This window comes from Artemia franciscana, chromosome 6 (assembly GCF_032884065.1).
Source record: "Artemia franciscana chromosome 6, ASM3288406v1, whole genome shotgun sequence".
In the NCBI taxonomy this organism is placed as follows: Eukaryota; Metazoa; Arthropoda; class Branchiopoda; order Anostraca; family Artemiidae; genus Artemia; species Artemia franciscana.
This window is the reverse complement of record NC_088868.1, coordinates 3,285,582-3,407,477: the sequence shown is the minus strand read 5'-3', so window position 1 is coordinate 3,407,477 and position 121,896 is coordinate 3,285,582. Positions and strand designations below refer to the sequence as shown.

Here is a 121,896-nt window from a genome sequence, read left to right as displayed (position 1 = left end):
CCTCATATGCGTAATAATCTATGTTCGTTTGAAGTTTCAATGCTACTTCTTCCTTTCATTTGAAAAAACGTTTTCATGTTTATTTTTCATTGTTTTTTTATAGTAATGCTAGAGAATCCTGCGCCCTTTTCATTGAATTTTTCTTCCCCCATGACAAATTCCTCCAAGGAAAGATCCTCCAACATAGCCCCCTCTCCTCAGCCCCACCCCCAAACAAAATAAAATCCCCCTGAAAACGTCTGTACACTTCCCAATAATCATTACTATATGTAAACACTGGTCAAAGTTTGTAACTTGCAGCCCCTCCCCCAGGGATTGTGGGGGAGTAAGTCATCCCCAAAGACATAGTTATTATGGTTTTCGACTATGCTGAACAAAATGGCTATCTCAAAATTTTGATCCGTTGACTTTTGGAAAAAAATGAGCGTGGGAGGGGGCCTAGATGCCCTCCAATTTTTCGGTTGCTTAAAATGGCAACTAGAACTTTTAATTTTTAACGAACGTTTTTATTAGTAAAAAATATACGTAACTATAGGTAATATACGTAACAAACTTTCATAATTTTATATTTTATTATGTATACGAGGGGGTTTGTACCCTCGTTAATGCCTCGCTCTTTACACTAAATCGTAAGTTTTGTCCCAATTCTTTAAGAATGACCCCTGAATCAGAAAGGCCGTAGAATAAATTGTTGAAATTACTAAAAATACTTTAGTATAAAGAGCAAGGTATTTATCTCCTCCTAAATACCTCGCTCTTTATGCTAAAGTATTTTTAGAACCCCTCATATGCGTAATAATCTATGTTCGTTTTAAGTTTCAATGCTACTTCTTCCTTTCATTTGAAAAAACGTTTTCATGTTTATTTTTCATTGTTTTTTTATAGTAATGCTAGAGAATCCTGCGCCCTTTTCATTGAATTTTTCTTCCCCCATGACAAATTCCTCCAAGGAAAGATCCTCCAACATAGCCCCCTCTCCTCAGCCCCACCCCCAAACAAAATAAAATCCCCCTGAAAACGTCTGTACACTTCCCAATAATCATTACTATATGTAAACACTGGTCAAAGTTTGTAACTTGCAGCCCCTCCCCCAGGGATTGTGGGGGAGTAAGTCATCCCCAAAGACATAGTTATTATGGTTTTCGACTATGCTGAACAAAATGGCTATCTCAAAATTTTGATCCGTTGACTTTTGGAAAAAAATGAGCGTGGGAGGGGGCCTAGATGCCCTCCAATTTTTTGGTCACTTAAAAAGGGCACTAGAACTTTTCATTTCTGTTAGAATGAGCCCTCTTACGACATTCTAGGACCACTTGGTCGATACGATGACCCCTGGGAAAAAAAAAAACAAACAAACCAATAAACACGCACCCGTGATTTGTCTTCTGGCAAAAAAATACAAAATTCCACATTTTTGTAGATAGGAACTTGAAACTTCTACAGTAGGGTTCTCTGATACGCTGAATCTGATGGTGTCATTTTCGTTAAGATCCTACGACTTTTAAGGGGTGTTTCCCCCTATTTTCCTAAATAAGGCAAATTTTCTCAGGCTCGTAACTTTTGATGGGTAAGACTAAACTTGATGAAACTTATATATTTAAAATCAGCATTAAAATGCGATTCTTTTGATGTAGCTTTTGATATCAAAATTTAATTTTTTAGAGTTTTGGTTACTATTGAGCCGGGTCGCTCCTTACTACAATTTCGTTACCACGAAGTGTTTGATTAAATTGAAAAACTTTAAACTGAAAGTAAGGAGCAAAATTAAACTTAAAACGAACAGAAATTACTTCGTATATGAAAGGGGCTGCTTCCTCACCAACACCCCACTCTTTACGCTAAAGTTAAAGACTCTTTCTCTCAACCCTTCTTTTTAAAACAGTAAAAAACTTTAGCCTAAAGAGCGGGGCGCTGGTGAGGAAGCAGCCCCTTTCATATACGAAGTAATTTCTGTTTGTTTTAAGTTTTAATTTTGCTCCTTACTTTCAGTTAAAAAACTTGTTTTTTTTTTGTTTAATTTCTGAACGTTTTTCAATCAATGCATGTTTTGATTTTGGCTCTCCGCAGAGGAATAATTAAAATAAAATTTGCATATTTTTTTTTTGCTAAATGGCTTTCTCATAATTTTGATCGAATGATTTTGACAAAAAAGAGCGGGGGAGGAAGCCTAGTTGCCCTCCGATTTTTTTGTCAATTAAGATAAAGGCAACTAGAACTTTTGATTTTTTACGAATCTTTTTTTTTTTTTAAAGTAAAAGATGTAGGTAACTTATAAATTAGCTTACGTAAAGAAGTTTTGTATTCTCATATTTTTATTACATATATGAGGGGGTTTTCCCCCTCGTCAGTACCTCGATCTTTACACTAAAGCTTGAATTTTGTCCCAATTTATTAAGAATGACCCCTGAGTCACAAAAGCCGTAGAATAAATAGTTGAAAATACTAAAAATACTTTAGCGTAAAGAGCGGGGTACTAGGGGGAGGTAAGCCCCTCATATGGGAAATAATTTCTTTTTGTTTTAAGTTTTAATGGTGCTCTTTACTTCAAGCTGAAATTTTTTTTTCATATTTTTTTTAAATTTTTTCATTGTTTTTTTTTAAATAATGCTAGTAAATCCTGCGCTCCCCTCATGGAAATTTTCTTCCACCATGATAAATTCCTCGATGGAAAGTTTCCCCAGCCTATCCCACTATTCTCAACCCCTCCCCCCAACCAAAAAATCCTACTGAAAACGCCTGCACACTTCCCAATAACCATTGCTATATGTAAGCACTGGTCAAAATTTGTAACTTGTAGCCCCTCCCAGGGGGACTGTGGGGGAGTAAGTCGTCCCGAAATACATAGTTATAAGGTTTTTCGCCTACGCTGAATAAAATGGCTGTCTCAGAATTTTGATCCGTTGACTTTGGGAAAATAATTGGCGTGGGAGGGGGCCCAGGTGCCCTCCAATTTTTTTGGTCACTTAAAAAGGACACTAGAACTTTTCATTTCCGTTAAAAAATAGCCCTCTTGCAACATTCTTGGACAACTGGGTCGATACGATCACTCCTGGGGGAAAGAAAAAAAAAAACAAAAAAAAAAAAACAAACAAACAAATAAACACGCATCCGTGATCTGCATTCTGGCAAAAAATACAAAATTCCACACTTTGTAGATAGGAGCTTGAAACTTCTACAGTAGGGTTCTCTGAGACGCTGAATCTGATGGTGTGATTTTCGTTAAGATTCTATGACTTTTAGGGGGTGTTTTCCCCTCTTTTCGAAAATAACGCAAATTTTCTCAGGGGTAAGACTAAACTTGATGAAACTTATATATTTAAAATCAGCATTAAAATGCAATTCTTTTGATGTAGTTCTTGGTATCAAAATTCCATTTTTTAGATTTTTGATTACTATTGAGCCGGGTCGCTCCTTAGTACAGTTACCACGAACTGTTTGATAGGAGTGAAGAATGCGACTTCTCCCTTCTTTTTGGAAATATTCAGTTCTATTGTTATGACTGTAAATAATATGAGGGAAAGAGCATTTGCGAAGATCAAAGCATTTGCGAAGACCTTTGCAGATCTTTAGCATTTGCGAAGATCAAAGGGTGTCAATGATGTTCTCTTTAGTAAGGAGAGTTTCTTTTTAATTTTCAAAACTAAGATCGTGGGCTTTATATTATAAATTAGAATTTACTTATTGTGTTCCTTTTATAAATTATGGTCTTTTATAATTATAATCTTATTATAAAGTATGTAATTTACTTATAAACTCTTTGGGAATTTAATTTTGATGCTTCTTTTGTATTTTGGGATGGTGAATCATTTGAAAATGATGGTTGGCTTTTCAGGAGGTGGTGGTGGATACTACTATATAACACAGGGAAATGATAGTTTAGGTCATTTGTTGTTTTTCCGGTAGGTCCTCCTTTATGAAATCGGCTGGCTGTGGTTTTTTTTTAGTGGAGTGTTGAACTTTACCTAAGAAATGCGAATGCTGGGATTTAAGGAGGTTATATCTCTTCTACTGTGTTGATTTTCCTATGCAATTTTCCAATTAATTTTGTTTTTTAATTTCTTTATTTCTTAGTCTATAGTTACAGTTTGATCATTTGTTTAGTCACTAAAATTACATTACAAGTTGTGTATTCTTTTCCTGTCTTCTTTTCAAGAAAATAGTAACAAGTTTTTTCAGTTAGTTTCCTACAAAAATTCTCCACCCGTGAATCCAGCTCCTCAACAGTTGAGATTTTCTGCATATTGTTAAGTGACAATGATATGAGGCAACAGACAAGAATGATAAAGAGTAAAAGAAAAATCATTACATAATACGCTTCTTATTACAAAACCGAACTTCAATAATAATAACAGCTACTAGGCAGAACAGAAAATTGGTGAAAAATACAGTTCGAACGGTTGAAGTTTTTAAGTAGCAGTCATTTGTCGTTTCGGCAAGGTGGATTAAAAGGTTTTACGTTACGTCTTCATAACAGTAGAATTTTTTTCCATCTTTAGAAGCAGAAAATGTAAAATTTTACAAGAGCAAAAAATTTAAAATATATAGCCTATATATATATATATATATATATATATATATATATATATATATATATATATATATATATATATATATATATATATATATATATATATATGTATATATATATTATTTCATTCCACGGACTTCTATTAAGAGTACATTATATAATAAAATTTTTTCAGACAAGTTACGTGGTAATGTTAATTGTAAAACAACTAATGTAATTTCCCTAGTAGAATGCAATAAATGCTGCCTACAATCTGTGGGGGAAACAGCTAATAATATATATATAGGCTAAAAGATTTTCTAGTTATAAAAAAACAATTATGAAAGAAAAACTAATAACTATCTAGTTCAACATTGTAATAATGGTATGTGCTCCATATCAGATATAACTATCAAAATTTTAGAAAATTTTGAATTAGAGAACTTAAAGAAAGAAGAGAGGAATAATAGACCACGCAAACAGGAGGATTTCTGGATCAATACTCTTGGTACAGCTTATCCTTTTGGGCTAAATGATCGTGAAGCAAAATATGGACACATGTCTCATGTTGTTGTTAAATGTATTGATGGTTTTATGGACCGTCCTTCTTTTAATTGCCCTGCTAAACATAAAAAATGATCGAGAGGACAAATAAAAAATAATTGAAAAAATGAATTAGATTTACATATGTTTTCTTCGGATCTATGCCAGCTACTTTAATCTAAGGGTATCACTTCTGTAATAAAATATCTAAATCAATTATCCAAGAGAAATTTCATCAAACTTTTCTGAATTTTCAAGAATGCTACAGCTCTTGAATATAATTTTAAAGTAATATAAAATACAATTTGCATTCTAACTAAATCGAAATTTATTTCAAAAAAGAATAAGTCTGATAAGATTGATAATAAGGACAATAGATTATATTTACCTGTTAATTCTACTTTTAAGCAGATTGAAGATATTAAACCAGCGGGAGGTGAAACAGGCCCTTCCTAGTAATTTTAATTATAATGATAGTCCAGTTTTAACTTATAAATTTTCAAAAACTATTGGGCAAATGATTTTTAAGTATAATTTTATACTTAAAAGATTGGATATTGATATAAATTGGAAACCTATTTGTAATTGTAAGCAACTAGGTCCATTTGTAAATTCCACTTACGAACATGTTTTAACAGGGGACTTACCAATAATAAAACAAGAAGATCTTCAAATTATAATGAATAAAGGGGCTAATTTCTGTCTTTCCCATCGTTTAAAACCATCGAGTATTTTTAATAGCTTAGAAAATGATTTTGATTTATTTATTGATAAGTGGTGTAAGAAAAAGAATAAAAATAAAGAGCGTTTTCAACGTTGGAAGAATTTAATTATTAGTAGAATACGAAATAAAATATATGCTAACTTAAAAAATAGTAACACTAAATCATTATTTCATAATGCTAGGATAGAACAAGCAATGCTAATCTACAGAATGCATTTGTAAATGAAAATTTGATTAACCCAACACTACTAAAATGGTCAACGCCTTGGTGCACCAAAACCTCCCTTGTCGATACACCTTCCTCCCATTCATCCTCCTCTATCATCACAAAGTGGACTTCCGTGTTCACCTTCTCGACAAGGACCTTGTTCATCATTTATTTTCATTCCACGATTTCCACCATAGCGCCCTCGACCGCAGTAGAGTGTGGTCTGCCTCAACGTTGCCCCCCATGAGGAGGGCCTCTTTTGTCTCGCCTCTTAGTACGTGACGAAAATGATCTCTGCTGGGTTTTCTCTTCGACATTGAATTGATGGCTCTTGTAGTAGATTGGCTAGAAGAGGAAAAACTTGTGATAGTTGTATTTACTCTTCGAGTTGACCATGATACTCTGGTACGAATGTTCCTTAAAATTGCTTCCGCATAAAAAGAAAAATAGGAAGCACATTCATTATAATCAAAACAAAACAAAAGTTTTGCCGGGCGAGTTCTTTTCATTGGATGAAAATTCAACAACTCAAATATGAATGAAAAAAAAAGGCATCATTTGAATAATAATAATTTTATGAATAAAATTAGTGATTTAAAGCCAAGCAAATAAGAACTAAAACAAAATGGGAAGCAGGAAGAAGAGCAACGATACTCATTTTAGATGTTCCGACGTAAAGTGCCTATCTTCTTATTACGACAATAAAAATGTGAAAAAAATGAACCTTCATTAAAAATCTATATTGAATATGTTTTTATATTTTATCAAAATATAAGCTATATTAAAAATTTATTTTTGAGACCTTACATGTAAAGTCCCAATATTACTGGGGAGGAGACGCCCTACTGACTCATAAAACAAAGTAACTATCTTGAGCTCAAAATACGAGATGTGTATTGCTCAAAGTCAATTCTAGATCCTTTCTCCGTGGTCACTGTCTTTGAATATTAACATAGCTATGTGTCAAACTCATCAAATCTATTTTCTCAAAATCTCATCTATAAGCTTTGTTCTTTTTAAAACATTTTTCCTGGAAAGGAAAAGTACTGAAGAAAGGAAGAGGCCAGAAGAAACTTAGAAAGGAATTGTATGATTAGGTTTAAATCAGTTATTTAGGCTTAAAACAATTATTTCATTACTAACTTAGTCTCCATTACTCGTCACATCTGATTTCTCTATTCTGAAAATGGAAAACAAGGAGAACCCACGTTTATTTATTTTTCACTGTTAATTCAAAAACTATACGCTCACAGCTGACTTATACTGTCTTATGCAAACTTATATTTGACTTATACTTATTCTGACTTATACTTATGCTGACTACAGCTGACTTATACAAGGCAAAACTAATGATGAAACCACAATCCTTGAATAGAGAAAGAGAGAGAGAGTGAAGGAGTAAGAAAGAGTGAAGGAGAGTTTATGAGTCACAGAGCCTTCGGGCTTCTATCTCTTCCTTTTCTTAACTTGTCAGAAATTTAAGCGAGACATAAATACTGAAATCGTGCGATAAATACTATAAAGCTAGCCGACTGACATCCCAAGCAAAAGCTTCGGAATTCCAGTTGCCAAACAACCTCAAGTTGAAAAAAAAGTGTAGCAAGGCAATATTTTTCGGAAGATAAAGAGAAAGGGTATTGAAAGAATAATATCAAGCATTAAATGATATTCTATATTGTATGATAAGCGCTATATAGAATACAAGAGCCTGGGAGCCAAAGAAAGTGTATAAAAGGAGGTGGTAAAAACAAACGATGAATTAGGTAAAAATGTGTTTGGTATTTGTCCAGTCTTTGAAATGAGTATCCTAGGTCTTAATAATAAAGGAGGGAAAAAGTATTTGAAGCTATTTCCTGAAATCTTGGACGACGCCTTGAAAATGACGCAGCGCTCTGAAGAAGATCCCTTGATGAACTTCGGCCGAAAACCCCGGAGAGGCATTGTAGGTGCCTGATGCACTGACCGGCGTGACAAGTCTTACTGAAAACCCTTGGTCCTCTCGGATGTTATCAGTATATGTTGTATGTCCAACATAATCTCATTATATCTGCCCAATAGAATGTTCATAATATTACAGTTCCTTCAATTAAAGCTCAAATATTTCAAATAGAATACTCATTCTTATGTAAAGGATCAAATTTTTATACCCAAGTATCTTTAATACCAAATATATGTGATTTGCGTAACATAAGTATACTTGGCTTTCCATCTAAATTAATCACCTGTCTTCTCCCTCTCCTGGCCCATGAAAAAAAAATCGCATTCAGCGCAAATTATAAAGCGATTTTGGTTTCGCAGCTCCAATTATTTTATGTATAGTAATTACATTGATTTTAAAAATAGATGTAAAATCTTAAGCCAAAAATTGATATCAAGAGGTTTTTCTGCAAATAAATTAACTTGGCAATTTAAAAAATTTAGTTTTCATTATAACGAACTTTTAAATAAATATCAAAAGAATTATCTAGAAATACTTAAAGAAATTTTTAACTAATTTGGGAGGTTCGAGAAATGTTGTCACAGCGCCATTTATTTTGAATTGCGTTTCTAATTGAGCGTAATTTTTTGAAAAATTAGCCACATGGTAAAGATGAATTCTATAATTGTTTAGTTCATTCAGGTTTTTTGCAATGTGTTAATATTTGTGATTTGGTAAAATTTATAATATTTAGTTTACCTATTGTTGCTAAAGGGAGGGATATATTAACAGGATAAGCTTGTTTTGGTTTTGGTTTTACTTGGTTGTTTTACATTTGCTGTTTTTTTTTTTTTCATAGGCATGTAATTTGGGGGTGATACCTGACGCGGGGATGCCATGGATATTCTGTGGTAGCCACAACACTGTGCTGGGTAGAGAATTTAGAGTGGCGAAACCCAATATAGGCCAGTGTATTCTCCTGATGAGCCCTTATGTTGGGTGTTGCCTCTGAATTATTTGTCTATATTATTTTTTCTATTGTTCGGTAAATGACGACTTATACTTATTGACGACATGACTGCCTGTCCATGGATTATTCTTTATGGTTGATTGTGTGTGGCTATGCTGTTTGACCTATGTGATTGTATGGATGAGTAGGGTTGAGGCCTCATTCAAGTGCTGGTCTATATTAATCACTAATTTAGGAAAACAGTCTTCCTTTTCTCCTTCTGTCTCTTTATTTTTTTTTTTTTTTTTTTTTTTTTTTTTTTTTTTTTTTTTTTTTTTGTGTGTGTTTGTGCTGTAGCATTGGTGATTTCTCTTTTCATGATATATATATATATATATATATATATATATATATATATATATATATATATATATATATATATATATCGTAATAAATAAAAGCTCTTGTTAAAATGTTAAAATCTATTGTGTTCGGCTGGTCTAAGTCACTGAAAAGATAATGTTCTTCAGAAGTCCGTAGATTCGAAAATCTCATTTATCGGCTTGGCCAATAGGTGGTGAGGGTTTTGCCTAAATGTCGCAACAGCAGCTTCTTAAGCAGTGAGAATGTGATGATTAGTCACTGCGCCTAGTGTGTGACTTAATCTTAGTCACAGGAATAGAAAAAAAGCAATGAAAATAATACAACTATCTGTCAAAAATTTTGAAAGAAGCACAATAAAACAATTAATAAAATATTATAGAGGTAGCTAACTAAAATTTGGAATGTGAACTTACTCTTTTCTTTAGTACTTGCTGGACAATTTCGGCCGTCTCAAAAGCAACAAATCCATATTTGGCTGCACTGCGTGTTGAAGAATTGATTTTTACATCAACTACTTTCGCAATGGCTCCAAAACATTCCTGGTTAAAGATTAAAAATAAAATCAGTGCCAATACTAAAACTTGAAGCAATACTAAGAAAAAATTTAATTTAATTGAAATTCTTCGGATTTGGTTTTTAAAGCAAAATCAGGGATGGAGACATAACTAATATCATGATTCCACATCTACAAATTACTATATGCTGTGTGTCATAGCTGAATCTGAGTAATTTTGAACCGTTCCAGAAACCAAAATAAACTAGGGTGCGTTCCGGGTAATAAAGAGCATAGGTAGTAAAGAGCATAAACACCGTTGAAGTATTATGATTCCCTCCCCCAAAAAAGATCTGCCATATGTGAAATTGAGCAGCCCCAAGGGAAAGTGTGACAAACGAAAATTACAAAGAAAAAAAAACAAATTTTGGGATATTCTATCTATATTCCAAAATATAGTTGAACATTCTATAGGTTCTATTCTCATGTTTCTCTTGGTAGTTAAACTTTTATAGCAGGGTAAAATAAAGGTTAAAGAAAATAATTTGCTAACTTATTAGTTCTATCCTATAGAAGTATATATCCGATAGAAATTAGACCTTTTTAACTTTGCTTGATTTTGACTTCATGTTAGTAAATAATGACCTTATTACTGCCCCATACCCTCCCTACTCCGCCGCAAACCAGCAATTTCTTGACGGACATGAATCACTATTCCCACCCAGCCCCCCTTTCCCAGCACCTTACGAAACCCCAGCCCATTCGTTTTATCCCTCGTGCCTACCCTGTAAACGTGACTCAGGTCTGAGACTTTTTCCGTCCAATAATTGTCATATAATAAGTCCTCGTGCTTCGTCCATATCCTTGCCCGTCCCCCCACATCCAAATCCCCAAAGCAAATCCTTCTCTTACCTTTCTTCTCCAAAGCATAATAAAATAAAATTAAAACCCTACCCCCCAGGAAATTCTCAAACCCATCAAGTTTCCCTGTCGCGATTCCCCAATCGGTTTGTTTTTCCTAAGCTTTTAGTTACTAATGCTGAAAGTCTTAATTTTGAAAAGCTTACTGAACTCGAGGTGGTTTCAGAATCACATTTGATAGATATTATAGCTGTTACTGAAGTTCAATCCCATGACCCAGGGTCCCTACACCTGACAAATTATTCAGAGTTTATTAAACTCCGTCCTTCAGACCACCCACTCGGGAAAAAAGGTGGCGGAGTTCTGTTTTTTACTAAGAGTCACCTTTACCCAAAGGTTATTCTAGTCCCTAACTTATCCGAGTATGATGAAATCCTCTGGCTAAGTGTTAGACCAAAAGTACTCCCTCGTCCATTTAGTATTATTGTAATAGCTGTTTTCTATTACTCCCCAAATCAAAATATCGAGTCAAAACGTAATTTTATCCAGCAATTACAGGCAAGTGCTGATTTTGTTATTTCTAAGTACCCCAATGCTGGCCTTTTTTTAGTTGGCGATGCCAATGACCTTAAAATGGATTCCTTGTGTGCTTCACTTAAAGTAAAGCAAATTGTTAAAACACCGACGACTCGGGGAAATACCTCTCTTGATGTTATTTTAACTAATATGTATAATTTTTACACCCCTCCCTCAACTTTGCCCCCATTAGGTGGGAGTTATCATCTTTCCATTCTTTTGTCCCCCTCTCTCAACTTTTAAGCATACTTTCTCAAAGACTTATAGCACTTACCGCCCCCTTCAAAATTCTGGTCTTCTTTCTTTTGGTATGTGGCTGAGTACTGAAGATTGGTCCGACATTTATAGCTTACAAAACCTTGATGAGAAAACAGCCATGTTTCATAAAAAGCTAATTGATAAATATCAAATTTGTTTCCGAGAAAAAAGGTTTAAAAGGTGCTCAAGTGACAAACCCTTTATTAATCAAACAATAAAAACACTAATTAGAACCAAAATGAAGCTGTTTAAGAATGGTAAACTCGATCAAGCCAATATATTAAGAAAATCACTTAAAAGAGAAATTCGTAAATTGGCACGATCATACTACAAAAATAAGATCGAAGAATTGTTCACTAATAAGCCAAAAAACTGGTATTCCGAGGTTAAAAAGCTATTTGGCAGGAGTCTTGACCAGCTTAATTTCAACTTACCAGAGCCCCCTGATGTTACTGCAAATAGTCTAAATATATTTCTCGCTTCCATTGTCCAGAGCCTTCCAGCATTGCCAATCCAATTATCAACAGGAGCCCCATCCCCTCTTTTCCCGACTGTTTCCCCGTCTGAGATTGAAAGAAGAATTGATAAACTAAGAAAGACAAGTGTTTGTCCTTTGGATATCTCATTTCCTCTTATTAGAGCCTTCGGTGATTTCCTGTCTAAGCCCTTGTCTGTCCTGTTTAACGAAATTACTAAGTCTGGGCAAATTCCAACAATTTGGAAACAGGGTTTTATTACCCCTTTGAAAAAGAAAAACGGAAAGCCTGGCTTTGATGGCGTTCGACCTATTACGCTTACTCCTATTTTTTCAAAATTGTATGAAGGATTCCTTGCAGATTTGCTAAAGGAAAAAATCCTACCTCTTACTGACCTGAAACAATTTGGAAACCTAAAATCAACTTCTACTTCCCACTACCTCGTTTCTCTTATTGACCACATCGGGAAAATCCTCGAAAAACCTAATTCCTGGCTAAACTTAATTTCTATTGACCTTCAGAAAGCCTTTGACCTTGTTAACCACAATATTCTAATTGAGAAACTAGAAAGCGAGTTCAATATCGAACCCTTACTGGTAAAATTGGTTGCCTCCTTTTTAACAAATAGATCACAGGTGGTTAAATACCAGAACCATTACTCAAATCCTCTCCCTATCTACAATGGCATACCCCAAGGAACTCTCCTAGGCCCCCTCCTTTTTTCAGTCATGGTTAACAGCCTTGCGAAGGAAGTTCCAGACCGTTGGAAATTTGTTGATGACCTAACGATTGTTGAAAGTTGCTTCAGAAATTTACTAAGTGACCCTATGAGTATTCTCAATGAAATTGGAAGTGAGGCTTTGGACCTAGATATGACCGTAAACCCCTCTAAGTCCATGATAATGCCGATTTGTTTCCTCAAATCCTCGCCCTGTTTTCTTAATCCTATCCCTCCTGAAATTTATACATCCTCGGTTAAATTACTTGGAGTCACAATTTCTTCAAATATAAAGTGGGATATCCACGTTAAAGACATCATCCATAAAGCTAAAAAGTCTATCGCCCTCCTTAAGCTCCTAAATAAATATAGCGTCCCCCATTCTCACTCCTTAAGGTTGTGCACGTCTTTTGTCCGCCCCTATCTTGAATATGCTTGTCCAGTTTGGCACCCTGGTATCTCCCGTGAAGAATCAGACAAAATTGAGTCAATCCAAAAAAGAGCCTTGCGAATAATTTTCAAAGAAGGCAAGGTGCCTTACTCTCTGCTCCTAAAAAAAGCTAGTTTGGAAACCCTTGAGCGAAGGAGGTCGTCGTTGTGCCTCCGTTTTTCAAAAAATGCAATAACGAACCCTCGGACGGCAAGTATTTTCCCCAAACCTATCCCAGTTTTGTCTCCCATTCGCTGCGTTACTTCCAGATATGAAAAAACCTTTGTCCCCTTCATCACAGAAAAAATAAATAAAAATCTATCTGTCGTCCAGAAATTATGAATCAGAACTCCCCGAATATTGTTCTAACATTCGCTTTTAAGGGCCGTCCTGTTCAGTCCCGTTTTGTAATAAATTAGAGGTTTGAGTTTGACCGTAAGTAAAGGTTACGTAACGGTCGAGGAAAACAAAATTGGTAAATAAGAACAGATAAACAAGAATTTGAGGATGTCAGCCTGTCGTATAGTTATATGTCGTATAGCTATGTCGTATATTGTATGTTATATTATAGAACATAATATAAGGCAATAAATAAATAATAGAAAGGGACTTCTCACAAGAATCTGTACGGTCAAAACACTTTTATAGGAGTTGATACAGAGAAATATACGCAACAACTTCATTAAATGAGCCAAAAAAGTAGAAATTAGAACTTCGGAAAAAACACTCACAGAACCAAATGAAAGTTGGCACGCTTAGACAAAGCTATTCAAAACTCCGGCCAGGAACTGCTTATGATACCTGAACAGCAAGAAGCCCCTCCGAAACCCTGTTTTACCTTTCACTTCTGTTGATAGCAAATGTTCTTAATCTGATTATCCACCAATGGTTTGTCTTCCCGAAATATTACCTAATCTGCTTCAGGAGACTTTTATTTAAATATTAAAAAAAAGCAAAATTAGCAAATAAGTCTTTTGATCCTCCTTAATTCTAATTGAATTTTTAGACGTGAGGCAAGGCCGTATTGAAGGGATAAGGGGTTATAAGGTTTACTAGAAAATACCATACTAGAAAATGAGAAACAAGATGCAAACCTTACCTATTTGTTTTAATTACAATATTTTGAAAATGGTGAATTAAGGGGCATTAAATCCAATGTCAGAAGCGGTCGACTTTGGAAAAACAGCGACCATTACTGACGGCAGCTAGAATTCATTTCAAAGCAGAATTGATGGAAAACGCCACGACTCTGCTTCGGGTAATTATACAATTTTTTGTAACATTCTCGAAAATAGAAGCTACAGTATTTTGTCAAATATTCACAAACTAAAGAGAGGTTCAATTTCTTAAAAGTATTAAAATAATAAAATTATAGCCTTTTTGTGCATATTAGTTGAAACAAATGAAATGAATTTGGTGGTTCCCTGAAATTTAGTTAAACCTGATCATGATATACTAAAAACAGGGATCCAAAAAATCTGACTGTGAATGGGTATTTTAGCTATAAGAAAATTGTTTAGTGTTCTCTTCATTTAGAACCCCCCTCCGTTTTTGTTGGTTTATTCTGTTTGTTGTTTGCTATTTAATTAATATTAGTTATTTCCCTACCCTAGCCAAGCACTCATTTAATCCAATCCTGGCAGGAATGTTATATTTTGTATTTTCTTTTTCGTTTAAATGAATAAATATGAAGTGAAAATGAAAAACACCTATAATCTAGTCCCTATCACTAGTATGGTGCAAATTGAATGACTTTTCTTTAATATTATGAAAGATAAGATAAAAAAGAGAAACTTACGTCCACTCATGTTTCTCTGCTCAACATCATCATTTTAGGTTCTGTTTGACAGCCTCTCCCAGGGCTCCTTATCAGCTTTCCCCTCTTCATCCCTATATACACGAGCAGGTGCTACTCCGCGGGCAGCTCTTTGGGACTAAAGGGGTATTGAGGCTTTATCTGTTGCTGGAGTAGAATTGACGGTTATAGGAGTAACCTGACAATGGGAAAATTATGGTTGATTTTAAATTCACTGAGCTGTTAACAAACCAAGTTGGCCAATTGTATATTTAATTTATTTCTAGATCTAAGGATTAAACCATACAATTACCGATATCTCACAGAATTGAGCCATTGTGAGATTACCCACGGTTGGCTGCCTCCCAATAGGTCTTGACCCTTAATAGGGACAATGTGAGTTCTAAAAATGAAATCGGTTGAAATATGGTTGAAGTAAATGAAATCGAATTCTTCATAGTTATGAATGATAGATAAATAGTGATATTTATCAATAACAAAAGGAAAACAACCTAAATACTGATAACATTAAATCACAGAATCAGCTTTTTACAAGGAGCCTTGTCGCTCCTTACTTACAGTTTGTTGCCACTAGCTATTTGATACTAGGTTTTATGAGACCTAATCGCGTATCTTTTGATGTATCTATTGATCTCAAAATTTGTTTTTTTCAGAATGTTGGTTACTATTTAGCCTTGTCGCTCCTTACTTACAGTTTGTTGCCACTAACTATTTGATATTGGTTTTATGAGACCCAATTTTGTTATTATAAACCGACAATGCAAATTGCAAAAAAAAGCAACTATGGAAATATAAATGGTTATAATGAAATAATAATAATATTAACTGTGATAAAATGTATTAGAAATAGATTTGGGTTGGTTTTGGCAGTTTTGTCTTATTTTGCGAATTAAGAATTCAAAATAAACAATGAAACAAAAATGGATGTTTTCTTGCAAGAAACAATATAAGGGTTTTGCAAGGAGTGAACTAAAAAACAACTCATTTTGTATTTGTTATCAAATAGAAGAAATGATTAAAGAAAACTAGGATTATTCCGTACTTCAGATTGCTTTCCGTTTTTGTGTAAAAATCATATTCATTGTAAAGGAAAAAAAATGAAATTGCTTTCCGTTTTTGCTTAAGAAATCCTATCTATTGTAAAGGAACAAAAAAAAAGAATTTATAACGAAATGAAAATTAAACAAATGGTAAGAGCAGTAATGGTAGTTGTAGTTGTAGTAGCAGTGGTAGCATGAGGATATTTTGATCATTTCTTTTAATTCTTTATTTACGACACCCTCCCACCCTTGACGAGGAAATTCAACATGTATCATATTCCACATTCATGACCTGCAATAAAACAAGTCATGTTCTTCGAAAGATCGCGACAGCCACCAAAAAGGGTCATAGATGTCCCCTGAAAGAAGCTGACACCCACCTTAAAAGACTACACTACATATATATTTAAAAATAAGGAACTTTGAAAGTCATCAATGTCAAAAATGCAAAGACTAAGCAGCCTGAGGCCAACACAGCTACGCATGCTCCTCCTCCAACCCAATCTCTTCAAAGCCTCTCTCTTTACATCCTCCCACAAAGTCCCAATTTCCTCTAAATCTTTATTTATGAAAACCCTCCCACCCCTGACGAGGACTAATGACAGCGAAGATATGAATATAATGAAGATATATATATATATATATATATATATATATATATATATATATATATATATATATATATATATATATATATATATATATATATATATATATATATATATATATATATATATATATAGACTTTTAGAATAAAGATTAAAAAAGCAAATAAAATTCTGATATTCCTTGCCAAAGAGGTAACAGGGGTTGAGTAGAAAAAGCTTAAAGCACGCAGCTCATAGCCAGCTTCCCCTCCATGGAAAATTCTCTTCCCCATGAAAACTTCCTTCGTGGAAAAATCCTCCCATATACCCTCTACCGCCCCTTTTAAAAATGTCTTTATACTTCCCAATAGCCAATACTATATATACATAAACAGTTGGCAAAGCTCATAGCTAGCACCTCTTCTCCGGGAACTGTGGGGGGTCATGTCATCCTCAAAGACATAGTTATCAGATTTTTCGGCTATTCTGAAAATTAAGGATATCTCAAATTTTTATCAGGCGACTTTGGGGGAAAAAAGCCTGGGAGGGGGGCTAGCTGCCCTCCAATATTTTTAGTTCCTAAAATAGGGCACTGGAACTTTTTATTTCCGATTGAATGATCGGATTGTTTTGGTGTCACTCTTTACTTAGAGCCAAGAACCCTTTTTGAAATCTCCATTTCGTATATGATTTCTTATGTTTTCAATAACTCATAATTTGTATTTTATCTTAATGCGTTTAGTTCAACTATTTAGTCTTGATTCAAAGATTCTGATGGCTTTTATATAATTTGACGTTTTTGATTAGTGTTTTTTTTTATTATTATTATTATAATTATTATAGACGGGGCGAATTTATTGTAAATTGATCAGTTTTTTGGTGTTTGTGTGTGTGTGTTTTCTAAGAATTAAAGTTATCGTTGGAAACTTAAGGGATGTGGTTTTACTTTGGCACCAAAGGCTGGATTTTTTTTTTTTTTTTTTTTAATCATGTCGTTTGCATTAGGCTTACGAGACTTTATCATCTCCCACGTAAATTCATTTAGATTTTGTTCTATTTAATTTTTTTCTCATTTTCTTTTCTTATTGTTTTTATCTAGGCTTTTTTTCAATTTGCTGTGGTTTACAGTAATTAAAGAATAAATATTTTTTTTTTTTTTTATCAATCGATTGCATCCAACGTATATCTATTTAGTCTAATCCCTAGAATGCCTAAATGTCTTGGTCGTCTGAGAGCGCTATGGATATTAGAAATTATGATTAATACTTTCTAAATTCTGAAAGAATTAATTCCACGTAACTTTATTTCTGTTCTATAGGGTTTTCTCCTCTATTTCTTTTCTTTTGATTTTTGTAATTTCTAACTTCGTTACTTCTCATATTGCTGTGGTTCATAATGATTAAAGAATATAGCTTTTTCATTTTTAAAATGATTACATTAAACTTTTCCTTTCTAGGCTAATGCCTAAAACTCCTTTCATTCTAGGGGTTTTTATCTACTATTACTTTTCTAGTACTGTACTGTCTCTTAATACTGATATGGTTTTAAATTTTCAAAATATACGACGTTAGTTTAGTTTTGGCAATTCCAGATGAGCTAGGATGGTGAAATTTGGTAGGCGTATCAGGGACCAGACCAAATTAAATTAGAAATAGTCGTTTCCGCGATTCGACCATCTGGGGTGGGATGGGGTGGGTTGACGGTTAATTCGGAAAATTAGAAAAAATGAGGTATTTTTAACTTAGGAACGGGTGATCGGATCTTAATAAAATTTGATGTTTAGAATGATATTGCGTCTCAGAGCTCTTATTTTAAATCTCTACCGGAGCCAGTGACATTGGGGAGAGTTGGAGGGGGAAACCTAAAATCTTGTAAAACGTTTAGAGTGGAAGGATCGGGATGAAACTGGGTGGCAAGAATAAGCACAAGCTCTAGATATGGGATTTACATAACCGGACTGAATTCGATATCTTTCGGGGGGAGTTGGGGGGTGTTAATTCGGAAAAACTAGAAAAATTGAGGTATTTTTAACTGAAGAACGGGTGACCGGATCTTAATGAAATTTGATATTTAGAAGTTACTCATGGCTCAAAGCTCATAATTTAATTCCCGGCCAGATCTGGCGCCATTGGGGGGAGTTCGAGGGGGGAAACTAGATATCTTGGGAAACGCTTAGAGTGGAGAGATCGGGATGAAACTTGGTGGGTAGAATGAGCAAATGTTGTAGATACGTGATTGACGTAACCAGACTGGATCCGCTCTCTTTGGGGGAATTGGGGGGGGGGTCCAGTGCTTTGGTGGATTCGGTGCTTCTGGAAGTGCTAAAACGATGAAAATTGGTTGGTGTACCTGGGAACTGCACATATTGACTTGATAAAGTCGTTTTCCCCGATTCGACCATCTGGGGGACTGAAGGGAGAGGAAAAATAAATAAAATGAGGTATTTTTAACACGAGTGGGTAATCGGATCTTAATGAAATTTGATATTTAGAAGGAACTCATGTCTCAGAGGTCTTGTTTTAAATCCTGACCAGATCTGGTGACAGTAGGGGGAGTTGAAGGGGGAAAACCGGAAATCTTGGGAAACGCGTAGAGTGGAGAGATCGGGATGAAACTTAGTGGGTAGAATGAGCAATTGTTGTAGATACGTGATTGACGTAACCAGACTGGATCCGCTCTCTTTGGGGGAGTGGGGGGTTGGGGTCCAGTGCTTTGGCGAGTTCGGTGCTTCTGGACGTCCTAGGACGATGAAAATTGGTTGGCGTGTCAGGGAACTGCACAAATTGACTTGATTAAGTCGTTTTCCCCGATTCGACCATCTTGGGACTGTAGGGAGTGGAAAAATTGGGAAAATGAGGTATTTCTAACTTACGAGTGGGTGATCGGATCTTAATGAATTTTGATTTTAGAAGGACCTCGTGTCTCAGGGCTCTTACCCTAAATCTCGACCGGGATTAAGGCTCTGATTTTCCTTCTAAATCAATCTACTGATTCTTAGAATTTTGCTAGAGCTCATGCCATATCAGCTCTTGGCTCTTCCGACCTCGTCACAAGTGCCATATGAGCTCTTAGCTTTTGTTATATATATATATCTGTTATATATATCTAAAAATAAAAAAATGAGGTATTTTTAACTTACGAACGGGTGATAGGATCTCAATGAAATTTGATACTTAGAAGGATATCGTGTGTCAAAGCTCTTATTTTAAATCCCAACCGGATCTGGTGACATTTGGAGGAGTTTAGGGTGAGACCTTATTGTACTATGCTTAAAGTATGTATAACAAAATATATAAAATTGTATATATATTGTATATATATATTATATATATATATATATATATATATATATATATATATATATATATATATATATATATATATATATATATATATATATATATATATATATATTCATATATATATATATATATATATATATATATATATATATATATATATATATTTATATATATATATATATATATATATATATATATATATATATATATATATATAATCCTATTTAATCCTACTAAAACATTTACTAACATAATATATAACAATGATATCCCATGAACTCTCAACAAGCCTAATCAACATCATAAGGTTAACATAATATTTAAACATTATTATTAACCTAATAAACAAAGTTAATAAACATTGTTTGCGCAATGTTGCTATACCATTTTAGGATATTCTTTTTTAATCCCATCTTTCCCTGGTATTCAATACAGTTTTCCTTTTTTCCATTGCAGTAGAACTAAAAAATTACCAAAAGTACTTACAGATTTTGTGTAGATATACTTTTCCTATTAGTGCTCGCGGTAAAACATGTTTTTGTTGTTGGTGTAATTGGATGGAGCTTCCAGAATTTCTTCTCTATGCTCCAGGATCTTTTTTCTGTTTTATCATCAATCTAGAAAAACCAAAAAAAAAAAAAAAAAAAAAAAAAAAAAAAAAAAAAAAAAAAAAAAAAAAAAAAAAAAATTCACAGTCATGCTTTGTCATGCTGATTAATCTACTACACACAAACTAACAATTAGTCTAATACCCTGTCAAAAATCATAAAATATCAAGTAACTCAATTATAAATACAATAATTAAAATAGTCAAAAATTTAGAAAGTGCACAAATCCTTAAAAATTATAACTAACAAAATCATTGCACTTCCTACATAAAGAGGGATGTCCTACCGTCCTTAGGAAATCCCTCATTGTAGTGGCGTCATAAATTATCAAAAAATAATTTAAAAAAACAACAATCAGTACACTTTCATCATATATATAACAAAAAATAAAATTACCAATTTTCAAATATAATTTAATTCAACAGATTGACAACTTGCTTTCATTAACAAACACATATAAAAACAAGTGGTAAATCCAATACCAACAAAGAAATAAGAATAAAACTTAAATATATACCCCCAGCAAATAAAAAGTAAACTAGATTATATATATTTTGACTATTCAACCATAAAAAATTATGGTTACACAATTTTATATTTACAATATTGATTTACAATTATTTAACAGGGGAGGAAGAACCGGACATTTTTTACAATACAATTCATGCATTGCCATATACCCACATATACTACACTTTTCATTATTTTACAAAACATCAATTAGGCCAGTATCCTTTACATATTGTCCTAAATACTTAACTGTCTCCCTTTGTTTATTCTTTGCAACTTTTCCTAACAGTTCTTTTATTCTGAACTGAATATCACTCTTTATTACTTTTTCTTTTAGTCGTGACCTAGCAGTCTCATACTTTTTGCATTCCATAATTATATGTTGCAGATTTTCCTCCACTCCACAGACATTGCAGTCAGATGAATATTTCACATTCCATCTTTTCAGTATCTTTTTCGTCTTTGCATGCCCAGTCCTTATTCTGAATATTATGTCTGCAACTCTTTTTTCTGGATGCTTCATTTCATGATTAATGTATCTGTATTCAGTGATTTTTAGGTACATATTCAGTGATCTTTTCCTGAATTCTTCCAGTTCAACTTCTTTTAGCTTCTCAGCTATCTTTATTGTGGTTTGGATATGAGGTAAAGGTGGATTTTCCATTGTTTCTTTCTTAGTAGCATCCTTAGCCATTTGGTCTGCTCTTTCATTTCCTGATACACCTACATGGGCTTGGATCCATATCAATGAGACACAGCTTCCTGTCTCCTCAATCATTCTTATATTTTGAACAATATCCCTTGCCATTGTTGGGGCTTGCTCGTGGGCTACTTTGAGGTACTTTAGGCAAGATAAGGAGTCTGTACATACTAGGTATTTTCCTTCTTTTCCCTCTCTGACTATTTCTTTTATTGCTGTATCAATAGCAAATAGCTCGGCAATATAAATACTTGTGTGGTCCGACAGCCTATACTGGATTCCTAGTTTTTTATAATCATCCCATATGCCACAGCCAGTGCGACTTCCTATTTTGGACCCATCTGTAAAAAATTTCCTGTAGTCTCTGTAGTTTTCCAGTTCACTCAGTGCAAATTGCAGCAGGGACTGCTCAGACATTCCTGATTTTTTTCCTATTTCTTCATGGATTTTCCATGAGATATTTCTTTCTAGTCCTTCAATTTTGTTTGTCTTGTCAGTTGGAATTGTGAGAGGTGAGATGCTTGTTGGAAAGTCCTTCAGGAGTTTGACTAGAGATGGTGTGTTGTGAATTTCAAATCTGTAATCAATGAGGTATGGGTCCATTATGATCTCATTTTTGATGATGTCCTCTTGTTCAGTTCCCCTCTTCTTTAATAAATATTTTGCCAGAAGTATTTTTCTTCTTGTGGGTAGTGAAGTCGTTGATGTTTCAATATGTAAAGCTGGGATTGGTGTTGATTTTAATGCATTTGTTGTCCTTCTTAGTGTCTCATTCCATTTAATTTTGTAAGGATTGTTTTCTTAGCAGATGCATATACCAGAGAAAAAACATGTTTTCTATTTATTGTATCTCATACTTCTTCTCGGGAAGATTCAGCACGATTGTCGCTGTTGCGCTCATCCTAGCGAGCAGTCGTTGACTAAAAATCCAACTCCAACGAGGAGCCACAAGAAAGTAAAAAAGGATGTTAAAAATGTGTTTTTTTGGCCATGAAGCACCAGTCGCAGACCACCGTTCCAAGCATATTCTTAATCGCCGTTGTATTATCTACAAGATGGTGTAATTAGACCTATTGTACTTTTTGGTTCGGGTGTTTTGAAAACTAAGCATCTTTCTCAATGCTGGCGCCCTGACTACTACCAGAAATTCAGATTTAAGCACTTTTTGAGCTCTTCAAAATGACGAATTTTCAATTAGAGTATTACTTATCAATCATTTTTCATAAAATAATACTATGTTTTCTCAGCGCCATCTTTCCCATTGATAAAATAATGCTACATTTTCTTAGTGCTAAAATTCAAGGTGAGTTTAGGTTAGGTTAGGCTAGGTTAAAAAGTGCTTAAATCTGAATTTCTGGTAGAAGCGATTATTATATTCATAAAGAGCATAAAAAAAGTACCATGGTATATTCATACAAAAGCCACTTATACTGTTTGCTATAAATTTATCCAGCCCTGTTTTTGGCCCCCTTGAGCCTGTATCAAGTTTCTGATTACTATTTAGCCTAAATATCATTTTGTCTGTTACTCATTTGTTTTCAATATTACTGAGGGGTCATAGTTAAGCACTAGAGAAGTCACTTAAACAATATATGCTAATGTATACATAGCTTGCTGCTACTTATTTGTCTCTGGGTATACAATATTTGATATGGTATAAGGCAAGAGAAGGACCTAGGCTATAGGGCAATAGAGGAAAACCTGTTAAAAAAAGTGATTCTTTATAATGTACATAATAATTATATCTAACACATTCTACATGCAGCCCTACTCTACTAGAGCCCCAACCCTCCTAATATAGAAATCTACAGGTGAAATTACACTTTTCCTATTGATTCTGTCAATCTATCCCTCAACCCTAGTACTTGTTAATTGAAGCGACTATGGCAAAACAAGAACTAGAAAAACAAGTAACATTGAAAATATATAATTTGAGATATATATTTGCAAATTAGGCAAGTTGGGGGTAGATTTTTTGTTGTTCATATTTTTGACTTACAAATAACCAGTGAGAAATTACCAGTAATGACTGGAAATAGTATTTGAAATATAATTTCATTCCTATTGTACAACCCCAACATTTTGCTTGGCTTTAAAACCCTGCCCACTTTACACATTTTAGTTTGTTCAAGGGGGATTTTAGAAAGCTAAAAAATTGATTTTAAAAAGCTAAAAAAAAGGGTACACTTCTAAAAGTAGCATTTCCATGTGCTCTAAACTGGAAACTATGCTGCTTTGCAGCATAGATTCCAGTTTAGACAGCTTGTGACAAAACTGAACATTTACTAGACAAGTTTGAAAGGGAATACATGAATATAATTTAAACTGTTCAGCTTAGAACTTTTACAAGCATTGTCAAGTGATAGGCCTAGGCTAAATTATCAGTAAAATTATGACAATTCATATAACTGACTTACCAATAAAGTGAATATACCACTTGATGCATTTTTGCAAGTTCTTTACAAATATAATAATTTCTTCTATTACAAATTTGAATTTAAGAACTTTTTGACCTAACCAAGCAAATTTTGGCCCTGAAAAACATAGTACATTATTTTGTCAAAAATGATCAAAAACACATACTTTAGTTGAAAATTTGGGTAAATTTTTAGTTTAGTGACTTCTTTCTATCTTGGAAAGAGATTAGGTTAGGAGAATAAAACTTTCACATATGGGTCTACAACCTAAAGTTTGTCCAAAGAAGGCATTTTGAAGTACCTACCTCCACCTTAAAATGTGTGCTATAAAAGTGAAATCTTGCAAAATAGATCTTCTACTTGATTGAAGTACAACAAAATTGTTTTCAGCTTCAATCCAAGTTTATAAGGTTTTAAATATATGCAAATACATTTCCTAAATTAAAAAAAAACAACATTGATATGGGTCAGAATTCTAAACAAATAACAGAAATTAGATTTTCAGAACTAAAGACAGAGAAAAAAACAACTGGTAACTGAAAATTAAGGTAAAATGTTGTTTTGTCAAAATCTCAATAGGTATAGGCCTGTCATGCTGGTGAATTTCAGGGTCCTCTAGAGGGAGTAGGAGTGGATGTTGGTACTTTAAAATACCTTCCCAGGATATACTTCAGCTGGTAGACCCATCCCCAAAGTTTCATTTTCCTGACCTAACGCCTTTCCAAGATAGCAAGAAGTCATCAAACCAGAATTTTACCAAAAATTTGATGTCATGGAAGAAGAAAACAGCATAACATTAAATTTATTAATCCAGCTTAATTGTGGAAAATCAATAATTGTGAATTATATAACATTTAGAAAATGGATTAATAATGATTAACAAACAGTAAGTTTGAAACCAATAATAATAATAATAATAATTTATTGATAACCCATATCATAACAAGTTATGGCACTTGTGGAATAACAAAAAGAAAAAAAATGAAATACACTGCAAATAAATTACACTACAAATAGAAAAACACTACGCTACAACAAGATTAACCGAACAGACGGACCAAAGGATGATGAGGCAATAAACAATAAAAAGCTGATTCTGACAACCTTCCATGCAGAAGGGCCAACTTTGCACTTATGTCAGGGACATCAAACTTGCGAATTATCTTCCTATTGCAAAGGGGGAGATAAGGTAACAATTTACAATATCTGAAATCAAAAGTCAGAATCTGATTAACATCTTTTTTCCTTAAAAGGGGATAAAGACCAGAAAGATAAAGGACAGAATGTAGCATATAGCCTACCCAGTGCATGTCTATTATACTTCCCTCGATTAGCAACTATCTTTGAATAGGCCATTTGAATTTTCTTTTGAACATCACGAACAGTGCACTGCCATAGGCAAGGAATTGAATTTGTAACAGTAATACCCAACCACCGAAAAGCAGAAACAAAGGGTATAGAAAAACTGCAACAAGCTAATGCTAAGTTCACACGAATAGGATTTTGTAAAAATCCTATAGCGAAATCCTTAAAGGTTCCAAAGAAAAGTGTTTACACCTAAAGAAGCATCTATATGCATAGGGTAAGCACGTAATTATTGCCGAAAATATTTTTTGAGGGTGGAATATTGGAAAAGTTCAGACATGGATTCGCATTCGAATCTGGAAGATTTGGTGGTTGGGTAGCCTGATTCAATTTGTGTGGCCAGAAGTATAATTGCAAGATTGCATATTGTGGTTTTCATTTATCTTTTTATAGTCATTCCATTCAGGTTACCCTGGATATTTTTAATTGTGACAGATTGTTGTAATGCTCTGCTGAAAAAGGAAAAATATTTTAATTACATAGGATGGGAAAATTTCAGTAGGCTAATGAATTTAAAGTCCTAAACTAGCCAGGGAAATGTTTATTCCACTAAAAAAAATCATCATCTATCTATTTTGCCCCCTTTAGCCTGTATCCAGTTCCTGATTGCCATTTAAATTTAATTTTGTCTGTTACTCATTTCTTATCCATCTTACTGAGGGGTCATAGCTAGGCACTAGAGAAGTCATTGTTAAATATTTTTTGCTTAAGTAGGCTAGCTATTGGTACCAAAATTCCATTTTTTAGAGTTTTGGTTACTATTGACCCAGGTCGTTACCACGAACTGTTTGATGTATTGCCACTTGGATGCGTAAATGAAAATTTGCAATTATAACAAATGAAGGTTCGATACAAAAATTAAAAACCTTAAAAAATGTTTTTAAGATTTAAACCAAAAATTTCTAGCTTAGTACCTAAAGATATAGTACCTTAATAATCAAATGTTTTTGAAAAAGAACAGCATTAAATGACATCAAATTGCATATAGAGTAAAAACTGGTAATTGCAAGAAAAGAGCGACCTTTATAAACGCAAAGAGTTATATACTATAATTTGAAATGCCCAAAAAACGAAAGTTTGAAATTATTACAAATGATGATTTTTTGTTTAGGCAAGGGATTACAACAATTCAAAAACCTTAAAATAGAAAACCAAAGGTTTGTATCTCAGTTCCTACTGCTTAATGCAACTTATGAAAAGACAATTATGTATGGCAATGTCTTGTCATAAAAGGCAATTTATGAAAAGACATTGACAATGTATGTTATTTCCAGTGTTATTGTAGCTGAATTTGCTTGTTTGCTGTTAATGGAATAAGGCTATTGTATTGCTTTGAGATTATCTTCAGATTGATTTAAACCTTCTAATGATAGATGTGTTGTGAAATTTATTTGAGAAATTTTCTCCAGTTCCTAGAATAGGTCTTTTTCTCTGGGTATTTTATAAGAGCCTTCTTTTTTCTCAAGTCGACCGGCCCGCCATCTATATTACCAAATTCATACAGCACCATCTTTGTTTCCATTTCATTAAGGTGCCGATTTTTCTCAGAACAAACAGAAGAGAGGAAAGAACCTCCCGTAAGCGCCATACTGTATCCACCGGCATTCAGTTACCCGTAAATTGTGGGGAATAGTTGAGGGGGTCCTTATGCTTCCTTTGTTCCTGGGTGATTTCAATAACTTGCTTCAAGCGTGGGGGAGACCATAATACTAAATCGTGTGTTGAACTGCATATCGCGTTCAATGACTAGTGGGACAAAGAAGGAAGTATTTTTGAAACAAGCTGTGGAGTTTTTTTTATAGAGACTCAATCTTAAAGGTCAAAGGCCAAAACTGGTCACAGATTTACAAAATGTGTCCATGATGAGGACAATTTAATGGATATTTATTATTTTAATAGATATTTATTTTTAATGGATATACAAGTTGACACATGTGACATATCAACAGTGAATGAAATGCGACGGCAGTTCTCGGGTTTTCTCGAGCGCTACAACCAATTCCCAATCCCGTGGCCTCCTGGTAAATCTGTAAGTGACAGAAGCCAACCCAATCTTGCACCAGATAGACTTTCTCCACTACCGTATTCCGTAGTTCTGAAGAACCCCCTCCACTACCACGCCAGAGGAACGAAAACAATTTCTGATGAGTATGTGTGAAGAAGACCTGTCAGTCGATGATGTTGAATTGAAAAGAAGTTGATCTGAATAGCGGCTTGTAGTTAAAACGAAGATCAAGGCAAAAAGCATTGCCTCTTCTTTCAACCAGAAGTCGCAAAGTGCAGAAGCTAGGGTGAAATCCCAAGTTTTTATAGGCATGATCAAAAACATTCCGACCACATACGATGTTGATAAGGTGAAAACTGCGTTTCAGGTTGCGAAAGGGCAGAGCAGTGTGGTAGAAGTCGAATATATAAGTTGTACATAAGTATATAAGTAAGTCTGGCCATGAAAACTCAACCAAAACTAGAGTTTGAACGTTTTCCGATTGAAGAATGTGTGTACCTTCCAAAACGATGCTATAACTGTCAGAAATTCGGTCATGTTTCCGCGGCGTGTTCCGCTCCCCAGGTTTGTCCCCGTTGCGGTGTCCTAGACCATACTTCAAATGCTACTACCCCGTGCACAAATCCAATTGGCTGTGTAGCATTGTAAATCGACAAAACATACCTGTCAGTCATTCCAATGTCCTGAGATGAAAAAGCAAATTGGAAATCGAAAACGCTCCGATGAATGAATATTATGCAAGTACTAAAATTGTGTCGTGGAACATGAACGGAGGTTTGTCTCACAGAAGAATTATGTCGGTGAGGCAATATTCTATGCATCCAAGAACATCTGCTGACAAGTGATAGTCTCAGTGAACGACTCGTCTTTTCGGTCCCAGTTGATCCTAAGCACATTGGAAAATCGATGTCGTGTGCTTCCAAAAGACAATGATTTTACTTTCGTACGCACTAGTTGTTCATTCTCAAATATAGACCATGTCGCATGTACATTAAATGTGAGTGGCACAGTTAGCGTGCTAATGGTAAGTCACTCAACCGACCATATTTCCATTGAAGCAAGTGTTAATGTGTGTATTCCTAAGGAAAAAAGTTCTTCACAGTGGTACGAAATAAAGGATTGGTTAAAGGCCGATTTTCCTCTTTATCAGACAGTGCTCGACCAGACGCTGCAGAAGATCAGTGTACCATATAATCTCCTACAAGCCAACGTGCAAAGGAATATCCAAGAAACTAAAATACAGGTCAATTGCTCTTATGCTGAAATCACCCATGCACTACTAACTGCATATAATGCTGCTATTCCCATTAGGAAAATTCATGAACATACTGAAATCCCTCGGTTCTCAAAGAATCAAGAGGTAGTGAAAGTGTGTCAAGATGAAAGTGTTTTCGGTATGGAGGGAAGGCGAACGCCAAAAATCTGGTGTGTTGAATTGTTTCTGTAAATAGGGGAGAGTGGGGTACGTTGGCCAGTGGGGCAGGTTGAACACTTGGGAATTGGTCTGCCATCTATTGCCAAAAAATTTTGTAACTGCTACTGAATGTGAGAAATTGCATCATAAACATGCCATAAAAATATGGTGGCTATAGCGTCTTTGTGAAAAAAGTGGCGGACAAATTTTGTTTTTTCGGTAAGTTTTTATGAAAAATCAAGGTAGACGTAGTGTCATTTTGAGAGAAAACGAGAAGAGTAATTACAATAAGATTTTTATCGCAGGAAAGCCAGCTGATTGGCTCCATTTTAGGCTTGGATCTGAATTCTTAACTTTAACAGTTTTTAAAATAGCCATGTTTTTGTTTAGCTTTCCTCTGTGGGGCAGGTTGGTCACTTTTTTATGGGGCAGGTTGGTCACTTTGAAGACGCACTGTCCAACCTGCCCCACAGTGTGAAAGAAAATGTTATTTATAATTTCCTTGAATATTCTTCATTTTTGTTATTGTAGGTGAGATTTAACAAAAATGAGGACCTACAAGAGAAAAACAGAAAATAGGACCATTCCTCCTGAGGTTATAAGACAAGGTGTGCAAAAAATACTGGAAGGAGGAAAGTTTGCTACTGTAGCCCATGAGATGCATATCCCCCGATCGACTCTTAAGCGCTACACTCAGAAGTTCTTAACAGAAGGTGCCACAAGTACAAATGATGTCAGAGAAGTACCACTGGAAAATTTTATCCCACGGTACAAAACGCACAAAATATTTACGACTGAAGAGGAGAAAAGCCTTGAAAATTATCTTATTAGAGCATCACAACTTCATCATTGACTTTTGACAAGGGAGGTCAGAAAATTAGCGTTTGATTTTGCTGAGAAACTGGGTAAGGATATTCATCACTGAGAAGAAGCAAACACAGCTGGAAAGGACTGGCTCTGGGCCTTTTTACGCCGCAACCCAACACTTTCTCTACGATCTCCAGAAGCGACAAGTATTGCAAGAGCTACTGCCTTTAACAGACCTGTAGTCAATGCTTTTTTTGACACATACGAGTCATTGCTGCGTAAATACAGTTTTTCGGCTTGTGATGTATGGAATTTAGACAAAACTGGCCCCACTACTGTTCACAATCCAAGAAAAATAGTGGCCGAGAAAGGAAAGAAGCAAGTTGGAAGAATTACATCAGGAGAAAGAGGGGTGCTAGTTACAATGTGTACAGCTGTGTCTGCTCAAGGAATTGCCATCCCACCATTCATGATTTTTCCGAGGGTAAAGTATCTTCCTCACATGATGAAGGGATCTCCGCCTGGGAGTGTGGGCGTTGCTCATCCCTCGAGATGGATGACTGGAGAGAACTTTGTTGTTTTTCTTGAACATCTCATCCACCACAGCAAGCCTAGCGTTGAAAGGCCAGTGCTACTTCTGATGGACAACCACACTAGCCATGTTACCATTGAGTCGCTTGAACTGATGAAGAAGTCCCACATCATTGCATTAATCTTCCCGCCACACACAAGCCATAAACTGCAGCCGCTAGATCGAAGTTGTTACGGACCATTCAAGGCATACTATAATGCCGCCTGCGACATGTGGATGACAAAGAATCCAGGAAAATCCATTTCTACTTACAACGTAGCGGAGCTAGTTGGAACTGCCTTTCCTCGTGCATTGACTCCCACGAATATCACATCTGGATTCAGGGTGGCCGGAATTAGGCCTTGTTATCGTTTTGTGTTCGCGGATGAGGAATTTCTTGCTGCAAAGGTTACTGACAGACTTGATCCATCTGGTATTGCGCAACGAGCAGGATCAGAGATGTTTGTTGGACAAGATAGTGGAAGTCAATCACAGTCAGAACCAAGTTCAGCTGATCTTCAAGCCCTTGTGGGATCAACGTCTGCTGCACTTAGACCAGAAGTAGTAAGACCTTACCCAAAAGCACCACCAAAAAAGGGTGATACGATTAAACGGAAGAAGGGAAGGTCTCAGATTCTTACTGACACACCAGTAAAAAATGCTTTAATCAGAGAACTCTCAGCTAAGAAGAAACGCAAAGGAGAAAAAAACTAGTAAATCCAGTAAGAACACAGCAAAAGAAATGCCACGTAAGGCACTTTTCGTCAAAGCAGACAATTTCAGCTCAGATGGTGAAAATGAGATGGTCTTTGACGACGATTCCGACCTTGATGTTGATATGGATGACTATACAACTGAAAAAGATGAAGTCAGTGTTGGTGACTTGATCCTGGTGGAGTTTTTAGGCAAGAGAGTGAAAAAGTATTTTGCCAGTGAAGTCAAGGAAGACACCAGTGAAGGATATGTAGTCAACTTCCTTTGGAGGAAATCTCCCTCCTGGAAATTAGTTTTTCCTGAAGTAGCTGACGAATCACTAGTTCCTCAAAGTGACATTGTTATGAAGCTTCCAGTTCCCAGGATCTCTGGGGGGACAGAACGTGCCGCAAAAGCACTAGTCTTCGACGTTAATTTGAGTGAATATTCGGTTGAATAAAATGTTTTTTTTTGTATCTAATGCGAAATTGCTAGTTAAATGTTGCATTTTACGTAAAATATAATTGAAACAATAATAGTACTACAATTGTATCTGGTGTTAGAAGTAATAAAGAGACTATTAACAGTGTGACCAACCTACCCCCCTACGGGGCACATTGGTCACTTTCGACCTCATCTGTTAAAAATGTTACTGAAGAGAAAATAATGGTAGATTAAATCTAAGAAACATTGTGGACGTTGAACAGGAAATGCTGTATCTTTTGACACTAGAATCATTTTCCTAGCTCGCACACTTTGGCCACACAGTCTGCCAAACCAAAAATGTGACCAACCTGCCCCACTCTCCCTTGCACAAACGTAAATTTGAGAAAGCCCTCAAGCAGCAGCGTACAAATGTGAAACATGAATATACAGAGAGAATAATCAACGATCCAAGTCGTCTATGGAAAGATCGCGAGAAAGACCGCTAAGAAACGCCTAAGTCCATGCCTTGTGACCCAAACGACTGGCGAGCCTACTATAGGAGCGAATTTAGTGCCCCAGATCCCAATGTAGCAAGGCCATATATCGAGCAACTTGAATCTTTGTGCTATCAAATTCGAGTCTTCGGGACTTTACCGTAACTGTTTCGGATGTAACTGCAAAAATGTCTTTAAGATGAAAAAGAAAAATTCCCACGGAGTTGACGGTTTGGGTGCACTTCACCTTGTGAATGGTACTCGTCTTCTATATGAAATGTCAACATTATTGTACCAGATCATATTCGTAGTTGGTACTGTGCCTGATGTTTTCTGTAGAGGACAACTTACGCCCATCCTGAAAAAAGGGAAGCCAGCTAATATATGGTCCTCCTATCACCCAATTACTGTGTCACCAGTTTTATGTAAGCTTTTTGAAATGCTTATATTGCCGAATGTTAGAAACTGTTGCCAAATGCTAAACTACCAGTTTGGCTTTACGGTAGGTCTTGGTTGTGCTGATGCCATGTTCGCCCTTGCTGCTATTTTGTCTGATTCTGAGGCAACGGGTGACCCATTAGTTATTGGTTCTTTTGGTGTAAGCCGGGCGTTTGACTCATCGGTGCATGCGCAGATGCTTTTAGAAGCGTATAAACAAAGGCTAAATCTGTGTATTGTCAGATTTGTGTATTATATGTACAATAACCTTAGAGCGCAAATTAAAATACCCTCATGTCCAACTGAATCCGTTGTTGTACCAGTTCGTAAAGGGGTCAGGCAAGGCTCAGCTGTATCTCCGACTTTGTATAACAATAGCGTTCTGTCGACACAAGCCCAGGTAGCTACGTCTTGTGTTTCAAATGGGGTCGATGTTTCGTTGATGGCGCATGCTGACGACCTACTTAATTTGAACAGGTCTGCCGATCGACTATCGAAAAATTTTGATGTTTTGAGTAGGGAATATAATAAAATAGGTTTATCATTTAATGTGTCTAAATCGGCCGTACTGTTCTTCACCATGGGGTATTATGAGATAGAAATACCTTTAGGTGATTCAGCTGATAAGCCATGTGAGAGCATTACCTACCCTGGTTTACCAATCTGTCGAAGCCTCTACTCGACAGGAACGTTGCTTTTACGACACGTAGAGGCGAAAATCCGGATTGTTGACGGATCAATCGTTGATAACAGACTTCGATTCTGCCGTAGATTTCTTTCGTCGCTGTATAATGCCATTGCACTCCCACATGTACTGTATATAGCACCTTTTTGGAATTATTTGTCGTCCGCCCAATGTATAAAAGTAAGAGTTCTGTTTTTTCGATTCGCGAAGTTCTTTCTGAGACTTCCTCCGTGGACGAAGAACTCGTATATCATGCGCAATTACAGAGTGTCCGATCCAAACAGTTTACATTAACCGGGTCGTAGAGAATTTCCTAGAAAAGGCTAAGGGAAGGACGAACCCGTGGCTAGCTATCATGTTAAGTAGTTTTGCTAGTGTACATAGTGTGCGTTTACTTATGGTTCCATTCTAGTGAATTTTCGGGTAATAAAAGTATTTACTTCCTTACTTACTTATTAATTTTGTAGAGAACAAACAACTGGTTATTACAAAAATATTAATATATTTTATGAGGAGGTTACAACAATTCAAAAACTTTTAAAAACAAAACCAGAGGTTTTAGCCTTAGTAGAAATCGTTGCTAGATATGTGACTTGCTTCAAATATCAAGTTATTTTAAAAATATTTTGTATGGATATGCATTAAATTGCATAAAGAGTAAAGAACTGGTAGTTGCAAAAATTTTTTAATGTGTTTCAACAAGGGATTACAACAATACAAAACCTTATAAATGAAAACCAAAAGTTTGAAGTGTATTAGATATTGTTGTTTAAAATTGAACTTTAAAAGCTTTAGTTGTTAAATATCTTATAAAAAGTCGGCGTTAGGAAAAGACAACACATTGTCTCAAATTATCTGCGGTTAGAAGACAAGCTAGAATGAGAATCCATATATAGAAGTCTGCCGCGAGTCGATTGCCGGGGTCCGCCAGCATAACCACCGGAATCCCAGTTCTCTCTCTCTCTCTATGTCTCTCTCACTCACTCTCTCTCTCTCTCTCTCTCTCTCTCTTTATATATATATATATATATATATATATATATATATATATATATATATATATATTTATATATATATATATTTATATATATACGTCAAAATTTATCTATACATTCAAAATATAAACATAAATTTTCTTATAGACTAACCTTGACTTGCAACAACCAAATACACGGATGCCCTGCCATTGTAGCACTGGAAGAACTCGAGACACATCTTTTGGAATGTAGCTTCGATCCTAAGAGACTTGTTAGTTGTAACTCAGGATGTGGAATTACAATAAGCTTTGGTGAGCTTGTAAACCATAATTGTGTGCAAACTTTAAGGCTCAAGATGAAAGAGACTTCTGAAATTCTCTTTGGACTGATAGATGCCGAAACAGAAAATAAAAACAAAATGACAGAGATAGAATCCAAATTGGAAGTGTTTCAGTTAGAAACTGAAGATAAAATATCTAATCTAGCTAAAAGATTGGAAAGTGTCGAAAAAGAAACTGAAGACAAAATGTTAAAGCTGCATAATATTAATGCTAATCTAGTTAAAGAATTAGAAAGAGTCAAAACAGCAAATGAAGAAGAAATGTCAAAGATACTTGGCATTAATGCTAATCTAGTTGATAAATTGGAAAGAGCCGAAAAAGGAAATGAAGACAAAATGCTAATGATTAAATCGAAATTGGAATTACTTGAGGCGGAAATGGCAAAAATTCGAATATCAAAGTCGAATTCATTTCATGTAGAGAGTACTACACTAAAACAGGTAAAGACATTTTTGAAAAATAGTTAATATTGATCCTTGAGAAGTGACCTTAGTTGTTTTACTTTCTTCAGTTCCTAGTCCAATAACAACTTTGCTATTTTCCACCTTTTTAGCTACTCGCAAATTATACAACAGTTACGTTTTCAGTTTTTTTTTTTTTTTTTTTTTTTTTTTTTTTTTTTTTTTTTGAAGAAATGTCCAACTCCTTGAACTGGTGACTCGACTTCAAGGATAATTACATTGATTCTGAATGCCAGTTAAATTCCATAAGCACCAATACGTGAAAATCTTATTGACAGAAGCGTAAGAAATTTATTGCAATTGACAATTCAAACCCTAATTGCTATTGCACAAGTTTGAATTTCGAGCATTCACATTACAATGTGAAAACTATTTCTACTTTCGGATGATATAGTCTCTTACTAACTAATTCATGCTAGGCACACTACATACACAGTTGCAGCTAGAGTACTAAGTAAGTAGGAGATATTTATAGAATGTATGGAAAACATGGTCCAGTATGGTGACAAATGTGGACATATAAGCTTAATTTCCAAGGTATATAGGTGAATTTTTTAAGGTATTGTGCACATAGTGGAGACATATTTGGACCTACCCCCATCTTGCAATGCCTTCTCTCCCCCTTAGCTGTTCCATTGACTTGATATCATAGCCTTAACCATTTGGATGTTGGATCATTCGCCAACAAGCACACATTCATCGAACAAATGTATGGTTTGTTATATTCTTTGTAGTTGTTATGCAGGTTGCAGTATAAGATGTACGTTCTTGAAGTCACCATATATTTAGAACATTGCTGCAAAAGGTATGTATTGACAAGTATTGAAAACAAATGTACATATATTATTCATTTTTGCTGCTCTCTCCGCCATCGTCAGACTTAACTGGTGGCTTCACCCCCTGTAACTGAACAAAAAAATTTTATGAGGAAATCTGGTGCCATCTTCTAAATAAGTTATGCTTAAGAAAATATATATTATCTTATAACCAATATTTCTATCCCGATATACGAAAATGACACTAACCCTCATATTGATTGGCCAATATATCGGTCGGGCCCTAAATTCAACCCGATGTCCTCTGTTTTTCAGTTTTCTACAAAGTGGAGCAATAACATGGGGCAAAACACAAGTTAAAATACTTACATGTTCTAGGTTGTTAAAATTGTTTGTTTTGAACTCCTGAAATAAATACCTGTCTAAGTCATCCATGAAATGGATGACTTAGACAGGAGCCGAAGACAGGAAATGGATGACAAGAGCCGAAGCCTCTTTGTCTTTCTGGAAAGTAAAGGTCAAACACACCTACTTGACTTGTCTTACTTGACTTAATGCTCCTGCCGAAATGCTTCCGGCGTCGAGAGTGATTCTACATGGTGCCTCCGTTTATACCTGTCTCTTGCAAGGATGTGGACGTCCTTCAGCGATTCAGTGAAGTATTAGTTAGTTGCGATCGGTTTTAACAGAGTCTGGAGAATAAGTAGCGTGCAGACACCAAACTTCCGGTTCATAAATATAAATATATATATATATATATATATATATATATATATATATATATATATATATATATATATATATATATATATATATATATATATATATATATATATATATATATATATATATATATTATATTGTCTAAATAAGTACAAGAAGAATTACTAAGGATAAACTGCGCCTAATTGTAATTTTGAGTGAGAGACCCCTTAAGCTCAGCCTTCTCATGTTTATCTAGTTGAAGCGATGAAGAAAACTGATAACTTTGCCTTTGACCGAGTTGCCGCCCCTGAAAAAGAATTGACTAGGGAGTAAAATGCTTGGACTTGTGCTAGGCCTTGAAAAGAGCACAGGAGCTTTATTATTTCCGATCGCAGGCACTAATTTTGAAGTTTCTACGACATCTATTTCTATATGATGTGCCTTGGACAGAAAGAAAATAATTAAAGTATATCTTAGGCAGCATTATTGCGCTGCCTAAGTTAGGGATTCATATATTCCTACCCACTTAATTGTATACCAATATTCTGTTATATCTTAAGCTATATGGTCTCATTTAAGTTGTAGACCTGGTGATTTTAAAGATAGATTTCTACCATTCTAAAAAACATTTGATTTCTAATATGGTGTTACATTTGGTTCCTGATATACAACTTATTCAATCAACCCTGGTTTTTCACGATCTTTAGAACTCCCAAATATAATTATAGGCTACCGCTGGTGCTATGGTAAGGTTCGCTGGACATTAGGGCATACTTCCAATCTTAGAACAACTCTGATTCTGATGGTTTTTATCATGCTTAGACTGGAAAACAAGATGTTTCGTTCTAGCTTTACCAAGTTAATTTTTAGTATTTGATTTTAGGAGCTCTCGGTTCTTCAGTCAACATGAGATAGTTTACAATCAAACAGTTCGTGGTAACGAACTGACGTAAGGAGCGACCCGGCTCAATAGTAACCAAAACTCTAAAAAATGGAATTTTGGTACCAAAAGCTACATCAAAAGAATCGCATTTTAATGCTGATTTTAAATATATAAGTTTCATCAAGTTTAGTCTCACCCATCAAAAGTTACGAGCCTGAGAGAATTTACGTTATTTAGAAAATAGGGGGAAACACCCCCTAAAAGTCATAGAATTTTAACAAAAATTACACCATCAGATTCAGCGTATCAGAGAACTCTACTGTAGAAGTTTCAAGCGTGTTTATTCGTTGCTTTTTTTTCCAGGGGTGATCGTATCGACCCAGTTGTCCTAGAATGTTGCGAGAGGGCTCATTCTAACGAAAATGAAAAGTTCAGGTGCCCTTTTTAAGTTACCAAAAAATTGGAGGGCACCTAGGCCCCCTCCCACGCTAATTATTTTCCCAAAGTCAACGGATCAAAATTCTGAGATACCCATTTTATTCAACGTAGTCGAAAAACCTTAGAACTATGTCTTTGGGGACGACTTAGTCCCCCACAGTCCCTGTGCATATTAATTGTTATTTTGGCTAAATGGCTTTCTCTTAGTTTTGATCAGACGATTTTGAGAAATAAGGGGTGGAGAAGGAGGCCTAGTTGCCCTCCAATTTTTCGGTTACTTAAAAAGGCAACTAGAACTTTTAATTTTTAACGAATGTTTTTATTAGTAAAAAATATACGCAATTTAAGAATTAACTTACGTAACAAACTTCCATAACCTTATATTTTTATTATGTATACGAGGGGGTTTCTACCCTCGTTAATACCTCGCTCTTTACACTAAATCGTAAGTTTTGTCCCAATTCTTTAAGAATGACCCCTGAATCAGAAAGGCCGTAGAATAAATAGTTGAAATTACTAAAAATACTTTTGCATAAAGAGCAAGGTATTAATCTCCTCCTAAATACCTCGCTCTTTATGCTAAAGTATTTTTAGAACCCCTCATATGCATAATAATCTCTGTTCGTTATAAGTTTCAATGCTACTTCTTCCTTTCATTTGAAAAAACGTTTTCATGTTTATTTTTCGTTGTTTTCTTATAGTAATGCTAGAAAATCCTGCGCCCTTTTCATTGAATTCAGATTCCTCCAAGTAAAGATCCTCCAACATAGCCCCCTCTCCTCAGTCCCACACCCAAACAAAATAAAATCCCCCTGAAAACGTCTTTACACTTCCCAATAACCATTACTATATGTAAACACTGGTCAAAGTTTGTAACTTGCAGCCCATCCCCCAGGGATTGTGGGGGAGTAAGTCATCCCCAAAGACATAGTTATTAAGGTTTTTGACTATGCTGAACAAAAATGGCTATCTCAAAATTTTGATCCGTTGACTTTTGGAAAAAAATGAGCGTGGGAGGGGGCCTAGATGGCCACCAATTTTTTTGGTCACTTAAAAAGGGCACTAGAACTTTTCATTTCCGTTAGAATGAGCCCTCTTGCGACATTCTAGGACCACTTGGTCGATACGATGACCCCTGGGAAAAAAAAAAAAACAAACAAATAAAGTATCAATTCAGAGTTCAAAGTGTCAACATCTAAATTGGATATTGCATGGACATTATTAATCCAGTAAGTTTTTTGTGAAGAAAACCAAAATTTCGCAATAGGGATTATAGTGACGCATAAGTATGAATCAGTCGTGCTCTTTGACCAGTTTGACTGGTTTTTCCCAGTAAAGGATAATGGATAACAGAGAGTATGTGCATTGCCCGGTAATGAACTTTTTGCAAAACAACTGGGAAGAAGGTATTGAAGAAGCTACTATTATTCAACATGCAATAGACTTTTTTGAATGCGGTGTTATTGCTGATGCGAAAAGCGAATTTTGGGCGAAGGTTGCGCCAAATGATAATTGCCCCCGGCGCATCGGTGCGAAAGCTTCTGCGAACAATGTGAAAGATATTCTTGATTTTATTAAGAAACTGGACTCTGAGGAGGTATCAACTCCAATTTATGTGATCAAGTCTCCAACCGAGGTCCCGGTTTTGCCCGCAGTTGCGTATTCTAGGCTGTCAACAAAGGTGAATCGCGTGGAACAACTACTCAAGGTTGTTGCCACCAAGCTGGATGCTTATGAACTGAATTACCCGCAACTGCCGAAACCTGCAATTCCCGACTCGCATGCTACAATTGTTGTGTCGAACCTTCCATCTACCCTTTCGGACCCAATAAAACGAAAAGATCTGATAGATCAGATTGATGGACACGAATCAATCACTAGCATTCGCCCTGTTCGTGACAAACTGTTTATCAATATAGATAAGTCAGTTGCTGAAGATTTCCGCTTATCGGTGACTAGTGCGTTTACTGGCTCTTCTGCGAAAGTTCTAACCAAGAAGTTTTACGGACTCCTGAAGGGAATCCCGCCTGATTTTGAACTGTCCCACCTGATATCGTGCCCTGGTGTTTCTGGTGCCTCTAGGCTAGGGAAATCGCTTGCAGTAAAACTTGAATTCTCTGATGCAACATCAAGAGTCGAAGCATTTAGATATGGTCTCAAAGTTGGATACGAAATCCTAAGTGTTTATGAGTTCAAAGCGATTCCCCGGTGCTGTAACAATTGCCGATCCCCTGACCATCTCCAGTCGTCTTGTCCCAGTGTTACACCAAAATGTGCGCGATGTGCCGGTCCTCATGTTTCAGATAGAGACTCGCCTTGCAATTTGTCACCTAAGTGCGCAAACTGTGGAGGTGATCATGTTTCGTTTAGCCTCACTTGCCCTAAATTGAAAGCAATTGTCAGTCGCAAGTTACCGAAAACAAACTAATGTCTGAATTAGTATCACTCGTGTCCTTCAATATTAATGGGACGAAAAACAAAGACCTGACCATTGATGAACTGTACAGTAAGTTTGACATTGTATGCTTTCAGGAACATCTTTTGACCGCAACGAGTGTTAATTTCCTGCGCCGTAGTTCCGCCCACTTTGTTTTCACAACAAATGCTAAATCTACTTTTGGAAGGCCTTCAGGGGGTTTAGCATGTATTATAAAACAAAAGCTCAGCTTTCTGTCCCCGTCATGCTATTTCTTTGATGAACATTTATTGGCTATAAGACTTGGTAAAACCGTATTGATAAACACTTACCTGCCTCACGATGGGAAGAATATGACATCGCTTAATAAATTCTCTAAAGCATGCTCTAGTTTGAAAACTCTCCTTCAAAGTATAAGCAAAAATGGGTACGAATTTATAATTATTGGAGATATGAACACTGATGTAAAACGTGATTCCGCTCGTACTGTGAACCTACTTGATTGTCTCCCTGATTACAGAATAATTGCGAAGGATCTACCCTTCTCGTATGTGCATAATTCCGGCAGCTTATCGGATATTGATCACGTGATTTGTTCCCCGTTCATTACATCTTCAACAGTGCATGTCCACGAAGATGAGCAAGATATTGATCACCTTCCTTTATCGCTATGCTTTTCGATTAGAAAAGATAGTACTGACCAGGCTTGTGCTCCTGCCTCTAAATGGTTTGTGCGGAGTAATTGGAAAAATGTTAATATGCCATTATATATTTCAACCCTGGCCATTCTCCTTGGTTCTTTACGTGTACCTTTTCATCTACTCCAGCTGAGTGTTAGTCCTACTAAAAGTAATTACGATCTGAATCATTATTACAACCAAATCGTGTGGTGTTTAAAACGCGCTGAGGAGGTTGCTGTCCCTCAGGAGCGAGTGAGGAAAAGTACAAGGAAACCAATCTGGTCGTGTGACCCTGAGCTGAAAAGTGTGAAAAATAAAGCCAAATTGTGGCTGCGTATATGGGTTGCTAACGGTCGACCATTAGCTGGGAATGTGTTTGAAATAAAACAAAAAACTAAGCGTGAGTTCAAGAAATGTCTGCGATCGAGCCGTTTCAAAGGGTTAGAATATCCTACCAATAAGAAAGAATGGGACAAAGTGATTAATTCAGCTAATTTAAATAACTCGGCAAATCCTAATTGCCCCATTACGCCTTCTGCATGGTCTGACCACTATTCAGTTATATTTTCCAAAGTGAATTATGCAGTGCACGCGCTTTATTCGAAACTGCTTGATTCGGTTCTCCCGCCTTCCCTGACTCAGGCACAAGTTATTCCCGTTTCAGTTGACGCTGTAATTGCATCTGTTAAGAAATTGAAATCAAGTTCTCTTGATATTGACGGTATCAGTGTTTGTCATCTAAAAATAAATTGCCCGTCTTTGTTTTTCCATTTACAGTTGTTTTTCCAAATGTGCCTTTGTTGTTCCCTCGTTCCTGACAGCTTTTTGTGTGGAACTGTCACTTCTGTACTTAAACGAGGTAAGACTCCTTTGGATTGTTCTTCTTACAGGCCTATCACGGTTGCTTGTAATTTTAGTAAAATCCTTGAACACATCCTACTTCCTTTCATAAGTATGAATGCTAATTTCGGGGAGAATCAGTTTGGTTTTCGGTCTGGCATCGGGTGCCAGCACGCTCACCGTGCTCTTGGTTTCCTTCTTAAAGATGCTTCGGCTAAAGGGTATGGTCTTCATATTTGTGCTCTTGATCTTTCTAAGGCTTTCGATAGTGTTGTACATAGTCAGGCTCTTTACTCTCTTTATAGTCACGGTATTAACCTTTCAGTTATTTTTCTTCTAAAGTTTTGGTATAGTAATTCTTATCTTCGAATTAAAACTAATGGTGCCCTTTCATCTTCTAATGTTCTTGTTCGTCGGGGCGTACGGCAGGGTGGAGTGTTATCTCCTAGTATTTTCAAATTTTGTATCTCTGGTATTCTTGAGAATATTTCTTCTATGTGTTTTGTTGGTTTGAGTGATATTTCTTACCTTGCTTATGCTGATGACATTCTTCTAATTAGCCGGTCTAAACTCAGTCTATCGCAGATGGTTCATAAAGTTTCTTCTTCTTTTACTAAAATCGGTCTTTCGCTTAATGTTGATAAATGTGAGTATCTTTCTTTCAATGTTCCCTGTTCTCCTAGGCCTCTAATTTTTCAAAATTTTTCTATCCCTCATGTAGATTCGATCCGGTGGTTGGGTATTACAATTACAAAAAATCTTAAAACTCTTCGGGAGCGTGCTGTCTGGGATGCTAGAGTGAAAATCCAGATTGGTTATTCTAAAATTGTAGCCAATCGAGGGAAATACAATCGTATTGCCCTTGGTAAGCTTTATTCTACTTTTTCCGATCATTCTGTTCTTTACCTTTCTGGGCTTTACCCTATATTTAAGAAAAAAGATATTAGCGATATTCGATCCTCTTATTTCCGTTTCTGTAAATTTCTTCTCTATCTTCCTCTGTGGTATAAGAATCGAAAGATAATCAAAAAGTTCCATCTTCCGAACATTACTGAGAAGCTGACTGATCTACACAAAAAGCTCTCAGAAACGGCGTATCGGCGTTTGTCGCCTCACCACGGTCTGATCCGTTTGTATGATTAATGTCTATTGTTGACTCTCGTTTTTTTTTGTTATTTGTTTTTTTATTTTGTTATTTGTTTTCCGTTTTTCTTCAAGTTTTTACTCCACTATTTATCTTTTTGATGTATGTGGGTTAGAAATAAATATTATTATTATTATTATTATTATAAACACGCACCCGTGATTTGTCTTCTGGCAAAAAATACAAAATTCCACGTTTTTGTAGATAGGAGCTTGAAACTTCTACAGTAGGGTTCTCTGTTACGCTGAATCTGATGGTGTCATTTTCGTTAAAATCCTACGACTTTTAGGGGTTGTTTCCCCCTATTTTCCTAAATAAGGCAAATTTTCTCAGGCTCGTAACTTTTGATGGGTAAGACTAAACTTGATGAAACTTATATATTTAAAATTAGCATTAAAACGCGATGCTTTTGATGTAGCTATTGATATCAAAATTCCATTTTTTAGAGTTTTGGTTACTATTGAGCCGGATCGCTGCTTACTACAGTTCGTTTCCACGAACTGTTTGACTCCTTGCTACAGTTCGTTACCACGAACTGTTTGATTAATCATAAAATTATTGATCCTAAACCAAAGCCGTGATACGGGGTCGAAATTTTAATATAACTATTGAAGTTGGTCTTCTAACCATTTTAAGCGTCCGTCTCTTCAGACCATATCTGCTACACGGAATGCTTGCTGCCCCTCTTCTCCCCTCATATATGGATTTATAAATATAAATTCTGTAATAGAACTTTTTATATCAATGGAATGTTATAACTTTCATTTTACTCAGTTATTTTGTCGCTGATATGATGAAAACTAACATCTATGACCAGACCAATACGATGGTGGTTTTTGCTCAACAGGACTGATTTTGTTTAATTGTTTAGAGTGTTCATTTTATTTTAAACAATTGTATTTAATGATGGTTTCTTTTGCGCAGGATCTAAAGAAAGCTATCAGAGGTAGACTAAATAAGCTGACGCCTGAAAATTACGATAAAATTTCCAAGAACATTTTGGAAATGGAGGTTGATACAGAGGAAAGATTAAGTGCTATGGTTCAAATCATCTTTGACAAGGTAAATATTGTAAGGTAGAATGAATAACGAATGTTTTTTTTCTTTGTAATTTGGATGAAGTTAAAATATGTCGGAATTATTTGTGTATTGATTCAAGCATTGGCCCTCAGATAATATACCTTACTGCCTACTTTGTTGGAACTATCGGCCTATTTGATTAAATAAAAAGGCAAATTACAGTAACATGGTTAATATTCATACCAAACTTTAACTGAAGCTTTTTATCTACGTTTTATTTTGTGAATCTTTAAATTGAGAATATTTCTCTGGATTTTTTTTTCCCAAGTTTAAACTATTCCTAGTTCTTGGACTTAACTGTCATTAACCGTCATTCCACTTGCCCCCAGATGGTCGAATCGGGGAAGCGACTATTTCTACTTTAATCTTGTTATTGTTATTGGAGATATCGATATTAGAGGTGGTATCAGTGACGTCGAGACAGTTGGACTTAATTAATGGTCTGTTTTGGCTAAGCTCGGATTATAACATTTAGTTCCATATGTTCGATAAAACTTTATTAAATTTTTCTCGTTAGAAAAGTTTAAACTATTCCTAGTGCGTAGCTAGTTATTGGAATTATCGATATCGAAGGTGGTATCAGTGACTTCGTGACAGTCGGACTTAATTAATTGTCTTTTTGGGCTAAGCTTGGATTATAACATTTAGCTCCATAATTTATATTCGATAAAACTTTTATTTAATTTGTCTCGTCATATATATATTTAAGAATTCTAGTTCAACTTTGCCTTTTATTACGCTTTTTACACGCTTATTTACATTTTTTATGGCACTTGGTATTTACCAAGTGACATATAGCGATTACAATTTCTGTCGGTTCCGCTTTTGCTAGTTTGGACACTTCCAGATAAGCTAGGACGATGAAAGTTGGCAGGCATATCAGGGACCCGACCAGTAGAAACAGTCGCATTCCCGATTCGACCATCTGGGGGCAAGTAGAATGACGGTTAATTCGGAAAAAATAGAAAAAATGAGGTATTTTTAACTTACGAATGGGTTATCGGATCTTAATGAAATTTGACGTTTAGAAGGACCTCGTGTCTCTTATTAGAGCTCTTATTTTAAATCCTAACTTATTTTATTTTAAATCCCGCTGGATTTGGGATTCTTTGTCTGAAAGGACGCGGGTTCGAATCCCAGTGTACCCAATTGTTCAGTTTGGGACGGGAGTCAGTGGCGTGACTCTGTAAGCTTAGCCAGAGTCGACCCAGCTTTAAATGGGTACCTGGAGAAATCTGGGGAAGGTAAACAGGAAGGGTGTGCGAAAGCACAGGATGGTTGGCCCCCAACCCCCCATTGCACTTCCTGGCTGAAGGGCCAAGAAACGGAGATCAGCACCGCCGGTAGGGACTGTAAAGTCTAATGCCGTATCCTTTACCTTTTTTACCTTACCTAACCTGATCCGGTCACATTGGGGGGAGTTGGAGGGGGAAACTGGAAATCTTAGAAACCGCTTAGAATGGAGAGATCGTAATGAAACTTGGTTGGAAGAAGCTCCTGGCTTTTCCGACCTCGTCACAAGTGCCATATGAGCTCTTGGCTCTTTTTTATTATTATGCTTCATAGTAGTCGATTCTTAAAAAAGTTAATATTTTCTTGGAATTCATGCCTTTCATGAGATCAATAATCCCAGGGCTTTCTTTCTCTCCTATATCTACTCACGTCCTCCACGTGGTTTTTACTCCTTTTGTCATTGTTCCAGCGTAGAATCACAAGGGTCTTAATTTGGCATAATAGTCTTGAAAAGACCCATTCTTAAAAGGACTACTAAAAATAAATCTAGCCGACAGTTTTCCTGTTCTCATGTGAGCATTTTTTTTTTAATATTTATTTCTTGTGCAGGTGACTCCAAAACTTTATTGAGTGATCAAAAAAACTTCTAATTAGAGTTTTTACCGAACTTAATGTCTAAGGCTACCTGACGTTAATATTTTCTTCTTGTGGCTCACTCCTGACCTTTGAAGGTAGGGGATTATTTTCACTGTGGTATTTATTGCTACCAGATATAAATGCAAATGATATAAATACAAATGCCTTTTCCATTCCTTTTTTAATGTTCCTTAAAAAAATATTTATATTTATTATTTTGCGATATGGTCATCCGTTTAATTAATGACTAATGAGTGCATTTTAATTCTGATAATTTTAATTTTAGTGTTTTTTTTTTGTTTTCGTTGTTATTTATACTTTTTGTATGTCCTGTTTTATTTATTTACCCGAGATACAACTTCGGCCCTTCGGGGCTTGTGATAGTAGTTTCTTGAAACAAACATCTCATCCTCCCTAAAGTGAAAAGAAAGGCTAGGAAAATTCGTCTCGCTTATAATATTATTGAGTTTAATAAATCAAATATATTAATTCCGTTACAGCAAGTAATATAATTTTGCTGGGCTTGTAGAAACCGTATTTCTTCTTGTTTTATACATGTTATACATTATTTAAACATTTTACATATTTGTAAAGACGTACACAAATTGTTTTATTTAGGCCGTTGATGATCCAATTTATGCTCCAATTTGCTCAAATATTTATGCTCCGATTTACGCTGAACTGTGTAAATTGATGTTTGAGAAAGAAGTACCCTCGGCTAGTGGAACTGGGAAAGTCAGTTTCGGAGAACTTTTGCTCGACAGATGTCAGCAGACTTTCGAAAAGGAGAAAAAGGACGAAGAAGAAATTGTATCTAAACAGAAAGCCTTAGAAGAAGCCGATACAGAAGAGAAAAAAAAAGAATTACAAATGGAATTGAACGAGAGGATAGCAAAAACAAAACGTATTATGTTAGGGAATATCAGGTAAATTATCAAATAACTTTTTGACCTGAAAACTACTTTATATATTTACATACTTATTATAAACTACATATTTAGTATAATGTAAACTATTCCTTTGTTTACTTAATGTGAAGAATTGTTGTGAATTCAAGTGCAATGCTCATTACAGTTATGATTTGACATTCAGCTCCTGGAAAATAACACGTTTATTTGTAAAAAAGGTGTTACTCTTTACGTGTTAAAATTAATCCTTTTTGTGGAGGGGGTGGGGGTAAGGATGAGGTATATCAAAAATGCTATAGCTTCAGGAAATATAGGATATTATGATTTAGGTTTTAGCCAATTAAGAGATGTCAGGATGTTCAGACCTTGAGCCACGCTCCTTCTTCTGTGCACGTGTCTGTTCTTAGTAATGGTCTGTGGTTTCTCTTGTAAAAATTAAACAATTTTTCAAAGCAAACGGTTATTGAGTTAAATACAAAATGAAGCGAATACCACTGGATAATTTACCTTTAGAATAGAGTGGTGTGTGGTGTATTTGCCTCCTTAGCTCAGCACTAGGAATTGTAGTATTCAAACTTGGAATCATTGAGTTTGTGCGCCTTAGAACGTTCGGGTTTATGCCGCACAATGCGTTCATGCGCCACAATCCTGATACACTTAATGGATCGCATTAATCGAAATGTGTTATATCCTGGACTCAGAGGTGGGGTTATTTCCTGGGGGTCTTAGAGCCAAGAATCCTTTTAGAATTCTCTATTTTGTATATAATTTCTTATGTTTTCAATAACTCATAAATTCAATATTGCAACTTTTTGCTTTTAGTTCAACTATTTAGTCTTGATTGAAAGACTCTGATGGCGTTTATAAGATTTGGGATGAAGCGAATAACACTGGATAATTTACATTTAGAATAGAGTGGTGTGTGGTGTATTTACCTCCTTAGCTCAGCACTAGGAATTGTAGTATTCAAACTTGGAATTGTAGTATTCAAACTTGGAATCATTGAGTTTGTGCGCATTAGAATATTCGGGTTATAGAATGGAGTGGTGCATGGTGTAATTGCCTCTTTAGCTCAGTACTAGGACTTGTAGTATTAAACTTGGAATTATTGAGTTTTTGCGCCTTAGAACGTTCGGATTTGCGCGCCACAATGTCGATAAGCTCTTAATGAATCGCATTAACCAAAATGTTGAAGTTAGATTGTGACTATATAATCTCTAATAAGGCTTTAAAACCCGTATTTTCTATAGAAAGATTATCAATTGTATAGATGACAGGTTGTTTCTAAAGAAAATAAAGAAAAACTATTTAAAACCAGGGTCATTTACAGGGAGGGGGTTGCTACCACCCCCTCCAATTCCTAAATATCCTGTAATGACGGGAACTTTTATGTTTAATTTTATATTTAAATTATTGAATAGATTGTGTTTTTTGGTTACCCCCTTGAACGTTATTTATTATCGCCCTCCCCCGTTAACAAAACAAAATATGCGTACGTGACTGCGCAAAATTCGTTGTACCATTTGAAGTTGCCATACTTGTAGTATTGGAAATTAAACTATCACCTTCAAGCTGTTGTCTAGAGAAGTTATTATCCTAAAGATGACTTTCTTGTGCCGGGATGCTTTGGCTGGAATCTTGTTCAACGTGATAACTGACTTCTGGATGAAGCTTTTGTGAAGATAGTTGGTACAAGCAAGGTTGCAACGGGTTCCTCTCACCCTGCTGCTTCCTCATCAACGCCCCGCTCTTTACGCTAAAGTTTGACTCTTTCTCTCAACTCTTCTTTTTAAAACAGTAAAAAACTTTAGCGTAAAGAGCAGGGCGTTGATGAGGAAGCAGCCCCTTTCATATACGAAGTAATTTCTGTTCGTTTTAAGTTTTAATGTCGCTCCTTACTTTCAGTTGAAAAAACTTGTTTTTTTTTATTTAATTTCTGAACGTTTTTGAATCAATGCATGTTTTGATTTTGGCTCTCCGCAGAGAAATAATTAAAACGAAATTTGCATATTTTTTTTTTTTTTGCTGAATGGCTTTCTCATAATTTTGATCGAATGATTTTGAGAAAAAAAGAGCGGGGGAGGAAGCCTAGTTGCCCTCCAATTTTTTGGTTAATAAAAAAGGCAACTAGAACTTTAAATTTTTTACGAATCTTTTTATTAGTAAAAGATATACGTAACTTATAAACTAGCTTACGTAAAGAATTTTTTATTCTCATGTTTCTATTACACATATGAGAGGGTTTGCCCCCTCGTCAGTACCTCTCTCTTTACACTAAATCTTAAATTTTGGCCCAATTCATTAAGAATGACCCCTGAATCACAAAAGCCGTAGAATAAATAGTTGACATTACTAAAAATACTTTAGCGTAAAGAGCGAGGTATTAGGAGGAGGTGAGCCCCTCATATGGGTAGTAATTTCTGTTTGTTTTAAGTTTTAATGCTGCTCCTTACTTCCAGCTGAAAAAAACTTTTTCATATTTATTTTTTCATTGTTTTTTTTTAAATAATGCTAGTAAATCCTGCACTCCCTTCATGGAAATTTTCTTCTCCCATGAAAAATTCCTCGAAGGAAAGTTCCCCCAGTATATCCCCGTCTTTTCAACCCCTCCCCCAAACCAAAAAATCCTCCTGAAAACACCTGTACACTTCCCAATAACCATTACTATATGCAAGCACTGGTCAAAATTTGTAACTTGTAACCCCTCCCATGGGGACTGTGGAGGAGTAAGTCGTCCCCAAAGACATAGTTATAAGGTTTTTTGACTACGCTGAATGAAATGGCTATCTCAGAATTTTGATCCGTTGACTTCGGGAAAATAATTAGCGTGGGAGGGCGCCTAGGTGCCCTCCAATTTTTTTGGTCACTTAAAAAGAGCACTAGAACTTTTCATTTTCGTTAGAATGAGCCCTCTCGCAACATTTTAGGACAACTGGGTCGATACGATCACCCCTGGGGAAAAATACAACAAACAAACAAATAAATACGCATGCGTGATTTGCCTTCTGGCAAAAAAATACAAAATTCCACATTTTTGTAGATAGGAGCTTGAAACTTCTACAGTAGGGTTCTCTGATACACTGAATCTGATGGTGTAATGATGGTGTAATAGAATCGTTAAGATTCTATGACTTTTAGGGGGTGTTTCCCCCTATTTTCTAAAATAACACAAATTTTCTCAGGCTCGTAACTTTTGGTGCGTAAGACTAAACTCGATAAAACTTATATAATTAAAATCAGCATTAAAATGCGATTCTTTTGATGTAGCTATTGGTATCAAAATTTCCTTTTTTAGAGTTTTGGTTTCTATAGAGCCGGGTCGCTCCTTACTACAGTTCGTCACCACGAACTGTTGGATCATACTCTTTTGGTTTCTTATTTATTTTAGTTTTTTCATATTTTACGTTTTTGTTGAACGTCGTGTATAAACAGTGTGGTCTTAGAATGTATTTTTAGTCTGATTACCAAGTAAAATTTAAAAGGTTCTGTTGTTGTTCCCTTAATCCTCCTAAGAAATTATAAAACCCTCAATCGGTTTAAGGATCTTTTAGGGTTTCTTTTCCTTTGTTTCCTTAGTCAGGAAATCAAACTTTAAGGTCATGTTCTTAACTTAATCGGAATTTTCATTTCCATAATTTCCTTAAGCTTCTTTGCTTAATCAGCTGTTCTAAGAAAAAAAAGAAGAAAAAAAAAGAGATTGACACTTTTTTAAAGTTTGGTAGTCCTTTAGCTCCTGTCTTTAGAAAGTATTTTTAATATAATTTTTTCCCAGATTTATCGGTGAATTATTCAAATTACGGATGCTGACAATTAAAATTATGAATTTTTGTATTTCGAAACTCCTTAAATCTTGTGATGAGGAGCAACTGGAATGTCTCTGCAAATTGATTTCCACAATTGGTAAAACTTATGAAGAAGAATATGATGCCAAAGTAAGTTCACCGTTCTTTATGCGAGATAACCCATTTATTAAATTTATTTATTGTCTTCTTCTAAATATATAAATGCACTGGCGGAGTTACTCCCTCAAATGGTTTTATTGTTATATCCGATGTAATGGTGTTATATCCTGGGGGTCTTAGAGCCAAGAACCCTTTTTGAAATCTCCATTTCGCATATGATTTTATCTTAATGCGTTTAGTTCAACTATTTAGTCTTGATTAAAAGATTCTGATGGCTTTTATATAATTTGACGTTTTTGATTAGTGTTTTTTTTTATTATTGTTATAATTATTATAGACGGGGCAAATTTATTGTAAATTGATCAGTTTTTTGGTGTTTGTGTGTGTGTGTTCTCTAAGAATTAAAGTTATCGTTGGAAACTTAAGCGATGTGGTTTTACTTTGGCACCAAAGGCTGGATTTTTTTTTTTTTTTTTTTTAATCATGTCGTTTGGATTAGGCTTACGAGACTTTATCATCTCCCACGTAAATTCATTTAGATTTTGTTCTATTTAATTTTTTTCTCATTTTCTTTTCTTATTATTTTTATCTAGGCTTTTTTTTCAATTTGCTGTGGTTTACAGTAATTAAAGAATATTTTTTTTTTTTTTTTTTTTTTATCAATCGATTGCATCCAACGTATATCTATTTAGTCTAATCCCTAGAATGCCTAGATGTCTTGGTCGTCTGAGAGCGCTATGGATATTAGAAACTATGATTAATACTTTCTAAATTCTGAAAGAATTAATTCCACGTAACTTTATTTCTGTTCTATAGGGTTTTCTCCTCTATTTCTTTTCTTTTGATTTTTGTAATTTCTAACTTCGTTACTTCTCATATTGCTGTGGTTCACAATGATTAAAGAATATAGCTTTATCATTTTTAAAATGATTACATTAAACTTTTCCTTTCTAGGCTAATGCCTAAAACTCCTTTCATTCTAGGGGTTTTTATCTACTATTACTTTTCTTGTACTGCACTGTCTCTTAATACTGATATGGTTTTAAATTTTCAAAATATACGACGTTAGTTTAGTTCTGGCAATTCCAGATGAGCTAGGATGGTGAAATTTGGTAGGCGTATCAGGGACCAGACCAAATTAAATTAGAAATAGTCGTTTCCGCGATTCAACCATCTTGGGGGGGGATGGGGTGGGGGGACGGTTAATTCGGAAAATTAGAAAAAATGAGGTATTTTTAACTTAGGAACGGGTGATCGGATCTTAATAAAATTTGATGTTTAGAATGATATCGCGTCTCAGAGCTCTTATTTTAAATCTCTACCGGAGCCAGTGACATTGGGCAGAGTTGGAGGGGGAAACCTAAAATCTTGCAAAACGTTTAGAGTGGAGGGATCGGGATGAAACTGGGTGGCAAGAATAAGCACAAGCTCTAGATATGGGATTTACATAACCGGACTGAATTCGATATCTTTCGGGGGGAGTTGGGGGGTGTTAATTTGGAAAAACTAGAAAAATTGAGGTATTTTTAACTGAAGAACTTGTGACCGGATCTTAATGAAATTTGATATTTAGAAGGTACTCATGGCTCAGAGCTCATAATTTAATTCCCGGCCAGATCTGGCGCCATTGGGGGGAGTTGGAGGGGGGAAACCAGATATCTTGGGAAACGCTTAGAGTGGAGAGATCGGGATGAAACTTGGTGGGTAGAATGAGCAAATGTTGTAGATACGTGATTGACGTAACCAGACTGGATCCGCTCTCTTTGGGGGAGTGGGGGGTTGGGGTCCAGTGCTTTGGCGAGTTCAGTGCTTCTGGACGTCCTAGGACGGTGAAAATTGGTTGGTGTACCTGGGAACTGCACATATTGACTTGATAAAGTCGTTTTCCCCGATTCGACCATCTGGGGGACTGAAGGGAGAGGAAAAATTAATAAAATGAGGTATTTTTAACACGAGTGGGTAATCGGATCTTAATGAAATTTGATATTTAGAAGGAACTCATGTCTCAGAGGTCTTGTTTTAAATCCCGACCAGATCTGGTGACAGTAGGGGGAGTTGAAGGGGGAAAACCGGAAATCTTGGGAAACGCGTAGAGTGGAGAGATCGGGATGAAACTTAGTGGGTAGAATGAGCAAATGTTGTAGATACGTGATTGACGTAACCAGACTGGATCCACTTTCTTTGGGGGAGTGGGGGGTTGGGGTCCAGTGCTTTGGCGAGTTCGGTGCTTCTGGACGTCCTAGGACGGTGAAAATTGGTTGGTGTGTCAGGGAACTGCACAAATTGACTTGATAAAGTCGTTTTCCCCGATTCGACCATCTTGGGACTGAAGGGAGTGGAAAAATTGGGAAAATGAGGTATTTCTAACTTACGAGTGGGTGATCGGATCTTAATGAATTTTGATATTTAGAAGGACCTCGTGTCTCAGCTCTTATTTTAAATCCCGACCGGCATTAAGCATCTGATTTTCCCTTTAAATCAATCTATTGATTCTTAGAATATTGCTAGAGCTCATGCCATATCAGCTCTTGGCTCTTCCGACCTCGTCACAAGTGCCATATGAGCTCTTAGCTTTTGTTATATATATATCTGTTATATATATCTAAAAATAAAAAAATGAGGTATTTTTAACTTACGAATGGTTGATCGGATCTCAATGAAATTTGATACTTAGAAGGATATCGTGTGTCAAAGCTCTTATTTTAAATCCCAACCGGATCTGGTGACATTTGGAGGAGTTTGGGGTGAGACCTTATTGTACTATGCTTAAAGTATGTATAACAAAATATATAACATTGTATATATATTGTATATATATATATATATATATATATATATATATATATATATATATATATATATATATATATATATATATATATATATATATATATATATATATATATATATATTCATATATATGTATATATGTGTATATATATATATATATATATATATATATATATATATATATATATATATATATATATATATATATATGTTCGAAATCATTTGAGGTAAATTGTGTGGGACCTTAGATTGAATGACAGGTCAAAAAGGGTTCATATACATCAGTGGAGGGATACTGATTGAATTGAAGCAGGACAGGCTACAGAACAGAACAGGTTGCCGCAACACTTCACGTTGGTAAACAACACAACAGAACGTGTCTTAGCACGTCTTTAATCCCCTTGGCATTTCTGAAAAACTTGTTTTGAGCAAAATACATCTAATGAGTAAGGGAATTAAACAATGAAATATGGCCTGTGCTTTATTTTGATATAGAGTCTGTGTGTAGAAAGAGAGAAACTAGGGAAAGTTTTGTTCCAATCTTAGGATCTAATAATTTCAACGAAATGGAAATAAAGAATACCAGTGAATTTTTTTTCTTCTGTTTTATGATTCATCGTTTGAATCATAATGGGGAGTGTGTTGGTCCCTAATTTTTATGCATTCATAAAGTAATCAACAAAGAGTAATAACCACCTTTATTTTATATTTAGTACCAAAGAGCAGTTGCTGAATCTAAACGTTCGGGAAAGCAATTGCAGATGCAGCTGACGAAGCTTGATGTTTATCTCGACGAAATGAGGAAATTAAGCCAGAGCGAACATTTGTCATCTCGCATTCGATTTATGTTAATGGACGTTCTTGACTTGAAGCAAAATCGGTGGGTGCCACGCCGAGAAGGAGAAAAACCAAAGACAATTGATGAAATTCGTGGTGAATTGGAAAAAGAAAGGCTCGAAAAAGAATTATCTTTGCAAGAAGATATTATCAAACAGCCTCAGATGGGATATCCGTCACAAAGACGAGATGGTGGACGGAAAGAAAAACGACGGGAGATAAAGCCACTTGCAATTGTCGATCCTAATACCAATGAGGAAGTGAGCATATCACCTGATTCGGTTAGTCGGAGTAGGAGTGAATCCACTTCTGAGGTTGGTTTTATATCTGCTTGAAAAGAAATTTATAGCGTAATCATTGTAGTGTATGTAGTAATCAATGTAGTAACCGGGCACGGTTAGTCGGAGTAGGATTTAATCAACTTCCGAGGCTGGCTTTATATAGACTTGGACAGAAATTTACAGCGTAATCAATGTAGTGTAAATGTCGTATGATGCTAATATTCAAGATACAAAGAAGATAATTTTTCAGTGATTAAAAAATTGAAATAGGTGAATTATAACAAAATAATGGAAACGTTCGGAAAAAAAGTCATCTAAATTTTGGGGTTAGTTGGACTCCCTGCAATTGAATTTTTTTTATATATAAATTTAGCTCACAGTTTTATATAAAAGTGCGTGTGCAAAGACAGTATTTTTAGTTATTTTATAGTACTTATAGTATATTTATATATAGTATTATAGTTATTTTATAATATTCAATGTCCAGCTTTTGTAGTGTCAATTTTATAGTGTTTACATGGAAGAATTTCAGCTAAGCAAGTTTTTTCTTAAAATCATGAATTTAATTTTTGAGTCCAAGATGCATAAATTTTCAGGAAAAGGCCACTGGCTTAATAGTGCCAGAATTTTTGGTAAAAAAGAAGTAAATTTTAACTCCAATCCCAAACGGCTATAAAGTTATCTAATATGGTTAAAACAGTGATCATAGTATTAGGCCATCTCTCCTTGTAAGCGCATGTACTTTTTTTTGTATTCCTTTTATTGACTGGCTTGTTTTTTAACAAGAAACCTAATTAACCATATTAAAATACAATTGGCTAAATAACTACCAGGTGAACACATTTCTTATCCTCAGATGGGGGTGGGGTCTGTTCAAAATCGGCCAATTGCCTTTTCTTGAGGGCCTAGTACGAAGAGGAGAGCCGATAGAATTGGTCAGTTGGTTTTGGAAAGACACCCTCCTTAATGCAGAAATAAATGTTTCGTAGAATTGCTAGTACCTATGGTAATATCATATCATTTATTATTTACCTTATTATTATTATTACTTGCCTATTATTTGCCTAAATTAAAGATCATGGAAGACTGTCGTAGTGTTTCTATATTTTTTTCGAAGCATCTTTGATTATTATCATCCTATCCTCTATAGACTACATTAAGACTAATCAGCTGTTAAAATAGCCGAGCAAATATACATTTTACCTACGAAATCCGATACAATACTGAGTTTCTCAATGTAGTGTTATTTCATTTTGGATTCGTCGATCTAAATGGGGTATCTATGACCGAATATTAACGGCAAAAACGTACCAACGCAAACATTTCAGAACGAACTACGATCCGACACGGAGAGCGAAGTTGGCGTAATACGACTGTCAAGGAAAGTTATTTTGAAAATTTTGTCTTTACTTTAGGAAAAGAATGTATTCTTTATTGTTTCTTCAAGAAACACCATAAGATTATGGGACCATTGTAAGCGTTCTAAAATCCTTACAGTATATTATTTCTAAATAGAGTGTTTCACTTGAACCCCCCCCCCCTTAGTTTGATATTGAAACCAAGAAAACTACACCAATGTGACTACCTTTTCGTTGTCTGAACTAACTTGTTTTAATAAATCGGTGGAACATATTTGGAAATTCAGTTAGGATTCTGCAAGGTCTAAAAAACGCAATTATTTCTGAAATTATGAGTAACAAAACACAGAAAGTAGTGAAATCCATAGGTTGTTTTAAGGCTATAAGGGTAATAATTTGGATTTGGCACTAAAAACCTCTAGCAAAAATATTCCAGAAGCAGCCTGGGTCCGCTTTCCAAATATAACTAATTCTTATCTTCTGTCGGCTGTCGATCAGGTAGCCTTTTGCCACTCCCGAATATCAGATGAGAGACTAAGTCGGTGTCGTTAGTCATCTTGTGAATATCACCTAAAAATGTCTTTGGCTCATATTTATTCAACAGTGGCATTAATGTCAATGGCATACCATAAAATTAAAGTACGAAATGGCAAAAATGGTTTTTGTAGTTCCTGTACACTCTCCGAAAATTGTGTCATTTTCATTCATTAGTCGTGTTATGTCTTGTATCATCATTCTGGAAAATAGTTTAATAACCATATAGTTTAACCCTATACAGGCCCCTATATGAACGATTACCATAAAAAATCTCTAACGCTTCCCATTTGGTATCTAGGTCAGACTATTGAGAAAAAAAAATATTGGTATGATTTATTCAAAATTGTCAATTTTAGACCATGCTGTAAAAATATAACATTAGACTCTCAACTATGTGAACATGGGGGCACTTTCGCTTGGTGCGGAAGGCTTTAGATACATCCTTATTTGCACTTTTTGCAGTAGCTTTGCTTGTCAATCTTTTCGCCAATGATCCAGTCCATCAGCTTGAGCAGATATCACCGGTCGATTTCGATTGCGACTTAGAATGGGACTAGGATTTGTTTCAGCATTTTAGAATTGTCTGCCATGTCTATGTTGGGGCATAACACACGCCAAGGCATAGAACCCTGCAGCAACTTCAGACCCGAAGACTCTCAAGATCATCGGTTCGTCTGTCCTTTGAAGTAAGCGCTTTGGCGTCTGACCTTAAAAGAAGTCAGCCATTGCATACTGCTGCGTCAAAAAGCCACCAGAAGATTCCGATACACCATTTTAGTGTTGGAAGATGACTGTGGCACATATCCGTCAGCAAGTCTACTAAATGTATACCCCTATGACGGTTGTTCTCATAAACAATGGCAGGCGTTGAAACTTCAACCTTGGATTTATTCTTGACGTTCTGGCGCCTGCATGAATTCTGTGGCGTTATTCTTGCATACGTCGAAGCCAAGCAAACCATGGTGTTATCTAACCATTTCGCTGCAATAAAGCCGGAATAAATATCAGTCCTGTAATCTGACGTTTCTCTTTCTTTTTCTAAATTTCACCATCTAAGCGGAGTGGGCAGCCCTTAAGTCGCGCTTTGTTCAACGTAAAAATGCAAGGGAATTCTTTGATTTTTAGCAAGCTTATTCATTTCAAGCTCGAAAACCAATTGTCAAAGAAAATCTTGTTGCTTATTTTCTCTGGCAATATTTTCATCAGAAGTAAAAATATGTTGCCTTCAGCTTCAAGATCTGGCTCTATGACAACTCCAACTAGAATGCCCCTGATAAACTTCAAAACCATGTACACAACCTGACACACCAGCTCTTGTGAACACTTTTTTCCCCTCTTCTTTTTTTTGGTATATTTTGTCTCAAGTTTCTTCGCTCCTAGGAAGAAATCATTTTTTCATCAATTGAATGGTATTCATTGAGCTTGACTTCAAAAAATTTGGAAAGGATATGACCCAGGAGGGGTCAAATCTTGTGTAGCTTTCTACAGGTTTCTTAGCTTTATTATTGTCGTTTAAACTTTGGAAGGCAATAACAATTCCTAAATATCTTCTGTAGATTGACTCTAGACACTGCTAGATGGAGATCTTTACTTAACATCAATAGCAGCGGTCCCATACCCTAGTATCATATACTGATTCTGCATGTTTTAGGTTGTAAGACGAGCGGATTTTTTTTTTCGGAAAAGCAAGTGTATTAATTTCTTCATCCTTTATCTTACCCTGCTATGATCCTTCAACCTTCAGCCCCCGAAAAATACAAAAAGAAGAGTAAAAAAAAAGATAAGAATGAATGCAATAGGATAAATTAAAAAAAAAAGTTTTTCAAATTTTAATAAGGAGCAGCATTAAAACCTAAAACAGGATAGAATTTTTTCTATATATGACGGCTGCCCCCTACCCACTGCCTTGGTCATTACAGTAACGATTTTAATTGATTCAAAAAAGCTTGTTATTTCGATTCAATAATCCTTGTTTTTCAGCAGTCCAAACGAGGAACTGTTATCTTGCTACTGATCCACATTCTTCCACACTTAAGTAATTCCAACTGTAGTAATTCTAAATTGTATATATTTTGTATACATCTGACAGACAAGAAATCTTTCACCTCTTCGTTTTATTTCCAGTTTCTGTCTTAGAAATCGCCAACCTTTTCATTCATTTTTCTTATCCCTTGGTTTGGCGATTCACTTTTTATTCCAGATGTCATACGACAGCTCCTGGAAGATATCAATCGACTGCTCTTTCAGCCCAGGCCAAATCTAGATTTTGTTAGGGTGGGGGGTCACAAAAGGAATTTTTTGGGGGAGGAGGGTTACACAAAAAAATAACGCAGAACAAATCCATTATTTTACGTGTTTACAAGTCAGACAAATATTTTCGGGTTCCCCTGCATATGGCCTTGTTTCAGTCCCAACGTAAGATGCAGCAAAAAACTTTTTTCTTATAGTACAAAGTAATTAAGTACAATGTACAATGTTTTAAAACGTGAAAAGTACAGCGATTTTCTACCACAGTTTCCTCTATAGGATTTAAAATTGGTTTGAAGAACATCAGCATATAAGATTTTATTAACAATAAACACTAAAATCGACCATGATTTGAACTAGTGCCACTTGCAGACTAGCTTGGGTAGGTCTCTTCATTATCTCATCAAGCGCAAACTCGTTTGCAATGAGTTTTCGCCGCTTATAACATAATATAGCTTTTGTCATATCATAAAGCAATTGATGCTTAAAACAAGTGATGATGGAGAAGAAAAACGGAAGAGTTCAAATGGTAATTACTCTGGACAGATTACTGAAACAGAATTTGGATAATTTACGAAAATATTAGTGTTAATTGGGACTTCGTTCTCTAGGTTGCAATAAAGTGAAAAAAGATCTGATCCACCCAAGTTTTTCTATAATGATGACACACTGTCCCGGAAGCTATAATAAACATCCGGTTTGTAATGTTAAGCATGATTATTCAGATGAGTAAATACAAAAAAAAGTGCAACCTCGCTATATTCCACAGCTTATATACCAATATACAGTTATGAAAACTCGATTTATTTTTGGGACACTGTGCGCAGTAGTGATGCTAGCGGCTAGAGACAGGAAACTGGCCGTATTCAACAAAACTATTCAAGCTTCTCATGGGCAAGATAAGAGTTGTCATAACTGTATTCCCGCCTATAGTGTTGTAGTACGATCTACGCGTCGGAGCGCGGGCTTAGAGAAGGTGCCAAGTTCAGAGCTCTGTACCAAAAGCTTCTCATGGGCAAGATAGGGGTTTTCATAACTGTATTCCCGCCTATGGTGTTGTAGTACGATCTACGCGTCGGAACGCGCGCGGGCTTGAAGGAGGCGCCAAGTTCAGAGCTGTGTAAAAAGTACTCTCTACTACTTTACTGTGAAGGTTTCTCCTATTTTACTCTCTGTAAGTTGTGACTCTATTTCTCTGTGCTCTCTTCTCGAGAGTCTTATGGTAGCGTTGGCCCACAATCTGGGGTTCGACTGGTAGAGGATGTCAAGTGTCTCTAACTTTCATAAAGTTTATGTGTATAAAAATGTTTAAGATGTATAAAATGTTTATTTACACATATAATACAGTAAATGTACACGACGAGGACAGAAACAGAATAGGAACTGAATAAAGTATTCTAAAACGGTGGCTTATATTCAATAAATCAAGGAAATAAACATCGATGCATGTGACAGGAACTGACCTATTTTAATCTGTCTGTTCCTGCAAATATTTAGAATTTATAATATTAATGTAGTCATCTAGGAAGTGGGAATTACACAGAACTTAATTATGATTAAGAATTTAATTATGTATCTAACCTACTTTCACTACTTTCAAAGTTTACGGCTGTGTACCAAAAGCTTCTCATGGGCAAGATAGAAGTTTTCACAACTCTATTGGTATCTAAGCTGTGCTATATTCTTTATTTGAAACTTGTCAAAGACACAACGACAATTTGAAAAAGGTCAGCAAATAAATATAGATTGTACATTTTTTATCCAAAATCTTAGGATCTGGTGTGATTCACAAGATCATTTAAATGATATTTTGTTGCTAAGTTTTTCTTTGGTCTCATAACATTAATGTTTAGGCATTTCCAAATAAAATGGACCATATGAATATGGATTGTATGGACTGGAATGTGGAAAATGGACCTGTAGTCGTGGTACCATCAGAAGGACGCCAGGGGACAATATCTCATCTATTGGTTAGTTAACGATGCTTTTTTATTGCAAGGATCCTTCAGTCTGTCATGCTGCAGTCAGGATCAAATCCTGGAACCCATATTTTCAGGCAAAGATCAATCATCAGGACAATTCTCATCCCCTTAGGAAACAAAAGACAGAAAATATAAAAATAAGCTATTGAAAAATATTGTTCATTTAAAAGCTCTTGGTAGTTATCCCTTCTTTCTCTTCCTCCCCCCCCCCCCCTGAGGAACTTTCTGATTGCACTCATGCATTACCCCCATTTTACTTATAAAAAATCGCAATTTCAATTCGCTCTGACTTATAATTAAATAAAAAAAAACTATTTTTTTTTAGCTGAAAGTAAGGAGCGACATTAAAACTTAAAACGAACAGAAATTACTCCGTATATGAAATGGGTTGTCCCCTCCGCAATCCCTCCCTCTTTACGCTAAAGCTTTTAATTGTTTTAAAAAGTAGAATTGTGGCAAAGAGTCAAACTCTAGCGTAAAGAGCGAGGGCGATTAATTAAAGAGCGATTAATTTTTTAAATTTTTTTTTATTTTTAAGAAGGACCTCGTAAGCCAGATCTCTTATTTTAAATTCCAACTAGATCCAGCGTCATTGGGGGGGGGGGGTTGGAAATCTTTGAAAACCCTTGAAGAGGAGAGATCAGGATGAAACTTGGTAAGAAGAATAAGCACATGTATACGAATAAGCTAAGTATACAGGTAGAAAATAGGAAGAATAAGCCAAGATACGTGACTGACATAACCGGGCCGGATCCGCTTTCTTTGGTGGATTTGGGAGACGGGGAAGTAATTTGTAAAAATTGGAAAAATGAGGTATTTGTAACTTACGAACGGGTTATCAGATCTTAATGAAATTTGATATTTAGAAGTGTCTTGTGCTTTTGAGCTCTCATTTTAAATCCCAACCAGATTCGGTGAAACTGGGGGGAAATGGAAATTGGAATTCTGGGAAAAAGTGAAAATTGAGAGGGAGTACAGCAGCAGTGCCATTAGCAGCAGCATGCACATAGCACCTTTTGTTTTCTTAAACACTTCCCTCAACATATGCTGAAATTTTCAACTTCGTTACGTAAGCCGTTAGTAAAGCAGTTAGTTGTGACTGGTTTAACTGGTGACTGGTTAAGTAAGCAGTAAGTTGTGACTAGTTTAAACAGAGTCTGGAATGTAAGGAGCGTGCAGACAACAGACTGCCGGTTAATATATATATATATATATATATATATATATATATATATATATATATATATATATATATATATATATATATATATATATATATATATATATATATAATTATATTGTACAAATAATTACAAGAAGAACTGCTAAGGATAACCTTCGCTTAATCGTAATTTTGAGTGAGAAACCCCTGAAGTTCAACCTTCTCATGTTTATCTAGTTCAAGCGACGAAGAAAACTGATAACTTTGTCTTGGACCGAGTTGCCATCCCTGAAAAAGAATTGACTAGGGAGTAAAGTGCTCGGACTTCCGCTACGCCTTAAAAAGAGCACTAGGCCTTTTTTATTTCCAATCGAAGGGTTTTCTTTTGAAATTTCTGCGACAACTATTTCTATATGAAGTGCCTTGGACAGAAAGAAAAAAATTGAATTATATCGTAGGCAGCGCTATTGCGCCACCTATTTTAGGGGTTCATATGGACCTGCCCGCGTAAATGTATACCAATATTCTGTTATGTCTTAAGCTAGATGGTCTGACTTAAGTTCTAGACCTGGTGATTTTAAATATAGGTTTCTACCGTTCTAAAGAACGTTTGAGTTCTGATATTCTTTTACCTTTGGTTCCTGATTGACAGCTTGTTCAATCGAACCTGGTTTTCCACGATCTTTAGAACTCCCAAATATAATTATTGGCTACCGTCGGTGCTAGGGAAAGGTTGGCTGGACATTAGGGTATACTTTCAATCTTAGAACAACTCTGATTCTAGTTGTTTTTATCATGTTTAGGCTGGAACACAAGATGTTTTGTCAGAGCTTTACCAAGTTAATTTTTAGTATTTGATTTTAGGAGCTCTCGGTTCTTCAATCAACATGATATAGTTTATAATTATTTAAAAATCGCCAGTCTGGTACTGTGTGAGTTTTTCTTCAATGATGAAAATAAATTATAGGAGAGGGGAGAGGGAATAGCAGGTGAAATGCTATTTAGGGGTCGGTTTGTCTAACTACCGCTTGTACTAAGTTCCACTGTCCATAGATTAAGAAAATAAATATATACAGAATATTGATAGATAGAGAAAGAACTCCATGATGAAAGTGAAGCATCTTATGGCTGATTTTCCACAAATTGTTAAAAGATGAGTACTAAACTGAAAGTTGTTGTACAAAGAAAGCCATACCTTTAACAATTTGCTTATAAAATAATATATGTTATCAAGAAATTCACTAATATTTCTTGCAAAAAGGACTTGACTAGATTCAAGAAGAAAATAGGTTTTAAAATAAACACGTAAATAGAACTCAGCAAAACGGGTTCGAAAGTCTTAGTTTCTTCTCTCCAATCGCCGTGCATCACACTGAATCATATTATTATAATTTTCTGTTTTATAACTCGTCAATCTAGTTTACACCTGCTATTTAGAATTTAGGGTATTGTTTACAGTATACACCAACGATATAGTTTTTATGGTAATTCAAATGTAAGTATTTTTTATGCTACTTTGTATTAACACTATCACCTTCGTCTCTTTTTTCTAGAATAGGAAATGATTCCTCCTTCTGATAAATATATCCAATATTATGTTAACCAAAAACATATATTGAACATATATTTTTATAAATAAACCATGAAAAGGTGTGATTTCTACGACTGATGAATCTTCTGCAACTTGGCAAGTACTGAACTCCAGCACATAGTCCCATATATATAAGACCCCATACAGTAAAATAGCCATCTTCCATTTGGAACAACAAAGAAACCCATTTTTCTCATGGAAAACATTGATGTGCTTAATTTTTCCCATTTCTTTTCTTTGTTTTTTTTTGCCAATAGGGTAGCTCTAAAACACTATAGAAATATGTCTGTGCGCTAGTAAGGCTTAATCATACAAGTAAGTATAAGAGGGCATGAGCTAATTTGTATTTATAGGTAATTCCTGTAAACAATAAAACATAATGTAAAAATATATTTCAATTTTTGACAAAACTGTTTCTCCATAAACACAATAATATTACACAAGCGTCTTTTGACAAGAATATAGCATATGTTTATATTTTGAAAAATTGCTTCACTGGATTATGGTGCCATATTTGACTAGTTTCGTCACTTGCCACCCTAAAATTTCTCAACTTACTTGTCTATGACTAAAAATTCTTCACATGGGATTAACATTGACTGTATGAGTTTCCTTAGACATTCTTAATTTGTTGCTTTTTTTTGTAATTTTTATTTCCGTATTGTTATTTGTTTTTATTTCTGCTATTTCTGTATTTGTTGCTGTATTTCTTGCTAAGAAAAAGTCAAACGAAGTCAAACGATATTCCAACTGTAGAAAAAGAGGGTTAGGAGAAACACAGGCCTCCTCATGCTAAGCTCTGAATTTTGTATTAATATGGATGTCAGTTGAGTGTTTTTATTACTTTTACAGGAAAAACCTATGCAGATTTTTGTCAAAGGCCTTACTGGAAAAACCATAACTGTCGAAGCTGAGCCATCAGATACTATAAAAAACGTGAAGATGAAAATTCACGATAAGGAAGGCATTCCGCCTTGCCACCAGGGTCTCATTTTTGAAGGCAAGATGCTTGAAGATAGCCGAACTCTATATGATTATAACATACAAAAGGAATCAACGCTTCATCTGGTCTTACGTATGAAGTTCCACGTAGGTTTCAGCCATAATTCCTTTGTTTCAAAATTAAATTAATTACTAAAGTGCATTCCTTACCATAAATTAAATAAAAAAAACGAGTTTTTTTAACTGAAAGTAAGGAGCAAAATTAAAACTTAAAACGAACAGAAATTACTTCGTATATGAAAGGGGCTGCTTCCTCACCAACGCCCCGCTCTTGACGCTAAAGTTTGACTTTTTCTCTCAGCTCTTGTTTTAAAACAGTAAAAAACTTTAGCGTAAAGAGCGGGGCGTTGGTGAGGAAGCAGCCCCTTTCATATACGAAGTAATTTCTGTTCGTTTTAAGTTTTAATTTTGCTCCTTCCTTTCACTTAAAAAAAACTTGTTTTTTTTATTTAATTTCTGAACGTTTTTCAGTCAATGCATGTTTTGATTTTGGCTCTCCGCAGAGGAATAATTAAAACGAAATTTGCATATTTATTAATTTTTTTTTGGCTAAATGGCTTTCTCATAATTTTGATCGAATGATTTTGAGAAAAAGAGCGGGGGAGGAAGCCTAGTTGCCCTCCGATTTTTTGGTTAATGAAGATAAAGGCAACTAGAACTTTTAATTTTTTACGAATCTTTTTTTTTGTAAAAGACATACGTAACTTATAAATTAGCTTACGTAAAGAAGTTTTGTATTCTCATGTTTTTATTACATATATGAGGGGGTTTGCCCCCTCGTCAGTACCTCGCTCTTTACAATAAAGCTTAAATTTTGTCCCAATTCATTAAGAATGATCCCTGAATCACCAAAGCCGTAAAATAAATAGTTGAAATTACTAAAAATACTTTAGCGGGGTATTAGGAGGAGGTGAGCCCCTCATATGGGTAATAATTTCTGTTCGTTTTCAGTTTTAATGCTGCTCTTTACTTCCAGCTGAAAAAAACTTTTTCATATTTCTTTTTTCATTGTTTTTTTTTAAATAATGCTAGTAAATCCTGCGCTCCCTTCATGGAAATTTTCTTCCACCGTGACAAATTCCTCGATGGAAAGCTGCCCCAGCTCATCCCCCTATTCTCAACCCCTCCCCCCAACCAAAAAATCCTACTGAAAACGCCTGCACACTTCCCAATAATCATTACCATATGTAAGCACTGGTCAAAGTTTTTAACTTGTAGCCCCTCCCACGGGGACTGTGGGGGAGTAAGTCGTCCCCAAAGACACAGTTATAAGGTTTTTCGACTACGCTGAATAAAATGGCTATCTCAGAATTTTGATCCGTTGACTTTGGGAAAATAATTAGCGTGGGAGGGGGCCTAGGTGCCCTCCAATTTTTGTGGTCACTTAAAAAGGGCACTAGAACTTTTCATTTCCGTTAGAATGAGCCCTCTCGCAACAATATAGGACAACTGGGTCGATACGATCACCCCTGGGAAAAAAAAAATAGAATAAAAATAAACACGCATCCGTGATCTGCCTTCTGGCAAAAAATACAAAATTCCACATTTTTGTAGATAGGAGCTTGAAACTTCTACAGTAGGGTTCTCTGATACGCTGAATCTGATGGTGTGATTTTCGTTAAGATTCTATGACTTCTAGGGGGTGTTTCCCCCTTTTTTCTAAAATAACGCAGATTTTCTCAGGCTCGTAACTTTTGATGGTTAAGACTAAACTTGATGAAACTTATATATTTAAAATCAGAATTAAAATGCAATTCTTTTGATGTAGCTATTGGTATCGAAATTCCATTTTCTAGAGTTTTGATTACTATTGAGCCGGGTCGCTCCTTACTACAGTTCGTTCCCACGAACTGTTTGATAATTTGCAAGAGTTATTTTTTTCCTATTCTGTGGTTTTGAATACAGTATTGAACAAGTGATTAATGTTGGAAGTTATAACACAATACAACTTTGGTCCTTGCGTTTAAAAAAATTGTATTTTCATCGCAATCATTTTCAATTTTGACACGTTTTGATTTGGCTATGGCTTTTCTTTTAGCCCCCATTTTTTTCTGCCTCATTTTTTATTTTTATTACTTCATACTGTTTGTCCATGCTCTTTGCTTTAGTTGCTCTTATTGGTCTAGTCTTACATTACATAATCCCCATTTATAATGAACTATATCCATCCTTTATATATGCTAGCTATCGCTGCAACCGGGATATACAACGAGTTAGTCTTTTCAAGTTTATATATAAAATTACTACAGGTTAGAGGTCGTTCTTTACTATAACATTTATAAGGAACTCAATCGATTCTTTATGTAAAATTCTTTACTAGGTTTCAAATATCTCTTCATCCATAAAACTGATGTCCTCATTTGTATTCCTTTACCTAACCATTGGCTAGTTATCGTTCTTTACTATTACAGTTTACATAATAACCTTGGCGATTCTGAACTGAAGACTAAAATAATAACTTGAAATCTGAACTGAAATAAGAGAGCCATTAAACAGCTCACTATGATGTCCCAGTGTCCAGCTCATTATTTAGTATGAGTTTGGTCTTTACTGTAACAGTTGTCAATTTACAGTCTAAACAAAACTTCTATCAGTAACGACTACATGGGATCCTTGACTAACACCATTTATGATCGTTTCTTTAGGTAATTTCTACGAAACACGCGTTTAAACTTTTGGTTACCATGGGCTATAGTTCACTTTTCACTAGGTAGTAGCTACAGCTTTATACTTGATAAGTTCGTTCTTTGCTATATCATAGTCAAGAGTTATGTTCTTTATTTATGACCTTGTGTCTCCGACTTGACCTTTCTTTTATATTGTGTGTGTTGTACAGAAGTTTAAATAAAATCTTGAATCTTGAAATTATAATTAATATAAAATCTGTGAAGTTGCTCTTCATACTAAAAATCCTAAAGAAATCATTTCATTTTTCATTATATATATATATATATATATATATATATATATATATATATATAGAGAGAGAGAGAGAGAGAGAGAGAAAACAGAGGGAAAGTTTTAACCAAAAACCTTGGGAAAAGTTAAAAAATTGATTGTATTCCATCTAAACAATCAGAACCCCATGTAATGTTGACGTATTAAGTTGCGACAATTTTTCCAATTGTTGAATAAAGTCAGTTAATGCCGAAAATAATTGGTGAAATAGTTGGTCAAATACTATTTTCATTTTCTTGGGAAGTTGTTGATTTTTAACTGAAACTTCTTGTAATAGATCCAGACACTAAATTTTGTACCTTTAGAATACGTTTAAAACTCCTATCTTTGGTCCTTTCTTATTTTAGGGCTTAGAAAATAGCAGAGACAATAGGTTTAGGTAACAGTCCAGTTTAGATCCTCTTTTAAACTGATTACTATAATAACAAAATTCTTACTTCATTATGTTCAGGGAATTTGTATTTACTTGATTTTCTGTTGTTCTTTCAGTTTAATTTGTTAATTATGCTAATAATTTTAGCCAATGGAAGTTGATGAAACATCTACTGTCAATGCAAGCAACGCCGAAGTACCCAATTCAGTTGTAGTCTCCCTTCCAACTCAACCAGCAGAGCCTCAAATTGATTTCAACAAGTGGGAGTTGGCTCCTCCTGGTTCTAATTTCAGCATCGAGCAAAGTAGTTTAGAAAAAGTTCAGGAACATCAAAAATACGAATCTCCAAATGATATGTTTAATGCGGTAATATTTGTGTTCGTTTCTAAATTTGTTCTTTGTTTCTATGTTTTTTTATGTGGAATTAGAAGATAATACCTAATATTGGGTTGGTTTACTTTTAGGGCGCTGAATCCAAATATGCCATTAATTTTTTTTTGTCAGGTATAGTTATTATGAAATTGAGTTTAAAACTAGAATTATGTTTCTTTTTTTTTAGAACTCGAACTTTGCGTAAAAAAAAAACTTTGAGAAAATCATTACGGGAAAACTAGACGTAAAAACCAGAAGATCCGAACACAATTTTGGAGTTTAGAAGTCAAAAGTATGAGAGACTGTGTAACAATTAGGCCTTTTCTAAAGTCTAAAACACAAATTACAACAAAAAAGAAAAATTGAAGGATTATTACCCAAAACTGTGGGTGACGCAAGGAGTGTGAAATCAGGTTTAAAATCAACAGACAACATTCCGCATGAATCAGTCCAGTCATTGGAAGTCGGTAGATTAAAGAGTTAATTTCTATGGAACAGTGGCATTAGGATTGAGCAGATGATGACTGCTGATAATTTCACTGACAAACTTTCGAGTAATTGATGATAGAGTTAATATAAAAGTGGTATAGAATGAATAAAGAGATTGGTAGTGTAAAGGGTTCACCTAGTAAAACCTAAAAGGGAAGTACCTTAAAGAATTTAGGATGGTTAACTAAAACTAGAATCTTTCGTCTTGCAATTTTTAGTCTCATATTTTTAATGAACTGAAAAAGGGATTAATTGAAAAGATAATAATCCAATAGATAAGAGGGGCAGGGAAGAAATATATCTAGTGAAAATTAATTAGTTGGTTTTGGAATTAGATTTTTTATTATTGTTTAAAGTAATAAGTTGAGAAAAGGACCAAAAATTTTCTATTTAATAAAAAAAAAATGACTCTGGTGCTAAGCCTAACTATGGAAAAAAATAATTTAAAACACAAAATTGTCAGCTAGTGAATTAACAGCTATTAAAAGTGAGCTATTTGGTCAAATATCCCTGCTTAGCCATCTTAACGGCCGGGAGAAACATGAAAAAGGATAAAAAGACAAAGAATAAAGAAGCTGTGACTACCAGAAGAATGCTTTAGAACTGTAGTTGAAATTAAAAGAAAAAGAAAAATGAAAATCAAATGAAATAAAAGAAGCCGTAGATAAGTGATGTCAATTAAAATTGTTAAAGAAAGAAAGATTACCTTTCAAGAAAGATTAGCTTTGTATGTTTTAGACATAGAATTCGTCCTTGCTAATGTTAATAAAATTTTCAAAGTGGTGTTACCTGTCAGGCACGTACGCAGGAATTTTTTTCGGGGGTGGGACAAAACCTTCGAAACAGCAGATATAAAGTAGCACCTTTTTTATTTAGTAACTAAATAAATGCAAAAAGCACGTATATCGGAAAATACAGATTAACTTTAATCTGTAGTATTGTAGCGGATGGGGGGGGGGAAGAAGACTGAAGCCTCGAAAGTACGTTTTAGGCTCAGGTTATGTTCATAGCGATTTAGAACCAGTGATTAATCTATTATCTATATCCCACTAATTATAATCTATATCCCACTGAAAGGGAAATATTAGGTTTAACAATGCAATATGGGTGCTGTGGGGGGTAGTTCTTCTATTGCAAAAACGTCGATTTTAATAAAAAATGACAGTTTCCAGAATTGATCCATTAAAAGCTTTATTTTATCCTGAAAAGAGGGGATAAATGCCCTAATATCAAGGATAATTCTATTTTGCTGTGTAAAGCAAACTCTCTTTGCAAAAAAAAAATTAACAATCGCTAATTACTTCAAAGAGAGTAAAAAGTTAGACAGAAAATGGGTTGATAATTGGAAAGTGACTTGACCGGATAATTGCATGATGTAAAATCCCAAAAAAAGGCTTCACACATGCATCTAGATTCTTAATAGATGTCCCACTTTTGCCAAAAATCTCAAGAAACCATCGGGAAACTAAAAATTTCACGAAATTGGGGGGGGGGGGCGAAGGCCCGTCCCCCTGCGTACGTGCCAGTTACCTGTTTATGTTCGTGAGGAAAGTGGCGCTAATAGTAGTTTATCCGAATGGCGGTACTAATTTGAATATGTTACTTGTCTGCATGAAAAAGGCTACAGGGTGGATTCTTTTTCCTAATGAAAATTCGTCTTAAGCACCCCCATAGAGAAACTAGAAAAATACATGCTTTCCCACCTTTTGTACAACCCTACTATCCCCAGTTTAGATCCTCTTCATAAACCCAACCCTGACACTTCTGTCCCCTTACGTGCTTATAGATTCTATGTTGAATCTAAGTTTGTGTGTTCTTATTTAGTTTTTCCAATATGAACTTTCTGTTTACGAAAGTTCTTCACAAAGTCAAGAAGATCGACGGGTGGATAATTTCGCCTGTTACTTGGTGGCTAACGGATTCATGAAGTTCATTCAGCTGGCGTGTTTAGTCATGATGAATAGGTTTTTGGCATTGACATCTGCTGACGGCAACAGAGAGTGAGTTCTTAATTATTATTTATTCTGTAAATAACATAATTCACAGTTATGAAGGCCCTAAAAATATTTCTCGAAACTGCTCGCCTTCAATTTAGTTTTATTTGGGCACCATCGATTGAAAGAATTCGTTTTGAACAGTGTTGTACCTAATAAATCTCTGTTTAAAGTAGTTTTTCCTGACTCTGTTCCTTTTAGGCTCATGTATTTATCTTGTTATCATGACAAGGGGCTATTGAATGTTTTCGTAAAAGACAGCCATGGATGTGAGCTAATGTTAATTTTACCAGACCTGTTCATCCTAAAAAGCAGGGCTGGTGCTGGTGCCAGAAAAAAAACCTGCCCTTTTAATTGTTTGAAAATCACTAGACAAGGAAAAATAAGTCGAACCCGTGGTTTGTTCAAGGACGTGTTCGTTTTTATTTTCATCTTGGAGTGATTTTAATTTTTTTTTTCTGTTTTTTTGTAACTGTCAAGCTCAAAGAGTGCTTACAATCACTGTTATATTCAGAAAGTGTGAAATAAAACCGCTTAAACAATTTTGCGCAAAAAGGTTTTGACTAAGGAGAGAGAAATAATTCTAAAATTAGTAATAAATTGCTAGAGATGACAACCCTGCTCAAGACTGATGCTAAGAGAGCTTTACCTGATTTTGCATAATTCAGGTAGCCATTTTCGTCAATAGGAGGTCTTGTGAAAGTATTAGGTGCGAGTTATTTATTTGTTGTTATCCTCTTCCACTAGGTGACAAAAATATTTCACTATTGAACTTGGTCCTGCTGTAGGCCTTTAGAATAACTGTCACTCTCATATTCTGAGTGCTAAAATTACTTAATTCAGTTCAGTATTAATTATAAGTCCTCTATTAATTAATTCCCCTTTAATTAATGTGGTCAAAAATGACTCGCAAACACACACGCACAAAAAATGGCTGATAATGTTATCTGAATCCTGAGGAGCATTGCCAAGTAAACTTGACTTTCTTTTATTTTCTCGTTAAAAGCTTGCTGAATGATTTTTCGTCATGTGATTGATGTTTTTTTTAAGATTTCTTAGAAGTTGCCACTAGAAAGTTTTTTTGGTGTCTCTTGCGTATCATCTACACGTATTGCGGACTTGAGCTCTTTGGTTTGTCAAGTTTTGATACAATATTTTATCTTTTGAAACTCTTTATGGACCGGAATCAAATCTATTCCTACTGCTTTGATTTTATCGTATTATATTGAAGAATCTGGTTACTTTTGGAATGGTGCTGCCCATAGAGGAAAAACATTCACACCAGAGCGTAATAGCTTCGTTATCGTTGACTTGTCAAAATTGTGAGCAATATTTCCTTACATGTCGCATTGAATTTCATCTGTCGGTAATAATACCTGATATGCTTTCACTGAGCGCTCAAGTAATGCATACTATTTTCATAACACAATGTTCGAAAAGCTCGGGTTCTAAAGATTCAAATTTAATATTTTTATTTATGTGCAAGATTCAATAAATAGTTCCACAGTACAATTACAATTGAATGAAAGAATTGTAGATTTGAGTTTTGAAGTTATATAGTTCTTGATATGCAAAATGCAATGTGTGTGTTTTCTAAGCCATCCGGCCAGAGTCCCTCCTAATTCCCTTTCCCGCAAACTTTGGATTTCTCCTTCATTTCAAAAATCATCTCAATAGTTTTATCTGCCAAGCAAAGGCAACTACACGAATGTAAAAATATAGATTTTTCGAAATAAATCTATTAACGATTCGGTGTTTTTTCGTTATAGTCTAAAGCAAGAAAAAAAATTCGTATTGAGAAAAAGTAGGGGTTTGACCCTAAATAGTTTGTTTATAGACTATGTTTTAGCATTTAATTTTATGTATACTATATACTTTTTTTTATTCAAAACAAAAGCATGCATACATATATTCGGATGATAATAATGATGAAAAAATGTGAGGTCCAAAGTTTCGAATTGTGAGCTCAATTCACCTGTTACTTGGAAAATTAAATATTTTATCCCCAATGTTAATGTATGCAACTTATTTTTTAAAGGGGCTTTCCCATTACTGTTGTAAAGTCAGTTTAAAATTTTATCACTTAGACTTCAGCAGCAGCATTCAGGACACCTATTGGGTGCTTAGGGACCAATTACCCTCCTAAAATATTCAAGAGAGTTAAATAAGTAAAAGTTAAAAAACTTGTTTGTTTCTCGTTGACATCTGATCCACTTTGGTAGAATTTTCATTCGAGAGCCTGTACTTTGGTAGCTAATGGTTTTATGATTCTATTTTTGAATTTCTCTCAACCACAGCATATAGCATCTAAATTAGAAATTTAATGTTTGTGAGGGTCACTTTGTTTTGCCACCGTCTGCCGCACCTTGCAAGTGTGTACTCCTCTATTTTGCTCTTTTTAATAGTGCTTGATATTCCGAAGAACTTAATATTATGCCAATCATAGTAGTTGGTTTGGGCTTTTAATGGACAAATGTTTCAACATTGCAAATTTGTTGCTTTAAAATGGGTATATTTTTCTAGGCTAGTGTGTTGCGCCACGTTTTGGCCATATTTGGCAATAGGAGAGCTCATTTCTTTTGACGTCAGTGGCATCTGTGTTGTGCCACATGCACAGACTTTAAACATTTTATCTTAGAAAAAATAACATTTGGTGATAACAATTAAAAGATATACGTTATTTGATAGCTGAAGAGCTGAAATGTATTCTGCATGTGCTTTGTTGCTCTTTACGTTAAAACAAAAAATTTTTGAAGTTAAGGAGCTAAAATTTACCATCCTGAAAGTAGTGCGTTACCCTGTATCCATTGTTTTAAAGAAAAATTACTTGAATGCTTCATTGACCATTATTCTATGTCTTCTTCTTCTCTTTTTATTTCCATTGTACCTTTTTTATTCCAGGCATCTTTTGTTGCTAGAAATTACAACTAATGAATTGAATAACCAACTGAAAGTACTTAGACCAGAAGAGGCTGACGAATTAACGTCGTTGAACAACTCTTACAAGGGATTTTTGATCGATGTTTATGCCTTTATCTATGCTGTTGAGTGTATTCAGAAATTGCACAGGCAAGTTTTTCACAATTGTGTTTATTTGGCGTATTAGTGCTGCTGGCGAACGTCGAAATAGCCATTTGAGGTTAAAACACCTTAATTGAAAACTTTTTAAAACTGGATTGAAGTTTACCTTAAGAATAAGTATTGTGAGTGTCAAAAGATACTGCATCTCTTCCTCTGTAAATAGATTTGCTTTTCTGTTTTGCTGGTAGGTGAAAGGGGGGTCGTATACAAGGGTAAGCATTGTCAGTTTTTGGAAGATCCTTTTTCTTTGGTTAGCTGAACTGTAAGAATTACGTTCGTAACTCTTATTGAGTGCAACCTAAGTAAAAGGCGAGATAGGTAATATGCGTTTTTAAATATGTAATCTGCTTGCTTGTACGTTTTTCATAGCCCCCCCCCATCGTGATCTCTTCCAGTGACTAGCAGGTTTCATGCAATCTATTGCAGTTGCTTGTTGTAAGTTCCGCGATTTCTACCCAATAGTAGTGTTAACGTCGCTCGTTTTTTTAGTAACATACAAAATTGTCCTGATTGGTCGTGACTGGAGAAAAGTGTTCACGGGCTAAGCATGATATTTGAACGATTTTTTCAGCACTATTAGAAAACTATAAGGTCTTGAAATTATTAGTACTTCTTTTTTATAAAAGACACTAAAGCAGAAAAAGTTTAACATTTCCTTTACGTTTTATCGTTGTACGTAACATAAAAAGTATTTTCGAACTTTTAGTATTTTGATTTTATTGCACGAGTTTTCAGGTACCACACTCTCTAAACGCAAATAAAAAACCGAGTTAATTACGAGCACCATCATATTAACCATAATCTTTCATTTCGAGGCTGGTAATTCCGTGTTCTTTCCATTTCTTGGAAACATGGAATTCATTGAAGGTGTCTTCCCTTAACGGCTCCATAGCTTCTTTTTTAGGAGATTACAATAAGATCAAAAATGAAAAAATTGTAAAAAATATCGTTTGCCAAATATACGAAAATCTGTCAACAACTAGAACCCATTAATTTTCCTTTTTAATTTAGAACAGAGCAATTATCACTAAAAGAAACAAAGTCTGTAAAATTGCTGACTGGGGGGAGGGGGGTAAGAGGCTACCATTCCCATGGGATTAACTTCTTTAAGAGGCGATTTTTGGGATCGCCTTGAAGAGTGGTTACCGTAAAAGTGCTGACAGTGTGGCTCGATCTTTACAAGGACTTACTAAAAAAAAACGAAGGGTTTCTCCTATGTGTGATACATATTTCATCGTGGTTGTAGCGAAAAGAACCATCTTTAGAACATAGTAACCGAAAACTTATAAACCTGTTTTGAAAAAAAGGGTATGTAAGAAAAAAGTGCCATTTGAAGTTGATTCAAGAATGGTAATTATTATTTATAGTTTTAGCCTTGAGGTAGTTCCTCCATAGGGTTTTCGGCCTTGGTGGTTCCAATGGTGTTCTTTTTGAATTGATCTGATGCCATTTTTCTAGTGATTTCAGGCTGTTTCTTGAAATTCCCGTTTAGTTTTCATATTTACTTTTTACTATTGAGACTAATCAAGTTAATAGTTATCATTCCTTAATCAGCTTGAAATGACAATTTTTTCTCATTCGCCAGGTTTTTTCTATGAGTTTTAAGCTTTTTGTTACTATTGGGCGGAGTTTGTCCAATCACGATATGTTGTTTTTATGTTTGATATCATTATTTATTTTAATTGTTCTTTATAACATTTTTTGTTTATTATTTATTTAATAAACAAATCCTTCTCTCTCATTATACCTTCCACAAGGGGAGACGCAAAAAGAAATTTGCATATCTGTAGAATGAGCTTCGGGTTTTCCAATATTCTCGAAAACGCTCATGATTTAATGAACAAAATTAGAAAAACCATTTAATTTCATTATTTCAATGTTATTTCACATTTTTTACATTGCATTATATCTCATTATTCACATTACATTATTTCAATAAATAAAACTAGAAAAAGTATTTAATTACAGTTGTGTTTTTTTATATTTATTCTTACTCTGCGATATTTACTTTATGTATCGTGCGGGCAAAAAATAAAACAAATAATTAAATAGCAAAGGTAGGTGCGGAGGAGACTTTTGACATCGCAACTGAAACAACGCATTTTAGTCAGTGTTTGTAGGGAAGTGTTGCCCTTCTTAATTACATCATCAACATGTGCGGTATAAGAATAGTCTTTGGAGAAAATGACTCCCAGTATTTTCACTTTTGACACAACAGGAAACGGGACTTCAGGGAAGGTAAGGTCTCTTTTTAGGGGGGTTCAGCCGAATTATTTTCGACTTAGTAGCATTAATGGTTAGATTGGACTCGTTACATTGGAAATTTAGCTCATCGAAAATGTCACTAGCAAACAGCGCTACAGGAGTATTACCTTCAAGTAGATAAGCAACCATGAGAGATAAGCCATCTACAAAATTTATACCTGTCTTCATGCTCGTTCAGGATGTAGTTAATCATAGCGGGAAATGCTATGCCTGCAAGTTTGGTGCCTTGTGGGGCCCTGCATTTTGTATCACTCCAGTCGGAGTCATTGTCTTCATCATGGAGGGTGAATCCTTCTGCTGCCGTCTAGACGGCAGCCAGTTGTTAGAGTTTGAAGCTTGGCTCCCATTCACTCCAAGTTAAGGCATGTACCGAGGTGAGATAGAAGGTCAAAGGCTTTGCGAAAGTCGATCACAGTTAGGTCAGCAAAACAGCTCGGGGTCTCTATTGACTTTAGAATACGGCCGAACATTCTTAATAGGTAGACGGAAGTTCCGCATTTAGATAGTCCTCTGTACTGATATTTGTCTATGGATTTACGCACTTGAGCGAACAGGCAGCGAAGTATGAAAGACTCCGTCACTTTTGCAACCCACGGGGTTGGGGAGATGGGTCTCAAGTCATCACAGCCCTTAGGTAGGTTTACCTTCGGGATAACACGTGTGTGTGCTTTTTCCAAAGCGAGGGAAACACTCCGGACGCAAAGCGCTGATTAATCAGAGTGGGAAGGGGTAGAGTGAGGAAAATACCAAATTCATGGATGAGTTTTGTAGGGATTTCGCCAGGAAAAGGTGAGACTCCTGGTTTTTATTTTTCTCAGCTTCTTGCACACATCTAACTCATTTAGTTTAATTAAACCCTCATGGGGGCAGTCTTCAAGCAGATATTATTTTCCTGGGCAGTCACAAGAGGAAGTGTAGTTTATATAGTGGTTAAGAAGGCGTTTACAGCACAAGACCCCAGTAATCGTTTGTTATCGAAACAGTAGGTTTTGATGACTTTCCACTTAATTTCTTGACGGAGCGGTGTCATTTGGCAGCCTCACTGTTCAGAAATGGCACAACTTTTTCACGGCCATATTTAGTTTTGGCGTACCATGCGCACTACTTGGTTCCGTACAATTGCTCCTTGGTTTGCTTTACCACGTGTGTAAAGATAACGTCGTTCACGAATTTTAGCTTTTATTGCAGGGATAAACCATGTTTGTCGTATTTGCTCAAGATCACTGTCTTTGTTGTGAATATTTCAAGATACTTAGAGTAAAGCACGTAAAGAGTAAAGCAAAGTGAAGAGATAGACAAGGGAATTGGCACATGGCCCAGATAACCTCGTGGTTCGGGTTAGTATATTCGGAGAAAAGTTTGTATGAAATGTCTTTCCGCGCATAGATTCCAACATCTCCATCGAGTCGGTAGTCACCTCTACTAATACGCGTACTGAGAAGTGAGTTATATCCTGCAATTCGTCCTGAGGCATCGTCAAGATTCCAAATTTCTATTATAGCAGCAACTGCTGCGTTTTCACCACGGATTAAAACTTCGAAATCTTCCAGCTTATTACAGAGAGATCGGCAATTTACCAGAATGAAATCCGGCGTGGTGCAGTAGGACTCTATTGGCCTCAGAACAGGTTGAGTTTCTTGGATGTGCTCAGGGAGGTCTCGTCAAATCGCTTTTTGTTTTGGAATTTCAGCTGTTTTGGTCAGTTGAATTTTTACCAGTGTTCGACGAGAGATTAACTTTGACGATTGAAGGTTAGCATGGTTTGTAACAATTACTGGAACAGCTTATCCCGCGCACCTTCTTATTTCATTTCTCCCTGCTCGGCATCCACGTTTCCTGTATCAGTATCAGATTAACGACGCTTCTTGACTACTAAGGCCCCTGCGTCGGCCCTGCAGTGCATTCCTGCAGCATGATTCGATCTCTGGGTCCCGTATTACCAAGCTAAGGTCAAATCCACTGTGCCACCATAGGACTCCACGTTTCCTCCTTTTCCATCTACTTATACAAGTGGTTGAACCGCCATCTATGCTTCTTTTCAATAAGTGTAATGTACTAGCAACGCCAAAATAGATAACGCTAAAGCGGTGGATTGGAAACGCAGGCTAATTAAGTGATTTTTCTGTATAGCGACGGCTTGATTGGGGTGGCTCTGGTAATAAAAACTACAGAAAAAAAACTGCAAAAGGCAATACCATTTTCACTCTGCAGAGCATACATGTGAAGTTCCAGTGCCTCGCTAGCAATGGAGAAAAAGAAAAAAGAGGAGATATCAGTGCTACTCATGCAAAAAACTGATTTTCCTTGTTGTTCAAGCCAGGAGACTGTAAGTCTCCTGTACAGGGTTTCTGGTGATGGCGATTTCAAAGGTGTACCATTGTTTCGATCCGACGATGTACTTTTGTTTCGACTTTAAGTCTGTTAAGACTAATCGAAATAATAGTTACCATTCCTGAATCAGCTACAAATGGCAGTTTTTTCTCACTAACTGTTTTTTTAACGCGATTTTAAATTTTTGGTTACTATGGGCTGTGTTGCAGCTGGTGTTGTAACCATGATAGCCATATTTTCCTTGGGTAACTTACCGCCTTTTTCAAGCTCGAAGGGGACTTGAATTTGATTAATTATTTCCCCAACTTTTTTTTCGGTCATAGAGCCTTGTTTTGACTATTGTTTAGTCTTTTTCTCTCTATAAATTTTTTAAGTTAATAATTGGTTGATCTTACTGGTTTGTTCCTTCAAGAACACATGCTCATTTCAATGAGTGCTTGATTGGACAAGGGTTCCTGCAGTCATTTTTGCGTTGTGTCTTTTTAAGGTGATGATAGATACCCGATTTACAACTTTCATATGTCTAGAAATAGTTGTGGTTTCAAATTACCCAGAAGTTACCAGAGTTTTCTTTTTTCTGATTTTCTAATTATTTTTTTACTATTTTTTCATGAAGCTAGAGACTCGGTGTATATAATTTAAAAGAAAAGCTCTAAAAGAAGCGGAAAAGAAAACAAATCTAGAAAGGGATAGGAATTGAATTAAAAATGAGCATTCCAAATCTAAATTTCATAACCGGCCTTAAAAAAAGCAATCTAAACTGATCAAAAAAAGGACTGAGAATCACTACACCATGTAATTGTATTCAGGGATTTTTCTGCCTTGATCCCAGCTTGAATTTGTAGTCTTTCTAGTTTCCTATAGTCTTTTGGCTAGTTGCTCAAATAAATTGATTGAATTCTATAATTTTCTTTTTAGATATGATGAATGCATTCCTGTTTTATCGAGAGTTTACTTTGATGGGAGAGCCGATCGAGAGCTGGGAGAAAATCGACGGATAAATACATCTGTGATATTTGCGTGTCTTAGAAAAGCTTTACAGGTAATCTATAGTTCGCCCTAAATTAGCTCAGCGTCCCTAGCCGGTTAGTTTTGATGAATCCCTCATTTCATCACCTTCATTAGTAAAAAAAATATACTTTAAAAAAAGGAGAAAAAATTCACCTTGTATATATAAAAAAATTACTTCAAAAGTTTTACGTATAAGCTTTGGCAATAGTGTCGTGAATATTAGATAAAAGCTCTCACCGAGTGACAACAAAACAAAGGAAGATTTTTGTGAATCAATCTGTTGGGCTGCGTTGAACTTAAATATGGATAATTCTTTTACAGTTGTAGATAAATCAAGCTTTTTATTTATAATTTAGATAATTTAGGTATATATGTATAAAGCATGTGCCGTCAATTGGAGAGGAGATACTTTTCTAATATTTTCATTGAAAAAAAAACTCACCTTCTTAAAATTTACATTTCTGAAAAAATCGAGAAAAACACCATTACCATATAGACAACTTGAGAACAGAATAATGTAAATGACAATGGATTTTACTAATCGACCAAGCGTGAGTTTAAGAGAGTGGACCGAGCGGAAGAAAGAAAAGAAAGAACACGGTTCAAAATTACTTTGGGGCTAGTTTAAAAATTAGAATTTGTTTCACCTTTTATTCAACTTCCCCATTTGCTATTTTGTAAACTAAATTTGAGTTACAACCAAAGACATTTTTACCCTGTTGACAGCATATAACATTATGTTGTGCTTCTCTACACATCCTGTTTTTGGGCCAAATAGACGGTTTGCCACTGTACCCGGTGTACACCTTAAGAAAGACAAAACTCAAATGAACACCACGTCGTTATTTTTCAGGATTCTCATTGGTTGTCAAAATAGTCAAAGGTATTTATATTGCTTTTATGGGAGATTTAGATTAGCAAGGGTTTCTCAGTATAATTTTACTGATATATGTAGTTTATGTAATATAATGCTATTAATTATAACTAAAAAAAAACAACGGCTGTTTTTATGAAGCATAATTTTAGGAGCTGAATGCCATCTATATTTCCAAATTTCGTGCTGGTAAAGGGTCAGATCAGCTGATTGGGGAATTTCAGTGGTCGTTTGTGCCTGGTTTGGTTGTATTATCTCAGTCAAAGGATAAAGAAGATGAAGGGGTGGTTGAACGACTTCCAGGTAGCTGGTGTGCTCTTTTTGATGGAATAGGTAAGTTGTTTCTTACTTAGCAAAATACGTTAAGCTTTGTATGAATTAAATAAAAAAAACTAATTTTTTTAGCTGAAAGTAAGGAGCGACATTAAAACTTAAAACGAACAGAAATTACTCCGTATATGAAATGGGTTGTCCCCTCCGCAATCCCTCTCTCTTTACGCTAAAGCTTTTAATTGTTTTAAAAAGTAGAATTGAGGCAAAGAGTCAAACTTTAGCGTAAAGAGCGAGGGATTGCGGAGGGGACAACCCATTTCATATACGGAGTAATTTCTGTTCGTTTTAAGTTTTAATGTCGCTCCTTACTTTCAGCTAAAAAAATTAGTTTTTTTTATTTAATTTCTGAACGTTTTTGAATTAATGCATGTTTGGTTTTGGCTCTCCGCACATAAATTATTAAAATGAAATTTGTATGTTAATTCTTTTTTTGGCTAAATGGCTTTCTCTTAGTTTTGATCAGACGATTTTGAGAAATAAGGGGTGGAGAAGGAGGCCTAGTTGCCTTCCAATTTTTTGGTTAATTAAAAAGGCAACTAGAAATTTTAATTTTTAACGAACGTTTTTATTAGTAAAAAATATACGTAACTTAAGAATTAACTTACGTAACAAACTTTCATAACCTTATATTTTTATTATGTAAACGAGGGGGTTTGTACCCTCGTTAATACCTCGCTCTTTGCACTAAATCGTAAGTTTTGTCCCCATTCTTTAAGAATGACCCCTGAATCAGAAAGACCGTAGAATAAATAGTTGAAATTACTAAAAATACTTTAGCATAAAGAGCAAGGTATCTATCTCCTCCTAAATACCTCGCACTTTATGCTAAAGTATTTTTAGAACCCCTCATATGCGTAATAATCTCTGTTCGTTTTAAGTTTCAATGCTACTTCTTCCTTTCATTTGAAAAAAAGTTTTCATGTTTATTTTTCATTGTTTTCTTATAGTAATGCTAGAGAATCCTGCGCTCTTTTCATTGAATTTTCCTTCCCCCATGACAGATTCCTCCAAGGAAAGATCCTCCTACATAGCCGCCTCTCCTCAGCCCCACCCCCAAACAAAATAAAATCCCCCTGAAAACGTTTGTACACTTCCCAATAACCATTACTATATGTAAACACTGGTCAAAGTTTGTAACTTGCAGCCCCTCCCCCTGGGATTGTGGGGGAGTAAGTCATCCCCAAAGACATAGTTATTATGGTTTTCGACTATGCTGAACAAAATGGCTATCTCAAAATTTTGATCTGTTGACTTTGGGAAAAAATGAGCGTGGGAGGGGGCCTAGATGCCCTCCAATTTTTTCGGTCACTTAAAAAGGGCACTAGAACTTTTCATTTTCGTTAGAATGAGCCCTCTTGCGACATTCTAGGACCACTTGGTCGATACGATGACCCCTGGGAAAAAAAATAAATAAATAAACACGCACCCGTGATTTGTCTTCTGGCAAAAAATACAAAATTCCACATTTTTGTAGATAGGAGCTTGAAACTTCTACAATAGGGTTCTCTGATACGCTGAATCTGATGGTGTCATTTTCGTTGTATTCGTTAAGATCATACGACTTTTAGGGGGTGTTTCCCCCTATTTTCCTAAATAAGGCAAATTTTCTCAGGCTCGTAACTTTTGATAGGTAAGACTAAACTTGATGAAACTTATTATATATAAATCAGCATTAAAATGCGATTCTTTTGATGTAGCTATTGATATCAAAATTCATTTTTTTAGAGTTTTGGTTACTATTGAGTCGGGTCGCTCCTTACTACAGTTTGTTACCACGAACTGTTTGATGAAGAGAAAAAGAGTATGCAGAGCTAAATCCCTTCAGAAGTAAATTCTTCCCATCTGCCCATCCCCTTCAAAAGGAACCCTTCATTTGAATTTGTGTCTATTTATGCTTTGTTTGAAACAAGGCTATTAAAAAAAAGCAACAAAAACTATCTGAAGCAGCAGTTTTACCGTTTCCATCATGAAACAAATAAAATGCTTTGATCTTGCAGATGTAGTGATGTAGTGAGATCTGTAAAATGGTCTTGCAGATAAAGTGTGATGAATTTTATTGTTATTAAACTTGCCAAGAGGATAAGAAATTTGATCAGAAACAAATATTAACGTTCGACTGAGGACCTTTGGAATATCACTCACAGTTACAAAATAACACGTACATAGGTTTAAGTACTTTTCCAGTAAGTTATATAATAACACTTAGTGAGAAATACTATGTTCAGGGAAAATTCTTACATAAATTCTTGTTATTTTTTTGAATAAACATGTTTTTGTTTACTATTTGTGGTGTCTTTTTGCTTGTAGTTACGAATAAAAGCTATTTGAAATAGATAAAATAAATACCTTCTCTTTTTGGTCGGTGGAAGCTTTATCTAGTGAAATTTGGCCGTCGACCTGTGATATGCAATTGGAGAAATTTTACCATATATGTCGTCAAAACTGAACCCGTTTAGCTATATCTTGTGGTAATTTGTAACTAGATTACAGATGGATTGTTTTTCCTATCCAGAAGAAGGCGTCTAGACATAGTTACCACTTGTCCAATGTTTGTGGGAACGTCATCCATTTTTGGTTATCTTATATCCGATGCGTACCTACTGATCGTCAGGTCCAAATCATATTAGCATCGTGGTCTTAGTTAGATCATTTTCTTGCTTTTGTACTAATTGTCTTTTAGAAAGGCAATAAGTCTGAAATGCAAGAAATATATGGTCTTTAGAACTCATGATTTTAAATATACATTTAATTGTAAAAACGTCATCTTTTAATCTATCATCACTTCATTGGAGCAAATATGGCGGTTCCAACAGATATATGATTTTATCTCATGATTGGTGGGATTGTTTCTTGTTGCCAAAACGACACATTTAAAGGACTGAAGTAATTCAAGGGTTGAAGGAATGTGAGCATCTCCCAATACCTGTTAAAACTGTTGTACGCTAGGGTTTATGCCGGGTTAAGTAGATTCTAAATAGATGCAAGTGTCACTTTCACTTTAGTTTCTGGGGTATTTTATCAGTTTGTCATTTTCTGGGAATATCTTGTGGGTTTCGTTTGGGTATATGTCAGTTTGGGTATATATAGATTAGGGGAGTGATTTAAGCAGGCAGTTCAATTTCGAGTTTAGTTGAGTAAACCTAAGTTGAGTATAATTTGATGTATTTATGTTTCTATTTTAGTTATGTAAAATTAAAATAGTAGTAGCCAAGCTATCGCTTCCGTTCAGGCGTAGGATTGAGAACCAACCAAAGGTACTATATTAACAACAAGATTATAGTACATAACAAAACATCAATATAGAAATAAGGAGCCAAGATTTAGATAGCATCGCCATTAGCTGTAGTAATATTGCTGTTAGTATTGCATCACCAGTACTAGTATTGAATTTGAGCTATGTTTATGTTCCGGTGAGCTATGTTTATGTTCCGGTTTTCATTTATAAAAATGTCCAAACTTTTGCTGTTGCGAGTAGGCGTGGTGGCTGCACATCCTATTGTACTATTATATCCTATTTACAATAATAAAGATTTCTAAGACCGCACTGGCTATGCAAGACAAACTGAAGAAAATTTTGACGAAAATTAAACAAGGATATTCCCAGCCAGTGAAAAAAGATATAAACAAGAGATTATAAATGTGCAAATATATTGGACGAAACTGTTCTCAGTGCACTAATAAAATAATAAATAAAGTAAGAGTAAGAATAGGTAAATAAAGAACAAAAATGTACCGATAAAAGTCCTAAGGATAAAACAAAAACAAAACGAACCTCAAAAGACAAAACACTAAATTTAAATTTGTTTTTGTTCTTTTTGCACTTTTGTGCACTGAGGACAGTCGAGCAGATGTCTTGACCCAAATATCTGCATATCTACAATCTTTCTTTATATCTTTTTTTTTCATTTGCTGGGAATATCTTCGTTTTTTCCTTCTCTAGTTTATTCATTTTGTTATACAATAATGCATCATATAAAATAACAGTTCCGCGTCCAAAGTTTGGGTAGATATGTATAGAAACTTACACAATTTGTTTTGCAGGTGATATGGGTGAATTTGTTTTGCACAGGAAGATATTGATGTTGATATTAGATTGTCGAGAAAGTCTAGATTTGTTAAGCCACCTTCCGAGCACACCAATAAATCGGATTGATAACTTACCCAATGTATATAAAGAAGCCCTAAATATTGTTGGTGATAAGTCATAGTACATTACAGAGACGCTTATATTTGTTTTCTTGGTTATGAGCTATATGTGAGTTATTTTGTGGAAACTGCTTAATTAGATTCTTAATTTATAGAAAGAGTTGAGGCAGGTATGTATGTTGTTTTGTGTCTAGGCTGGACTGAACATGCAAACTACGTTGTTTTATTGGAAATATCATGTCACTGCGTTACTTTGGCTGCAAAATCCCTACATGTGTTGTGTAACATTTTTATCAAGCTAAGGTTTATGCCCTAGCCGCAAAATTAGGTACGCTCCATCGATCTGTGTAGTTTTGTTTTCTGTATCTCAATTGATACTTATTTGGGTGAGAGGTTCGGCCAAAAAAGATAACCACATTCTCTCAGCCTCGAATGCTTTAAAAACTATGTTCTTTAAATGATTAATGTTCTTAAGAGTGGATGTAAAGAAAGGATTTTTATTTCAGTTTCTTTTCTCTTATATACAAGTTGTATGTTGTTGTCTCAGTTTTTTTACATTAATGCAGCTAATTTATATGGGATTTCATTTTACTTTACCATGAAAATGCTAAATACCTAAGGAAAAAGAAGTGTGTCCGGGGGCTATTTATTGTGGGTCATTTATTCATTTGCTACGAAGCTTGTTTATGAGTCATCGAATTGCTTTAACACCAGCCTGTCGAGACTTTTATAGATTATATAACTCACGGTCTGCATATAATCCCTTTTCAGGTAATGCACGTATATTTATTTTTTTAATTTTAGAGGCCGTCCATTCTTCTTCTCTCCGTTGTTAAAAATAGGATTTCCATTCATTTAAATTAAAAGTACTAGGAATCTTAATAAACGAAGTATATCGGGGGATCTTTTCGAATTGCGAGAACCAGGCCCAGAGGGAAGTAGTTTATTCATATTTTGTGTCAGGTAGTTTGGTTATTAGCGAGTTTCTTGGTGAACATTCAAAATTTAGATTCAGGTGAACAAAAATATGACAATCCTCAATGTAGGAAGTGAATCCTGAATATGTTCTGATATTTATTTTCTGAAAACTACCTATGCTACCCACTAGATTTTACAATTCCTGCTGTGATGATACATCAAATGTACTCTTTGATATATTTGGGTGTACTAAGATTTGTATTTCTAACCTAAGCATTCTGCACCTGTTTGCCAGATCTGTTTTCTGTTTAGAAAAAAAATAGTAAAAAATTTCTCTACTGTCTTTTTTCCCGACAGTACGACTAAGTAAACAAGTATGTCTATAGCCCGCAATACTACAAAAATGAATGGAAAGTGAAGAACAAATATATATATATATATATATATATATATATATATATATATATATATATATATATATATATATATATATATATATATATATATATATATATATGTATATATATATATGTATATATATATATGTATATATATATATGTATATATATATATGTATATATATATATGTATATATATATATGTATATATATATATATATATATATATATATATATATATATATATATATATATATAAATATATATATATATATATATATATATATATATATATATATATATATATATATATGTATATATAAATATATATATATATATATAACATACATGGAATAAAAACAAAAGCCCAGCATAAACAAAATCGCTATCTCCATCGACAAAAATAAGAGAGAGGATCCCTGGTGCTCACCTTTTTCGAAGCATCTAAACAAAATACTTAGTGGTTTTGAGTTTCCCTGGATGTTTGATGTCTATTTTTCCATTCGTTATAATATTATGAAATGTGAGTGTTGATTATTAACATAATTTTTCTCCACGTCTTAAGATTTTGAAAACAAACTCACTTCTATGTGAACCGTGATTTAGTAGCATTATACTAAATATTCTACTAAATATTCTAAAATCAAAAAAGTTCTAATTTTGAATCTGGTGCCGAGCTTCCTCGGCCGATTCTTTTTTTTCTCTTCGTTTCTAATCCACAGGGTTGTAAAAAATCAATAGAGGTGTGGAAAATGAACTGATGCAAGCCTAATTTTTAAGTAGAGGAGGAGAGTTATCAGAAGATAATCAAACTTTTGATTTAAGAAACCAGGTTTCGACTTAGCTCAAATTTCAAATTCAAAATTGGCTGTTGTGTTGATTAAAAATATAAGATAGCTATATGTTATTTAGAAATTGGTATTTATTTTATTTAAACTGATTTTTATAATATTTCCTCTTTCTTTTCTTTATCTATTGTCTTTTTTTCTCTCTCTTTTTCTTTTAAGAAAACTTGAAATTATTTTCGTCACAAGTAACTTAAATGTTGTTAATAGTTTTGTGCTAATATTAATTATTTAATAAACTTGACAAAGATCAAAGAGTGTATTTAAAAATTGTGTAATGATGTAGGAGAGCGAAATTAAAGCTTGAACTTTTTTCACAGGAGGACTCTTACTCGGAAGGGGGGGGGGGGAATCATATAATTGTTTGTATAGCTAAATAATATGGCCTATTTTGTGAGGTAAATGAGGCCAACACAGCTACGCACGCTCCTCCTCCAACCTAATCTATTTAAAGCCTCCCTCTTTACACCCTCCCAGGAAGTTCCCATTTCCTTTAAGTCTTTATTTATGACATCCTCCCAACCCAGACAAGGACAATCTTCGGTAATCTGTCATCCTTCATCCGTAGAACGTGGCCTAGCCATCTCAACCTTTCTTTCATTATATCCCCAGAAAGTGGGATTGAACCACACTTTTCGTACAACCTACTGTTTGAAATACGGTCAGTCAGACGGGTACCCAGAACAATCCGTAGGCAATTTCTCTGGAAAACATCTAGTAAATTTTCATCTGCTTTTCGGAGTGCCCATGCTTCAGAGCCATATTTGACCAGTGTCATCACTGTAGCTTCCAATATTCTAATCTTGGTTTGTAGACTTATCTTTCTATTCTTCCAAACTTTTTTTAACTGTGAAAAAATACCCTGGGCCTTAGCTATTCTACTTTTAACATCTTCACTGCTCCCACCATCTTTACTAATAATACTACCAAGGTAACTGAAGCTCCCAACCTGATAAATCAATGTTCATACTCCTTGTGCCAGATGTGTTCGAATATCTATAGTATCAGTTATTGCCGATTTCTATGAAGCTTATGTAAAACAAGTAAAATTTTATAAATCACCGCTTTTAGGAAAAAAAAAATCCACTATAGGACTTTGGGGAGCAGTATTACTTATTTCTGGGAAGTATGTTCGATATATACCTTTGTCTTTGTCATGACGATGCGTTAATTTCAGCTTACTAGCATTGCTGTTATAGATTCATCTCATTATTCTTAACACCACATTTCTTTTTTGTATAGTAACTTGTTTGTTGATACTCCTGTTTCTTTTCTTTAGTAACAACTATTTTTTTTTTACTGACTGATATTTGATTTATTCTTGTGTTCTAATTTGTTTGTCAAAAAAAAAGCTGAATTGTTGACAAAGCTTCAGAGATTAGGTACTTTACAATGTTGTATTTTTATTATAATATCTGGATTAATACATTATTTCTTTTCCCGTTTTTATTGAAGTACTGATTTGTAATCAATATAAGATTAATAGATAGATAGATAGATAGATAATTTTATTCACCCACTCGATACAAAACCACAAATGGCACGAATGGAGTATAAAGAAGAAGAAAAAAAAAAACAAAAAAAACACTTAACTGCAAAAACAAAAACAAACGTTACGATACACCGCCAATAAATAAAAACATTATTACAAAAAACTCACTAAGGACGAATTGCAATTGCCAGACTACTAGGCCCAAGCGACCCCAAAAATTCAGAACGACGTTTCGTCACAGCAGCAATCGGATCTGTGATACCGAACCTTGCAGACATCTTGGAATTTTTAACCCACGGTGGGGTATTTAAAAGAAATTTTGCATATTTGTAAAAAAGTGATCGAAGGTTTCTTTTATCGCTAACACTAAATATATGCCAAAACGGTGATAAAGCCAGAAAGTGTGGGATCACCAGTGCATTATATAGCCTAGCTCGAATTTGTCGATTATATTTCGCTTTAGTTGAAGATAGCGCCCCGTAAGCCTTACGTGCCTTTTCTGCGAAATTACTTATTTGGCGAGCACGTGTAGATGCCATGTTATGACCTATAGGCATTCCTAAGTACATTATGGAATCAGACAGTGGAACCTCTTGAGCACCAAATTTGACAGCAAGATCTATACAATCTGCATTTCTCCTATTGAAAGCAACAATCTCGCTTTTACTTGCATTAAAAGATAGGCCTATCTCTCTATAAGCATCATCTAGAATCTGAAAATTTTCTTCAATACGAGACAAACATCTACTTAAATTAAAAATATCATCTGCGTAATTAAGTAATGTTACATCCAAACCTCGGAAAATGCAGCTCATTTGCACTAACTTTTGGGCCTCGAGAACACTATTATTATACAACCGGGGTGACGAAATTGCACCCTGCCTAATGCCCTTTCTAACCGGAATAGCATTTGGTAATACAATCGGCCCGTTAGGAGACGGGACTTTAACTTGGACTCGAAGCTTCTTATACATATCCCGAAAAGGCAAAATAACCGATCGGTCCACACCACGTTTATGAGCAGACACTAATAACTGGGGATGTATCCCAGAATCAAAAGCACGTCTAACATCGTGACTCGCTAGAATAAGGGATTCATTCAGTTCATCAGCTTCTATTAATATATTAGCAAGAATATAATGGACGTGCTCGCGACCAACACCTTTTTTAAATCCGAACTGATTATCGGGGGTAGAACATTGAAAAGCAATATGATCTATAACTAGCAATTCCATAAGCTTACATAAAACCGGCGAAACAGTTATAGGGCGGTAAGATACGCATTCAGACGGATTTTTCCCTTTTTTCAAAATAGGTGTAATTACTCCAGTACCAAAAACATCGGGAACGAGACCAGAATTAAAGATAATTTGGAATAGAAGCTCTAAATGACTCAGGAGACCAGCAGTACCATGTACAAGATGCAACCCACACAACTTGTCGACACCTTTCGATTGTTTCTTTTTTAATTTTGAAATTGCACGAATCAGATTAGGAACAGTTACTATGTAGCCAACACCAGAACTAGGCAATTCCATGAACTTATCAAGTTCGACTTCATATTTATCTTCAAGATCTTGTTCGGGTGGAGAGAACTCAGAAGTAAAGTGGGACACCCAATCTTGCTCAGAGATCACAGGTTCGACACTATTCTGATCACCATTACGTTTAAGAAATCTCCACACAGCATTTGGATCATTACTTATCAATTGACTATGTTGATCGATCACTTCACATTTATGCTTAGACAAAATCTTAGCAAATCTGCGTTTGCTGAACAGCCGAACTTCATTTACAACACCTGATTTCGGACGACCACACTCGTTCCAGAGCCTAAGCCAAAATTTTGCACGACCACATGCTTCACTTAGAGCAGGGTTTTCGGACCACTTTGGAATTTCCGTTCCCACTCGGACTTTACGAATGGGGACCGCAGCGGCCTCGGCAGATAACAGTGCGTGAGATATTTCACTACAGTAGATGTTTAGTAGCAGCTGTTTCTCTTCATCTTGAATACATACACTCTGCTGTAGTAATTGGAACGGCACTTTAATCTTTGTGAGAATCTCATCCAATACGTAATGATAAGTAGCCAGGTCAATTTTACTCCAATTAGTTTTGATTTTCCACTTCTTTTCATTAGTTGGGGGGTTAGGAGAGGCAGGAATTACTCGAAAAGTGTTTATAATTGGAAAGTGATCAGACGCGCTTACGCTCAGATCTACGTGCGAATTGCCGCAAGCTGGAGATTGGATGGAACTTAACATGAAGTCTTAGGAAATTCAATATTTTTGCCCTGATAATTGCCTATCTCCCCAATCTCCTATGAAGTAAAAGTGGATTATTCTACAAGTAATAGGCGTAAGGTTTTGATTAATATTTGATTGGCGTTTTAAAAATATTCATTATTGAACTATCATTAAAGAGCCCTCTATCATTAGTGCACTAAGTAAAGCCAAAATAACCGGAAGCAAAACCTACAATACACAAATATATTCGTTCTTTGGTCGTACATTTAAAAGAAAATGAAGTGTGGTGTAAGACGTATTTTTCTCTAAAATAGCCCTTTTAACAAGAAAGGCAGTGGATTTCTGTTTTTAAGGTATTGCTTATGATGTCCACTGTTACTACTACTACTACTAACAACTTATTGCAGCACCAAGCAGCCTGAGGCCAACATAGTTACAACGCTTCTCTTCCATCCCTCTCAATCTAAAGCCTCCCTCTTTACATTCTCTCAAGAAGTTCTAATTTCCTTAAATCCTTCCTTACGACCTTTCCATCCAGTCCGGGTCAACTTGTTTTTTGCTTGGCCTTAGATGGCTGGCCAAAAAGGACGATCTTTGGTAATCTGTCACCTTTCATGTGGAGAACGTGACCTAGCCATCTCACCCTTTCTCCCGTTATAGCCCCAAAAAGTGGGATAAAATCATATTTTTAATACAGCTTATTGTTTGAAATACAGTCAGTCAGTTGGGTATTCAAAACAAATCCGTAGGCAATTCCTTGGGGAAACGTCTTATAAACCCTCCTCCGTTTTCTGGAGCGCTCATATTTTAAGAACTGTATTCAACCAATATTGTTACTGTAGCTTCTAATATTCTAATCTGGATTCGCAGATTTATCTTCCTATTTTTCAAACTTTTTTCAACTGTGCAAAAACACCCTTGGCTTTGGCTCTTCTACTTTTAGTGTCTTCACTACGTCCAACATCTTTACTAACAATTCCTACTTAGGTAAGTGAAGCTATCCACTTGATCGATTTTCTTGCTGTCAAACATCACTTCTTCACCTTCACTTATTCCCAGACTACGTGACCTGATCCTCTTGATTAATTTCAACCCTATTCTTGCGCTCTGAGCTCTCAAAACATTCAAAAAATCATGCATGTTGCTAAAAATTTTGACTAGGATGATCACATCATTTGCATAATCTAAGTTTAGAAAAATTTTACTTTTCCATTTGGTTCCATAGTCTTCCGTAGCCTTTACAGTGTTTTTTTTTAGACAAAGTTCTTAAAATGAGAATAGAACTCGACCCTCCAGATTCAATACGAAACCAGTTACTAACTTCACTCCCTGCCTTAACCTTAACAATGTTATTCTAATACGTAGCATCAATCGCTTTAATGTATTTATCTGGTATACCATCCAAGGGTATGACATTCGTTAGAGCTCGTCTATTGGCTGATTCAAGCGTTTGCTCATTATCTATACAGCTAATGACCTTCTCGATTATAATCTAAGTAAAAATTTTGTCGACACATCCTCTCCCCTTTCTAAAACAACGCTATTATTTTCTTAAAACTTTATCTACAGCTATCTAAGTATAAAAAGTATCATTTTACTAAGTAATTTGTTTTCTACAGAAAACAAGCTAATGCCTCTATAATTACCGCACGCTCCTTTATTACCTTTCTCGCAGAGGGGTTTAATTAAAGTTTTTTTTTTCTGAAATTGCTTGGTAGGCTACTTCCCCTCTTTCAAAAATCATATTCGTTGCATTCAGTAATTTATCTCTGACTTCATGACCACCATATTTAAAAAGCTCATTTAACACACTATGTAACCTTATTGTTTTTTTTATCTTCTTAGCACTGTCACTAATTCTTCTTTAGAGAACAAATCTTTCTTCACATCCAAAGTGTCACAAAGTTTTTCATCCTTTATTAAATTTTTTCCTGTAACTATCACGGTTTAGCATATTCTCAAAATTCTTTTCCCATTGCTTTTTAATTCTTTCCTTGTCACTAATTGTGGCCCCATTTCTATCTTTAACAAGGACAAATCCAGATGTGTATATATATATATATATATATATACATATATATATATATATATATATATATATATATATATATATATATATATATATATATATATATATATATATATATATATATATATATATATATATATATATATATATATATATATACATGTATATATATATATATATATATATATATATATATATATATATATATATATATATATATATACATATATATATATATATATATATATATATATATATATATATATATATATATATATATATATATATATATATATATATATATATATATATATATACATGTATATATATATATATATATATATATATATATATATATATATATATATATACATGTATATATATATATATATATATATATATATATATATATATATATATATATATATATATATATATATATATATATATATATATATATATATATATATATATATATATATATATATATATATATATATATATATATATATATATGTATATATATATGTGTATATATATGTCCTTCTTCTTCTCTACCTGATTTTAGGTCTTACCTAGGACCACCTTGTCTTAAATCAATAGCATTGGAACCTGTCCCTGAAGCTGAAATAGCCGGAATTGTCAATTGTTTGAGGGGTTCTTCATCCTCTGGCCCAGACCGTATTCCGACTAAGGTTGTCAAGTTCATTCTTCCTGTCATTGTGTGTGCCCTCACGAGACTTGTCAATCTTTCTTTTGAAAATGGTGTCTTCCCAAGTGCTCTAAAGCGTGCTCGTGTTATCATCCTTTTTAAAGGTGGATCAAGGAATGATCCTGCAAATTATCGTCCCATATCTCTTTTATCAGTGTTTAGTAAAATTTTTGAAAAAGCTATGCTTTCTCGACTTCTTGATTTTCTTAATTCTAAACTCTTTTTTCATGATTTTCAGTTTGGTTTTAGGGCCAAACATTCAACTGAGCATGCATGTGCAACTCTCTTGAATTATTTAAATTCAGCTCTTGACTCTGGTTTGATACCTGCTGCTCTTTTTCTTGATGTTCGAAAAGCGTTTGACTCATTAACACACAAGATTCTTCTTCTGAAAATGTCCCATATTGGAATAAGAGGGAATGCTTATTCATGGTTTCTATCATATTTATCTGGTCGAGTCATCTCGGTTCATCCGGACTTTTCTAATCCTTCTGGAATAGAGTTTGGTGTTCCACAAGGATCTGTTATTGGGCCGATACTCTTTTTAATCTACGTCAATGACCTTATTAATGCGGTTAAAAATTTAAAACCTACCATTTGCTGTCGTCTTTGTCAACCAGTGTCCGTTACTAGCTGTGACAAGAGTTTGTCCTTACCGGATACACTTATTGCTTTTGCTGATGACAGTACTCTTGGCACAACTGGCAGAACTGAGTCTGATCTTCGTTCAAGGATGATAGCCCTTTTTGAAAGAGTTATCCAGTGGTTTGATGTAAATTATCTTGCCTTAAATGTCGAAAAGTCATGTTTTCTCATTTTCTCCAGAGTCTCAAAGGCTTGCCCTGATTTAAATGAAATAAATGTATCAAGAGGTTCTCTAAGTAGACCTAAGGATCGTTACGTTCGATTCCTAGGCATCTTGCTTGACGAAAATCTTTCGTTCAAGTATCATATTGACCTGATTAAAATGAAAGTCTCCAGGAGTCTTGGAATCCTTAGAAAGCTCAAATATATATTTCCAGGGTCGATTCTTAGACTCTTGTTCTGCAGCCTAGTTCAGTCTTATGTTTCATATTGTTCTGTTATTTGGATGTCAACTTTTCCCTCGTCTCTGAAGCCACTTTCAAAACTTTATGATAAAGCAAGGACTCTTATTCAGGAAACTAACCGTTTTTCACTTAAACCCTTGCTTGATTTGAAATCTCTCTATTTTCTTTCTTGTTCTTCTTTCGTTTTTTTACAGTTGCACGGCCATCTTCCTGCTGTCCTATGTAATAATATATCTTTTGTTTCTGATCAATCGACTTATCATCTCCGCAGTTCCAACAATTTACTGGTTCTTCACACACCGTCAGTGAGGTCTGACTTCAACCCTCTGACAGCTTGCCACAGGATCTGGAACACGCTCCCAGAGTTCGTACGAAGCTGCCACTCGTTTGGTATGTTCAAAAATTATGTTAGAGATTTTCTAGCTAGTAATTAATTTTGTTTGTTTGTTTTTTGTTGTTTTTTTTTTTGTCTTTATTTTTTATTCCGGTTTCCCTTGGAGTTGATGTCTCTTGAATGAGTTGGATATTTAATTGAGTTGGTGAAATCATGTGCTACTCCCTGCCTAGCTTGTCATTTTTTGGAGATTATTAAGGTGGGCGACTCAATTTTTGGTTTTTGTTTATATTTTTTGTTGTTGGTATTTTTTTCTCCCCTGTTCTTTCCCGGCCATGGAGCCTTATGGGGGAGATTGTCTTGAAGTAATTTTTTTGTTTATGGATTTTAATGTTAAATAAAGAACTCAGAACTCAGAACTCAGATATATATATATATATATATATATATATATATATATATATATATATATATATATGTATATATATATATATATATATATATATATATATATATATATATATATATATATATATATATATATATATATATATATATATATATATATATATATATATATATATATATATATAGAAAAAACAGAGGGAAAGTTTTAACCAAAAGCCTTGGGAAAAGTTAAAAAATTTGTCCATCATCTAGGTACGGTAGCCAATTTGTTATTGAAAAGTATGCAAACATTTTTTGGTTAGGGGGTTGGTGACTTTTCTGCTGGAAGGAATTTCCACGGGGAGAATTATCCATGGGGAGTAAAGAACGAAGTATAGAGTAAAGTCGGAACTTAAAACGAACAAAAATTAGTACTTCACAGTCTATCAAACAGTTCGTTGTAACGAACTGTAGTAAGGAGTGACCCGGCTCAATAGTAACCAAAACTCAAAAAAACGGAATTTTGACACCAATAGTTACATGAAAAGAATTTTATTTTAATGTTGATTTTAAATGTATAAAATTCATCAATTTTAGTCTTACCCACCAAAGGTTACGAGCCTGAGAAAATTTGCCCTTTTTTAATTTTGATTTTAATTTTGGAAAAATTAATTTAATTTTGGAAAATAGGGGGAAACATCCCTTAAAAGTCATGGAGTCTTGACGAAAATTACACCATCAGATTCAGCGTATCAGAGAACCCTTCTGTACAAGTTCCAAGTTCATATCTAAAAAAATGTGGAATTTTTCATTTTTGCCAGAAAACAAATCACGGATGCGTGTTTATTTTTTTATTTATTTTTTTTCTCAAGGTTGATCGTATCGACCCAGTGATCCTAGAATTTTGTGAGAGGGCTCATTCAAACGGAAATAAAAAGTTCTAGTGCCCTTTTTAAGTGACAGAAAAATTGGAGGTCACCTAGGCCCCCTCCCACACTCATTTTTTCCCAAAGTCGTTTGATCAAAATTCTGTTATAGCTATTTTATTCAACTTAGTTGAAAAACCTTATAACTATGTCTTTGGGGACGATTTAATCCCCCCAGTTCCCGTAAGAGGGGCTGCAAGTTACAAACTTTGACCAGTGTTTGCATATAGTAATGGTTATTGGGAAGTGCACAGACATTTTCAGGGGAATTTTGTGGTTGAGAAGAGGGGGATATGCTGGGGGAGCTTTTCGTCAAGGAATTTGTCATGGGGGAAGAAAATTTCCATCAAGGGAGCGCAGGATTTTTCTAGCATTATTTAAAAAAAAAACAATGAAAAAATAAATATGAAGAAGTTTTTTCAACTGAAAGTAAGGAGTAGCATTAAAACTTAAAACAAACAGAAAATTTTACGCATATAAGGGGTTCATATCTTCCTAATACCTCACTCTTGACGTTTACACTTAAAGTATAAAGTCTACGGCCTTTATGATTCGGGGGACAAAATTTAAGCTTTAGTGCAAAGAGGGAAGTATTGACGAGTGGGCGAACCCTCTCATATACGAAATAAAATCATACGAATATAGAAGGTTGTTACGCAAGCTAATTCGTAAGTCAAGTATATCAATTACTAATGAAAACGTTCGTTAAAAACAAAAGGTTCTAGTTGTCCTTCTAAGTACCATAAAAATTGGAGGGTAACTGGGCCTCCTCCCCCCTCCTTTCTTCTGATAATCATTCGATCAAAACTAAGGGAAAGCCATCTAGCCAAAAAACAAATATGCAAATTTCACTTTAATTATTCATCTGCGCAGAGCCGAAATCAAAACATGGATTAACTAAAGAAAACGTTCAGAAAATAAATAAAAAAAAACAAGTTTTATTAACTGAAAGCAAGAAGCGAGACTAAAACTTAAAACGAACAGAAATTACCCCGTATATAAAAGGGGGTGTTCCCTCTTCAATGCCCTGCTCTTTACACTAAAGTTTTTACTGTTTTGAGAGAAAGAGTCAAACCTTAGCGCAAAGAGCTAGGCGTTGAAGAGGGAACAGCCCCTTTCATATACGGGGTAATTTCTGTTTGTTTTAAGTTTTGATGTCGCTGCTTACTTTCAGTAAAAATTTTTTTTCATTTAATTGAAAAGGCAATAAGACCAATCCTTATCGAAACTTGTAAAGGGTGGGAAACATTTTTGCATGAAAATATAAAAATGCTATTTTCAAAATTGTCGCTGGCGTCTCAGTAATTATACTAGCTCAACTAGAGTAGAAAGAAAATAATTTTTGAATTTTTTGGGAAAAACAGAAGTGTCGAATCGACCAGGAAAAAATTATTGAAAAAAGAAAGCAAATATTTCGATTAGATCACCAGTTTGCAGTGATTTTCAATTTTCAGAAAAACAGGAAAATACAGGGTGATTTAGTGATTTTTTACAAGAAGCTCGTGATGTTTTTTTACTGGGTGGCAACCCTATTTGCGATGTTTTAAAGAGCAACTTGAAAACTTCTAAGCTTGCAATTTCAGAGAAAATTTGTGTATGCTGTATGATTTGCTATTTTGTATAAAGTTTTTCGTTTACTCTCAATTAATGGTTTAGTCGAGGGAGATTTTGTCATATATGATTAAATATATAAAACCAAAAGTTGAAGTAAAAGAAAAACCAGTAATATTGGGGGTTATACAGCTTGCAAGTGTTGTATTAACAGCGGACTTCAAGTAACTTGACACAGGGAGCCCTAGCATATAACAGTCAAACAGTTCGTGGTAAAGAACTGTAAGTAAGGATCAAATGTAACCCCGGCTCAATAGTAACCAAAACTCTGAAAAGGGAATTTTGATACCAATAGCTTCAAAAACATGAAATTTTGTTTTTTTGTCAGAAAAAAGACGGAGGATGCGTTTTTATTTGTTTTGCTTTTCTTTCCCTTTGGGTGATCGTATTTGCCCAGTAGTCCTAGAACGTCGTGAGTGGGCTCGTTTGAATGGAAATTGAAAGTTCTAGAGCCCTTTTTAATTGACGAGAAAATTGGAGGGGAGCTAGTCCCCCTCCCACGCACATTTTCCCCCCAAAGTCACCTGATTGAAATTTAGAGATAGCCATTTTATTCAACATAGTCGAAAAATCGAACAGCTATGTCTCTGAGGGCGAGTTACTCCCCAAAGGTGTCCCGGAGAAGGCCTGTAAGTTATGAACTTTGCCCATTGTTTACATATTGGTATTGGTTATTTGGAGGTTTTCACACGTTTTCAGGAGGGTTTTTTTCTGGTGGCGTGGGGGGGGGGGTCAAGAGAATGGGTTTACACGGGAAGATATTTTCATGAAGGAATTTTCACCAGTGAAAAGAATTTTCCGTGAAGCGGTGCCAGTTTTCCCAACATTATTTAAAAAACGATCAGATATCAAATATAAAAAAAAAAACAAGACCGTTTAATCACATTCAGGAATACAATTGGTGAGAGCAGCAAAAGATTTTCAAAAATAGAATTATCAGCAAATATTATAAAAGAATCATAAGATCAGAAAAAAACAGATAAATTTTAGATTTTCATCAGTCCTTGGCTCCTTTGTAAAATATCAATCATTATTTTCGAACTATATCAGATTTTCAAATCTAGCTAATTAATATCTTTTATGGTAAATTATTTTCTTTTTGTTTGAATATTGTGTCAAATCAGCTTAATAATATATTAAGTAAAATATCTACTTTGCATGATTAATATCAAGAATAGGTTTATATGTAAGTTTGGAAGGAACTAAGCAGTCAGTCAGAATATAGAGAACCAATTGGCTACTCGGCGAAAGAATATTCTCAAAATATGTTCATTAGTTTAATCAAAGGACTTTTTGGTCTAGACATTGAAGAAGGCCAAACTGATATACCAAAGGACACAGTTGAAAATTAAATAAAAAAAAACAAGTTATTTTAACCGAAACTAAGGAGTGGCATTAAAACTTAAAACGAACAGAAATTACTTCGTATGTGAAAGGGGTTGCTTCCTCATCAACGCCCCGCTCTTTACGCTAAAGTTTGACTCTTTCTCTTAACTCTACTTTTTAAAATAGTAAAACACTTTAGCGTAAAGAGCGGGTCGTTAAGAGCGGTATAACTTTTCGATTCCGTAAGAATGAACCCTCTTGCAACATTCTAGGACCACTGGGTCAATACGATCACGCCTGGGAAAAAAAAAAACGAATAAACACGCATCCATGATCTGCCTTCTGGCAAAAAATACAAAATTCCACATTTTTGTAGATAGGAGTTTAAAACTTCTACAATAAAGTTCTCTTATATGCTGAATCTGATGGCGTGATTTTCGTTAAGATTATATGACTTTTAGGGGTTGTGTCCCCCTATTTTCTAAAATAAGGCAAATTTTCTCAGGGTCGTACCTTTTGATGGGTAAGACTAAACTTGATGAAACTTATATATTTAAAATTAGATTTAAAATGCAATTCTTTTTATGTAGCTATTGGTATCAAAATTTCATTTTTAGAGGTTTGGTTGCTATTGAGCCGGGTCGCTCCTTACTACAGTTTGTTACCACAAACTGTTTGACAATATTCATTTAGCATATAGTGAAAACATGACACTTAATTTTGTTCAAAATATCTATACGAGTTTACTTACAGGCCTTTTTAGCTTGGATGTTAGGAAAGGTGATACAGTTGTACTGAAAGATCCAAACGAAAACAAAAACAAGTGGGCCTTTTGACACATAGTGACCAAAGTGAAAACACGAAAAAATGATGTTATTCAAATGTTTATGTTAGTGAACCTATAGACATATTATATAAGCCTTCTCATAGGCATTTGAAGGCTATACAGCTATTCGAGTTACATGTTTAACATGTTGTAACCTCAGCAGTTATACTGAAGAGGGTTCAACGATTATTAAGAATTTTCAAACTACACCAGACGAAGTTTACAACTGATTTTTTACATTTTCATACAGATTTTTTGCTCAAAGATAATTTTATTAGAAATATAGTTTAATACTAATAAATGTGAAGCTTTTTTCAGTTAATGAAGGCTAGCATATTCGTTTAGTTGGAATCAGAGCCATATTCTTATTTCAATAGTTTCCAGTTCTGAAAATCCAATTTTTCCCGTTCAATTTATTTTTTTGCTGCTAATTCGTATAATCCTGCAGCTATTTTTCTTATAATTAAACTATATATATATATATATATATATATATATATATATATATATATATATATATATATATATATATATATATATATATATATATATATATATATATATATATACATATATATATATATATATAATTAATATATATAATCAATTATAATTATAAATGTTAAGTTTTATTAACAATATCCGCATTAAATTTTGAAATATTTTATCTTATTAAATATAGTGTAGTGGTAAAATACTTTTAGGTACCTAAATAGGGTGACAGCACTTTAATTTCAGTTTAAATGAAAGTCTTCTTGATATTCTCTACGATTATTGGTTCGATAGCATGACTCCTGGGAATTTATCTCAAAAAATTATTCTCTTCTATGAGATATTTTTCCCCCTCCTCAATTCAAAATTTTAAAATCTACTCGATTCCCAGTCCAGTATTTCTTCAAAGTCCTAGCAGGGTTCCTAAATCCGTGAACCTACAATTTTAACCGTAGCTTGGGTATTACAGATACATCCTCTTCACAGCATAGAAACAAATATTGTCTTTTGGTTAGGTCAATATTTACCCCTACTGTAACTGAAGGTTTAAATTCATATCCCTTAGCTGTTCCTGACATATTGCAGATGAGTTCCTTTTGCAACCTGTATGCTGAGCTTCGACTATTGACTCGTAAATTCGTGAACAAATCTTCAAAATTTTGGAGTTTTTCTAGAGAAAACCCGAAATGGATTCTCGTTCCTAAAATATGGGAACTCAAATTTCTTTTAGCTTCGTTTTTAGCCTCCAACAGGATCCGTGTAGTGAATCAAACATTTTACAAAATAAGTTCTAGGGCAGCACTCCTGGATCAAGGCCACTATTTTTTATGGAGGGGATTTGAGTTTTCCTACAGTGAGATTTTCTGTGGGACAGATCTTCTCTTTGGAGGGAGTTTTTCGGGAGACGAACTTTTAATTTATTACATTAAGGGTATTTGCCAGAATTTCCAAACAAAATTCTTATATTTTGTCTTCGATCTTTCTTTACAAACTCATTTTGCGTAGTGACATGTTAAAGGTAATTGCCCGTGGTAAATTTTCACTGATATCGAATTATCTAAGCCATTTTCTCTGTAGAGGGGGGTATTTTTTCCTTGAAGATGTTGCCAAATTTTCCGGCAGTGTTCTCTGTTTTGAATATCTCAGTTTGAAATCTCACGGGTCCTCAGTTACGGGAGTCTTACTATCAAACCAATAATGGTAGAGAATATCGAGAAAACTCTCATTTGAACAGAAATTAAAGTGCTGTGACCGTATTTAGGTGCCCAAAAGTATTTTATCACAGCAATGTAATTAATAGTTTTTTTTTAATTTGATCTGGATATTATTAATAAGATTTAGATAAAAATTATAAAGAAAAAATATGCTTGTGGATAATATGAATTAGCAGGAATGAAAATTTCTTCATGGAAAGATCTTTCTGTGTAAACCCATTCCCTCAGACCCCTCCCCCCACCAGAAAAACTCCCCCCTGAAAAAGTCTGTAAGCTTCCTAATAACCAATAATATATGTAAACAATGGGCAAAGTTCACAACTTCCAGCCCTTTTCCTGGAGACTTTTGGGGATTAACTCGTCCTCAGAGACATAGTTATTAAATTTTTCGACTATGTTGAACAAAATGGCTATCTCTTAATTTCGGTCTGGTGACTTTCAGGAAAGGATGTGCGTGGGAGGATGCCTAGTTGCCCTCAAATTTATTTGGTCACTTAAAACGAGCTCTAGAACTTTTAACTTCGGTTCGAATGAGCCCTCTCCCGATACTCTAGGTATCGGTTAATACAACACTTGCAAACTTTATAGCATCCATTATTACTAGCTGCTCTTTTAATCCAACTTTTGGTTTTATATATTTAGTCATATATGACAAAATTTCCCTCTACTATACTAGTAGAATGGCGGGCCAATGCGATTTTATATACTATCTTCAAGAATCAATTAACAGTGGAGAGGACAGAGGTGAAACATATTCTTCTAAATTTATAGATATTTACAAAGCATTCAATACAGTTAATTTTCAAACACCACTAAGTCGGATGGAGTCCTTCTGTGTCTGTCGAAAGTGCTGAAAGTAGAAGGAAAGTTATGTCACAGGTAGATCCCTCAAATAGTGTTGAATGATATGAGCTCAGTAGTAATTCCAGTGACGTGTACAGTACCACAAAGATCAGTGGTAGGTCCGCTGCTTTACCTCATCTATGTTGATAGCATGCGTCTTAATTTGAGAGACATATGTATCTCATCTCGTGTGCTGATGATGCCGTATTAACTGTGTTTGCCTCATCAAACAGTTAGTGGTAACGAACCGTAGTAAGGAGCGATCCGGCTCAATAGTAAACGAAACTTTAAAAATGGGATTTTGATACTAATTGATACATCAAAATAATTGGATTTTTATGCTGATTTAGAATATATAAGTTTAATCAAATTTAGTCTTATTTATCAAAAGTTACGAGCCTGAGAAAATTTGCCTAATTCTGGAAAAAAAGGGGTAAACACTACCTAAAAGTCATAGAACCTCATCATCATTGCATCTCATCGTCATAGAATCTCATCGTCATAGAAATCGCACCTTCGCATTCAAAAATTTCAAGCTCCTATCTACAAAAATGTGGAATTTTGTATTTTTTGCCATAAGACACATCACGGGTGCGTGTTTATTTTTTTTCCAGGGGTCATCGTATTGACCAAGTGGTCCTAGAATGTCGCAAGAGGGCTCATTCTAACTGAATTCAAAAGTTCTAGTACCCTTTTTAAGTGACCAAAAAATTGGTGGGCACCTAGGCCCCCTCCAACGCTCATTTTTTCCCAAAGTCAACGGATAAAAATTTTGAGATAGTAATTTTGTTTCGCATACTCGAAAACCATAATAACTATTTCTTTGGGGATGACTTACTCTCCCACAGTCCCCAGGGGAGGGGCTGCAAGTTATAAACTTTGAACAGTGTTTACGTACAGTAATGGTTATTGGGAACTGTACAGACGTTTTCAGGGGGATTTTTTTGGTTTGGAGAGGGGGTCGAGGGGATGGGGCTATGTGGGAGGATCTTTCTTTGAAGGAATATATCAAGATGGAAGAGAATATCAATGAAAAGGGCGCAGGATTTTCTAGTATTACTATTAAAAAAACAATGAAAAAATAAAGATGAAAAAGTTTTTTCAATTGAAAGTAAGGAGTAGCATTAAATTTTAAAACGAACAGAGATTATTACGCATAAGAGGGGTTCTTCTCCTCCTAAATACCTCGCTCTTTATGCTAAAACATTTTTAGTAATTTCAACAATTTATTCAACGGTAGATAATATTGAAATACCTTACGTAAGTTAATTCGTAAGGTATGCATGTTTATTACTAACAAAAACTTTTGTAAAAAAAAAAATCATGTTGGATTTTTAAGTAACTGAAAACAGGAGCGCAACTGGGCCTCCTCCCCAACCCCTTTTTTTTATCAAAATCGTTCAATCAAAACAATGAGAGAGCCATTTAGCAAAAAAAAAATATCCAAATTTCATTTTATTTATTCGTGTGCGGTGAGCCAAAATAAAAACATGCATCAATTCAAAACCGTTCAAAAATTACATTTAAAAAAACGAGTTTTTTTTAATGCAATTAAGGAGCGACATTAAAACTTAAAACGAACAGAAGTTATTCCGTATATGAAAGGGGTTCTCCCCTCTGCAACGCCTCGCTCTTTACGCTAATTTTTTTTTAATTCTTTGAAAAAGTAGAGCTGTGACAAAGAGTCAAACGTTAGCGTAAAGAGTGGAGCGTTGTAGAGGGGAGAACCTCTTTTATTTACGGAATAATTTGTGTTTGTTTTAAGTTTTAATGTCGCTTCTTTCTTACAGTTAAAAAAACTTTTATTTAATCTAACATATATCAATAAAATTAATGCAAATAATTCAACTGGTGATACTTCCATATATTTGTAGGACTATAGAAAACAAGCGCTTTACTGAAAACGCAAAAAAGTATGGCAGTCTTAGTGCGGTATAAGTAAACACTTTAAGGACACTTTTAACCACAAAAAGAGTAAAATATTTTTAGATTGTTGCTTTATTAATTTTTTTTTACCCTTTAATTTGTCATTACTTCTGCACAATGAGCTCAGTTCATTGATTTACTGTCATTTTGGATCTGAAAAGACATTTCATGATTATTTTGTAGACAAGCTCGAATTGAAGGAATCTTAATGCTATTAAGACTAAAGACTCGCTTTAAAATATGTCTCACAACTTGAAATTCTCCGTTTTATAGAGAGAAAGAACTAGATTTCTAGAGTCCATATTTCGGCTGATATGTTCTTCATTTTGAGTAATACTAGGTGAGACCAAAATGTTACCTGATAAATTAAGCCATTATTTCTTATTCTGTTTAATGACTTTGAACATATTATTTTTGTATCGAAGTTTTTAAGATAACTTGAATTGTGTACTGACATCACAGCCCCTGTAAGACTATGAAAAGCGTCATGGATTTGTTTGTTGTTGTGAGGCTACGTATTTACTTTTGACTCCTCAATCGATGTTCTTGTTTTTAATACTTGGTTTTTGTGTTTTTAGTCAAGCGCAAGTTTTTTGTAGTCTTACAAACAGATGGAAATATCACCAGTTGATTTATTTGCATTAGTTTTATGTATATAGGTTTGATAGGCTGTTAAGTAATAATTTTTGTTTGTTTTAAGTTTCAACTTCGCTCTTTACTTCTCTCGGAAAAACTTTTGTTTTAAATTAATCTTTACTCGTTTTTTATTAAAATTTAATTTAGAAACAACACTGCCATGATCTTTTTATTTTACGAAATAATTTGTTTGTTTGAAGTTCTAAAGTTGCTCCTTAATCTCAGTTCAGAAATAGGTCCAGCCTAAGGAAACATAGTGTCGTTTTCTTATGTAAAATAGGTTTTATGGCACATTGTATCTACCAAGTGAAATACAGTGATCGCAAATTCTGTCGGTCTATCGTTTTGCTAGTTTAGGCACTTCCAGGTAAGCTACGAAGATGGAATTTGGCAGGCGTATCAGGAACCAGACCAAATTAAATTAAAAATTATGGTTTTCCCGATTCGACCATCTGGAGGGGGAAGTGGGGGACGGTTAAATTGGAAAAATTAGAAAAAATGTGGTATTTTTAACTTACAAATGGGTGATCGGATCTTAATGAAATTTGATTTTTGGAAGGATGTCGTGTCTCAGAGCTTCTATTTTAATCCCAACTGGATCTAGCGACATTGGGGGAGCTGGGAGGAGACCTAGAATCTTGGAAAACATATAGAGTGGAGGGATCGGGATGAAACTTGGTGGAAAAAATAATCGAAAGTCCTAGACACACGATTGACATGACCGGAATGGATCCACTCTCTTCGTGGAAGTTTTTTTTTGGGGGGGGGGTAATTCTGAAAAATTAGTAAAAGTGAGGTATTTTCAACTTACGAGGAAGTAATGGGATCTTAATGAAACTTCATATTTAGAAGGACCTCGTAACTCAAATCTCTTACTTTTAATCCCGACTAGATCCCAGTGTCATCCGAGGCGGGGGGCGGAAATCTTTGAAAACGCTTGAAGAGGAGAGATCAGGATGAAACTAGGTAGGAAGAATAAGCACAAGTATACGAATAAGCCAAGTATACGTCTAGGAAGTAGGAAGAATAAGCCAAGATACGTGACTGACTTGCCCGGGCCGGGTCCACTCTCTTTGGTGGAGTTGGGGGTGGGGGAGTAGTTCGAAAAAAATTAGAAAAATGAGGTATTTGTAACTTACGAACGGGTGATTAGATCTAAATGAAATTTGATTTTTAGAAGTATCTTGTGCTTTTGAGCTCTCATATTTAATCCCAACCAGATCCGGTGACATTTAGGGGAGTTGGATACCGGAATTCTGGGAAAAAGTGAAAATTAAGGTATCTTTGTCCTACGAATAGGTCATCAGATCTTAATGAAATTTGATATATAGAAGGATTTTATGTCTCAGATGCTCAATTTTCAATTCAACTCGAATCCAGGTATATAGGGGGTTGGAGGGGGGAAACAAAAATTTTAAAAACTGGAAATCTGGGAAAACGCATAGAGTGGATAGATCGGGATGAAACTTGATGGGAAGAATGAGCACAAGTTATAGATACGTGATTGACATAATTGGGACGGATCTGTTCACTTTGGGGGAGCTGGGGGGTGTTAATTTGAAAAAATTAGAAAAATTGAGGTATTTTTAATTTAAGAACGGGTGATCAGATCTTAATTAAATTCGATATTTATAAGGAACACATGTCATAGAGCGCTCATTTCAAATCCTGACCAGATCTGTTGACATTGGGGTGAGTTGGAGTGGGAAACCGGAAATCTTGGAAAAGTATTAGAGTGGATAGCTCGGGATGAAAGTTGTTGGGTAGAATAAGCAAATGTCGTAGATACGGGATTGGCGTAACCGTACTGAATCTGCTTTCTTTGGGGGATTTAGGGGGCGGGGTTCAGTGCTTTGGCGAGTTTGGTGCTTCTAGGCGTGCCAGAACGATGAAAATTGGTAGGCATGTCAGGGAGCTGCACAAGTTGACTTGATAAAGTCTTTGTCCCTGATTCGACCATCTGGGGAGCTGAAGGGAGAGGAAAAATTAGAAAAAATGAGGTATTTTAAAGTTACGAGTGGGTGATCGGATCTTAATGAATTTTGATATTTAGAAGAATCTCGTGACTCAGAGCTCTTATTTTAAATCCCAACCGGCATTAAGCCTCTAATTTTCCTTTTAAAACAATCTATTGATTCTTAGAATTTTGCTAGAGCTCATACCATATGAACTCTTGGCTTTTGGTTCTTCCGCCTCGTCATAAGGGCCACATGAGCTCTTAACTCTTGTTTTAAGAAGAAATATGCTTTAAGACCTTTAATTCTTTGTTTAAAAAAATTAAATTTACTAGTACTTAAGAAAGCAGCTCTAGGCGAGTAGCTTCGACACAAAAGGTTAACTAAGCAGACAGGTTTGCATATCGACCGGGTTGTGGAAAATTTTACTTGGTCAACATTAATGTGCCTTTATGCCTTGGGAGTTATGTGACCTGTCTCTAAATAGAAAAGCTACTCATCACTTAGAAATGAATCGAAATTTCAAAAAAAAATCATTTCTTGTGTAGGTACCATAAATGGTATTATAAACTAAGTTTGTTATCATTTTAAAAATATTTGGGATGAATTTCCTGAATGCTCCTACAGAAATGTTTTCATTTGTCTATCTTCCTCTTTGAATGCACAATCTTAAATATTGAGGGAATATTACGGTGGAATTGTCAAGTAAATAATTTTAATTATGAAGTATAACAATAAATAATCCTTTTTTATTAGTACAAATTTGAGTAATTCAAGAACCACATGCTTAGACTTCTCTAACCACTAAACAGTAAGGGGTTGGGGTCAGGAGCATAATTTCCTATAGGGCAGAGAAGGCAAATGCTTTTCCCAGACCACAGTTTTCCCCCAGACCGCAGTTTGCCCCTCCCCCTCCCCTGCTGAAATTTAGTTTCTCCAAAAATATGGTCAAAACTAAGATAAGCCTGCATAATTCAAGCATCCACTGAAATAGGTCAGTTTTTTAGTATATCTATACCTTTTTTGTTACTATATGAGTCGTTTTTTGATTTTCTCTGCAATTTTCACTTAATTTTGGAAAATTTGCTCTAATTTAGACCCTACCCCCCCAACAGTATTTGAAAAATACCCCATTCATTGAAGTGTGGATTTAGTGATCTGCTAAGATGGTCGTTGCAAACCATGGACTAAATGACCTCTATTCCCTTTTGAATCAAAGTGCTTAACCAAATAACTTCCTTGGACATCCTTTACGTGGAAGTTCTTGAAAAAATCTCGTTAAGGGTTTTGGACTATAACTATTACAATGATCATATTATTTTATACTTCCAAGCTTTTCAAACAGTTCGCAGTAACTTGATAATCTGATTCTTCGGAGAAAAATGGCGATCTATGAATTTCAATTCAATGTCATGGGGAGGGGTATTGAGGGTATCTTTCAGAAAAAAACACGGGACGGGGGTCGGTCACCCTTCAGCATTTGGTACCTCAACGAAAGCCACTAGAACTTTCATTTCCCAATCGATTCAGCTCCTCTCAAATTCCCACGACCACCCCTACCCTAGTATGGGCCCTGATAAAAAAAAAATATGCGTAATGCATTCCTTATGAACGCTTTGATTCAAATACATGGATATTCTGACTGTTAAATTCATTCTAATATATGCATTTTCATGCATTATTCAATACATACATTAATTGGAATATATGCATTTTCTGACACTGTTACATTTATTCTAATCCATCTAGTAATATTGCTCATCGAACAGTTCGTGGTAATGAACTGTAGTAAGGAGCGACTCGGCTCAATAGTAACCGAAACTCTAAAAAATGGAATTTTTATACCAATAATTACATCAAAAGAATCGCATTCGTACGTTATTTCAAAATATACAAGTTTAGTCTTACTCATCAAATGTTACGAGCCTGAGAAAATTTGCCCTATTTTAGAAGACAGGGGGAGACACCCCCTAAAAGTCAAAGGAAAATCATACCAACTATATTAATTTTAATCTTAACGAAAATCATACCATCAGATTCAGCGTATCAGAGAACCCTACTTTAGATGTTTCAAGCTCATATCTACAAAAATGTGGAATTTTGTAATTTTTTCCAGAGGACAGACCACAGATGCGTGTTTATTAGTTTTTTTCTTTTCCCCTGGGGTGATCTTATCAACACATTGGTCCTAGAAAGTTTTGAGAGGGCTTATTTTAACGTACACTAAAAGTTCTAGTGCTCTTTTTAAGTGACCAAAAATGGGAGGGCACTTAGGCCCTCTCCCACGCTCACTTTTTCCCAAAGTCACTGGATCAAAATTTTGAGATAGCTATTTTGCTCAACTTAGTCGAAAAACCTAATAATGATGTGTTTCGGGACGACTTGAACCCCCACAGTCCTCAGAGGCGGGGTTGCAAGTTATAAACTTTGACCATTGTTTACACATAGTAATGGTAACTGGGACGCGTACAGACGTTTTCGGGGAGACTTTTTCACGTTTAGGGGGGGTAGGGGGAGGGGGGTTAAGCGGGAGGATCTTTCCATGGAGGAATATATTATAAAAAAACAAAAACAATGAGAAAAAAACAATGAAAAAATCAATAAAAAGCTTTTTTCAGGTGGAATTAAGGAGCAGCATTAGAACATAAAATGAACAGAAATTATTACGTTATAAGGGAGTTCGTCTCCTCCACAATACCCCACTCTTTACGCTAAAGTATTTCTTACTAATTTCAACTATATATTTTACGGCCTTTGTGATTTAGGGGTGACTCTTAAAGAATTAGGACCAAATTGAAGTTTTAGTGTAAAGAGCGAGGCATTGATGAAGGGGAGTAACCCCTCATATACGTAACTAAAAAAAATACAAATATAGATTTTTGTTACGCAAGTTAATTTGTAAGTTACGTATATTTATTACTAATAAAATACTATGAGAAAGGCGTTTAGCCAAAAACAGCTAATATACAAATTTCATTTTTATTATTCATGAGGGGTGAGCCAAAATCAGAACATGCATTAATTAGAAAATGTTCAGAAATTAAACCAAAAAAAGTTTTTCAACTGCAAGTAAGAAGCGACATTAAAACTTAAAAAGAACAGAAATCATTCTGTATATGAAACGGGTTGTCCTCTCCTCAAGCCTCGCTTTTTACGCTAAAGTTTCTTATTGTTTTAAAAAGTAGAGTTGTGAGAACCAGTCAAACTTTAGTGTAAAGAGCGAGGTGTTGAGGAGGGGATAAGCCCTTTCAAGTACGGAATAATTTCTTTTCTTTTTAAGTTTTAATGTCGCTCCTTACTTGCAGTTGAGAAACTTGTTTTTTTATTTAATAAAAGCCAAAAAGCGATTAGCCTTAGTTGTTTCTCTTTTGGTTTTTATGGCACTTGATATCACCAAGTGATATACAGCGATCGCAAATTCTGTCGGTCGGTCGGTCTGTCTGTCTGTCCCGGTTTTGCTAGTTAAGGCACTTCCGGCTAAGCTAGGACGATGAAATTTGGCAGGCAGGAATCAGACCAGATTAAATTAGCAATTGAAAAATTAGAAAAAAATGAGGCATTTTTAAATTACGAACGGGTGATCGGATCTTGATGAAATGTGATGCTTGGAAGGATATGGTGTCTCAGAGCTCTTATTTCAAATCCTGACCGGTTCCAGTGACAATAGGGAGAGTTGGAGGGGGATTCAAAATCTTGGAAAACGCTTAGAGTGGAGAAATCGGGATGAAACTTAGTGGGGAAAATAAGCACAAGTCCTAGATACGTGATTGACATAACTGGAACGGATCTGCTCTCTTTGGGGGAGTTATGGAGGGGGTCAATTCTGAAACATTATAAAAAAATGAGGTATTTTTAACATACGAAGGAGTGATCGGATCTTAGTGAAATTTGATGTTTAGAAGGATATCATGTCTAAAAGCTCTTATTTTAAATCCCAACAGGATCAGTTGACATTGGCAGGAGTTGAGGGGAGCCTAAAATCTTTGAAAACGCTAGAGTGGAGGAATCGGGATGAAACTTGGTGGAAAAAATAAGCACAAGTCCTAGATACGTGATTGAATAACCATAACGGATCCGCTCTCTTTGGGGGAGTTGGTTGGGGGATGGTTAATTATGAAAAATTAGAAAAAATTATGTATTTTTAAATTACGAACAAGCAATCGGATCTCAATGAAATTTCATACTTAGAAGGACCTCATAACTCAGATCTCTTATTTTTAAATCTCGACTGGATCTGGTGTCATTGGGGGGGGGACTAAAAATCTTGGAAAACGCTTAAAGTGGAGAGATCAGGATGAAACTTGGTGGGAAGCGTAAGCCCAAGTTCAAGATACGTGACTGACATAACTGGACCAGATATACTCTCTTTGGTTGACCTGCGGGAGGGGGAATTCTAAAAAATTAGAAAAAATGACGTAGTTGTAACTTACGAACGGGTGATCAGATCTTAATGAAAGTTAATATTTAGAAGGATCTTGTACTTTAGAACTCTCATCTTAAATCCGGTGACATTTGGGCAGGTGGAGGGGGAAACCGGATCTCTTGGAAAACTAGAAAATCGAGGCATCTTACGAATGGGTCATTGGATGTTAATTAAACTTGGTAGGCGTCTTAATTAAATTGGATCTTAATTAAAAATTGGTAGGCGTGTCAGGGACCTGCACAAATTGCCTTGATGACAGTTGTTTCCCCGATTCAACCATCTGGGAGGCTGGAGGGAGAGGGAAAATTGAAAAATGAGGCGTTTTTAACTTACGAATGGTTGATCGGATGAAATTTGATCGGTTGATCTTAATGAAATTTGATATTTGAACAACCTCGTGTCTCAGAGCTCTTATTTTAAATCCCAACCATATTCAATGATATTGATGGGAGCTGGAGGGGGAAACGGGAAATCTTAAAACACGCTTAGAGAGAGGAGAGATCGGAATAAAACTTGGTGGGAAGAATAAGCAAAAGTCCTAGCTACGTGATTGAAATAAGCGTTGAACAGATATTTGAACAACCTCGTGTCTCAGAGCTCTTATCTTAAATCCCAACCGTATTCAATGATATTGATGGGAGCTGGAGGGGGAAACGGGAAATCTTAAAACACGCTTAGAGTGAGGAAAGATCGGGATAAAACTTGGTGGGAAGAATAAGCAAAAGTCCTAGCTACGTGATTGAAATAAGCGTACGAGGTAAGCTGAGACGATGAAATTTGGCAGGCGTATTAGGGACCAGACCAGATTAAATTAGAAATAGTTGTTTTCTCGATTTGAGCATCATGGGGGGAGATGGGGGTCTGTTAATTCGGAAAAATAGAAAAATAGAAGTATTTTTAACTTACGAACTATTGATTAGATCTTAATGAAATTTGACGTTTGGAAGGATATTGTATCTCAGAGCTGTTATTTTAAATCCCGACCGGATCTGGTGACATTGGCGGGAGTTATGAGGGGGAAACCTAAAATCTTGGAAAACACTTAGAGTGGAGGGATCGGGATGAAACTTGGCTGGAAAAAAAGCACAGGTCCTAGATACATGATTCACATAACCGGAATGGATCCGCTCTCTTTGGGGTAGTTGGGGGGAGGGTTAATTCTGAAAAAAATGAAAAAATGAGGTATTTTTAATTTGTGAACGGGTGGTCGGATCTCAATGAAATTTGATATTTAGAAGGATGTCGTGAGTCAAAGCTTTTATTTTAAATCCCGACCAGATCAGGTGACATTGGGGGGAATTTGGGTTGGGAGAACCTAAAATCACGGAAAACGATTAGATTGGAGGGATCAGGATGAAACTTGGTGGGAAAAATAAACAGAAGTCTTAGATACATGATTTACATAATTGGAACGAATCCGCTCGGTTAATTCTGGAAAATTAGAAAAAATGACGTATTTTTAACTTACGAAGGAGTGATCGGATCTCAATGAATAAAAGGCCTGAATAAAATTGCCTGAATTTAAGTCTTTTAGTTATTTTTAAAAATATAATACCTTAAAAGTATTCAAATGAAGATAGTAGCAATTGCAATTAACCAAAAGCAAGAAAAAAAAAATGTTTTTTAACATTTGATCCCTTCGAATTCCTAAACCCTATCAAATTTTTTGTAAATACATCTTTTTTCGAGGAAAAACCTTTTCCTAAAGGAAAAAAAGGGCTTCCCTAGGACCATATATATATATATATATATATATATATATATATATATATATATATATATATATATATATATATATATATATATATATATATATATATATATAGACAAATAAAATATATATATAAACAAAATATATATAAATATAAATACAAATAAAAGGAAGTTCGTAGAGGAATTCAGACGAATTCCTACAGAGTAATATTTACCCTGAATAGTCCCTCCAGAAAGCTCCCTCCCCACGCAAATCCCCAAGCAGAAAATCCACCCTCCCATCCACCCATGAAATGTATGCATACTTCCCAATAATAAGCACTATACGTAAACAATAGTCACATTTCATAGCTTAAAACTTTTCTCATGGGCTCTGGGGGGTCTTGTTATCACCAAAATCGTATTTATTAGACGTCTTAATTATGCTGAACAAAATGGCTATCTAAAAATTCTGTTGAGCGGCTTTGGGAGAAAAGGGGCGTGAGAGGGTGGCTAATCACCTTCCAATCTTTTTGGTCACTTAAAAAGGGCACTAGGACTCTTAATATCCGTTCGAAGGAGGCCTCTCTCGATATTTTAGAACCATTAGATCGATACGATCACCTCTGCGCAAAACAAGATAACACAAAAAAAAAGAAATAAACACGGATCCGTGGTCTTTCTTTTGGCAAAAAATACAAAATTCCACATTTTTGAAGATGGGACTTTAAAATCTCAGCATCAGCGTTTTCTGATACGCTGAATTCTATCAAGTGATTTTTATTCAGATCACTTGAATTTCGTTAAGATTACTCAGGGGGTGTTTCCTGTCTTTTTTGGAAATCAGGCAAATTTTTCTCAGGCTCTAAATCTTTGATTATTAAAATTAAACTTGATGAGAATCAGAATAATGAGTTGATTCTTTTGGTGTATCTATTGATCTCAAAATTTTGTTTTATTTTCAGAATGTTGGTTAGTATTTAGCCTTGTCGCTCCTTAATTACAGTTCGTTGCCACAAACTATTCGATACTACTTTTTCTGAGACCTAATTGTATTATTCTAAACTGACAATGCAACTTGTAAAAATAATAATAAAAAAAAACTATGGGAATATAAATGGCTATAATGAAATAATGATAATGTTAACTTTGATAAAATGTATTAGAATCAGATTTGGCCTGGTTTTGGGCAGTTTTGTCTTGTTTTGCGTTACGTGCTGGTATTACGCCACCTAACCCTACAGATAATAATACATAGTTTGATATGCACATCTTATTGGCGTAGAAAGAGAGAAAGGGGGGGATTGAAATTGCGAAGAGCCTGCTCCAAAAACTGCTTAGCTACCTGTATTTAAAGTGTAGGGAAAATGAAGATTATACATAAATTGGTCAAATCTAGCCTTTTATGGAGGCAGAGGCCCCCATAATGTTTCTGCTGTATGAAGCAGCAAAATCCATTATTCATACTGATTATGAAATCTTAAAATACAGTCACCTCTCGACAACTTAAAATCCTCGATATCGATCGACTCTATAATTCCTTGCCATCCCTTTGGAAAAACCTGTCTCAGTCGAAGAAACTTTCCGAATCTTGTGCTCAAAAACCACGAGTACATTTCTTTTCTACATTTGTTCGACGAACCTATATAATTAGTTATCTCTTTTTAAAATTGAACAAGACAAGAACCCGTTTTTTAAGTTAAAGTAAAGAGTGACACCAAAACAATCCGATCATTCAATCGGAAATAAAAAGTTCCAGTGCCCTATTTTAGGGACTAAAAATATTGGAGGGCAGCCAGCCCCCCTCCCAGGCTTTTTCCCCCAAAGTTGCCTGATAAAAATTTGAGATATCCTTAATTTTCAGAATAGCCGAAAAATCTGATAACTATGTCTTTGAGGATGACTTGACCCCCCACAGTTCCCGGAGAAGAGGTGCAAGCTATGAACTTTGCCAACTGTTTATGTATATATAGTATTGGCTATTGGGAAGTATAAAGACATTTTTAAAAGGGGCGGTAGAGGGTATATGGGAGGATCTTTCCACGAAGGAAGTTTTCATGGGGGAAGAGAATTTTCCATAGAGGGGAAGCTGGCTATGAGCTGCGTGCTTTAAGCTTTTTCTACTCAACCCCTGTTACCTCTTTGGCAAGGAATATCAGAATTTTATTTGCTTTTTTAATCTTTATTCTAAAAGTCTATATATATATATATATATATATATATATATATATATATATATATATATATATATGTATATTTCTTCATTATATTCATATCTTCGCTGTCATTAGTCCTCGTCAGGGGTGGGAGGGTTTTCATAAATAAAGATTTAGAGGAAATTGGAACTTTGTGGGAGGGTGTAAAGAGAAAGGCTTTGAAGAGATTGGGTTGGAGGAGGAGCATGCGTAGCTGTGTTGGCCTCAGGCTGCTTACTCTTTGTATTTTTGACACTGATGACTTTCAAAGTTCCTTATTTTTAAATATATATGTAGTGTAGTCTTTTAAGGTGGGTGTCAGCTTCTTTCAGGGGACATCTATGACCCTTTTTGGTGGCTGTTGCATCTTTCGAAGAACATGACTTGTTTTATTGCAGGTCATGAATGTGGAATATGATACATGTTGAATTTCCTCGTCAAGGGTGGGAGGGTGTCGTAAATAAAGAATTAAAAGAAATAATCAAAATATCCTCATGCTACCACTGCTACTACAACTACAACTACCATTACTGCTCTTACCATTTGTTTAATTTTCATTTCGTTATAAATTCTTTTTTTTGTTCCTTTACAATAGATAGGATTTCTTAAGCAAAAACGGAAAGCAATTTCATTTTTTTTTCCTTTACAATGAATATGATTTTTACACAAAAACGGAAAGCAATCTGAAGTACGGAATAATCCTAGTTTTCTTTAATCATTTCTTCTATTTGATAACAAATACAAAATGAGTTGTTTTTTAGTTCACTCCTCGCAAGACCCTTATATTATTTCTTGCAAGAAAACATCCATTTTTGTTTCATTGTTTATTTTGAATACTTAATTCGCAAAATAAGACAAAACTGCCAAAACCAACCCAAATCTATTTCTAATACATTTTATCACAGTTAATATTATTATTATTTTATTATAACCATTTATATTTCCAAAGTTACTTTTTTTACAATTTGCATAGTCGGTTTATAATAACACAATTGGGTCTCATAAAACCTAGTATCAAATAGTTAGTGGCAACAAACTGCAAGTAAGGAGCGACAAGGCTAAATAGTAACCAATATTCTGAAATAAAAAACAAATTTTGAGATCAATAGATACATCAAAAGATACGTGATTAGGTCTTATAAACCTAGTATCAAATAGCTAGTGGCAACAAACTGTAAGTAAGGAGCGACAAGGCTCCTTGTAAAAAGCTGATTCTGTGATTTAATGTTATCAGTATTTAGGTTGTTTTGCTTTTGTTATTGATAAATATCACTATTTATCTATCATTCATAACTATGAAGAATTCGATTTCATTTACTTCAACCATATTTCAACCGATTTCATTTTTAGAACTCACATTGTCCCTGTTAAGGGCCAAGACCTATTGGGAGGCAGCCAACCGTGGGTAATCTCACAATGGCTAAATTCTGTGAGATATCGGTAGTTGTATGGTTTAATCCTTAGATCTAGAAATAAATTAAATATACAATTGGCCGACTTGGTTTGTTAACAGCTCAGTGAATTTAAAATCAACCATAACTTTCCCATTTTCAGGTTACTCCTATAACCGTCAATTCTACTCCAGCAACAGATAAAGCCTCAATACCCCTTAGTCCCAAAGAGCTGCCCGCGGAGTAGCACCTGCTCGTGTATATAGGGATGAAGAGGGGAAAGCTGATAAGGAGCCCTGGGAGAGGCTGTCAAACAGAACCTCAAATGATGATGTTGAGCAGAGAAACATGAGTGGACGTAAGTTTCTCTTTTTTATCTTATCTTTCATAATATTAAAGAAAAGTCATTCAATTTGCACCATACTAGTGATAGGGACTAGATTATAGGTGTTTTTCATTTTCACTTCATATTTATTCATTTAAACGAAAAAGAAAATACAAAATATAACATTCCTGCCAGGATTGGATGAAATGAGTGCTTGGCTAGGGTAGGGAAATAACTAATATTAATTAAATAGCAAACAACAAACAGAATAAACCAACAAAAACGGAGGGGGGTTCTAAATGAAGAGAACACTAAACAATTTTCTTATAGCTAAAATACCTATTCACAGTCAGATTTTTTGGATCCCTGTTTTTAGTATATCATGATCAGGTTTAATTAAATACCAGGGAACCACCAAATTCATTTCATTTGTTTCAACTAATATGCACAAAAAGGCTATAATTTTATTATTTTAATACTTTTAAGAAATTGAACCTCTCTTTAGTTTGTGAATATTTGACAAAATACTGTAGCTTCTATTTTCGAGAATGTTACAAAAAATTGTATAATTACCCGAAGCAGAGTCGTGGCGTTTTCCACCAATTCTGCTTTGAAATGAATTCTAGCTGCCGTCAGTAATGGTCGCTGTTTTTTCCAAAGTTGACCGCTTCTGACATTGGATTTAATGCCCCTTAATTCACCATTTTCAAAATATTGTAATTAAAACAAATAGGTAAGGTTTGCATCTTGTTTCTCATTTTCTAGTATGGTATTTTCTAGTAAACCTTATAACCCCTTATCCCTTCAATACGGCCTTGCCTCACGTCTAAAAATTCAATTAGAATTAAGGAGGATCAAAAGACTTATTTGCTAATTTTGCTTTTTTTTAATATTTAAATAAAAGTCTCCTGAAGCAGATTAGGTAATATTTCGGGAAGACAAACCATTGGTGGATAATCAGATTAAGAACATTTGCTATCAACAGTTACCTTGGTAGTATTATTAGTAAAGATGGTGGGAGCAGTGAAGATGTTAAAAGTAGAATAGCTAAAGCTCAGGGTGTTTTTTCACAGTTAAAAAAAGTTTGGAAGAATAGAAAGATAAGCCTACAAACCAAGATTAGAATATTGGAAGCTACAGTGATGACAGTGGTCAAATATGGCTCTGAAGCATGGACACTCCGAAAAGCAGATGAAAATTTACTAGATGTTTTCCAGAGAAATTGCCTACGGATTGTTCTGGGTACCCGGCTGACTGACCGTATTTCAAACAGTAGGTTGTACGAAAAGTGTGGTTCAATCCCGCTTTCTGGGGCTATAATGAAAGAAAGGTTGAGATGGCTAGGCCACGCTCTACGGATGAAGGATGACAGATTTCCGAAGATTGTCCTTTTTGGCCAACCGTCTGGGGCTACACGGAAAGCAGGTCGTCCTTGTCTGGGTTGGGAGGATGTCATAAATAAGGATTTAAAGGAAATGGGAACTTCCTGGGAGGGTGTAAAGAGGGAGGCTTTAAATAGATTAGGTTGGAGGAGGAGCGTGCGTAGCTGTGTTGGCCTCAGGAGGCTTGGTGCTGCAGTGAGTTATTAGTAGTTAGTAGTAGTAGTAGCTATCAACAGAAGTGAAAGGTAAAACAGGGTTTCGGAGGGGCTTCTTGCTGTTCAAGTATCATAAGCATTTCCTGGCCGGAGTTTTGAATAGCTTTGTCTAAGCGTGCCAACTTTCATTTGGTTCTGTGAGTGTTTTTTCCGAAGTTCTAATTTCTATTTCTTTGGCTCATTTAATGAAGTTATTGCGTATATTTCTCTGTATCAACTCCTATAAAAGTGTTTTGACCGTACAGATTCTTGTGAGAAGTCCCTTTCTATTATTTATTTATTGCCTTATATTATGTTCTATAATATAACATACAATATACGACATAGCTATACGACATATAACTATACGACAGGCTGACATCCTCAAATTCTTGTTTATCTGTTCTTATTTACCAATTTTGTTTTCCTCGACCGTTACGTAACCTTTACTTACGGTCAAACTAAAACCTCTAATTTATTACAAAACGGGACTGAAGAGGACGGCCCTTAAAAGCGAATGTCAGAACAATATTCGGGGAGTTCTGATTCATAATTTCTGGACGACAGATAGATATAACAACCCTGCTACTTATATTTGGCTTATCGTTTTTTTCTCTCGGACCAGCATTCTTTCTTGGATACTAGTTTTTCAATTAATACGAGGGACAGCCTGTCGTGTGTATTTACAAGATTTAACGTAAGTTTTTTTATTTCCAGATTTATACTTCTTCGCCCAAGCAAGTACTTTTCATCAACCAGAAAGAACTCTCCAGCTCAACTCCTTTCCACTTTATATTTCTGTACCTGTTTTTTACATACTCCTTCTAAAATAAAATTCCTTGTCTTGAGGGATTGTGACTTATAATAGGACTTAGGGAACAGATAGACTGTTGCCATAGTAGATAGAAAAGTGAACCTATTCGCACATTGAATACTAGTAACACGCTACCATAATTCAAAGCACTAGTATTCGTTTAACTCACCCCATAGGGTGGGATCTTGCATTCTAATGACTCCGTTTTATTTCAATCCGATGCCATTTTCAAGGGGTTTCCACATTTCCTTTGAAGTCACCATAATTTTCTTTTTGTTATAATGTCACTTTTAATATTAACCGAAATAATAGTTACCAATTCTGAATCAGTGATAGATGGTAATTTTTTTCTCATCCGTTAGTTTTTTTTCAAAACTTGTTTTTCAGCTTTTGGTTACAATGGGCTGTGGTTCGTCTCTTACTAGGTTGCTGTAATTGCTGCAACCATGATCCTGCCCATAAATGCAGGTATTGTCCTATAGTTTTGTCTGGGAGGGGGGTAAACGAACAACGTTTGCTAATCCATAGTTAATATTTTTTAATTGGATGCTATTTTCATTCTTTAAAAGTTAAAAAAATGGATTTTCTGGTCTTTTATGTTTATTATAGCAGAACCATATTTTCGCTGTTGCTTGTGCACCAATACAATCAAAAATTGTAAGCATTAAGAAAGGAACAGTTTCTGTTTTGTCAATCAAGAAAGCTCTAGACAGATGCTTTGCTAAAAAAAAGTATGTAACATCCTTTTAGCAGGGATGCCAATAAGGGATGGTGGAGGCAATCATTCCCCTTCCCCTTTGATTATTAATATTTCTATGCTTTTTGGCTATTTCATTAAAAAATCAAAAATAACACCCTTTCCCCAAAAATTTGAGTTTTAAAATCTTCATATTAAAAAAATCTTGCTCCCCCTTCAACATTCCTGTGAATTGGCACCCCTGTATTTTAATTTATTCTTGGCTTGAAAATGCTTTCTTTTAAATGAATAAATAAAAGAGTTAAGATCATTGAAAGGGATTTTGAAAAGGACATGATGTTTGGTTACAGCTTTAGCGTTAAATTAAATCAGTGATTTGGTTGCAGTTGGTGGCCGTCTTGATGACAGGGATAACAAGCGTATGAGAAAAATGAATCCTGATGGAATGGACTGGAATTTCCAAGACTCTCATCAATTTTTTGTTGGCAACATACCACCGAATATTGTGGAATCAGATTTAAAGGTATTTTCTTCTCTAGTAGATTTCAAAGTTTTCCATCATCAAATCTTGTAGATTTTGTTTTCTTCCTATGGAATTGCAGAGTCTCACACATAAATATGAAAATCCTGTTGGGATCCGCTAATTTTTGTTGTTTCTTTCCTGATAGGCAAAAACTGATTTTTTATAAGAAACCTTCTAGTTTTTTTGAAAATAGCACAGATTACTTTCAACCAGAGCTTGTGTCCGTGTTCCTCTGCATTTTCGTCATGCCAGTTTTTTTTAAGTTGTTAAATGTTTTTTCCTTGCCTTCTCTTTTTCGTTTGTTTTTTGTTGTCTATTTTAGTGTGTGTATATGCATTATTCAACGTATTATGCTATTGCGTAGTGTGGGTGAATTATAAGCAATAATAGATGTGAAACGTAGCGTTTGATTTGGTAACGTCCATAGGATTTTGTTGGTAACGTCAAAAAGGCTCTATCTGTAAAGAAAATAATTTCAAAGCCTTGGTTTAGTGGCAACTGTACAAGGGTTGCACTATGATAAAAGAGCACACATGACGTACCTACGAATAATGAGTGGTTACTTCCTGTTTACTTGATCTAGTATCAACATCTTTGCTATAAATGCCCTTACAATCAAGTTCACGTCCAATATGCGTATATAAGAAGATTTTTCCGTCTGAAGTATCTCTGACTTTCTTTTATTTACTAACATGAAGTCAAAATCAAGCAAAGTTAAAAAGGATAGGTCTAATTTCTATCGGATATATATTTCTATAGGATAGAACTAATAAGTTAGCAAATTATTTTCTTTAACCTTTATTTTACCCTGCTATAAAAGTTTAACTACCAAGAGAAACATGAGAATAGAACCTATAGAATATTCAACTATATTTTGGAATACAGATAGAATATCCCAAAATTTGTTTTTTTTTTCTTTGTAATTTTCGTTTGTCACACTTTCCCTTGGGGCTGCTCAATTTCACATATGGCAGATCTTTTTTGGGGGAGGGAATCATAATACTTCAACGGTGTTTATGCTCTTTACTACCTATGCTCTTTATTACCCGGAACGCACCCTAGTTTATTTTGGTTTCTGGAACGGTTCAAAATTACTCAGATTCAGCTATGACACACAGCATATAGTAATTTGTAGATGTGGAATCATGATATTAGTTATGTCTCTATCCCTGATTTTGCTTTAAAAACCAAATCCGAAGAATTTCAATTAAATTGAATTTTTTCTTAGTATTGCTTCAAGTTTTAGTATTGGCACTGATTTTATTTTTACCCTTTAACCAGGAATGTTTTGGAGCCATTGCGAAAGTAGTTGATGTAAAAATCAATTCTTCAACACGCAGTGCAGCCAAATATGGATTTGTTGCTTTTGAGACGGCCGAAATTGTCCAGCAAGTACTAAAGAAAAGAGTAAGTTCACATTCCAAATTTTAGTTAGCTACCTCTATAATATTTTATTAATTGTTTTATTGTGCTTCTTTCGAAATTTTTGACAGATAGCTGTATTATTTTTATTGTTTTTTTTCTATTCCTGTGACCATAATTAAGTCACACACTAGGCGCAGTGACTAATCATCACATTCTCACTGCTTAAGAAGCTGCTGTTGCGACATTTAGGCAAAACCCTCACCACCTATTGGCCAAGCCGATAAATGAGATTTTCGAATCTACGGACTTCTGAAGAATATTATCTTTTCAGTGACTTAGATCAGCCGAACACAATAGATTTTAATATTTT

General features: G+C 35.0%; 2 protein-coding genes and 1 long non-coding RNA gene across 7 annotated transcripts in view; 2 read left to right on the top strand and 1 right to left on the bottom strand.

Annotated features, from left to right (window-relative positions):
• Nucleotides 1–21,104: 21,104 nt before the first annotated feature.
• LOC136028462 (uncharacterized) lies at nt 21,105–22,211 on the bottom strand. Its single transcript, XM_065706304.1, has one exon. It carries the CDS (start codon nt 22,209–22,211, stop codon nt 21,105–21,107), a length of 1,107 nt encoding a protein of 368 aa, XP_065562376.1.
• A 302-nt stretch (nt 22,212–22,513) lies between these two features.
• LOC136027920 (uncharacterized) lies at nt 22,514–85,714 on the top strand. Of its 5 annotated transcripts, none has more exons than XM_065705358.1 (13): nt 22,514–22,668; nt 34,066–34,681; nt 43,509–43,646; nt 46,152–46,459; nt 50,214–50,373; nt 53,847–54,284; nt 63,981–64,217; nt 67,609–67,827; nt 70,147–70,322; nt 73,218–73,385; nt 78,912–79,035; nt 80,031–80,211; nt 81,937–82,194. In XM_065705358.1, exons 1-13 carry the CDS (start codon nt 22,574–22,576, stop codon nt 81,996–81,998), a joined length of 2,922 nt encoding a protein of 973 aa, XP_065561430.1. In that variant the 5' UTR covers nt 22,514–22,573; the 3' UTR covers nt 81,999–82,194. The 5 variants fall into 5 exon arrangements, with proteins under 5 accessions (XP_065561430.1, XP_065561429.1, XP_065561434.1 ...); XM_065705357.1 differs by lacking the exon at nt 81,937–82,194 and adding an exon at nt 84,253–85,714 and having other exon boundaries at nt 22,515–22,668; XM_065705362.1 differs by lacking the exons at nt 22,514–22,668; nt 81,937–82,194 and adding exons at nt 22,849–22,911; nt 84,253–85,714.
• A 34,333-nt stretch (nt 85,715–120,047) lies between these two features.
• The window catches only part of LOC136027833 (uncharacterized), a 4,798-nt gene continuing 2,949 nt past the window's right edge, over nt 120,048–121,896 (top strand). Inside the window, exons 1-2 of the long non-coding RNA XR_010617667.1 lie at nt 120,048–120,161; nt 121,443–121,568. This is a non-coding gene — a long non-coding RNA (uncharacterized LOC136027833). The remainder of the gene's footprint in view (nt 120,162–121,442; nt 121,569–121,896) is intronic.

Bases quoted from the DNA above. Each gene is read 5' to 3' on its own strand.
- LOC136027920 (XM_065705357.1), top strand. From the start codon at position 22,574: ATGTTAAAAATGTGTTTTTTTGGCCATGAAGCACCAGTCGCAGACCAC. The intron at 34,682-43,508 runs GTAAAGACATTT...TCTTTTGCGCAG, and splicing joins AGAGTACTACACTAAAACAG to GATCTAAAGAAAGCTATCAG. The intron at 54,285-63,980 runs GTTGGTTTTATA...TTACTTTTACAG, and splicing joins GGAGTGAATCCACTTCTGAG to GAAAAACCTATGCAGATTTT.
- LOC136028462 (XM_065706304.1), bottom strand. From the start codon at position 22,211: ATGGACCCATACCTCATTGATTACAGATTTGAAATTCACAACACACCA.